At 37.2% G+C, this 144,179-nt stretch overlaps 1 protein-coding gene across 6 annotated transcripts; it reads right to left on the reverse strand.

The window, feature by feature from the left end:
• Nucleotides 1-6,376: 6,376 nt before the first annotated feature.
• On the reverse strand, nt 6,377-113,843 carry CTLA4 (cytotoxic T-lymphocyte associated protein 4). 6 transcript variants are annotated; one of them, XM_016425163.2, is made up of 7 exons: nt 113,457-113,838; nt 103,066-103,135; nt 91,896-92,011; nt 18,488-18,607; nt 10,950-11,300; nt 10,105-10,214; nt 6,377-7,605 (listed from the first exon to the last, which is right to left on the reverse strand). In XM_016425163.2, exons 3-7 carry the CDS (start codon nt 91,990-91,992, stop codon nt 7,501-7,503), a joined length of 783 nt encoding a protein of 260 aa, XP_016280649.1. In that variant the 5' UTR covers nt 91,993-92,011; nt 103,066-103,135; nt 113,457-113,838; the 3' UTR covers nt 6,377-7,500. The 6 variants fall into 6 exon arrangements, with proteins under 6 accessions (XP_016280649.1, XP_056664429.1, XP_056664430.1 ...); XM_056808451.1 differs by lacking the exon at nt 113,457-113,838 and adding an exon at nt 107,897-108,313; XM_056808452.1 differs by lacking the exon at nt 18,488-18,607 and having other exon boundaries at nt 113,457-113,843.
• Between the last annotated feature and the right edge of the window lie 30,336 nt (nt 113,844-144,179).

Raw genomic sequence — 144,179 nt, forward strand, 5'->3', positions numbered from 1 at the left:
CTACTACTACTACTATTACTATTATGCTTAGCTCATTTATTCATTTTAATCTTATTTTATTAAATTTTATCTTAGTGTAAGATATTGATCTAAATTTAGTTTCTATCTGATTAGTTTCTAGTTTTCCAAATAATTGTTACCAAATAGTGAATTCTTATTCTGAAAATTTGGATCTTTATTTTTGTCATATACAAGGTGACTATAATCATTTACAACTGTTTGTTGCTTAATGTCTTTCTGTTCCATTGATCTGCTTCGCCATTTCTTAGCTAATACCAGATTGTTTTGATAATTGTTGCATTATAATAGTTCAAAATCTGGTACTGCTACTCTTTCCTTAACATTTTTTCCATTAATTTCTTTGATATTTTTGACCTTTTGTTTTTCCAAATGATTTTTGTCATTTTTTTCTAGTTCAAAAAGAAAATTGGTAATTTCATTGGAATGACATTAAATGAATAGATTAGTTTAGGTAGGATTGTCATTTTCATTATATTGGTTCTGCACATTCATGAATAATTATTGGTTCTCCAATTATTTAAATGTGATTTATTTGTATAAAAGGATTTTTGTAATTATGTTTGTATAGTTCCTGGGTTTATTTTGGCAGATATACTCCTAGGTATTTTATTCTATCTATGGTTATTTTAAATGGGTTAATGGTTATTTTAAATCTTACTATCTCCTTACAGGACATTCTTGTTGACATATAGAAAATGCTGACCATTTATGGGGTTTATTTTATATCCTGCTACTTTGCTAAAATTATTCATAGTTTCAACTAATTTTTACTTTAATCTCTAGGTTTTTATATGAGTTATATATACATATATATGTAATCAGCATATTATTATCTGCAAAAAGAGATAGAGATTACTTCTTTGCCTAATGTGATTCTTTCCATTTATTTTTCTTTAAATGACAAAGAACCTTATATTTGATTTTGGAGATAAAAGGTAGCCAGTGGAGTTTATTAAGTAATAAAATGATGTGGTTAGACCTGTGTTTAAGAAAAATCCCTTTGTCAGTGGAATGTAGGAGCTTTGGAATGGGGTGAAATTTGAAGAGAAGAGACCAATCAGAAGGCTATTGCAGGGAGCAACTAGGTGGCTCAGTGGATGGAGAGCCAGGTCTAGAGAAAGAAGGTCCTGGGTTCAAATCTGAACTCAGACACTTTCTACCTGTGTGATCTTGGGAAAATCATTTAGCCCCCATTGCTTAGCCCTAATCATTTTTCTGTGTTAGACCCAAACTAAGGGGGGGGAAGGGTTTTTGAAAAAATAAAATAAAATATATTTTTAAAAGACTATTACAATATTCCAGGTGAAAGTTAATGGGGGTAAAGCTGTGGCTATACAAGTGGAAAAAGGAGGGCACATCCAAGAGATTACATGCTCATTGTGTGGCAGGCACTGTGTTAACAGCTGAGACAAAAAATAAAAATAAAAGTTACTGTGACTCATACTTCATTGAGAAGCCTTGTATTCAGAAAAAGGAAGATGCTATCCCCTTTTCATTCTACCCTGATCACTAGGATGTATGGAATATTCAGAGAAGACTAATACCTCTGGTGTGAGAGCCTGAGTCCTTGTTAGGGCTGCTTATCCACCTTTTGGTGTCTACCTGCCACAACTGTCACCTATAACTGTAGGATGCTGCTGCATATATAGCAGCCACGCCCTATGAAACATTCTCAGCAGATGGGCTAATTCTGGTTGAGCATAAATGACAAGCTTCAAATCCTCCAGTGAGTCGGGGAAGTGTCCACTCCAGGCATGTGCTTAACTAGGTATATCTATCCTAGTCATTCCATAACCCCCAATCAAATAGGCAGATGAGAACAATTTTTCCAATGGCCTTGAAGGTAGCCGAAGTAGGTGCTGTGGAGTGCTTAGAACTTGGTCAGACATCAAAGCTGCCATGGTTATTTATTCGCTGTATCCTGGGCCTTCTCAAGTCATCCTGAGTTTTGTCTTGCCACTGGACTTGGATGACTCTGGAAATGAGAATGAGGCTGATGACTTTGTATAACTCTGCCTCACTTAAATCCAATTCACAAACAAGTCAAATCATAACCTCATGTCATTGGTCCTTTGAAAATGAAGGGAAAAAACAGCAATTAATACATATGTGTGTAATTTTTTAAAAGATTGATATCTTATTTTAATTATATCAAGATATTTAGCCACTCATTAGACTAGATGGCATGCTGAGGTCATTTCCAACATTAAGACTCTATTCACCCTCACTGATGTTTAATAAACTATTAAAAAATTTTCCACTCTTAAAACATTCATCATATCAGTTATTTCAACTCTCCTTCAAGTTCATTCCCCACTCCCTCATCAATTGATCTCACTTCCTACTTCTCTGAAAAAATTGAAATTTTTTGTTGTGAAATCCTTCTTCTGATCCATACCTTTGAACTCTCTGCATCTTTGCTACATTCTCCTTTTTCACCATTCCCTAAGAAGAAACAATCCTAATGGGTTTTATCTTATGGTATATTAATTTAAAAAATATTTGGTAATTATATTTTAATATAATTAATTTTCTTTATGATCCTATGTATTTCTTTATTTCATGACTTTAAAAATATAGGCTTCACCAATGCAACATGATACAAGAAAAGTTAAGAGCTCCCATTGTATTCCAAAATTCTTTTTATGCTTTGACCCCATCCTTTCCTGTTTCATTCCAGTCTTGCTCATCAACCATCATCTCTCTCATCTTCAATAATTGGTTCTTCTCTTCTTCATGCAAGTATGGTCAAGCCTTCTTAATCTTTAAAAACCTTTATTTGACCCTTTTATTCTTTCTATCATATTTCTGTACAATGAGAATTATGAATCCTCAGAAATAGTTGCATTTCTCAAATTCAGACTACACATTTCCATTGGGCTAGAACCAATTACCATATTTTACATAAGTAATTCAAATAGTCCAAATTCTAATCATTGTCACTATTTCATAGGATTCATACATGCCATAATTTCTAACATGGGCTTTATACTTTTACAAATGTAATCTCTGTCCCAAAGTCCATTGGTTTGGTACTTTCTCCATATTGTGGAGATGAATGCCTTGCCCTTATTAAGAAGACAGGACAGAAAGAGTTGTCAAGAGGCAAGAGTATTTCAGTTCTCAGTCAGTCCCTTACCTTTGGGGATTCATCATTCAGGTACTCCAGGCTTCCAACTTTGAAAGAGAAAATGGAAAAGGCCAACCCCACTTCAGTTAGCTAAGTGGAAAGATTCTGAGAAGACATGAGAATGGATGGTCTCCATCATGTCCTTATTCCTAGCTTGCTTCTTCACTCTGTATTTTCTGGTATATATCTTCTTTGGATACCTGCTCTGATTTCTGTTTGGCCATGATTTGGATAAATGGATTTATTTGCTATATGTGCTCATTACCAAACTGGTATCAAGAAGGTAAAGTATATGTACATTGGAGCAATATATATCTATATTTAGAGGTCCTTTTGGCCCCCCAAATGACAAAGCAATCTAAAGTTAGCTCAAAAAAATTTAAGTTAGCTCAAATATAGTTATATCCCCTACACAAAATCGAAGGGAGCAGATATATATATACATATATATGTATATATATATAGTTCTGGCCTGATACTATCTCTCTTTGAAGATAACAGAGTAGTGGCCTGTGACCCCCAAACTCCAGAGTGGAAGTCTGTGGCTTCCTCTCCTAGCAGGAATGAAAGTCTTTCTTGAGAAGGTCAGAGGAAGATGTTAGAGGTGTCTATTCTGCCTCCCTTTGGGCTACCCAATCTCTACAATATTCCCCTCACCACACATGGGGACTCTTTTTCTCAGGTTTCTGACCCCACTCCTCAACTGAAATTACTCTCTTCAAGATTACCAGCAACTAAAGTGGAAAGCACACTGTTAGAATCATAGGACTGAATTTGAGTCCCAGATATACCCCTCAATTCTTGTGTGACTTTGGCAACCCATTTGAAATCCCCAAACCTCGGTTTCCTCTTCTATAAGATAAGGCCTTTGGACTAGATGATGCCTAAGTTCCCTTCCAGTAAAAAAAAAAAAATCTATAATCCTATAACCTAACCACTAAATAAGATTGCCTTTTCTCAGCACTCATTCTTCCCAACATTGCTATAGCTTTAAATCCTGTCCACCATCTCCTTTCCTTGGCTTTATTTATTCTTTTTTCCCCTGGTTATCCTCCTATTATCTTCATGTATAATGGCTCCTACTTAGCCTCCTTTGTGGGATCATCATCCATCCCATAGGGATACATGTACCCTATGGCTTTGTTCTGGACACTTTTCTCTTCTCCATATATTCTCTCCCTTGGTGGCCTCATTTGCTCTCAGGTTATTATTCTTAATGGCTACATCAATGTCTCTCATTATTATTATGCATAGTGATAAAAATTTCTCTGTGAACAATTATATTCAAGACTCTATCTGTAAAGAGTTTATGCTTAAAACATATTATCACAAATAAATAACAAATTATCACAAATGCCATAATAATTCCAAACAAGTCAACAAATGTGCATCAAAATCCTACTATGTGCCTAGATGGATACTGTGGTCTATGCAGTATACCAAAGAAGTATATATTAATAATATTGACAACAACAATAATAATGATAACTGACATTTATGTAACACTTTATGATTTACAAACTTCTTTATATACATTATCATTTGATCTTCACAGCAACCTTGTGAGATAGGTACTCTATGTATGTATTACTATCCCTAATTTTACAGATGAAGAAATTGAGGCTCAAGGAAGTTAAATGACTTACTTGTGGTCAAATAGCCAGTGTCAGGAAGGCAGAGGATTTAAATCCAAGTCTTCCTAAATCCAAATCCAGGCTCTTGCTACTACATCATTTCTTGTCATAAAAAGGATTATAATAGAGTTGGGCAGAGGAAAAAAATATATAAATCAGTGATGGCAAACCTTTTAGAGATGGAATACCAGGCCCCACCCTCATCTACCCCAGACCATGTGCCATGCCCTTCCCCCAATGAGTGTCAGGCATGCCCTGTCCCACTTTACCCCACACAGGGTAAGCTCCCATTGGGTTGCTAGGTGGAGGTGTAGTAAAGTGAGGAATGTCCTCAACAAGTGTAGAAAGGGGAAGGGAAGTGGACCAAGTACTCTGCTCTCCTCCAGCTCTGTCACCTGTGAGCCGCTCACCTTATCTCCATGCAATCCCATTGAACTTCTGGGAGGAGGAGCTGGTGATACGCAAAAATGTCATCAGGCAAGGTGGAGAGGGGGAGGGGGATAGCTCCACCTGAATCCCTCTACCTTCTAGTAACAAACTCTGGGCAAGGAGTTTGGGGGGGGGGCAGCCACATTCCCAAAAGAGAGCATTCTATGTACCATCTTTGGCATCACTGACACAGGTGGAATAAATGAAAAGCAATGCAGCAGAACTATAGCTAAATGCTAAGTGTGTTTTGCAGATAATAAATGGATAGATATCAGTCTGGCCTTCAGTTTTCCAAGGTGGCTCCCTGAAAGAAGTGAGACTTGAAATGGGTCTAGCAGATTGGATAGGATTTTGATAGGCTGAGGAAGAGGGAAAGTAGGGACCAGAGAACAAATGTGCAGAACCAAAGAGAATGCAGTACTCAGGAGATCCTGCGGGTAGCAGAAGTGAGTGTGTCTTGGTCAATAGTAGAAATAAGTGCTACTGCTGCTCTGTCTCCTCCCTTATTCTTTGCCATCAGCCTCTCCCTCCCATTCTCTCTTCTGTTTTTGATCTATAACAGAAACCTTATTTCTAGAGTGTTCTTGTCAGTATTTAACAACCACTTCTCACAAAAGAATAAATGTCCACAGGTCATTTAATCTGCCTTATTAGCACACTCTTCATCACTTAAGTCTAGGCAATTAACAAAACAAGAAATCAAATCTTGATTTATAGTTTGCTGATTTCTAAGGTGAAAATGTTCACACTGAAAAGTTAACAATGAACTCTCTTGAAGCAGTGTGAGTAGCTTCAATAAATTCCCTTTTGCTCCTTGTATTAGGAGGATATGGCATATGACTTACCTTCTTGTTAACATGGGCTTCCCAAAGACTAATGAAGTCCATGGGCTCCTCATAACCTCCAATATGGAAATAAGGGTTGTAATAAAACTTGGAATATTCTGGCTCTATTTCATAGCTAGTAAGTGTCTGAGTCCAGATCTGAACTCAGGAAAATAAGTCTTTCTGATCTGTGGTCTTATACTCTATTCACTGGGCCACCTAGCTGTCCCAATTATAGCCTTTATTTCTTTTTTTAATTTTGATTTCTTTCTCATTTATTCTTAGTTTGAATTCTACTATGAAAACGTTTTGAAATGTTTAAAAAAGAGTAAACAAGCTCCGGAAAACAAATAATACTTTAATTAAAATATTATACATATTGTTTACATTTTCATGGAAAATAGTGAGTTTAAAAACACTCCAACAGTGTTCACTTTCAGAAACATTATGTGCCCTCCCCAATCGCCAACTAATCTCTGCCTTGTTGCTAAATAGATGTTTATCTTATGTCCCACAGACATGGGACATCCTGAAAATGGGCCTGGTAGGACGTCTAGAATGAGCTTTTTCCTTGTACTGTATTGAGTCAGGATTTGCTCAGCTACCACTAGCTTTAACTTAAGTTGGAAGTCAATTAAAGTAGTGAGGAATCAGTGTTCAATGCCCTGAATTCTATCATGCCAAGGGAACTTTGCCTTTCTATGGGAATCCAGAAAACTACTACTATTTCATCTGGATTCAGAGTTAGTGGTAAAATGACTTTCTTCCCTTCCTAGTTCATTAGTGTCCTGAGCCATGGACCAACAGCTTTCTCAGTTAGTCAGTAGGAGGCAAGACCCTGTCACATAGTGTTTGAATGTAACTGATCAGCAGATACTCTAGCACTTTCCCTGCCTGGCACATAATGCTACAGACTATATAAAGGATACATATTGGTACAATACAACTGATACAACTGAGGAAATCCCTGGCTTAAATAGAGCCATTTGACTGCAATATTTTTTTTTAAATCTTCATGTAACAAAACATTTGTAAAGAAAAAAAAAAAGACAACATAATACCTAATCTTGAAAAGATAATTTTGTTCAGATACATGCTTAGCATATTTAAAATACAAGGTGGAACAGGAGTCCTCTCCCTCCCTCCTTCATACATTTCCTTCATCTAAATCCACCAACCTGTATCATCAGATTTTTTTTTTTGCTTTGCTCCTTGACAGATCTTTTTTATTCATATTGCCTTTGAGATGTCAGAAAAATGTCTTTTATGACATCCTGCTTTTGGGATTTTAATTCTCCAAATACTTATCTATACTCAACTATATTTTAATTAGAGGTTTGTTTTTTATCTTCCCACATTCAAATCAATCCTCTACCCTCCCTCCATTTTTAAAAAGCAGGTTACAATGAAAGTGAAGATCTCAGTGTCTCTTGCAATTGTCTCTTTTTGTACCACCATTATCTCAGTGGATAGTAATAAAGTAGGGCTGAAATTGCTTCTCATGTTCAGGTTCTGTTGGAGGCATTTTCACATAGACTCCTGTAGTCAGAAGACTCCTTTTCTTTAGCTATTAAAAGAGAAAGAGAGGAAACAAATTGCTATTGTACTACACAGAAATTTCTTTGGAGTAGTTAGAATATTTGAACAAGTCTTAAAACAAGGATCTCTTTGTGATTTTAATACTGAGACTGTTAGAAAAGGAACCCTCCACCCTCTCTGTAAAATGAGAAGCATCTTCTCCATCTGTAAGATGGGAGGGGAGGGGATGTGGTAAGGAAATTTAAAGAGGTCAGAAAAAAAAAGAGACACTAAATTCTTTGGTTCTCATCTCAGTTCAATGACCATCGGCTGATATGTGTCTGCAACAGTGTCTAATGCAGGGATCCCCAAACCTTTTACACAGGGGGCCAGCTCACTGTCCCTCAGATTGTTGGAGGGCCGGACAATAAAAAACAAAACAAAGCTACGAACAAATCTGTATACTGCTGTTTGGGATAGCGGAGGCTGCAGCGCTGGCTGTGATGGATCTGTGATACCTTGCACAGGCCCATCACCGCCACCACTATACCAAGCAGCAGTATACATAGTGCAGAATCCCCTCCCCCAGATCGCCACTCACTATGCTGACATCTTCCATTGTGCAGCCACATAATCCTTTGTGTGGCACCTTGTTCTCCTTCAGTTACTCTCAAAACAAGGTGCCATGCAAAGGATTATGTCACTGGAAGCTGCCACAAATGGTATTCCAGCTCCTCTCACTGACCACCAATGAAAGAGGTGCCCCTTCCTGAAGTGCAGTGGAGGCCGAATAAATGGCCTTGGTGCCACATGTGGCCTGTGGGCTGTAGTTTGGGGACCCCTGGTCTAATGGGTTAGGGTCTATTGAATTAGAAGAGCAATCAAATATTTTTAGTTCTCACAATTAATCTTGGTCACCCCCAAGTTACTTTTCTTTTATTTCCATCACCTTAAGTTTATTCCACTGTTGTGTGTATGATAGTAGAATATGACAAGAAAAGTAGGTAAAATCCAATAATATATTTATCAACAAGACTTTATTAAGCATTTACTATATGATGGGCATTGTGTTAAGTTGTAGGGATACAGAGAAAGAGGGAATATAGCTATTGCCCTTAAGGAATTTTTATCCTAATGGGGGAGATAATGTACATAAATTAGTACCTATCAGACAAATATAAAATAATTGGAAAATAACCTTACAAGGGATTACTAACAGTTGAGGAAATGAGAGGGGGAGGAAAGATCTCCTAAAGGATATGTTACTTAAGTTGAGTCTTAAAGAAAGTCATTAGATGATTGTCAAAAATTAGATGGAGGAAAGACTAAAAGAGAGTGAGTGCTTGTAATTTTTTTTTTTTGTATCATGGACCCTTTAAGTAGTTGAGAAAGTCTATTGGTCCTTCAACAGAATTTTTTTCAAATACCAAAAGGAAATATTGAACTTAAGATAAACAGTAAAATTAAAAATATATGGTTTTTCTAATCCAAGTTCATATACATACACTAGATAGAGAGAGAGACAGAGGCAGAGACACGCAGAAAGAGAAAGAGAGACATCAAGACAGAGACACACGCACAGAGATATCTACAGAGGTTTATAGATTCCAGATAAAGAACCCTTGGAACAGTTTATTTCATTTCATTCCTAATTAGACAGTCAGTATTACAAACAAGTGACGGGCCTCACAAAACCTCAGGAAGGTCACCAAGACCTATTTTCAAAATGAAAAGATGCCTTCTCCCTACATAAACCCATCTTTGCCACCAACTATAATAAGTTTTTGAATGTGAGAGTGTTAGACCATCGAAAGGCTGGGAGCATATGGTTGATGGGGGAGGGGGGAGATATATAATTGGGCCATTAATGGAGGACAAGGGAGGGAGGCACAAAAATGTGGAAGGATGGTCACCTATCACAATGCTTTGGCAGCTAGGTGGTGCAATGGAAAGAGTACTAGGCCCAAACAAAAAGATCCGAGTTTAAATCTAGCCTCAGACCATTCTAGTAGTATGACTGTGGGCAAACCACTTAAACTCTGTTTCCTCAATTACAAAAATGGATAATAACATTGTTGTGCGGAGCAAAAGAAAACATAATTATAAATTATTTCACACAATGCCTGGTCCAGAGTATGCACTAGGTAAATGCTTTTCCCCATTCTTCATTCCTTTTCTCTGTCTCCCCTTTGCCTAAAGCCAGCCTGATATTCATGGACTAGTTCTTTGAGTGCATTATAAATGAAAGTGAGAAGCAAAGCAGCCAGGTGGCCTTACTCCAACTGTTAGTCAAAATGAAACACTCCTGAAGCACACAAACATTGCTGTGTTGAACACATTGATCTAGATTATGAGTCATCCCTAAACCCTCCAGTAGCTGCTTCTCGCTGTCTTGATTCTCTACCATTGTCTTTCCCCTTCCTCTTTGACTCCTCAACCTCAAAGACCTTAAATGCAATGCTGAGCATTGGCAGATCAGGCCTTTACACTGATGGAGATCTGACAAAAAGAGAAGGCCAGTATGGGAAGGGAGCAAGGTAATACTCACCATTTTATTCAAGGAAACAGCTGTGATGAGGAGGCTGTAAAAAAATAGTCCAGAGCTGACTATAGCCAATATCCAGAGTGAGACATCAGAGTCTGGACAAGGTTCAGGATCTGAAACAGAAGAGAGGAAACAAAATCTCTATGTGACTGGCATGGTGAAAAGATCACTGGATTTGACGTCAGAAGACCTGGGTTCTAATCTCTTCTTTTTCTTTAACTTGATATGGCAAATCACTTCACTTTTCATCCACAGAATGAGAAGATCAGAGAAGATTAGCTCTAAGTTCCCTTCCAAAGCTCCAAGATGATAGTCATTATGACTTAGGAACCTTCTTTTTATATGGATTGAGGACTCCCTATATGTACCACGCCAGCTATTTTCAAGAGTGGCTACTAAAAAAGTGAGATCTAGGATGAGAAAGTTTTAAGAATGTGAACAAAAAGAGAGACTTCTTGGATTGTGTCCCTATCATTGGAAAATATATGGAGAATCTGGAAGTTTGAGATAACTTCCCAACTACATCATACCTGAAACATAAGGCTCACCACCATCCCAGGTGTTTTATTTAGAGACTAGATTTTTTGAACCCCACTTTAGCCCCAATTATACTTGTAGTCATGATCTTAACTTTTGAGCCCACTGGAAATATGATTACCTTTGCAAATAAACAAGCAAGAAACCTGAATCATTTCCCCAAACTGAACAATAAATAACCTAATATCCAATAAGAATAAAATTATTTTTTTTGCTTTTAGGTATTAGGCAAAATAAGGTAATTTATAACCTGAATATAATTTCATTACTATTATGATCCTTATTACTAAAGGTGAAATGGCTTTGCTCACCAATGACATATATCTGTGTTCCATTGCCTAACCCCACATAGTAGGGGGGAGGATACATGAGTTCTACTTTGCAGAAGTACAGTCCGGTGTCCAAGGCCTTCAATCCTGTGAGAGTGAGCATCACTTTATCCCCACTGACATTTCCTGTGCACTCAAGCATGTCATCCATGAACACTGGTTGATTCTGTACCAGATATGTTGAGGCACAGACTTCAACCAACTCATCGTCCATCTGTCGGAGCAGACTAACTCGGATCTCTTTGGTTTTGGCTGTCAACTCATATTCACATACAAAGCTGGCGACTCCTCTGCTGTTGGCCAGGATCACTGCTGGTTGAGTCACATGTATGCCTACATTAAAGAAATTTTTAAGACAAGATTTCATTAATTAGTACCTAGTTAAGGTAGATTCAAGGCAAAATTTTGAAGTGAAGTTGGTCTTCAGACCTTCTGTTACAATCTAGATATGTCATATAATTCTCCTAGTCCATCCTATACTTTTGTCTCTAGGATCATACTGTCAGCTGCTTTTTACCAAAGTGATTAATTACTATCTGGTAATAGGCATTTGCCCAGTAGCTGAATTATTGGAGACATATTATGAGATTCTGAAGGCTTGGATTGTCAATCCTAATTCCAAAGCCATGATTAGGAATTCTTTTTTACCTGGGAGAGTTGAGTAGGAGAGGAAAGATGGTATCAGAGAAGACTATTGCCCAAGGAGAAGGGGCTATATGGTCCTCATTCCTTTGTGGAGACTTGATGAAGGCATCCTCATGGAAAAAGGACCAAAGTCATGGTCCAGGGAAATTTTCACCTCATGATATGCTTTGTACACACATACACTTCTCCATTTCCACTGAATTCAATGCTTTCTCTGCCTTTATTGTCCTGCACTCCCTTCCTACCTCTTAGAATCCATGCTTTCCTTCAAAGCTCAAGTCAAGAACCACCTTTGGCATAGGGTCTTTCCTTATCCTCTTGTGTGAGTGATCATCATGGCAAGGAAATGTGTCCTCCTAGGGAAGAAGTATACTAACTTTCCATGTATATCTTGAGATATAATCACATTTTCCCATGCTAGTTACTACCCTCTATAGCTCTAATGCAAGATATTGTGGCTATGCTCAGCTTGTTTTATTTCATATAGCCTCAGTTTCTTTCATTGAAGAATAGAAAGAATAATTATTGTATTTCTTACTTCACAGAGTTGTGAAAGAAAGATATTAGAAACTTCAAAGTGTTAAATAGAAGCAAATTATTTTGGTCTCTAATTGCACTTTACTAGAACTCTTAGAGCCTATAATGCCTTCAAGGAACCAGAGAATAAATCTCCATTAGTGGAATTTCATATACTTTAATGTGCAACTAGGAAGATATTTGGAGATAACTTGAATTATCCCATAATTTAATTCAATTCATTGAACATTTATTGCAGTGTACCATGTATAAATTACTGAGCTTGACCTTCAGGGACTATAAAGATGAATGGAAAAGATACCTGCCCTCAGATTTTACACTCTTATATAGAATATAGGGCATGTACCCTGTTAATAAACAGGATTCAAGTACAAAGAGAAGAATTACATACAAAGTGCTACTGGAGCCTAGATTATGTCTGATTGAGAGGTGTGAAATCAAGATTCTGGGTCAAATAGATCCTAAAATGACTCTCATGTTATGTTGCTACAAGTTGGCATTATTGCAAAGAATAATGGGTAGCTAGCTATTTCTCTCCTGAAGGACCATGGGAATAGGTTTTCCAATGTAAAGTTTTGCTTTTGTCTGGACAATGAAAGTACCTGACTACTTTACTATAACCAGTAATTCATTAATATTTTATCTTTTTCTCAGATCACCCCAAACCACCAGGCCTCCCACAGCTGTTAAATGTCAGTGATACCACTTTGCATATCTCCATTATCTTGTCTATTTTAGGTCATTCCATTAATCTGGCCTAAGACTTTTATTTCTTTTTTCCCCTCAAAAAGTAAAATACTATTGCCTCAAAGAATTGGAAATTTAGGGGATACCCATCAATTGGGAATAACTGAACAAGTTGTGGGATGTGGTTGTTATGGAATACTATTGTACTCTAAGAAATGACGAGCAGGATGCTTTCAGAAAAAACCTGGGAAGATTTACATGATGTGATGAAAAGTGAAGTTAACAGAGTGAGGAAAACATTGTACAGAGTAACAGCAATAATGTAAAGATAGTCAAATCTGAAAGACTTAGCTTCCTTGATCAAGACAATGACTCAAGGCAATTCCAAAAGACCCAGAATGAAAAATGCTATCCTTCTCTAGAGAGAGAAATGATGAACTCTGAATGCAAATTGAAGAATACATCTTTTGCTTTCCTTATCTTTATTGTTTTCTCTTGTTTGTCTTCTTTTGAAACATAGCTGATGTGGAAATATAAAAAAATTAAAATATTTAACATTTTTAAAAAATTGTTGCCTCATGCAGTTGAATGAGAAGTTTCTCTGTAATATTCCAGTTTCTGCTAAATAGTTTTTTCCCTTGTGGCTTTAAGTAATAAACTTTTGCCTTACTTAAACTAGAAGTTGCTATCTTCTGGGTTAGATTGATAACAAAAGACTTCCTAGGAAAGGATTGCATTTTCAGCTGAAAGGTTGAACATAATTTCAACAAATAGAAATCAAAACCTCTCCCAAAAATCTATGACATAGTGAATCTGGAGAATAGTAAATAGTCAAACAAAGAGTTTATAAATGTGAGTTATAAATGAATTAATGTTGGAAAAGGCCAAATCATTGAGATTTTTGAAAGTTAAAAAAAGGAGTTTTAATTCACTCATTTCACAACATTTATTAAGCACTGCTGTGTTAGCCCTGTTGGAAACAGAAAATGTAGATAAGATATACCCTCTGAATGGAGGGTCTTTCCATCTAGTAGTAAGTGATAAGGCACAGATCATTATACTCTACATTAAATGATAGTTTGATTGAAGAGTTGCAAAACAAAGGGGTATGTATAATCTGACAAAAAGATCACTATTGACTCAGATGTGGAAAGGGAAGGGCAGAATCTGGTGGTCTTATGGAGAAGTGGCATTTAAACTTAACTTTAAACAACAAGGTAGGAAAATGAATGCATTCCAGGTATGGGGAATTGCAAGGATACATGATATGTTAGAGGGAAAAAAATGTAGAACGGTTTGACTGAAGCATAGAGTCCTTAGAGTTTTGAATGCCTGGTAGAAGGTTACTCAGTAGACAATAGGGAAAAAAACGTTTGTTTTTTAGCAGAGAAGTAGCATGGTCCTAAATATGCCCCCTTCAATTTTTTTCCTAATTGGAAAGCCTATTAGAAGAGTATTACCATAATCCAAGATGGTAGTAAATAAAAGGGGAGCTTTCCCCCCTTAGGAGTGGAACAATTTGAACATAGGATTATAGATGTATTGCTGGAAGAGACCTTGGAAATTATCTATTCTGAACTTTTCATTTTAACGTAAAGAAATTAAGGTCCAGAGAGGTTAAGTGACATATCTTTGATAACAGAATGGAAGGGTTGGATGCAAGACATATTGCAGAGATGGAACTGAAAGGACTTGTGCTTCATTGGATATGAGAAATTGAGACAATACAAAGATTTGACTTACATTAACATAACCCCTTAAAGGCTTTTAATTAACTCTCCCTTTAACAGTCCTGTGTAGGGAACATTGATCATATTATAATCCTCACTTTATTGAAAAGGGAGTTGAGGCTCAGGGGGCCTAAACAATTAGTCTATGGTCACAACACTAATATGTCCAATCTGGCATTCAGATCATTATAATCTCCTCACCATGTTCAGCTCTTTCCACTATATCACATTTTCTCTCACTACAAAATATTGCCTCTCGGACAATCCCAAAGTTACAAACACAAGAGAGTTAGTAAATATAGAGAAACCTTTGTGAAGTAGGCAGAGAGTTGGCCTTGGAGTTAGGAAGATCTGGGTTCAAATCCTACATCTGACCCTTACTAATTATATGGCACTGAGCAAGTCACTGTCACTGGATCTCAATTTCCTCTTCTATAAAATGAGGGGACAGGATTCAGCAAACTCTAGGGTGCCTCCCTGATTTATAGTTATGACTTTAGATAGATCTAATTGTCAGAAGGAAAATTTTGAGTGAAGAAATAATAAGCATCATTATTAAGTTTGAGGCAGAATAACTAGTCCGTTGGAATCTTGAACCATATCTCAGAAGGTAGTTTAGTGCTAGAGATAGAGGAATGAGACTCATGAGCGACTTTGGCCAGGCCATGCTACAAACCACCACCCCACTACCACCTCCAAGACATTATGGTCATACATCAGTAAAGATCCTGAGGTCCTCAGGAAGCGTAAGAATTAACTCTTAAATTTAATAATTAATTTCTAGTTAAATCTAGGTGGGAAGTGACAAGGAGCAAGGTTGTGAAAATGAATATGATATGGCATCTATCATTTGGAGATAAAAGCACTCATGAGGAGGAGATTCATTGTTTCTCTGACCTGGAGCCACTCTCATATTGAGCTGACTGTTGTGATCAGAACCTGAGCTGAACTCTAATTTGAGCAACAGAGAGGCACTGAGAGTCTATCTACTCTTATGTTTAATCTTGCATCAAGTATCTTTGCCCTGTGTTTGAAAATGTGTCCTCCTGAGCTAAGTAATCCTTCCTACCCCACTTTTGAAAATATGTACCCCTTGCTCGTATTAGCTCAGTCATTTCCATCACCTCAATACTTTAAGTTAGGACAGCTTCATGCCATCCTCCACTTTATTTCCTTTATGGGTTTTTTTTTAATTTTATGTATAATATGTGTCTTCTATCACAACATGAGCAATATGGAAATATGCATTACATGAAAGCACTGATATTACCTCTATCAAATTATTTGCCATCTCAAGGAAGGGGAAAATGAAGAAAGGGAGAAAATCTGAATCCTAAAATGTCATAAGACAATTGCCAAAAATTGTTTCTACATGTAACTAAAAAAAGAAAGAAAGAAAGAAAAATTGGGCCAGCTTCTTAAGCAACTTATTATGAGTCATCTTCATAAAACCAGTTATGAATGCCAAGGGAATCAATGAAATTACCAACAGAAAGAGTGTACAGGAAAAAAGAGAAGATGGTAGAGTATGGACACTTGGAAAATACCCACATTAAGAGTTATGAAAGAAGATGGGGAACCAGAAAAATGAACAAAACAGAGAAGTAAGAGAAAGGATAAACAAGAAAATGTGTATCTCCAGAGCCAAAATGGGAAACCACCCTAGTAGGGGAATTAGTCAACTATATCCAAACAGCAGAAGGGTCGCTTAGGATAAGTCAAGAAGACATCACTGAATTTAGTTGTTAGGCTGTTCTGGTGGTCTTTGGGAGAGCGGTTTCTATATGGTAATAGGGATTGAAAGAGGCTGCAAGAGGTTAAAGGGACTGTAAGATAATGAATAAGTAGAACCAGTGGGTATAGACTATTTTTTACAAGAAGTTTAGGAGTGAATGGTGAAGGGAGAGAGAGGATGTGGTAATTGGATGAACCAGAATAGCTAAGGGAAAGCACTTTTAGGATTAAAGAAGGCTAGAATTGGACTTTATCATGGAGGCTATTTGGACACTGATGTTTTGGGGTCATAGAAGAAACATGACCGTGTCCACTCAATACTGTAACAATAACTAAACAATGACGCTCCACTCCACCCACTGGATTTGCCTGGAAGGGCTTCCTTATCACAGCAAGGGAAGCTGTTATATGAAGGAAGTCACACAGTAAAGGGCACCAGGTCGTTTCCTCTGAAGGCTGAGGAAACCTTACTGCCAGGTTTTGTGGGCTTCCCCAATTGCTTGATCTATGGACTAAGCCATTACTAATGCTACTTCTACCACCATTAATACTCTGCACAACACAAATGCTTCCCTTTTTTGTCCTTCCACGCCACAATTCTCCTTTCCCCCCGCAATTTGTACAAAACAGAGGGGTAAGACTTGCATTAAGAAAGGATCATGCATTACATACTATCTAAAAAACAAAAGGTGTCATCTTGTTCCTTTAAGCCTGGGCTGCTATTTAATAATAATACCCAAATGTTTTGAGCTTCTTGTCCACTGCAATTTCTTAGCTTCCCAAGCGCCAAGCATCCCATCTTCTCTATCCCAGGGAGAGTTTCCCCCTTGAGTACCATTTAATTTAATTATATTCAGCCTTCAAGGGAACCAGGCCTTTGGAAAAGTGTACATTATTGTGTACTATGGATGGGAATAAGAATCTGTGACTCAGAAAATTTAGCCATACCTAATATAACAACATCCTAGCTCAAACCCCACAGACTCAAGAAATATATAGTAATCTCTCCTATCAAATCAACAAATTGTTTGGCATACCCATTTTGACAAACTTACATGGCAAGTTTTTGAGAATAGTCTCTATCATTCTACTATGTGCCCTGTGTCTGTGTTTAATAAGTTCTTGCTGATTAATTGGTTGCTGGATCTTGGCCGAACTAGGAGATATAATGAGCATTGAGTATGAAATTTCCTCTGGAACACCCAACTTTTAAATCTGGAAGATGAACCTGTGACATGCTACTATAGACCCTTGTTTCATCTATTTGGAATGTACACAAAATAATAGTGTAAATATCTAAATTTAGCATGAACTTAAATAGCAAAGAAATCTCTCACATGAGTCAAATTAACCTTTTTTTGTGCTAATTTTAGCTCAAGACTTGAAACTGCTTTCATGATTGAATATTTCAAAAATTTCCTAATAAATTTTTAATTGGATTTTAAAATGGTAACATTGGACTTTTATGGAAAATGTCCTACAATTTAATTAAGTAGATATTATGACCAGAACATGTTTAATCCACCGCTATTGAATCCCAGCATTGTTAAGTGATAATCATGTTCACAGGTATTCTAAGTCTAGTGGTACTTGACTATTTGTAGATAATTGCAATAACAGTGGATGGTAAAAATAGCACTATCACAGAACTTAGAGACAAAGATTCAAATGCCACTTTCCTAATTAATACTGGATAAATCATTTAACCTCCCTGAACCTCAATTCCCCATCTGTTAAATGAAGGGAATGGACTAGATGATCACTGAGATCTTTTTTCCAGCTCTAGAGCTATGATTCTACAAATAAAGGATATCAATTCCCCACCAAAAAATCCTTTTCTTTAAAATACATTCTTCCAACATGAGCCTAGAAATATGTGAAACTCTACCTATCTTGAGCTACTACCCCTCTTGGTCAGGAATTCTCTCTCCAAGATGAACAGACCAGGAAATAGATAAAGTTCACCTGTGACATATTCAAGACTGTGGTAGGCACTTGATACAGCGAGCTCCATCTATTCTCTGCTGACTACTTTTAGTTGCCTGGACTGGAATAGAAAATTTCTCAGAGCTGCCCAGGGCCAAGAAGACCTAAGCTTTGTTTTTAGTTTCTGGTCCTAGTGTGAGACCATGCCCTAGAAAGAAACAATGGAGATCTGTACTCTTTGAAGTTTTTTAAAGCACTCACCTTTGGAGATGCTTGGGATAAAGAGCAATGAGAGCATTGCTGTGCAGGGCCAATTCATGGGATGGTGAAGCTTTCCCATTTCTCTCCTGGATCCCAGGAGAAGCATAGCTTGATTGCAACCTGAATCAGAATGTCAGGAAGAAGAGTGAAACTTGTCAGGATACCGAAGCTTTGAAATGTGTTTGAACCCACACAGAGTCCAGGAGTTTATATAGGTAGCTTTGATCCCAGGCATGTACTTATACATGTGCACACCCGGGAGGCAACTGAAAGGATAACTTTTTGTTTTGGTTTTACGAGAAAGGAAGTAGTGGGCTCGGTTGCTACGTAGACTATAACCTCAAAGTCCTCAAAATAGAACTGAACAAAACAAGCCAATCCATGGATGGAAAATGCACTCACTTTGAAACTGAAGCTCTTTGTTCACTTTGAGGATATGAAGGATAGGGGGAGGCTTGGAGAATTTCCTGGAGTGCAGCTAAATTCCAGATACCATCCAAGCATCAAAGAGCCTCTCCTCTTACCTATGAAATCTCCCAAGTAGCAAAAATTTAGGCTGACCATCTCTTCAATCTGATTATTTAATTAATGGGAGGGAAGAGGAAATTATTGATATAAACTCTATGTGTTGTTTGCATTGCAGTAGTATCTTCCTTCTAAGGACTTCTTGATTCCTTACAAAAAAGCGTCAGTCCCTCCAGAGCAAATCTCAATAAAGAAAGTCTTCCAAATGTGCTATTTTCAAATTATGAATTGTAGATACAGAGACTAACCAAAGAAATAGTTGACTTATCTCCAATAGTGCTAAATTTCAGTAGCAAATCCAGATGTTCTTAAAATCAAAAGCTAATTCAGAAGTTCCTAAAATCTGTACCCTAAGAAAGTCAGAATAAACCTAGAGACGGCCAGAAAAAGGCAACTGAAATGACCAGGGGAGGAGGAGATCCACCACAGACACAAAAATCCTCAAGCTAAAAAATTTTGTATTCTTCAGAGTGAAAAAAGATTCTAGGGGCCCAAAGAGGTAGTGGTCATAATTGAAATTCATACCACTATGAAAGGATGAATATCAGGTTGCTTACCATATCTGAGACTATAAGAATTCAGGGATACTGCTTAAAACTTGCAAAGATATCATGTAGGGTAAAAAGGAACATTAATATACCTAATAAACTTTGTGAATTTATTAAAGAGGAAATGTCCCAGTAGTTTTATATCTGTTTCCTAAACTTTTCTGTACCTCCATCAGTTTCTAAAAGTGAACCAAAAATGTTGACTGAAAATGAAATAGGTTTATAAAGGGTTTGGAAATTCAAAAATGATGGACCCATATCAGAGCAGTAAAAAGGAAGGAAGGAAGGAAGGAAGGAAGGAAGGAAGGAAGGAAGGAAGGAAGGAAGGAAGGAAGGAAGGAAGGAAGGAAGGAAGGAAGGAAGGAAGGAAGGAAGGAAGGAAGGAAGGAAGGAAGGAAGGAAGGAAGGAAGGAAGGAAGGGAGGAAGGGAGGGAGGGAGGAAGGAAGGAGAAGGAAGGAAGGAAGGAAGGAAGGAAGGAAGGAAGGAAGGAAGGAAGGAAGGAAGGAAGGAAGGGATGGAAGGAAGGAATGGATGGATGGAAAGGAAAGGCAGGGGAAAAGGAGAAGAGAGGGGAGAAGAGGAGAAAAGAAGCAGAGAGGGGAGGAGAGGAAAGAGGAAGGGAAGAGAGGAAAGGAGAGGAGAGGAAAGGAAAATTTGGGATGGTTTGGGTACATTTTTAGTCATGTTTTCTGATTCTAACATCCTGCTCACATGGAGGACAACCAAGACCTTCATCAAACTATTATTACCACTATCAGAGACTAAGTGGATATATATCATGGATCTGACTTGGTCTAATCTTCATATTTTTGTGTAGGCTATGCCATATTGATTTACTAATTGGAAGAACTGGATCTGCTAAGCTTCTCTTTGCTATTGTAATGCACCTAACTTTCTGTGGATGGTATTGTAGGATTATAGAATTAGAGTAGAAGGGGCATGTAGTTCAATTTCTTCTTTTTATAGATGAGAAATTAAGGTTCTCAAAGGATATCATGACAGTGGTGATAAGTAACAGAACTGGGATTTGAACTCATGTCCTTTACTCAAAATTCAATAATCTTTTCATAATACCAAGCTGCCACTAACTGAATTTTTCATCTTTGGCTGCTTAGAGTCTTCTCTTGGTGAATGGCCTTTTTGTATTGCTCTTGAACAAACATGATCTACTGGCAAGGCTACTTGTTCACAAATGAAGACCCCCTATCAACTAAGAGTAAAATTATGGAACAAATCTCTTTATCTCCAAAACAATGAATGTGTCTCTTGGCATGATGAAAAGAAAGGATAGTATCCAAGCATAGTATATAGCACAGGGTCAGTATGCACCACAACTAAAATATTGAATTTTTTAAAAAGACTTTAAATCAAAGTATTAGAACCATCAAATAGAAAATAGAAATGTATTTTTTTCTGTAAGTAGAGCCATTTCTTGATTGATGTAATGGAAAGAGCCCTGAATTACAAGTCAGGAAACCTGGAACTCTGCCACTAATTGCATTACTTTGAGCAAAGTACTTAATCTTTTTTTCTGCCTTAGTTTTCTCACTTGTAAAATGAGAAATTGGACTGGATATGGTTCTATCCAGCTATCTATGATTGGGAAGATCCTTTCCAAATTCTAAAGGCTGTGCTCCCATAATGGGAGGGATATAAGTCTAACATTGATTAATGAGATGCAGAGTTAATACTAAGTTCTATTTTAATAAAAACCACCCAATCTATTTTCTCATCAAACATTTTTTTCAGAACTGCCTAACTACCAGAAAAAAAAATCAGTATAAATTTCTTCTCCTTTCATTTTCCCTGAATTTTATTTATTCCTTTTACTAGTAAATATTAAAGTGATTTTAAAGATTGTGAGGCCAAATAGGTCATTTCTCTCTAACGAATAGAGAATGGACTCTGGATTTCAGACTTCAATCAATTGATAAGCTCATCTTTAAACAAAGTCGAGGCTGTAAGTAGTAACCTAGAATGGAAACTGAGTTCTGACAAACTAACCTACATATGAAATTTCTAGAGGACAAGTTCTCATTCATTGTGATGCCTTGGCCCAGGCAATCAGAGTACCTGAGTTTAAATCCCAGCTATGCTATTTTCTGCCTGGATAATTTTTGGCAAGTCACTTAGTATCTCTGTGCCTTAATTTATTCATATGTAAAATGGGGGCATTGGTCCAAAATGTCTTCTAATGTCTCCGGAGTTTTGTATCTGTTTCTTAAACTTTTCTTTGCTTCCATCAGTTTCTAAAAAGGAATCAAAAATGTTGACCACTTGATTAGGTCAGAAAACTCAGAATCTCATAAGATGAAATGTGAATTCAGCTCAGTAAATTCTCAATTATGCTAAAAATCTAGAATTCAGGTAAATGAGTAGTTCATGCCATTACTTTTGCATCACCTCCTTTCCCTAGAGCATCCATTGCACATATATTGGATACTTAATGATGCCATCCAAGAGCAGCTAAAGAAGGGAGAATTCAATTTTGCCATTTATCTGAAACTCTCAGAAAGGGAAGAGGGAGTACATAGAAAAAGAAGCAGAAATAATGTACTAAAAAGAAGACTTGGGATTCACAGTGATTACATTCACCTATGCCCTCCTTTTCTTCTGCTGAGATGGAGAAGTCCAAATTGGCTGACTTTTTTCAGTTGCTGCTGGACTTCTAAGGTTATTAAGATTTGCCTGCTTTGCAATGGTCCTGGAGTTCAAAAGCCACTAAACCACTTCTCTTAGCTATATTATACTTTTTTTCCTTTTGTTCTCAGAAATTGAAGTGCTGTGGCTACAATGGGGGAGGAAGGCTGTTTCTGGCCTAATTGTCAAGCTGCTTTTATTTTGTAAAGGTCATTCCACATTGTATGCTTAGTTCTAAATCTTCATGCTCTTCCATTTTCTAAATGTCCTTTTCTCATCTTTCAAATGAAGGGCACCCCAAAAAACCCGACTTGCATTGGAAGATTTGCCCCTGGGTCTTGACTGTAGTATATACTGCAAAACATCCTTTGCTTCATGGTTTCAGATGTAATGGGAACAATGAAAAGTTTAATATTTGCATAGTGTCTAGTTTCAGGATATCCCATTACGTTTTGCCTGTAATTATGCCTAATTAAGGTTACATATTCTGTGTTTTCATGCTAATTAGCTCATCATATAGCTGCCCCCTTTCAATGTTTGCTTCAAAGGAAAAAAGAAATCATCTACAAAACTAAGTGACTGTTGGAAGAAGAGTCTATCAATCATTGAGTTTCAAAATAAAAAAGAGCAAAAGAAAATTAAATGGCATGCAAAAGGGAGGGGAGAAAAAGGAAACATTCACTATTTTTTAAAGACTAACATGAAACTCGTGTGAGACCCCAACAAACAAACTTGCTAGATTGATTGTAGCCTTGAGGAGATTGTAATTCACACCATAAAACCACTTAGAGATGGAACTTTCTAATCTATAATAAGAAAATTAAAAATTGGATTTCTGCTGAATTTTGAGTTTGCATTGTTCACTTGTTTTAGATTAAATCAAATGTGCTTGTCACTGAAACAAATAGTTTCTTATGATCTTGAGCAAGCCATTTACCACTCTGGACCTCAATGTCCTCAACAACAAAGTAAAAGATTGGAACTAGATGTCTGAGGTCCTGCTGCCTATGTAACCTCAGCTAAATCATTTAGCCTCTCTTGGCAGCAGTTTCCTTCTCTTTAAAATGAGGAGGGGAATACTGGCTCTAAAGTTAGAGGACCTGGGTTTGAATCCTACCTCTGCTACTTCTTACCTGTGTGACTTTTGCAAAAGAATTTAAACTCTGTGGGCCATATTTTCCTCATTTATAAGGTAAAGCAATTGGTCTAGATGACTCTTTCAGTTTTGAATTATCTATGATTTCATGTTACATTCAATTCTAATATTTTGGGACATTATGTTGATCTTGCTGGCAACATTTGAGATTTGCCCTTAAAAGAATGAGATCCATGAACACAGTTTAGAAAATTCATCTCTAACTGGTTCACTCCTTAAGTACAATTTTAATATTATAGGCAATGATTTCACATTATATTTCTGAACATTTGCTCCATCCTATCAATGGTCTTCATTCCTTATCTATAAGGAAAAAAAAGGAAGAGTTAAGCGTATATTCACCCTTAACACATTAGCTTTGGATGCACAGTGGCTAAACTAAATTAACTAACCTAAATTAGAAGACAGATGGTGAATGAGACTGGCTGGTGGGTCCTCAAAACCAAGCAGAAGAGAAGCTTTCAAGAGATGATCCCTTCCTCATTAAAGGTCCACATATATATAAAATAAGGAATAGTTGAATATGTTCAAACTATTGTCCCAGATGTGTACCTGTGATCACACACTTAGCAGACATGTCCCATGGGTGTCCCCCAAGGCTCTGTTCAAAGACCCTCTTTTCTTTTCACTCTATACTCTCTCACTTGGTGATCTCAACACCTCCCATGGGTTCAATGACTATCTCTATACAAATGTTCATCAGATCTCCTAGTCTAGCACTATTCTCTCTACTGAACTACAGTCTCCAAATACCAGTTGCCTTTTGGTCTCCTCTAATTCAACATGTTCAAAACAGAACTCATTATCTTTCCCATAAAACCTTCTACTTGGAGGCAGCTGGATGGCTCAGTGAACTGAGAACCAGGCACAGAGAGTAGATGTGGGAGGTTCTAGATTTAGATACTTCCTAGTTGTGTGGCCCTGGGCAAGTCACTTAATCCTCATTGCCTAGCCCTTACTACTTTTCTGTCTTGGAATCAATACTCAGTATTGATTCTGAGATGGGAAGTAAGGGTTAAAAAAATCCTTCTACTCTTCAAAATTTTTCTAATACTATTTGAAAGCACCAGCATCCTCTCAATCATCTAGGCCATCTTCAATTCCTCAGGCTTACTCACTCTACATATATAATCTGTGGCCAAAACCAGTCATTTCTACCTTCCTAATAATATCTCTCATGTTCCTCTCTCCCCAATCGCCCTGGCACAGGGCTTCACTTCCTCTCACATCTTTTTTTCATTTCTTTGTATCCCAAGGGCTTAGCATATTGCCCGGCACATAGTAAAAGTTAACTTGCTTATTGTTTGACCGCTTGAAACATGCAAACTTCTTCATTTTCCTAGTCAGAACAAATTTGAAATGTGATTTCTCCAGAGAAAGAACTGTTGGGGTTGGATAGATGCGATCTTTTCATCAATGTATTTATTTGGCAATGTATGAGTGTGCTCTCACAACAATGACCAGGATGGAGTGTGTTTTGCATGATAATCAAATTAATTTTTTTAAATGAAATGTGATTTCTGTCACAAAGCAATAAACCAAGCAAGATTCTAAGGATTCCTAAGCTAAAAGCCATTCTACGACTGTCTACAATAGCTGCACTTACTATTGCCTCTAAAATGGATCAAAAAAAATTTTTTGGCTTACTGTTAAAGTATATGAAAGTAGACCCCTGATGAAATTCATTTTTCTGCATTACATTTATAGCAGGCAGTAATCTCAGCCCCAGGTACCCTGTTTATCTCAGTTTCCCGAGGAACAGAGATAAATGATCCCTATCTTTATATGTCAAGCCCTTCTGCCTTGGGTATTGATGTATTTGAATAATTTCAGGTCATAATATCCTTCACATATCTTCAGCTCACAAGAAACTATTGTTTTCATATTTTAGATGAAAGCAAAGAAACATCTTTCTTTGTTGCTCTCTGCAGTTTGAGTGACTGTTTGCAATTGCAAGAGAGTTTGTATACTGTTGTTTTTCACTGACAAAGAATAATCCAATGTGGAATCTGGAAAGGACCTAAGAAATTAACATTCTCTTTGTTTTTGTTTTTTAGAAGAGGAAACTGAAAATCAGAGTAAATGAAGTGACTTATCCAAGATGATACCAATTAAGAATTATAACCAAGAAACTATATTGGAAATAGTTTGATCATAGATGAAACTTTTGTCTATAGTCACCTGGACTTAACACTGATCCATAAAAATCTGAGAGCAAGGTTTGTTTGTTTTTTCAAACCCTTACTTTCTGTTTTAGTAACAGAGGGGCAAGAGCTAGGCAAGCAGAATTAAATGATTTGCTCAGGGTCATATAGCTAAGAGTATCTCAGTCCAGATTTGGACACCGGCCCTCCCAATTCCAGGCCTGGCACTCTACTGTGCAATCTAGCTGCCCTGAACAATGTTTTTTTTTCATACCTTACCTTTATCCTAGAACCAATATTAAGTATTGGTTCCAAGGCAGAAAATCGCTAAGGGCTAGACAATTGGAATTAAGTGCCTTGCCTGGGTCACATAACTAGGAAGTGTCTGAGGCTTGATTTGAATCCAGCACCTCCTATCTCTAGACCTGGCTCTCCATCCACTCCCCCCCAGCATTTTTATAATAGATGTTATCAAACCATATATTTACAATCTGCAAGTCACATGGGGAAAAAGCCTTTTAAAATGTAAAAATTTTGTAGAGTAAATCCAACATCACATAGGAAACAAAGGGTTTGCCTATTCATTGTGGAATGACTGAACAAGTTGTGGTCTATGCCTATGATCAAATATGCTATCAGAAAATATGAAGGAGATGGCTTCAAAGAAACCTGAGAATATTTGTACAAACTGATGAAAGGTAAACTGAGTAGCACCAAGAAACCAATTTACACAAGAACAACTATATGTGAAGACAAACAACTTTGAAAGATTTAGGAACTTTGGTCAACATAATAATCAAACACAACTTCAGAGAACTCAAGCTAAATGCAGCTACAGACCTGAGAGAGCTAATGGACTCTGTGCAGTTTGAAGCATATTAAGGGGAATGTGGAGCTGGATATTGTGGGAATTTGTTTCGCTTGAACATATAGGTTTGTAACAAGGGTTTTGTTTTTCTTTCTTCCTTCTAGGTAGATGTAAGAGAAAGAGAAAATGGATCTTGGTAAAATGAAAGAAAATTTAATTTGAATAATGATGTGGGTATGGGATGAGGTACAGATAATCTCTATCATCTTGTTTACTACCAGAGTTGTACTGAACATACTTTCAGCAATCAAGAAGATGAGTTTTCATTCAAACATACCTTGATGTACTTATAAAAAGTCATTTCCTTTTTCTTTTAAATCTACCTTTTAATAGTCTTCAATATGGAAGAATAAAGGTAGGACAGTGACATCTCTCAAAATGATTTCTATCTAAACCCCACAAGAAAATATAAGTGGAGTGAGACAGTGGTGGTGATAATGTTGAGAAGAAAATGAACAATAGCAATAACTAATATTTATATATCACTTTGATATTAGCAAAACACTTCACAACCGTATTTGCCAGCTAGATGGCACAGTGGAAAGAGTCCTGAGGTCAGGAAAACTTGAATTTTAATCCAGCCTCAATCACTTATTAGCTGAGTAATCATTGTCTGTTTCATTTTTTTTACTGTAAAATGGGGATAATAATAGCATGTACCTCCCAGGGGATAAAGTGAAATATTATTTTTTCAGTGCTTAGCATAGTAGTTGGCACATAGTAGTTACTTAATGCCTACTTTCCTTCTTTCCTTCATTTCACCCTCGCCAAAAATGTGTGTAACAGTATTATTAATCTTAGTGTTCAAATGAGGAAATCGAGGTTTAGAGAGATCATAGGATCACATAGAGTTGAGAGGGAGCCCTATGTGAAGCCCCTTGTCTATGGTACATAGTTAGGAACTGCTAGTTACTGACTTTCAAAGTCTTAAGGAAAAAAACTTTCCATGCCTCATTTCATTGGTCAGTGGGCATCTAGTTCTGCTGACTCTTTCTATGGCACCATCCAGCATTAGTTACCATCTTCCCAGGCCCAGTTGACTTGCTGCACATTCCTGGCTCCAATTTTCTGAAATCATTTTTATATATTTATCAATTTTCTGTCATTTATGATCATCATCTAGAAAAGAGTTTTACCTGAGCATTCTCCAGCCTACACACAGTCCCAATTGCAAAGGGCTTATATATACAAAATGTCAGATAATTGAAAGCCACATCACATTTACTTAAAATAAAAATATATAGTTAGCATTTCTATTGGTATTAGTGTTATTTATCTAATCAGGGGAGAACTCTCTCCACTTAATCTGCTGGACCAAGCACTTCCCCTAGAGCTGCGCTGACATGCTCAGCTCCAGGAGAACTTTCTGAGTTGAGGTCCTCTGAATACCTTCATTACGTTCATATTAATAAGAACTTATTGGGGGCAACTGGGTGGCACAGTGAATTGAGAGCCAGGCCTAGAGATGGGAGGTCCTGGCTTCAAATCTCTCCTCAGATACTTCCCAGCTGTGTGACCCTGGGCAAGTCACTTAACCCCCATTGCTTAGTCCTTACCACTCTTCTGCCTTGGAACTAATACATAGCATTGAATCTAAGACAGAAGGTAAGGATTTAAAAAAATAAGAAGAACTTATATTTACATGACATAAACATATCAATCAATAAACATTTGAAGTGCCTATTACATAGTCAGGCACTGTACTGGGCAATAAGAATAAAATACAAAATGAGATAGCCCCTACCCTCAAGAGGCTTACATTCTACTCTTTAAATTAGCTCACTATAAATAAAAAGTACTTGAAATAGCACAGTATCAAAAGATACAGAGTTCCTCCTTACCAGAAAATTTCAACCAAGTTTGAATGACCATTTTCTGTTTATTTTGTTTGGCAAATTGTTTGGCTTCTGAAGTGTGATCAAACTGAAATTTCAAAATTCTAGAAAAAAAAAAACAAAGTTCTGTCTTCACAAATAAACTCATGGCATAACTAATAATAATAAAAAAATTCTTGTTTCCATCTTAGAGATTAGGAGGAGGCCTAAAGAGGTTACAGGAGCCAAGAAAATGTTGACTGTTTTTTGAACCCAGGTCTCCTTACTCCAAACCCAAAGCTCTTTGCTTTAGTCTGCATGCTATGCTGACTCTGCTGTGTTTCTTCCAAAGGCAGCTAGTTGACATAGTTGGTAGAGCCCTGGCCTAGAATTAGGAAGACCTGAGTTCAAATCTAGACTGAATCATTAGCTATGTGGCTCTGGGCAAATCACTTAACCACTGCCTGCCTCAGTTTCCTCTACTGCAAAATGTGGATAATGATAATACCTACATTGCAGGGTTGTTTTAAAAATCAAATGAAATTATATTTGTAAAACGCTTAGCACAATATCTGGCAATGTACTTAATAAATGGTCATTCCCTTTCACCCTGTATAAGGTGAAAAATAAATTCCCCCCAAACCTATGCATTTTCTATGAGCACTTAGGCATGAATCTGATATCCAGATACTTATTTAGATATACAAAATGCCTGGAGAGATGAACATCATTTACTTTGCATAAGGAAGATTTTCACTAAAATGTTTCTTATTGCTGTAGAAAAGACCAAATATTTTTATTTCAAGAGAATAAGTAAAGAAAAAATGGAAATAAATGGAAAGAGAGAAAGAAAGAGAGAAAGAGAGAAAGAGAGAAAGAAAGAAAGAGAGAGAGAAAGAAAGAAAGAAAGAGAGAAAGAAAGAAAGAAAGAGAGAAAGAGAGAAAGAGAGAAAGAAAGAAAGAGAGAGAGAAAGAAAGAAAGAAAGAAAGAAAGAAAGAAAGAAAGAAAGAAAGAAAGAAAGAAAGAAAGAAAGAAAGAAAGAAAGAAAGAAAGAAAGAAAGAAAGAAAGAAAGAAAGAAAGAAAGAAAGAAAGAAAGAAAGAAAGAAAGAAAGAAAGAAAGAAAGAAAGAAAGAAAGAAAGAAAGAAAGAAGAGTCATGGGGCATCCAGGTGGCTCAGTAGCTAAAGAGTCAGGCCTGGCAATGGGAGATCCTGGCTTCAAATCTGGCCTCAAACGTGTCCTAGCTGTGTGACCCTGGGCAGTTCACTTAACCCCCATGTCCTAACCCTTACCACTCTTCTGTCTTAGAACCAATTCATACTATTGATTCTATGGTGGAAGGAAAGGAGAGAGAGACAGAGAGAGAGAGAGAGAGAGAGAGAGAGAGAGACAGAGACAGAGACAGAGACAGAGAAAGACAGAGAGAGAGACAGACAGAGACAGAGAGACAGAGAAAGAAACTCTAAATAAAACAGTATTTCCATACATTCAAAAAAGTCTAACAATCTAAGATAAAAGAAAACTGGGTTTGATTATGGGTGGAATTTACTTGAGTTTTTGGAACTCAAGTTCCAAAAACCTTTTGATGAGCTTATCAAAAATGAGAGTCCATATCTGGAAGCATTTTCTTACCAAGAACAGATAGCATTTTATCTAGCAACCAAGTTTGATTGTAATGGATAAGACATGATTAAGAACATTTTACAGATCCTCATTTAAATAGGAGTAGTTTCCATACAAATGACATTTTAAAGTCAGCTAGCTCAAAAGTCTTCCTTAAGAATAAGACACTAAATGTATGGCTGCCATTCAAGGAAGCATAAATTATCTTGTCAATTATAGGCTGTTTGGTGCATCCCCTCATGCACTTTTGCTAACCCTTTTGCTATACAGCTTTCCAACACTTATCATCACTACAGTGAGACCAAGTTACTGTATCACCTTCAAGAGCTTTTAAGTTTCAAAACCAAACCTCAAAAAGTACAAGTTGTTTTCTACAAAATGTCACCAATAAGAGAAGAGCTGATCAGAAGAAATCTATAAAGAAGTGAGCTATTGCTGCAGTGTTTCTAAAAATTCCAGGCTAAAACATGAAAGCAAAGAGAACAAAGCCTCTTCCACTGACTATACTCTATAATGATAACATTCAATTTACAGAATCACAAGATTTCAGCCTTGGAAGGGGTCTCTATTTCTGCCCTGGATCCTAATTTACTCAACTGTAAAATGAGAGGGTTGAACTAAGAACATTCTAATGCCCTTTGCAGTATTAAATTTACGGTCCCATGATCTTTATCTAGTTCTGTACATACTTCACAAAATATGACACACTCAACAGGTAGTCAACCAGCTTGTGTTTGAAGATTCCCACTGAAAAGGAGCCCACTGCTTCCCAAGAAATTCCATTCCTTCTTTTGATCATTTTAATGGTGAAGAAGTCTTTCCTTAAATCAAGCCTGTTTGTCTCTTTGTAACTTTCCCTCATTACTCTGGCTTCTGTCCTCTAAAGCCAAGCAGAAGAAACCTGTAGTTACCTTGCCCACAGAACAAGCCTTCCAATCCTTGAAGGAAGCTAATGGGTCTTCCCTCTCCTCCTGCCTCAATCACCCCCAAGACTCCTCCACTCCAGGCTAAACATCTAGGGTTCCTTTGACTCTTCTTAATAAGTCATGAATTAAAAGTCTCTCACCATCCACACTGCCCTCTTCTGCAGGCTTGTCAGCAGTATCAATATCCAGCCTAAATCATGGAGCCCAGAACCAAACTTAATACTGCAGATATTGTCTGATTGCGGCAATACAGTGATACCATCGCCTCCTTATTCCTGGAAACTTTGCCTCTTTTTACAATTTAATTAATCCATCAACAGATATTTATGTACCTACTATGTGTTAAGTACTGTGCTAGGTGCTGAGGATGCAAAAGAAATAGCACCTAGGAGGAGGGGAGGCTCAAATCTTGTTTCAGACACTTCCTAGCTATATGAACCTGGACAAGTCACTTAACCTCATTTATCTAGCCCACACCCTTTTGTCTCTGAATGGCTACTCAGCAGAAATTAAGGGTTTAAAAAAATTAAAAAGACAGCTAATGGTTCTCCAGGTATCTACACGTTTTATATTTTATAAAAGTTATAGAATATTATGCATTCATTTAAAAATATTGATTTACTTTTATTTAGAGTTACCTTGTATATCTTTAGTACAACTACCGCATTTTAGAAATTAGAAAACTGAGTCCCACAGAATTTTAGCAACTAGCTGCTCCCAGTTGTCTTTCTTATATGGAAAGTTGAACTAAGAATAGGATAAACTGGGAATACTGTAGAAAGAGCACTATACTTTCAGGTACAGAATACCTGATAAATGGAGCTTTAGCTCATCAATTCTGGACATATTTCTTAGCCTCTCTGGGCTTGAGTTTTCTCACCAATAAAAGAAAGAAGTTGAAATGGATCCCAAAGCCCCTCTCAGCTCTAACAGCCTATGCTTTCTCCTACTTGCTGAGATTTGAGTACTAAGAGGAGTCTATAGAGAGTTTCCTCTTCATTGCTGTAACACCCATTAGCCACTGAGACCACCCTTCTTATCATCATAATTGTCCCAAAAATTATTCCTTAGAAGTGCTGTTTTCTCATGGTTCTGTGCAAAACAGTGTGTAAAATGAATGGGCACAGTCCTTTCTACTAAAGCAGACAGCATTGGCATTGATAAACCATAAACCAGATCCACACAATGATCAGATTATTGAATAATGTAGATGGTACAGAGGAAACCACGTGCTCTATTAGAATGTTTTATAAGTGGGAGATCAATATATTTGATATGCTGGCTGGTAGGTGATCTTTAAGCCAATTGAGAACTTGATGATAAGATAAGAGTTGCTCTTTTAAACCACATATCTCTTCCTCCTTCCCCCCTCTCCCTTTCTCTCTCTTCTAATCTTCCTTCCCTTCCTCCTTTCTGTCTCTGTCTCTCTGTCTGTCCCTGTCTGTCTCTGTCTGTCTCTGTCTGTTTCTCTGTCTCTCTGTCTGTCCCTGCCTGTCTCTGTCTGTCTCTGTCTGTTTCTCTGTCTCTCTGTCTCTCTATCTCTCTGTCTCTCTGTCTGTCTGTCTCTCTCTCTCCCTCTCTCTCTCTCTATATATATATATATTATATGTATATATATATTATATATATATATATATAAATTCTCTCCCTCTCTGTCTCTCTCTCCAAATCTGGTGGTAAAGAATTTCCTTTCAAGGACACCTGTCAACAATTTATAGTTATATAAATTATATATACATTATAGTGTTAAAGACTACAATAGGGATTAGGTCTATGATTTCACTGATAGAGGTCATTTCCAAGTGAGAAAACTAACTTTTACCAATGTAGGTGAGTACTTTCTCTATATCTAAATGGCACTGAAGATAGAATACTGGGCCTGAATTCAAGAGTGTCTCAATACAAATATGGCCTCAAACTACCTAGGTGATCCTAGGTGAGCCACTTACCTGTTATATGCCTCAGTTTCCCTTGATATAAAATAGGGATAATAATAGCATTGGCCTCCCAGGATTGTGGTAAAGCTTCAAATAAATCTTAAAAGTGTTATGTGAATACTAGCTATTATTATCAGAATCCATTGCCAGGTGCCTTGCCCAGAGATACAACTAGTGAGGTCATGCATTGAACTTGAACCCAGGTCTAGACTACAAAACCTAACTTTTATCCACTGTGCTACAACTTCTCCACCTAAGAGCTGGCATTTATATTGCACATTAAGGATTGCAAAATGCTTTATGTTCATTATTTCATTTAATCCTCCCATTAATCTGCTAGTTAGTATCTGGGATCCAAACCCAAGCCTTTCTGACTCAAAGACTAGAGCTCTATTCATTAGAGCACCCAACTTCTCAGTAATAAAGCAAACTGAATGGAGGACCCAGATCCAAATTCCACTTCTGACACTAGCTAAATGACCATCATTAAACCTTTCTGAGCATTAAGCAGCTCCCTAAATCTCAAACAGGGTTGCAATGTCTCTATCAGCCTAATAATCAGTAGACAGATGGATAAACAGAAGCTCTATGATCTTCACAACAAAGAAATGGTGCAGTGCCATGTTTGTTATCACCTGAAAGCTTGGTATTGCTAGGAGGGTGGCTCAGGTAAGGTATGTAAAATTGGGGAAGGTGTCCAGTATTTAGAAGACTTCTTACTAGGATGAACACATTTAATTGCTTAACTACTTAAGTCAAACAGCATTTTGGGAACAACTATAGTCTTCAGACAGGCAATTTACCCGATTTATAAACTCTAATAAATTCAGGCCACAAAACAGAGAAGGAAGTCTGTAAAGTAGTACTCAGAGCTGCAGTAAAGTTGCATTTCATTACAGTGGAAAAGCCTTACTACTCTGCTGTTTTGTTTTGTTTTTTTAAACCCTGACCTTCCATCTTGGAGTCAATACTGTGTATTGGCTCCAAGGCAGAAGAGTGGTAAGGCTAGGCAATGGGGGTCAAGTGACTTGCCCAAGGTAACACACCTGAGAAGGTTCTGAGGCCAGATTTGAACCTAGGACCTCCTGTCTCTAGGCCTGGCTCTCAATCCACTACCCAGCTGTCCCCTCTACTACTCTGATGTTTGGAACTAATACATAGTGCTAATTCTAAGATGGGAAGGTAAGGGTTAAAAAAAAGTGTCCTAAAGTAACACAAATTAAATACCAGCAATGTGTTGGGCACCATACTAGGCATTACATACACACACACACACACACACACACACACACAAAAATTAGGCAATCCCTCATTTATATTCTAATGGGAGAAACAATAAGGAGATACATATGGAGAAAGAAAGAGAGAGACAGAGACAGAGACAGAGACAGAGAGAGAGACAGAGACAGAGACAGAGACAGAGACAGAGACAGAGACAGAGAGAGAGACAGAGACAGAGATAGAGATAGAGAGGGAGGTAGGGAAACAGCAAGAATAAACAGATATGGAAATTTTTGGACCACATCAATAGTCCCCGCTACTGGGAAGGCTGAGACTAATGGATGCTTGATGTCTAGATTTGGAATGAGAAGACCTAGAGGACAAACACAGTTTGTACCACTTAAGCCCACTTGGCTATGCCTTTCTGGGATTCATTTTCATCATTTGTTTAATAAGGACACTAGGATCCTTGGAATCTCCCATATGATTAAATCTATTATCTGTCTGACTTGAATTTGTAGCCCAGCTCTGAGATTTTATTTCCCATGCATGCTCAGACCACTCATATCCTCTCTCTGATAATCAGTTTCATTACTCACAAAATAAAAGGACTGGAGTAGATGACCTCTGAGGAATCCTTCTACCTCTCAATCTATGATCCTATAAACATGTTGTCTTATCTCCAATATGTCGCTAGGGGGAGCCTAGGAAACAAACTCCTATCTTATTATCTTTTCATGTAGTAAAATGGTGATGACAATATACATTTGGTTTTGGTTTTTAACATACCAGAACTTATATATCTATATTGGGGTTTAGTGCTCGAATTTAAAGGTTCTACACTGAAAAATTAAATAAGTCAGTTATAGAAAATCCACGTAGCTTAAGGGAGCTTCGTGGATAAGGACAGCATCCACACTCACAAACAAGGTGGCAGCTATTACCTCCCAAAACTGTACAGTACACCAACCCTCACACACCAAAGATGCAGCCAATGATGTGTTTCAGCTAGTTTGTATTGATTCCTAACAGCCAATTGTTAAATTTCCATTGTGAATGTGTATACTTCAGAACTAAAAAACGTTGCTCGGGATTTAATTTTTTAATTCATTGTGTAAACCTAAAATGATTGAGTAAATGTTGATAATTCAGATTAAAATTAAAAGTGTATAATACAAACATTTCCCCCTAGAAATCTAATTATTAAACATTTACTAGCATGTCCCTGAATCCAACCACACCTCCAACATGAGATGCAGAATGGCAGAAATAACATACAGAAAGGCTGTCATCAGAGGGCACCTAGAGAGAAGGAAAGGGCCCATTATGCTCTTACAAGAAGCTACTGCTTAAAAACCAGGAGAACATTTTACACAGAGACTGATACACTGTGATACAATCGAATGTAATGGACTCCTCCATTAGTGACAATGCAGTGATCCTGAACAACCCAGAGGGATCTATGAGAAAGAACGCAATGCTACATTCAGAGGAAAAACTGTGGGAGTAGAAACACAGGAGAAAAGCAACTGCTTGATCACATGGTTCAATGGGAATATGATTGGGGATGTAGATTCTAAATGATCACTCTGGTGCAATTATTAATAATAAGGAAATAGGTCTTGATCAATGATACATGTAAAACCCAGTGGAATTGCATGTTGGCTATGGGGTGGGAGGAGAGGAGGGAGGAAAGAACATGAGTCATGTAACCATGGGAAAATTTCTAAATTAATTAATTAATTAAATTTTTTAAATTACAGAAGAAGAAGGAGCTACTCCTCAGACTTGCCCTGTCCTTACACCAAGCTCTTGTCAGTTTGATGGGATGGGTATCTAGATCCATTTTCATTTTATGAATCAAGAAAGCTTGGGGAAACATAAGTGGATCAGGTGATCTAAAGATTGAGGCGTATCTAGACTAACTAAAACAATATAAATACGTTACATGAGTCCCTTCAAAGTAGTCAGCTTAGTAGGCTATATGCGTATTCTATGTTGCTAGTTTCAAAGCATCTTGAGAACTTTTTTGGGAGTTGTCTTCTGAATCAGACATAAGAGAAAAATAATTGCATCATTTATAGTCATGACTTGGTTTTCATGCCAAAATAGTATTAACCTGCTAATTCTCTCTTCTTCTTCCAAAGACTGAATTCCAAATGAATTTTGCTCCTAATGAGTATTATTAACAAGGATCAGCTCCATACTAAAAAAAAACACAGATTTGCTGACTTTGAGGACTTTCACAGGAATGTGTCACAGGCATGAAGATAATTCCCAAAGAACAAGTATCAAAATATTCTTAGCAATGGCAGGATCTGTGGAACGTCTTCTATGGTCAACTTTTGAAAATGACAACATTCATTTGGCTGTTGTTCACAGGCAGATCTCAGGTGGCTAAGCCTGTTGTTCTTAGAAGGATGCTACTGATTTCCATGTGTTACTGGAGTTTCCCACCTACCATTTTTTCATGTGATTATCCAAGATGAGTGGGGCTGAAACTAGACCGTGGTTTTCCAAGAGCAGACAGTAGAAATTGAGACAAGACTATATTTGAAACTCCCCCACCTTCTGGTTTCATTACGCTCTTGAAACTTAGGTCAATTTTATGAAACATGTTGACAAAAATGAATTGAATTTCAGCCAACTTGACCCAGTTAAAACTTGAAATGGGTAGATGCAACTTGGTGGAGATTCAATGTTAAAACTAGAAGTGAAAAATAAATGAATATAGCTAAAAGGGAGGGGGATTGATGTGAAGAATTAATTAAAACAAACCTTTAAGTTATAAGTGGACAGAAGCTGGCAATCAGGTTTCCAAAACTAAAAAACTGACAATTTTAAAAGATTCTGTTACAAAAAAAAAAATTCTGATTACCTTCAGATTTTCCAAGAATGTTCTCTCCTATTTAGAATTAAAACATGAGAAATTTCATACTGAAAGGTGTTAGGTTTTGCTTAGGTGAGAAACACTCAGGAATGGAATAGCAAATTCACTTGTCACTCACCTAATTGCCTTTATGCAGAAAAGCATAGAGGACAAAAACATCACAAACACTTGTAATTCCTAAGGAAAACGTGGTTCTCACCTAACTCATTGAACTACAGTAGATATCCACCAGGGCTGACATCCCTGGAGGAGTTCAAGACAAAACCTTCAAACTCCCTCTGAGGATCAGTTTAAGGAAATTGTTATGTGTAGTCCAGAGAAGAGGGATAGGGCAATGTGATAGCTGTCTTTATATATCTGAAGAACTGCCATTTGGAGGAAAGATTTAAAGTGGTCCTGTTTGGACCCAGAGGACAACAAGAGTCATCGTTAGAAACTGCAAAGAGGCAAATTGAGAAGTGATATGAGAAAAAAAAGTATAAACTGAGTTCCACCCTCAATGGAGGTCTTCAAGCAAAGTCTAAATGGGCACTTATAGAGTGTGTCATAGTGAGGCTTCTTTACTGGTTTGGATTAGATGACAGATGAGTCACTTCTAATTTTGAAATTCTGAGATTCTCTAATTCTGTATCCATTTCTTAGGCAGTAATAGTGAAGAATACAACAATGGAACCCTAGATTCATTGAAGCTATTGCTGGTCAGCTTTGGGCATTCCCTCTTCTCCTCTTCCTAATCATTCTCTCTCTCTCTCTCTCTCTCTCTCTCTCTCTCTCTCTCTCTCTCTCTCTCTCTCTCTCTCTCTCTCTCTCGTCTCTCTCTCTCTCTCTCTCTCTCTCTCTCTCTCTCTCTCTCTCTCTCTCTCTCTCTCCTCTCTCTCTCTCTCTCTCTCTCTCTCTCTCTCTCTCTCTCTCTCTCTTCCCCCTCAGTTAAGGGTTTAAGTCAATATATGATAAGGCCTCAAACAGCAGGGAGTGACTGTATTCTTTTGAGAGAGAAGGAGGGCTCACCCATCTGGGGATCACATATTGCTTTTGGGTTCTTCATTTCTTTGGGTCTGTGAGACACCTATGATTTTGTGAGCTTTGGAAGTTTAAGAGAATAAGCCACAAGAGGTCTTGGTGCTGGAGATTTGTATGAAATATAGTGGAGAGTAGCACAGAATAAGACTTGGATACAGCAACTGTGACTCATTTGGAAGTAAACTTGGTGGGATAAGAACTATGTTAAAAACTGTTTGAGCCCACTCTCTATATACTACCCAGGTGGCATGGAAGGGAAATGGAGCTCCCAGGTGTTGGGAATAAATTTTTTTTACTGCTGTGTTTGCTATATCTTTAAAGAAAATATCACTTTGTAAAAGTTTGTTAGGTATCATTTGAGAAAAAACTATATTGTAAGTTAAATTTAAAAACCTGAAGAAGCAGATATATTCTCTCTAGCTCTGCCAATTAATCTCAAGCTTGGCATGGCAAAATCCACAGGGTTCCTGAGAAAAGCTTATCTAGAATGTACAGACATGGACTTTGGTCAATGTTATCTTAGCTCATTACTTTTGATTTTGATTCACATGTCTATAAACATGCACTGCAGAGTGAGTCTTCATATTTAAATAATGAATATAAGACCGTGTATTAAGTATTTTTTATGTGAAAAGCATTGTATTCTGGGCATACAAATAGAAAAGCAAAATAGTCCCTTCCCTCAAGAAGCCTATGTTCTGAGAAAAACAATAGTTAAATTGCTTCAGCTATGAGTCAGATGGAAAAAAATCATGTTCCATAGGATGTTATGGAAAAGCACATGGAAATGCATGTTCTTTAATGCCATTTTTACTCATGAAACCATATGCATCTCTGATGTTAAATTTCATTTGACAGTTAGGACTTCAGTGGTGAGGATTATCTTGTCTGGGTCTCCAATAATTACTGGGACTACATGTGGCTACTGAATTGGTATAGCCTATTCATAGTAAGTACTTAATGTTTGTTGAATTACTGTACTTTCGTCCCCTTTAGATTCTGAATTCTTTGTAGGCAAATACTCAATACCACTCACAACTGATGCTAAAGTGCATAGAAACTGGCCAAAAATTCCAGGTTGGCAATAAACTAAGGAGAAGACGTGTCAAAAGTCAAAGTGTCACCTCTGGAACCATTCTTATTTTATGGCTATAATTATAGCATATTTCAGGGACTTGAAAGTAGTGTCTTCCAGCCTGTCAGACTCATTTGTCCCTTCCTTTGATGCTTGCCAACCTGTCGACAGAGTTTTGTTCTTCTAGAAGGGTAAAAAGACAAATGTTGGGGTTCACAAGTGCTTTTTAAAGGATAAAGACTTTCCAAGGGATAATCATTGGATCTGTAGAATTTAATGAGCAACCTTGCTGTATAAACACCAAGATGACTTAAGTGACCTTTTAATAGCATAGCAATATGATCTCACCTTAAATACTTTCATCTCCCTGCAGACATTATATTAAAAGTTATAATCCATTGGACAGGTTTGCAACACCACCAACTTATTTCATTTTAAAACTCTAGCTGGCTTATAGTTTTATTGAATCAACTTTGATATTTACACACACACACACACACACACACACACACACACACACACACACACACCCCTATTTACTTCCAGGACCCTGCCACTCCCTTACACCTTGGTTCTTTCCATGTCACAGAGAGAAAATATTTATTTTGTTCCCTTTTCTGATAAAGGATATGCTATAAACAATTTATACTGAAACAGATGTAAATGCCATTTGTTAAGTATGAGAACATCTAATACATTTAATCCAGATTCTGGTTAGGGTTCACAGTCAGTATTGTGGCTGCATCACTAATGATTCATACTTTTATATGTTCTTTTTCACTTCCTACCCTCTGGATCCCTCCTACTTCCAGTTTCTCAGAACATCAAAGCTGGAAGAGACTTTAGAATGAGATCTTAACCCAGGTCCACTAACTCCAAATTCAGTATTTTTTCCACTCTATCACTCCAATTTGTCATAAAAAAGAAGTATCTGACAATTATATTTGTCCAACAAGAGAATTAATTCTTTCTGTCAATGGAGGTACTCAAGCAATTATTAGATCAAGTAAGAATTTTAACTACATCATTTAGACCTCTTCTAACTCTATGATCTAAATATCCGTAGTTCTAATTATAAATCATAGAGAGGTCAAAAAAATGTCTATAGTTCTGATAAACCGAGAGGAAGAGAAGGGCTTTCAAGAGCTGGAAAGAGTCAGTAGCACAGGGACAATGGAAAAAGAAAAAGAAGGGATGAGCTTTGGTAGAGAAAGTGGGGCCAGGGGGAAAGTGGGGCCTTGGCCCCTATAGGCATCCCAGAGCATAAGCCTTGGACTGAAGCTCCTAATTGTATCCACCTCTTTAAGGACTGAAAATAGTTCCAAGAAAGGGTCTGCTTTTCCTTCTACTTCCTATCCCTGTATTTTTATTCATTATCAGATTCTATAACATATTCTACCTCTTTCTTCTGATGACCTTAAAGTTGTTACCTTGGCCATAAAGAAGAAAGGGTTAGCTAGATATAAACATAAATTCAAATTAGGGCAGAGATTCAAACCTCTACCTGTTGAAAATGTTCCTAACTAGGGGTTCTGAACTATTATGATTGTACTCCTTACTTTTAGTTTAATATAAACTTAATAAAGAAGTGAAGAAGAACATATGAACTCAAGGAGCCTTTGGTTATATGACCACTATGCTAAAAATAGAAAAATTAAAAGAGAGCTAATTATTATAATGGTAGGTGACAGATTAAAACCCAAAAACAAAGGGGATAAGGAGAAGGGGAAAGTTGTAAATATTGGCCAATAGCTTCCTCTATAATGACACCCATAACCACCTGAAATAGCCATCATGTCATACCTGGTGATCTACACTGTGAAATCACTTTTAGGCAAATCCACCTATGATGATAATATGTCTCCTAAACCTCATTGTGACATATAGTAAGCATTATATAAATGTTAGTCATTATATTATCATTATTATACTTCATTTCTTAGAAGAACACTCATATCAGCAGCTCTTGCCCCACCAATTATCCTGATGTGAGCAGAGTAGAATATGCAGAGACCAGAAGAAGAAAGGAGAAATGAAACTCTCATCTTTCCTCCCTTTCCTACACCTCTCACACAACTATAGCTTCTCACACTATTCCAAAAGCCATACTCTACTTGCATGCCATTACTTAGCACTATCAATGTATGAGGAATAGAGACTGTTGGGAGGAAACCACACATAAACATTAGTAGGTTGAAAATATGTTGATAACATCCTCTAGAATATAAAACCATCAAGTTTCAGTTTGTATGGCATTGGTAAGCCAAAAACAACCAAAAAGAGATGTGTTTCTGATCGCTGGGGTTTGCATGTTCTGGAGTGAGTGAAAATTGTTCCTTTTATATGGAACAAATACGTTTTCTCAGGCTGTGGTCTGGTGAGATTTTCCCCATCAAAGAACTGATATTCTAATCCTTCTGAACAGCATAGAAATATTCAAGTCTACTCCAAGATCATCAAATTAAAAAAAAGAAAGAAAGAAATGATACAAGTTGTCCCAAGCATGGTATTTGGTGACAGGAAAACGACGTTAGCTCTGAATACTATTCCCATCCCTTCTTCTGCTCCATCTGACCAGCCTCCTACTATAGTGCTACTCCTGTGCTACACAGTAACATGCCAGAAACTTTAGTACCTAGTGGAGAGAGAAGGCATCACCCTAGAGCATGCTGAGCTGTTTAGACCTTAGTGAGAAAGAGCTCTGGACTTGGAGTCAAAAGATCTGGGTCTTCTTGGATCTTGGAGTCAGAAGAAAGAAATCCTGTCTCTGTACTTACTAGCAACATAGTATTGGTTGGATAAACTCATTTCTGTCTAGGCCTTCCTTAGTTTATTCATATGTAAAAGAGCAAATTACTTCTAATATCCCTTTTGGATGGAAAGTCTATGACACTATGTGCACAGTTGGAGTGTCAACTTCTGAAGGAAGACAGGGTAGGAGTGATACTTATAGCCTTAACAATGTACCACAGAAATATATTGAGTACCTTTGTATTTGACCAATATTTATAGCCTTGGGTACTTATGACAATGATGGATAAATTGTAAGTGGATGACATTTCTCTAGCACTGAAGTTTAAAAAACACTTAACTTATAACAACCTTGTAAAATAAGTAATAATAAGCATTATTAGCCCAATTTTGTAGAGGGGAATGCTGAAGCTGGGGGGTTGGAGTAAATGACTTGCTCATAGTCACATAGCTGTCAAAGAAAAGGGTTTTGTTAGGTGAGGCAGACTCCATCCATCTGTTTCTTACATCAGATCTTGGACAGTTCCTGAAGTACATGGGGGTTAAGGAATAGCTAGGTGGCACAATGGATAGAGGCCCAGGCCTGGAGTTAGGAGGACTTGGGTTCAAATTTGACTTTAGATACTTCCTAGCTGTGTGACTGTAGGCAAGTCACCTAACCTCCATTGCCTAGCCCTTACCTCCCTTCTACCTTAGAATCAATACAGATAGAAGGTAAGGGATTTTTTTCAATTACATAGGGGCTTAGTAAATTACCCAAGATCACACAGGACTCAACATTTGAACCCAGGGGTTTCTAACTCCAAGCCCAACATTCTATCCCCTCCATCATGTTATCTGACAAATAATAATATCTTGTATAGTAAATAGATAAGAATTCTACTATGCTGAGCTAAAAATTCCATATAAAAGCTTAATCTCATGTCTCATCATGAGGTAGAGCTAATCCCATGTTCATAAAGGTTATGCTAGCATGGCAGAACCTCTGGTAGATTCTTCAGTATCTTTCTAAAACTAATACTAATTTAAAAAAAAAAAGGCTTTGAACATGGCCCCAGAGACAGACTGAGGCTGCTGTCCAAGGATCAAGGTTCAGAATGAAGAAGCCCATCCTCAGCAGAATGGCATCTGGGTAATTATTTCCTTGTTTATAGCAACCCATGCAACAAAAAAGAATAACTAGTTGCTCTTGTCCCCTTTGACCTCCTTCTACATCCAAAATGACAATAACATGGTCACATAAAAGAAGGCAGAGGCATACACCATAGAAAACCACAAACCTGAGCAAGAAAGCATTGTAACCAATATTTGCCCTAGTAAAGAGAAAAGGAGAAACAAAGGTTAATATCGTTGTAGAACAATACTATAGACTATCAAGACAGACAGAAGATATGAGCAATGGTTCCCTAAAGCCATTCACAAAGCTGGTAAAGAGGTAAAATGTGGCAAAAGGAACTTCAATCATTTGTACAATTTTTTGTACATTTTTGAGTTTTGTTAAAAACATTCTTGACTTCTTACTGATAATGCCATCTCTCGGAAAATTGAGGAATCCATGAAAGGCACTGTTGCTCACAACAGTTCTAACTAATGGGGAAAGAGAGAAAGAAAGAGAGATCTAGGGAAAAGTAACCACATTTTCTTAACCTTTATTAATGGAAAGAGGAATCCTGAGTATAGTAAGATGAGACATGTGTCTGTAAGCATTAGGAAAGTAGGTCTTAATAGTATTATAATTATAAATTAAAATTATAACAAGTATAATTTCCTAAGCAGAGACTTAAAAGGGGACCATAGCTTTAGAAAGGGAAGAGATTCTCAAAAATGAAATTGATTATATTTCTGTGTTGGGCACTGTGATGGGTGCTGGCATTCCAAACTCAAAAAATAAAATAACTCCTCAGTGAATGAACATTCTATTGATGGTGTCAGAGGAACTATATCTTAATAACTAAATGATCACAATCTTGCCAAGAGGAAAACAAGAAGAGGACCAAGAAAGACAACACATAGAAAATAATATTTGAGCTGAGTCTTGAAGAAAACTAGGTATCCCAAGAAATAAAGATGAAGAGGGATAGCATACAAAACATAGAAGATAGCTTATGTAAATGCATGAAGTTAAGATAGAGAATTTCATGCAAAAGTAAAAATAAGGTTGTAGTCCTTCTATACTTTAGTAGACTAAATTGCCCTGGTCCAAAAAAAATCATCACAAGTCTACCATTCACTGTTTTTCCTGCTAAGTAGTATAAGATTAAAAATTAATATCCAATACTCCAAGTATTATATTTTATAAGATTTATTAATAATCACTTCCAAGGGACAAAATTCTAATTACACAGTAGGATGTGTCTAAAGGTTGCTCTCCACTGGCAAAGTTTTTGAGAACTTGGTCTCTATGCTATTATAAGACAACAGAGTTTGACTCTAGTGGAATAGAGTCTAATTCTGATCATACCATCATGAATAATTCTAATGAAGAAGAAGAGAGGGAGCCATATAGAGAAATGAATGTGAAATATGGCTCCATAAGAAATTCTCTGACTACTCAGATTTTAAAAGGGGACATAAAATGTGTAAAAATGAAGGAAGGAGAACATAGCTAAGGGTGAGTAGAAGTGGCACAAACCTACAAGAATGGTATTAGGAAAGTTAAAGCCCAGAATCAGCTGAAGGTTTTTTTTTTTAATGCTAAAGACCACAGAAAAGCTTCTAGCTGTGTTCTGAGTAAGAAATTGATCAAGAAGGGCTTAGGATCATTGCTTGCAAATTAGAATAGAGAAGGCAGAACTACTTCCATTATTTCCTCATTTTTTCTCTTAAGGAGAATAATTTTTAAGGTGTCAGAAATAGAAGAAACATTATTAAGAGAAATTTGAAATGAGAGAGAAATATTTAAAATACATCTAAAATAGGAGATATTAATAGACATTAAGAAAAATTATATTATACATTGGTTACCTCATCTATAAAAAATATAAGGATATTAATAGGTCCTACTTCCAAGGTTTTTGTGAAGGTAAAATGAGATATTTGCAAAGCACTTTGCAGACAAAGTACTATATAAATATTAACTATTATTATTAATTATCCTCAATAATATTTGAGAAATTGTAAGCAGTGGAAATGACATAGAAAGTCTGGGAACTGGCAAATATCTTGATTTTCAAAAGGGACAGAAAATGGATTCTGAATATAAGAGTAATATTGGCAAAATTTCCTAACACATTTTTAAGCACATAGATTTAGTAATGATCTATATAGAAATAAAGTTCTAGAAATTAGATCAATGAGAGAGGTCAGAAAAGGAAGAAAAGAAAGCTAAGGATGAAACTTTGAAGTGCATGAATATTAAATGGTTAGTTTCAAGAAGGGTCAAAGGAAGGAAGGAAGGGAAGGAGGAAGGGAGGGAGGGAAGAAGGAAATGATTAAAGGCATTTATAGAATCATAGATTCAGAATTGGAAGGCTCCATAATTATAAGTCATCAAGCATAACCCACTAATTTTACAAATGAAGAAACTGAAGCCCCAAAAGTATAACTGACTTGCCCAGAGTTCCACTGTCTGTGAATGCCTGAGGCAGGATCTGAACCCAAGTCATCCTGACTCTAGATTCAACCACACTATACTGGCTTTCACTATGTAGGAATATAATATTTTAGAAGTCAAGAAAAAAGAGAGGATATTCCAAATTAAAAGAATCTTCAAAATTGTAAAAAGCCATTGAGAATTTTTATTATAACAAAGTGTAACAAGGCTTTGCACATGCCCAGATCACTTGTGATGAAGGCACCCATGTGGGGGAAAGGAGAGACCTGCTTCTAAGAGAAGATATTCTATAGTCTTCTAGCACAAGGTGGTACCAGTCATCTTCCATTGACTATGTAGCCAAAATGGACTTAATCTTTAAAAGTACAAAACTAAAATAGTCCAAGACAATTTAGGAGGTCAGCACAAGATAATTTACCCTCTAAGCCAAACCCAGGAAATAAACACAACTACAGGATGCTTTTCACAAAATTATAGACAGATCTAAACATTTAAAAAATAATAATTACTTTGGTGAAGCAGGCCCTTTTGAGCAGGTAGATTAGTTTGGGCACATGGTTTTATTTTCTTAGATAATTACCTTTTTATTCCTTTGCTTTTAGTGATTAATAATAAACTTTATAAAAATAATATTTAAAGTATTGAAGACTAATTTAAATCCTACAGTAGGCTGAGCCAATATAATAAAAATGATAATTCTACCTAAATTAATTTATTTATTCATGCCATATCAAATTATCAAAAAATTATTTTTATAGAAATAGAATAAAAGGTCAAGAATATCAAGAGAAGCAATGAAAAAAATGTGAAGGAACCTAGCCTAGTAATACCAGATTTCAAACTATAATACAAAATGGTAATCATCAAAACAATCTGGTTGTGGCTGAGAAACAGTTATGGAGCAGTATACTAGATTGGGCACGCAGTATAAAATGACCATAGTAATCTCATGTTTGATAAACACAAAGATCCAGGATTTTAGTCAAGAATTTACTTTTAGCAAAACAGTTATGAAAACTGGAAAATTGCAGGTATAGACCAACATCTCACATCATATACCAAAATAAGGTAAAAAATGAGTACATAATTTAGAAATAAAGAGGGATAGCATAAGGAAATTAGGGGGGCATAGACAATTTTACCTCCCGGATCAATGAAAATGGAAAGAATGTATGATGAAACAAGAGACAGAGAAGATAACGGGAAGCAAAATTGGTAATTTTATTATATTAAATTTAAAAGGTTTTGCACAAAACAAAACAATTATAATCGAGATTAGAAGGAAAATAGGAAACTGGTGGGAGGGGATTAACACCAAGTTTCTCAGATAAAGGCCTCATTTCTCAAATATACTGGGAATTGAACCGAATGAAATTGCGTGTTGGCTGTGGGAAGGGTGGAGGGAGGGGAGGGAGGGAAATAATGTGATTCTTGTAACCAAGGAATAATGTTCTAAATTGACTAAATAAATTAATTCAAAAAATATATAATGGGAATTGAGACAAACATATAAATATCAATCATTCTCTAATTGATAAATAGCCAAAAAACCTGAACAGGCAGATTTCAGAAGAAGTCAAAGCTATCTACAGTCAAATGAAAAATTTATCTAAATCACTATTGATTAGAGAAATGCAAATTTAGGGGAAAAAACTCTAAGATACTTCCTCAACACCTATTAAATTGGCTAACATGACAGAAAAGGAAAATGACAAATTTTTGAGAGGATATGGAAAAAATTTGGACATTAAGGTACTATTAGTAGAGTTGTGAACTGGCCCAACCATTTTGGAGAATACCTTAGATAGTCACCCAAAAGAACTACAAAGGTACCATATTCTACTTTATACTAATGAGGGGCCAGCCTAGATGGAATACTCACTGTGAGCCTCACTATAAAAACTGTGGATGCATAAGTCTTTGGAAGAGGATTGCCCATATGCAGATATTATTATTTTCTATGAACTTCGATATTAATCCTCTTTGTTTTCTTTTGCCAGTAAGGAAACCTTTGAAGCTTTTGAACTATAGGCTTTTGAGGGAATTTGGTGACAATATTCTAAGTTGTTCCCAGATTGTTTGTATTGGGACAAAAGTCCAAGAAGTGAGAAATCATCCAAAATATAACTGGGCCTTTTGTGTCACATGAGAGTTTTGAATAAAATGGTTATGCATACACTAGTCATGTTGAGCAATTCTTTACTGATTGACCAAAGAGAAATAACTATTCTAATCAAATTGTTTAATATTTCTTGTTGATATGTATAAATGAATGATTAATTTCTGGAGCAACTGATTTTGACCAAATGTGGAAGAGTATTCCTTTCCAGAGTATACAGATAATGAGTACAAGGACATTTTGAGTAGAATAAGAGAATTCATAATGGACTTGGAAGGAAAGGGAAAGAAGGAAGGAGGGGAAATACCTCAGGTGAACTTTGAAGAAAGAGATTCATAAAGTGGGGGAAAAGCAATGAAAATGTTTTGTAGAATTAATCCATGTAAAATCTTGCAATTGTGTTTGTTCTCTCATTTTACACTTCTGACTATGAAAAAAAGATAAAATAATTCCTAGATTTCATAAAACTAAAAGGATTGATTGATATTTGCCCTCTACATAAGTTATAAATAATTAGGTTTCTATCATTAGAGATCAAAAGTTGTGACAAAGTCCTTAAAATGGCCGTTTTAGTGCAAAACTGCCTAGAAATTTTAAGCTATATAATCATTCTTTGAGAATTTCTAACTCAAAGAAAGATTCAGTCAGTAATTTCTACTCAAACCTAGGGCTAGAAGAGCAGGAGATGATTAATTAATGAGTGATACAAGAAAGAACCTTGATGAGACTTCCAGACATAACTGCTTAATGAGCCAAGGCAGGCTGCCTAGCTCCCTCGCACTCACTCTAGAAAAATTTGTGGCAAGCCAATAACAATCAGAAAATTCAATGAGAAACAGTACTAAGTTACTTTCTCCTTCTGAGAAAGAATTATTTCAAGTCCCAAGGAACCATAATCAGGATCACACAAGATCTAGTAGCTTCCATATTAAATGAGACAAGATCTTGGAATACAGTATTCCTAAAGTCAAAAGATATAAAAAGATATACATTTATCTCTTTGATATTTTCTCTATACACACGTTATATATACACATGCAATTGTATGATAGATAGATAGAAAAAAAGGATAGATAGGCAGAGACTTACAACAAAAATTAACTTACCTTTCAATTCAGAGTATAATCTTACAGGGAAATAAATGGATCATTAATGGAATGGAAGACTGATAAGTATTTCTAATGAAAATTTCATAGCCAAAGAATTGTGAAATGAAAATGCAGGAGTCCAGAAAAATCTAGCAAGATAAATCTAGCAAGTAACTGAATGGATCTGCATGATACCGTAGTGCTAGTATTCAAATAGAGGAGAAGAAAAAAAGTATGCTCTCAAAATCTTAATATCTTCACAGAGTATTAAGGAAGTTAATTAAGGGGGCAAGGGAAAGACCTAGGGACTGGTTCTGTTCTTGGAATTTAAAATGGGAAAGAAAAGGAGAAAAAAAGAAGTATGCTACTGTAGGAAGTAGGAAAAAAGGGGAAGAACTTGCTATTTATCAACACTGGGGAGAAAAGAAAGGTCTACAAACATGGGGGAAGGGATGAGAGAAGACATTAGATAAAACAGTCACCTTTGAAGTAGACAAAAGAGGATTGAACACACTCTCATTAACAATTTGGCTTAATAAGATAAGTGGGTAGGTAGAATTACCCATCTTTTCCTCCTAAGACATTTATCTATAGAATCACTATCTATATAAATTTCAGGGAAATCCTTAAAATTGTAGGAGATATATCCATTTATAAACCTTTGTGAGCTATTATTTTTCTCCATTAACCAATGCTCATATGAAATCTGACCCTTTTATTCTACTCTCCCCCTAGGGCATCTTCTCTATCATCTACCCACCTATTCATTTCTTCTCTCTCTATAATTCCTCCTTTCTCTTCTTTTCATGTATATTCCTTTCACTTTCCTTCCTTCACTTTATTTTCTTCTCTTGTACTCTTTTGCTTTGTCTCTCCATTCTGTTACATATGTCCAAAAATCACCACTGAATATCCTTTGATATTTTGGTAGATTTATGATTTCATCAATATAGATATTCCCTTTAATGGTACAGAGTCTAACCTATTCATGCTTTTTAACTCTTCAAGACTCTTGACCATGTTCTCCCATAAATTCTGCAAAAGGGTTCTACCTAATCTGTTGGTAGCAGAGGCAAAACAAAGAACATAGAAATACTTGTCACCATGTTTCTTTTCTTGCTTAATAGTTAATAAAAAAAAAAAGATGAAATACTGATAGGGCTGATGGTTTACAAAGCATTTTACATACTGTCTGTCATCTCATTTGCTCTGGCCAAAGAACTTCCCTTCATGGTCCTCTTCAGAAAGGTTGAACTGAGTTCTATTTTACTTTGCTTTCCTGCTTGACTTCTCTATTTTCCTCCAGGTCTTTCTTGGTAGGACTTTCACTTGGACTATTTCCACCATTTTTTTCATAAGGAAGTTAGGAGCAAAATCTTGTACTCTTTTCAGAAATCATGAGCCTCTGTTTAGTTGTCAGCGCATTAAATCTAAGGTCAAGTCTGATTTCTGCAGCAGTAAAGGTCAAACTGGTAAAAATCTTCTACAAGGGGAAACCTGTAAATTATCAAGGCTTCCTGTCATAGAGAAGACCTAACCACAAAACAGGTCAAGAAAAACTCAAGGAAACATTTTATTCACATGGGGAGGAACTGTCAAAAGTTAGATTTTTAAGGCAACAAAATTAAGGTAATAAATACATTTGTCCTAATTGTCCTACTATTCATTTGGTATGGATACAATGAGAATCATAACTAGGAATTTTTATGCTTTGGGAAAGCACCATAGACCTCACCCAGAGTAAACCACATCCTCAGTTTGGGTGTAATGGGGCAGGAGAAAGGAGAGGTTGAGGCAAGAAACAGCATTCTTTGAAAGAATTACAGATCCCTTGGCATACCAGGAATGACTCCTGGGCAGGATATCCTCAGCTAAAATAAGTCTTTTGGTGGCAAACTATCAGGGGAGGGCAGGGTTGATAAATTCAGTTCAACGAATTCATCCTAGTAGACAAAGAGGACAAAGACAGTTTCATGTTTTGTCTTTGTCTCTATTGTACCTACTGTACCTGACTTCATAAATGCTTATTGGATTAATTAATTAATTCTCCCTCATATTATTATTATTATTGACAACTAGGTACTAAAGTCAGTAATTTCTTCATGCTTGAAATCAAGAATATTAGTTATTGGAGAGATGAGCGATTGGAGCAAAGAGAGGGGTGCTTTTGGGCAGGGGTTCTGAAAGACGATATGATGCTACCTGTGCTTTCCTTTGCCCCCTAATCTGATTTCATTTTACAAGAGAGGAAACTGAGACCCCAGAGAGAGTAAGTATTTTAATGAATGTCACAGAAGGCTGGTTTAGCTCTTAGTGCAATTGAAATTGAGCTGAGATAAAGTCCAAAAATGCTCTCATGTCACAGATTCATGGACTGTTAGGTCTGGAAAGACATTAGAGACCACCTTGACCAATCTAATTTTATAGAGGAGGGAACAGAAGCCCAGAATTGAGGTCACAAAAGGAAGTAGGACCCAGGTCTCCTGACTCCCCAGGTTACTACTCTTTGAGTCAGGATGAGAAAGGATAGCACTAGCAATTACAGAATTCTAAGAAACAAACCTATTCTTCTACACACCATAATAAAGGTCATAGAAACCACAAACCAGACGCCATGAAATGAATCACAGCAGACAGAACTTAAGGTGCATTGGATAGAGCATGGGACCTGAGAAAACTGATGTTCAGAAAGAATAAGTGAATTACCTCAAGTTGCATAGAAAGCAAGGGGCAGAATCAGGATTTGAACCTAGGTCCTCTAATTCCAAATCCAATATTATTTCTACTCCCCTAGAGTCAGCCTGCCACTGTGATTTGAACCTCTACCAATCGTTCTTTGATTCCAGCAATCTATTCTGAATCTCTCTAACTGTATTATCATTCAGCCTGCATTCCTCCATCTTCTACATAAAAATAGTAGGAGATATTTCACCAAGAAATTTAATAAAATCTAGGCAAACTATATTTATAGCATTCCCCTTCTCTAGTTAGGCAATTAGGTAGCGTCACAGGTTACACAGAGGTCCTAACATCAGAAAGACCTGAGTTCAAATCTGGCCTCAGATATTTATTAGCTAAATGACCCTGAACAAGTCACTTAAAAAAAAAAAACCCAAACCTCTCTTTGCCTCAGTTTCCTAAACTATAAAATGGGGATAGTTATAGTATTTATCTCCTAGCATTATTGTGAGCATCAACTTAGACAATACTTTTTTAAAAGCACAGTACCTGGAAGTATATATATATACACTTCATATGGCTTGCTTTAAATAGCATATACATATGCTATATAAAGCAATCCATGTAAATTTTAGCAATTATTGTTATTATTATCATCCTCATCATCATTTTGGTAACCCTGTCAAAAAGAAACTGAGATCATGTCAGACTAGCCTTATTTCCTTTTTGACAGGGTTACCAAATCGATAGATAAGGAAAATGCTACAGATATCATTCCCTGAATTTGTAGAGAGGAATAATTGGCATGCTCATCAGCTCTGTTAATTGGTTAAAAGTGGAAAAGATAATTAACACACCAAATTACTGAATTCACAAAGATTTTGACAAGTCAAAGCAATAAGCTAAATCTAATAGGATGAAACCCAATGGGGACAAATGTAAAATAGCAGTTCTCAAACTTTTTGGCCTCAGGACCCTTTTGCACTTAAAAATTGAGAGTCTCTCCTACCAAGGACCTTTTATTAGTTTTAAGTTGTATCTATTGATATTTGCTGTATTAGAAACCAAAATGTTTTAGTTCTTCCTGAAGGGGTCTTTGGAATCATTAGGGACAACAAGTCACATTTTGAGAACCATTATATCTAGGGGCCGGAGTGGAGTGGGGCAATCAGCTTCACTAGTCCAAGATAAAAAGTAATATGGTTAATAGCAATTTGAGTGAAAAAACATTGGGGAGTTTTAGTGGACCATAGGCTCAATATGGGCAGGTAGCTGGTACTAGGATGGTAATAGCATGCTAGACCTGGAGGTAGAAAGACTAATCTTCCCAAGTTAAATCTGGCCTCAGATACTTACTAGCTTTATGACCCTGGGCAAGTCACCTAACTCTGTTTGTTTCAATTTCTCCTTTGTAAAATGAAATGAAGAAGGAAATGGCAACCCACTCCAGTAAATCTGCCAATAAAGCCCTAAAATGAGTCACAAAGACTTGGACATGACAGAAACGATTGAACAACAATAAGCTCAATATAAGTCAGTAGTGTGGTGTGGCATCCCCAAAAGTTAGTGTGATCTTGAAATGAATTACAAAACATATCTTCCAGGAATAAGAAGGTGATAGACTTCGTCTGGAATACTATATTCAGTTTCATGCACCACAGTTGAGGTGACAATTGATAAACCAGATTGGCACCAGAGGAAGACAACAAGGATGATGAAGGGTCTTGAGTCTGTGCTATTTAAAGATTGGTAAAAGGAACTGAAGATGTTTAGCTGGAGAAGTCTAAGGTGACAATATAATGGAGGACATAATGTGTGCCCCAACCACCAGCTTCAGTTAGAATAATAAATCTTATGTTTCTATCAAGGCAAAACTTTCTTGATTGAAAGCTCATCTGTACCTAAAATGGGGTCAACACTCTTAAAAATGACCATCAGATATGTCACAGAATTAAACTGCAGATGGTGCAACCATCTCTTCAGGAAAGCAGATCATAGAGATTATAGAAAGAGGCAAAGTAATGATTCATGACATAATTGTACAGGAAGGAGTGGGAAGGATGCAAGGAAGATACACGCAGGACTTCAATCCTCTCTTTTGACACTTCTTTCTCTCTTCATTTCACTCTCAGCTGTGCTTCTGATTTTTAGGACATCCACCCCATCCTTCAGTTATAATCTCACCTTGCTATGGGGAACATCTATACCTCTTGGGTTCTCCTCAGACTAGACCATCAGTCTTTCCCAGTGATCTTTCCCTGTTCATCTGTCGAACCAGTCTTCCTTCTCCCATTGGTAAGTTCCTTCAAAGGCTTACATTTTTGGGGAGGGACATAGGCTGACCAGATTGCATTCCCCTCCCAGCTCTAACCCTGATTCTCCAGGCATTAATACCTTGTGACTACACTAGCATTTTCATCCTCCCCCCCCTCCCACTTTTCTGCTCCCTTTTGCATGTTATCTTCCCTAATTGCATGTAAACTCCTTGAAGGCAGGAACTGTCTTTGTTTTTGTATTTGTATCCCAGCAGTCAGTAAAGAGCTCACTTTATGAAATAGAAAATGGCTTTTCTGCCTTCTTTGGAGTATAGAAAATGTGAAAAGGAATGGCATATTTTAAGCAACTACTCTGTGCCAGGCACTATGCTAAGCATTTTACAACTATTGTCACATTTCATCCTTCTAATAACCCTGGGAGGTAGGTGCTATTATCCCCATTTAACAATTAAGGAAACTGAGCATGTAGCAGTTATATAATTTGCCCAGGGTCATAAAGCCAGTAAGTATATGAGGCTGAACTTGAACTCAGGTTTTCCTGACTCCAGGACCAGAATTCATTGTGTCACCAGCTGCCTCTGACATGCCCCCATATACATCACTTCTCCTTTCTTGGGTTCCATGCCAACATTTAGGACTCTTTTGTTGGGAATATTGGTGTTCTCTTCTGGTAGGCAAAAGAACTAGCACCAGAAGAGTTCATCTAAATCTATCCTATTTGCAGGAATAAGTGTGTGTCTATATTTTAGGGATATTGCCTGGTGTTTCAGAGTCAATACATGTCAGAATTCGAACACAGATCTTCATAGTTCTGGGGTAAGCCCCCATCTACCACATCCAACAATAGCCTCACTAACTACAATATTAAAATTGAAATTACCTCTGAAAAAGAGTGCTGGACCCAGAATCAGAAAGACCTAAGTTAGTGAATTCCACCTCAGACATTTGTGATCATTTTTTTTAGTTATTTTTTTCTTTTTTTAAAAAAACCCTTATCTTCCATCTTGGAATCAATACTGTGCATTGGTTCCAAGGCATAAAAGTGGTAAGGACTAGGCAATGGGAGTTAAGTGACTTGCCCTGGGTCACTCAGCTGGGAAGTATCTGAGGCCAGATTTGAACCTAGGACCTCCCATCTCTAGGCCTGGCTCTCAATCCACTGAGCTACCCAGCTGCCCCCTTAAGTTATGTTTTTTCCAGATGCATATAGATAAAATTTTGAATAATCATTTTCTGACATTTTGTGATCCATTTTCTCTCCCCCTTCTCCCCTTTCTCTGAGTATTCTTTGTATATTCCTGTATATTCATCACTATTAGTTATGCGATCTTGGGCAAGTAACTTGATCCCTCTAAGCTTCAGTTTCTTCAACTGTAAAGGTTAGAGAACAGAATAAATTTTTGTCTGCCTCCCTGCCTTCTGGTTCCAAATCAATGATCTTTGATCCTTAGCAATAATAGTCACAGAATCACAGGTTTTTAGAGATGGAAGGAACCCAAATGGCCATCTAGTCCAACCTAAGGAATTCTTCCTATAATAATTCTATCAAGCAGTCCTTAAAAACATCCAATAAGGTGTAATCCTTATTCCTATCCCTAAAAAGCCCATTCCATTTTCATATATCAGAACAGCACTGTTAGCAAGCTTTCCCTAATAACAAACCGAAATTTTTCTCTTTACTTCTTCTACCCCTTGCTCCAAATTCTGCCATTTTAGACCAAATAGAACTAGTCTGATCCACTTGACAGCCCTTCAAATATTTAACCTTGCTACTGGCAAAATCCCAAGTCTTCTCTTCTCTAAGCTAAGTATATCTAGTTCATTCAATCAGTCCTCATGTAGACCTTTCACCTTCCTGGTCTCCATTGAGTCAACACTCTTCTAAAACAAAAGCACCTAGAATTGTACCTAGTACTCCATATGTGGTCTGCCTGGAGCAGAATATGATAGGCTATCATTTCTTTGTTCCTGGAAGCTATGCTTCTCTTAATGCTGCCCAAGGTCAGATTAGGGTTTTTGGCTACCACATCACACTGATGACTCATATTGAGCTTGCAATCCAACGAAATATGCGTGGTAATGCATTTAATCGCCAAGTGGCAATTTAGGTCCAATTTGAATCACCTCAAAACTCAAATTTCCTTCCCACCAGATAGCAACCTAACAAAGCCATAGTAAACAAAAGCATACCTACAAAGAATTCCTATTAGGAAACCCAAAATATAAAATATAGAAAAAGGTTAGAAAAATGCAGTGGCATTTGTTGATCTTTCTTCCCAACTAAAAGTAGAGTTCAGACATTTTTTCTATTGTGGAAATCTTTACAACTGATGTATAAGCTTTTCAAATGCAATTAGTCCTTTATAGCAATTAATTTGGAGGATTATATAGCCCAATAATCAATTTCCTAAGAACAAAATTCAGAGGACCAATGAATTCCTCCATATAAGGACCAAACATTCCTTTCTGCGCTTTCATTCTAGCCCACTGAAAAACTCCTATCTATCCAAATACTGGTTCTCTCTTTGCTGGTTCTTCATCCATTGTGCACCCACTAACTATGAATATTCCCATATGCTCTGCCCTAGGCCCCCTTTTTCTACATCTCATTTAGTGAACTCCTCAGCTTCTATGTTTTCAACTATCATTTCTAAATGGATCCAGATCTTTATACCCAAGCCTCATCTCTCTCCTGACCTGAAGTATCTCAATTTCAACTGACTTTTGGACATCTCAAACTGGAAGTCTCATAGGCAACTCAACCTCAAATTATATAAAATTGAACTCAATCTTTCCTCTAAACCCTTAGCCAACACATGACTTTATTTGGCTATAGCCCATTTGTTGATAAGCTTTTTATTATTGAGGTACAGAAGAAATCATATCAATGCCAAAAACAAAAGAAGGGAGAAAGACACATGAATAAAGACATAGAAGAGATAAAAAAGGAGACATTAAACATAAGGGTGGTATTAGTCTTACCATATTAAATACAATATGCACTTTTAAAATATAACCAATTCAGAACAACTTCCTATTTCATAAATAATCCTCTTTTTCTATTCTTTATATATTGAAACTTCATTTTTATGGATGCTTAAGTTTTTAAAAATCAAATTTTATAATATATATAATGTATCTATATATACATATATAGATACATATATATACATTTTTAAGAACTAAGAGACAAATGATTGGTTTTGACCAAATCACTGGTATTAGGTTCAAATATCAAACCCTTATTTGAATAAATAGATTACATAATTGTGTAATTGGAATTTGTTACCCTAAAAAATAGATTTCCAGCATCCCATTCTGTTTTTCACATTATGTGCCCACATAGGGAGATTATAAATTTTGTGTAGCCCTCCCTCTCACTCTCTCTTGATCTGATTGTTTTGGTGGAGGGAGCATGAGGTGAGCGCTATGAGATTATTGTTCACCTGGTCTTAATTTTGTTAGATAATTGGGTTTCTTTACTGCTATTTCCTTTTTATTCCTTCCACTTCAAGTGATTGTTAATAAACTTTATAAAATATAATTCTTAGAGTGTTGGATATTAATTTAAATCCTACATTTATGGTGACCATAAGTGAGGTTTAGAACTCTTAATTTTCTCTAAATGAGTAGATTAGTTTAAAAAGAAACCACATTTCTCCTGCCTCAGACTTTTGCCCCCCTCTACCCCATCCCCACCGAGGAACACAAGCTGCTACCTCTCCTGCTCATATTCCTGCTGCTGCTTCAGTCCCCTCTCTTGAACACACAAGCTATGAGTCCTTGCAAGCTGCTTTCCAGGCAGCTGGTAAAGTATAAATCCCTCTTTCCCTCACATTGATAGCAGCTGAGTGAAATGAGTGCATTGCTTGCTACAACCTGATAAACCAGGTATGTTTTGTTTTAGGGATTTTTTTTTTGCAACAATTAGCCTCTAACTCTCCTGACTCCTTTCACCTGGGGGAAACTACCATCTTGCTGCCCAGAATCCCAGAGTGTTGGAGGAAGATAATAATTTCAACTCAGTATTGTTGTTGTTGTTGTTAGAAGGTATTAATTATTGGGCTAAATTGAGAATGTTCAGCCTGATCTTACTCCTAGAAGTTTGCTCTCCCTTTAAGGTCCTTCCTAAACCCCCAGATGGACCTCAAGCTTGGTAGCTGCTTAAACCCTTTTCGCTCTCCCAGACCAGCTCAACTAAGCAGCTCTGAGGAGTTATTATTTTACCTTCCCTGTACCCAAAATAGAAAGCTTTTGTTTTCTCTCACTAACTTAGGCTCTGGCTAAAGCCTTTCAGCAGCCCTCCATTCATAGATTAATGGAGGCATGGCTCTATCTACCGCTCCACCTACTAGCCTTGTGAGGTCTTTACTCCTAGCCAGTACATAACTAGGCTAGTGCTAGCTGCAGACAGGAAGTATATTTTCAATCAATTTATTAAGTAGAATTGCAATCATGACCCAGTTTCCTGCTTATCTTAAACATCTCCCATTCCTGGAGAGTATTACAGAGTTCTTACAACTCAAAGTTTCAGGGTGTTTTTTCTCACTACTGTTCCTGGGTATACTTGTCGCTGCGATTAGCTTGAGTAATCCTGAGATTCAGAGGGGAGATTTATCTCCCTATACCCCTTTGCCATTTTGGCCTGCCTAGTCTCTGCAACACATCCAATATGGGGTTTGTCCACACTATGCCCAATGTGGGTATAGGGAACCCCAGAAATGTGACCAAAGGAATCTAGATGAATGATGATACTGGGGAGGGGAAGGAACCTTAAAGAGTCTGCAGGTGAATTTTTAGCTTTTCAGACTCCATTGCTAACTGTTCCCCTCCAAATAATGAAGTTTCTGAAATGCAGCTATTGGAATTGGAGAAAAGGACTCTTGAATTCAGTGCCTATATTCCTTTCACATATATTTTATTTGCTGATTGTTTGTTTTAAGATTTAATTTTGTTTGTTAAGTTTACATATTAATCTAATATAATATATTCTGTTACACTGTGTCACTTTCTGTTGCTGTATTTTGACCATTAACTATATGTGATGTTACATTGTCTTTATTTGTACCTTCCTCCTATGACTGGACTGGAGAATATACCATTGTAAAAGTTCATACACAACTTGGACAAGCACTTTTCCATAGAAAAACCATAGGTCCTTATGGATTCTGTGTTTGTCACCAGATACATTGAAGTCACATGTTGCCTAAACAGATTTACCTTTGTTAATTATCACATAGATGATGATGGATGGATTCCATTAAACTGGTAACAACCTATATACAATCTTTGGAGAATTTAATGAGCTAAAAATCTTAATTGATTTTAAGGGTTCTTCAGAAGTGATTTTCAGATATCTAGTAGCACCACTATCTCTGACTTATCATTTACCTATTTTTGAGTTGTGTGTAACAAGAGGTAAGGATCTATTTAGTAGTTGAAGTGAAGTGCAATATCATTATTGTATTCCCCACCTCTTCATTTATAAAAATGTAATGGATGAGACCTCAGAAGTTGCAATGGATGAGACATATAAATACATGCCTTTTACGGTTGTTACAGTCTCATACCAGAGGAGTGGGGTTTCCCAAGGGACTTGGTTACCTCATGATGGGTTATAATCTCATCCAGGAGGTGGAAAGGATTTCCCAGGGGACTTGGTAACCCCTGGATGGCTCGCAGAGGGAATTTTCCCATGGAGCCTAGTGGCTCCAGGGTGGATTTTTTAATAGTTATAAGTCTTCAGCTTACCCTACCCTTCCACCAGAATAATATAGATTCTTGATGTCATTTTAAACTCAAAAGATTTTCATCAGAAGTACACAGGGTTGTTGTTTTTGTTTTTTTTCTGGGCTCTTCTGCAAAATTTTGGAATTATGGCAATAATAGATTTTGTTAGAAATATCTCAGCTAAAGTGGACAGATTGGCTAGATTTGAAGGATTTCTGACATAAGCTTCAAAAGTTTTTAAAATATCACACAGCAAGTGGCTATAGAGACTCATGTGAATCCTAATGATATTGAGTTTTGTTTGCTATTGTCATTAAATGGGCTCTTATGATTTAGGGGATTTTGGTACTTCTTTGAATATGCATTAGCTTCTGTGTTACTGTTTTAAATAGCTGTTACTTGGTGAAAATCATGTGCACTCACACTGTGGATCATGGCCAAGTAAAAAAGGAAATGGATCTCATTTTTAAGTGATAAATCTTTGTATTGTGCCTCTACTTGGTTGATACCTTTTCATAGAATGTGGACTATATATTTTTTATTTTTTTAATTTGATTATTTAAAATGGAGGAATTCCATGGAAACTGGAATGACCTCCAGGATGCAGAGTGAAAGGAATAGAACGAGGAGAACATTGTACAAAGAGACTGACACACTATGGTACAATCAAATGTAATGGACTTCTCCATTAGTGGCAATGCAGTGATCAAGAACAATTCTGAGGGATCTATGAGAAAGAACACTATTCACATTCAGAGGAAAAACTGTGGGAGTAGAGACAGAGAAGAAAAACAACTGCTTGATTTCATGGGTCAAGAGGATATGATTGGGAATGAAGACTCTAAATTAACATCCTAATGCAAACACCAACAACATGGAAATAGGTTTTGATCAAGGACACATGTAGTACCCAGTGGAATTGTGTGTCAGCTATAGGAAAGGTGGGGAGAGGGAAGGGAGGGAAAAAATATGATTCTTGTAACCAAGGAATAATGTTCTAAATTGACTAAATAAATAACTTACAATAAAAAAAAAGAATGTTGGTTCTACATGAAAATAATGGACACCATACTTTATTTGTCTTGATTCCCAATAGCCTCTCTTCTGCTAAGTCTTATCCTTAGGGACTAACTTTTTTTTTATTTTTTTCCAATTAAGTTATATTCATAGTATTTTAATTAAAGCTTTTTAAAATTAAAAAATGTTAGTGGTTGCTTTTTACTGATATGTGCAATAGAGTATTTGAGTTTTTCTTTTTTCTCTCATTTTTTTGTACTTGAAGCACATGTTAACAGTATTAATGTTTTTATTTTAATTTTTTGCTAGGATAAGTTTAAAATGTCCATTAGCCCTAATGTCAATGCATCCCCAAAAGCTTTAGACTATGGAAACCTGTCATTGATTGTTAAATATTATGAGACTTTGTTTAATGATTATGTCTGATTCCAGGAGAAGGGATCACAAAAGAGCCATTGCACAGTGCCAAGGAGCACAAAGTTGACCTGCACAGTGCCTAAGAGCACAAGGTCAAGGAGGCCAACCAATCCCAATGGGATTGATGAAATTCTGTGCCAAGCCAGGGGACTTGAACTTATTTTGGGGTTTGAGGAAGTAGCTGTTTGCAAAGTCAGACACAGGATTCCCTTGTGCCAGATCCAGACTTCTACCAAGTGCTTCAGTTTAGTTGCCATTTTGACTCCCCTATCCATGAGAGCAAAGATAAAATCAGATGAGGGAATGATATTTCCCATTTACTACAAAAATCTAGTCCCTTTCTGTTTTTCATAGTGTGGCAATTTTCTATAGTCCTGACTGTTGATTGGGTAAGTGCATATTGCTGCAAGGCTCCTATAAGCTTGTGGGACATAAATCACTTTATTAGGCCCTGATTCCAGGACCTGTTATGGGATTACTCTCTCTTGCTTACTCAGAATTTTTATATGCTATTTAATTTTGATTTTTTTTCTTTTCTTCTATTTGGTTTTTTATGGTTTTTTTTTTTTTAATTTCCTTTTTACAATTGATTCATATACCTCATAACTCAGCCATGTATCCTTGGGTTATCTGTGTGTTTGTCAACATACTCCTCAGGGGGGATTGTATAATTGGAATATAATTCTACATTTATAAAATTTTTCTTGTTTGAGAGTAATTTTATGATAAGAAACTTGCTTCCTCCCCTAATCAAGAAAGTGAACTACTTGGAGAAGGTGCCATGGAGATACCCTACAGAAACCTCACACTGTACAAAAGGATCCAGAATGAACTTTGGGATATAGTGAAATTGAGTTGTGGGGGGTTGAATACATTTATTTTGAATGAACATTCTTATGCCAAATGGAACTTCCCCCAACTGACTTTTTGTCAATGTGCCTAGCAATCATTGGTTTTTGTTCTCTTTCATTTTTATTTCCCTCTCATCCCCAAATTATTGTAATTTCCCCTTAGAAAGTACAATATTGTATGTACATGTACCTCTAATTATAGATTTTTAGAGATATAAGTTGGTGATATGCACTGATTCCATGGGGAAACTAGGTATGTAAATCTGGGAGATTTCTAATGCTCATTTTCCATGGGAATCACAGGGGGGGATTATGTAATTAGAATCTATTATCCTAAAAACTATGATTCCCAGCATCCCACTCTGCTTCTCATGTTACATGCTGACATAGGGAAGTTATAAATTTTGTGTAGACTCTCACTCTCTCTGATCGTTTTGGTGGAGGAGGCATGAGGTGAGAGCCAAGAGATTATTACTCATGTGGTCTTAATCTTGTTAGATAATTAGGTTTTTTTTTACTGCTATTTCCCTTTTATTCCTTCTACTTCAAGTGATTATTAATACATTTTATAAAATATAATTCTCAGAGTTTTGGATATGAATTTAAATCCTACATAATCCATATACAAAAATCCCCTCAGATGCATACTCACTTAGTTTTAAAATGAATCATCTAAGTTTTATTATATTTTCACTTATTTTGTTAGATATTTCCCAATTATATTTTAATCTAATTTTAACAGACTTAGGAATATGACAAGTTGCCTAAGCTTATGGAACCCATGTGTCTGATTCTCTGACTCAATGACTTTTAAAACCAGGTTGTTAAACCTTGTTTGTGTCATGGACTCCTCTGACAGTATATTGAAATCTATTGACCTCTTCTCAAAATAATGATTTTTTAATGCATGCAATTAAATACATAAGATTGTAAAATGAACCAATTATATTGAAATACAGTTTTTAAAAAGTTTTAAACGTTCAAATACCCTAGGTTAAGAACTACTACTATAAGATCTCTTAAATGAATGAGTCTTTTGAGATCCCACTCTGGTCTTATTACAGAGACCCTTGAATCCTTTATAATAATCAAAACCAAATTTTCTGCCTACCTTTTTGTCCTGGAAGATCATTCCATCCCTGGGGCCCCTTTGTCTTTCTACTGGAACCTCTTTTTAAGGAAAGAAGTCATACTAGCCAGGTTTACTCCTTCATTCCTCTTAGTTCTCCACTCCTGACTGTTCATGCTTCCTTTTCCATCATGTCTCCTTGTCCCCAGAGTAGCTATCTTCCCCACACCCCACTCCTTTTTCAGCTTCTATTCCCTCCTTGGAATGTAAGTTCCTTGAGGACTCTGTCTTTCTTGTTCACTTAAATTTGCATCCCCAGCATTTAATACAGTGCCTGAGATATAGTAGTAGTAGTCTCTCAGTAACTGAGGAAGACAGTTGTCTTTGTGCATTTTCATTTATGATAGATGAGTGTACACAAAGACACTTGTACGTGAAGGAGATTTAAGTGGAAAAGTCGATGCACAGAGACAGTCCCACTCTCTCGGCGTTGGAAGCCTGGGTCCATTGGCACAAAAAGTCATTACACCTGGAGACTTCCTCAGCTGCATTGGATGGCCGTGTTGTCTTTTGTGCTCCAACATGCCCTAAGCACTCCACAGTGCTTTGTTGCATCGCCATCTCAGCCGTTGAACGTTCTTATTGGTTTCTTCCATCTGTTCAGCTGAAGCAGTCTTCACATGCTGGGTGAGCAAAGCCCTGGTTCACCAGGGGTTGACAATGACCCAATGGCTACCCTCACAAGGTTAAGCCGGCCTGTCGAAGCCGTTGCCTGGGGTGTGGCCGCTGCCGCATGCTAGCAGCTCCTGGGAGCCACAAGTGAGAGCCGGGTGTCAGATGGGGTCAGAGGCTGAAGAGCTGCCCTAGAAAGGCACAATAAGCCCTCCATACCAGAGATACTACCCCTCCCTGAACATCCCATACACCCCATTTACCCCTGAGATATAGTAAGAGCTTAATAAATGCTTCTCAATTGTTTCCTTTAGAAATGATCATTCAATAGGGCAACTAGGTGGCTCTGTGAACAGAGAGTCTAGGCCTGGAGATGGGAGGTCCGGCATTCAAATCAGGATTCAGATATGTCCTAGCTGTGTGACCCTGTGCAAGTCACTTAATTCCAATTACCTAGCTCTTACTGCACTTCTGCCTTGGAATCAACACTTAGTATTAATTCTAAAGGAGAAGATAAGAATTTAAATAGAAGATGTTTCATTGTTACGGAAGCATAGCAAGATATGTAGAGATCAGCAGCAAGGTCATCAGATCTAATTAAATAGTTGGATTTGCATATGCTTATATTAGCTTCTGACTGTGAAATAATTTAAAGCTGTTCCTTTTCCTCCTAGCCATTCTCCCTTCCCAACTCACTCACATCACCATCTCGATACAGAGATCCTAGTAGCTGAGAAAATAAGGAAGATAGATACCAAAGCTAGGAAAGAAAGAAAACATGTTAAACAGTAGAGTCAGATGTGGACAAAAGAAGTCCTGCTAGAACATTTGGCTGAACCTAAGTAGATAAAATTTAATAGGAATAAATGTAAAGTCATATTTAGATTCAACAATCAACTTCACAAGTACAAAATGAATGCCACTTGACCACAAAGAAGGTCATCTACAAAAGATTTGAAGTTTTAGTGGATGGAGAACTCAATGTGAGTCAGTGGTATGAAACGTCAATCCCTAAATTGCTAAAACCATCTAAATGGTGTCCCATCCTACACTCAAGGAAGCATACCACTAAGAACAAGAGAAGTGAGAGCCCTTCCATGTTCTGCCTTAGTCATACTCATCTGGAGTATTGCATTTGGATTTAGGGACCATATTTAAGGAGGCACACTGACAAGATGGAGACTCTCCAGAGAAGGGCAATAAGGATGGAGAAAGAATTCAAGATCATATCATATGATGAATCCATTTAAGATAGTTAACCTAAAGAAAAGAACATGCAGTAGGATACAATAGCTTCTTTCAAGTATCTGAAGTCCTGCCTTTTGAAAGAGGGATTTGACTTGTTCAAATTAGAAAATTAGGACCAATAGATGGAAGTTGCAAAGAAGTTAGGTTTATGTAAGGAAAAACATTCTAACAGTTAGACCTATCTCTAAGTGGGATGGGTTGCTTTGGTAGGTAATAGGTTCTTCCTTACTAGACTTCAAGTGAAAGCTGGATGATCATCTGGTGGTCATGCTGTAGAGAGACTCTGTCTCAGAGACTCTCAACTGGTCAAGCCAGCCTTTAACATTCCTTCCAATGATTAGCCCGTATATTTGGGAGGAAGGAAGATTTAAAAACTTATAAATTATAAGGCTAGACTAGATAGTCATAATGATAAGCTAAAACTGCCCAAGGTTACAATTTTAAGTTAAAGTGGGACAACAGGCTAGACCACCTCCTCTTAGCTCTGCTTTAGCTAATTTTCCATCATTTTTGTCATTTTACCTGCCAACTAACCCTTTTATGTTTTTAGAATTTTATTAATTTATTTGTTTGTTGGCTATATTAAAATTCCCAAAACTCTTCCTCCTTCCATCCCATAACTTAGAAGGCATCATTTCACATATATATTGTATTTTGTGTTTCTAATTATAAGGTCTTTCTCTGGAGGTATACATTCATATGTTCTCCTTTAACCATTAATTCTGGAGCTGTATATAATGTTCTCTTGGTTTTATTCCATCTTGCTTTTCATAATTTCATGTGGGTATTTCTATGGTTTTTTAATTAACTTGTTCTTTCCTTATAGTACAACAGTATCCTAACACAGTCATATGCTACAACTTGTTCAGTCATTTCTCAATTAATGGCTATCCCCCTCAATTTCTAATTCTTTGCCACCATAAAGAGAGCAATACTTTGATTTTTAATTAGCATTGTCTTACCTGATATCCATGGGGCATTCTATTCAGATGACTTTTTTAATGCTATGAGAGTAAACAAGTGAAATAAATTATAAACATAGTATTCTCTATGACTATTAAAATTAACTCTCCCCTGATTGTGAAGATTAAATTATAACCCCTGCCTATTTTTTAGATTTTAATCACCAAAAGTGTAAAAACCCTACTTAAAAGTTGAGTATGGAGATCTGCTCATTTTTAGATCTAATCACCAAAAGTGTAAGCATCCCATTTAGTCATTGAGTAGGAGGTCTCTGACCCATGTCTGCGATGACGGGTGACAAATCAGAATCAACTGACTGCCTTCTGGACAGTCCTAGAGCAGAGTGTCAATTGTGATTGGTAGATGTAAAATTAGGGGAAGACATAGGAAGTGACACAAGAGAAAATGTACTTTAAAAGGGAGTGACAACTTCCTGAAGAAGTTCAATTCTTCATGCTTTTGAGTTGAGGCTGGTGAAGAGGGGTATAAGGATCTGCTGACTGAACCTGAGACCCTTTTCCTTTAGACTGACACATGGTGAGTGAAAAGCTGACTCACCTGCTGGATATTCAGAGGAGACTAACCTCAGGAGAGGCCTATCCTCTTGAGAGAGATTTGCTGCATCCCCAGGGCCTCAACTACAAGGGCTGAGGCTCCTCCAGTTAAGAACTAACTCTCCCTGCCCAGGGGCTAGGAATAAATTACTTAGTGTTTAGGCTAGATATCTTACCTTATCCTCTCTCTGATTTCTTACTTTACTCTTTCTGCATTTTGTAAATAAATTGTAAATAAAATCTCTTTGGAATCAATTAAATTCCTGGCTACCATACTCATAAATAATCAAGTCCAACCCTTTTAAAATTAACTTCATTTTCTCCTTACTGTCTCATCTCTTTGTATGGCAGTAATGGGAGACCATCCTGCATCAATTTTGAGGGTTTGCAAAACCAAGCAATGATTAGAGAATATACTTCAGTAGAAAGATGGAAGACTATGAGGCAAAATATTACACATGTTGTCAAACCAAGTCTCAGTATAGTATGTCATGGAAATGTAAAAGTAATCATAAAACTTTTTAAAAAACTAGACAAGGGGGCAGCTGGGTAGCTCAATGGATTGAGAGTCAGGTCTAGAGATGGGAGATCCTAGGTTCAAATCTGGCCTCAGACACTCCCCAGCTGTGTGACCCTGAGCAAGTCACTTGACCCCCATTACCTAGCCCTTACCACTCTTCTGCCTTGGAGCCAATACACAGTATTGACTCCAAGATGAAAGGTAAGGGTTTAAAAAAAATTGACAAAATGATGTTGAAAAAAAGATAATACAAGTGACTTGCCAGTTTCATATTATGTTTCTATGGTTATATTTTGTGATACAATTCATGGGGAGTGAAAGGCTTCTGAAGCACTTCAGGGATACCCACTTATACATGAAATATCCTCATTGTAATTTTCATTAGATTTAATTTCATGAAGGAGAAATATTCTTGACACTAGTTAGGCAAATTTGAGTTACTGTACATATTTTCAATTAACACAGTTACATTTCTTTAAACTTTTCTCTTCCACTTATTTGAATAATTCTAAGGTTACCTTCCTGGAAATGTGAGTTTTATTGAAAACACCATTTGGGGTAGCTCTAGGGATTCACAGGTTTTTGATTTGTGGTTTCAAAAGCTCCCACTGTGCTGACTTTGCCACTCCTTTCTCATGACACTTTTATATTCAATAAAGGTGTTGTACTAATGCATTGCTTTTTATCCTTAACCCAAAATGTAGTTGTTTTGATACCTCTCATCTTTCTTCTTTCTCCAGATGTTAAAAACAGCATCTTATAGTTAGTTAGTCCCTTTCACAGCTTAACTTAGCAAAAGGATCATCTTGTCACCTTTGCACCCCAATAAACCCTAGAATTCATTTCCCCTACTGCCTACTTATTTTTCCCCTCATGATTACCTATTCTTTCCTCAGACCACAAGAACCCAGCCCCAGCTGTTTGATCTTTTTATTCACAGGGGACCAAGTTGAATTAAAATTATTCAGGACTTCACAGCTGATGTCCAAATAACAGGAAGACAGTTGTTAGCTCCTTTATCACTTATTTTTGAATCTCCACACTCACATCAAAATTATTTTGCTTGTGGTGTAGTAGGCTATAAACTTTTAGTCTCTTCTCAAAGACTTTTTTCCACTTTATTATCATAGAATCCTCTTTTTAACAGAGAAAATAACAGTATTAGAGGCCTTTTTCATTCATGAAACTCTAGAACTTATATTTCAAAAATGAAAAGGATATCCTGGGTTCAAAGTTTAGTTTTCCATAGGAATATTGTTGTTAGTAAGGGTGTATAAGGCAGTATGGTTCTAGTGACACCCAAAATGGGGCACTGTCATGATTACAAGAGCCTTCCAGAGTCATTAAGTGCAATATCCTTCTGTTTAACCCCATTTAATCAACATTTTCCTGTTTGTTTCTAAGCAATAAGAGAAATATCAAATAGTTTGGAAGTGGAGAAAAAAAGGAGCATGAGTAGCTCAACTAAATGTCATCATTTCAGAGGTTGTTCAGGTCTACTAAGCTATATTTTTACTTGAGGTTTTCAATTCCATTTCATTTCATTCACAATACAGTGGTAAAGCCAGGCTAGAATGGAGGAATGGAGGATAGAGACAAAGACAGAGACAGACAGAGACAGAGACAGAGAGATGAAGTATAGGGCAGGAGCAAACAAGAGAATAGTGAAATCTTTATTGGCTTATGCAAGTCATATCATATGCCAACAAATATCCCAATCAACAGCCTTTCTAAGTCCCTAGCTGACTGCTAAGTTATTTGACCCAACACTAATTCTACTTCAACAAAAGAAGGAATTCATTGTAGCAGAGTTTTAACTTATAATCTGGCTAAAGCAAGTTTTAAAAACCTAGAGGAATGGAGTTAAAGGGAGAAGTCAACTGAGACAAAGGTAGCCGGGTGATCCTATATGTATGTATGAATGTACATAAATACATGGTTTCTTTCAGAGACAAGTCTATAATCCTGTTTAGGAGAAATAATGTATTGTAACAGATAAAGGCTTATTTCAGAATCTGGACGAATTGGGTTCAAGTGTCCCTTCTGACACAAAAGCTGTGACCCTAGTTACGTCAGAACACAGGCTAATACTCATGCTATCAGTTGGGAAAGGTACCAGTCTTCATAGGTAAAGGAAATTCCTCACCAGAAGCAGGCAAATAGGGAAATAGATCAGATAGATGGATAGAGACAGACAGACAGACAGACATAGATGGAAAGAAAAAAATGATAGAGATGTATGAATATTTGAGTTTTATTGATGCCTTTTGTTCTATGCTCTAGTCATTTACAGATGTACCACTTCCCTTGCAGTAAGAATTCCACTGTAATAAAGAAAAAAATAGTTCAGGATATACAACTGAAATGATGATGGTGTTTGAAAAATATACTCAACACTCCATACCCATAGTTCTCCACTTCTCTAAGAAATAAAGGGAATTAAATTCATTCATCTGTTCTCCAGAATCAGGATAAGTCATTATAATCATATAGCTTTTGGTTTCTTTTTTAAATTCATTTACATTATTGCACATAGTTTTTCTGGTGTCTCTTATTTCACTTGCATTTGTTCATATTATTATCCCTTATACTTAAGGTTTTGCCTGAACAGCAAAGTTGCTGTTTTGTCCCTCAATTTGTACTAAAAGCTTTCTTAATATTTCTGACACTGTTATCAGCTTCCAATTTCTATGATATCTAGGAATTCTTCTGTAAAGGTCTCACTTAGAATAGTATTGCTGTACGGGGGGTGGGAGGGAGGAAAAGAAAATGATCTTTGTCTTTAATGAATAATGCATGGAAATGATCAAATAAAATACTATAAAATTAAAAAAAAAAGAATAGTATTGCTGTGGGTACACCAGCAGGAGCTCAAAATCTAGAAAATGAGTTATGATTTTATAATAAACAAAAAACTGAGCAACACGACCGAGTGGTATTGTCTTTGATAAAATAACCCTCACAAAGACTCGTTGGGAGTTCAAAGGTAAATTCAAATTATACAACCATTAGACCTGTTATATGTAGGACACTATCCTACAGATCTCAGAGAGTAGCCACTCTGGCCCAGCTTAGGGTCAAGAGGAGCACATTGGAAAAAGTTCATTCCCAGGTGCTATAGATATAGAGTAAAGAAGGGAGCCCTTATACCCATCCTGGCTATAGGAATAATCCCTCCAAACTCAGCTTTCTTGCTCTTTCTCTTCCCCTGCCCTTTCTTTGTTTTCAGTTGGGACTATTGAAAAGCCACAGACCCTTAGACTCTACAGAGAGTTTGTTCATTTTCATTTCCCATTCAGCATATCACCTTCACCAACATTAAATCCCTACTCTAATTTTCCGTTACAAAACAAAGAATTGGACCTGTTTGATAGTTTCAGTGAAAAATGACTCCAGAGGCATAGTTTTTTTCCTTGCTTATCTCCACCATGGGGGAGAACTTAGCACAAAAGATATGACCTGTGTTCTAGTAATAGCCTTTTTGAAACACCAATACCAGAACTGCCTACCTTGCAGATTAAAAAAAAATATATCTTCATGCCTCCTTATATGGCGACTAAACTTGAGAAAAGAGATTGCCTTCTGGGAAATGGCACAAGGTCTCTTACAGTATCTGAGTGCAGTGACTCAGGGCAGGGGTGCACAGAAAACGTGCTCATCCTCATTCGTTCTTCTAGTCTTTTGACCATTTCTAAGTACTGTGCAGACTTTTTTTTTTCTTCTTGAGATCCCGCTTCCTTCCACAATCTCTTTATTTTTCTAACTTTTTTTTTCCTTTGAGAAATATTGTCATTGCCCTCTTCAGAAATACCAGAAACCAGTCATAGTGGAATCCAATATCAAGCCCATGCATCACCAGATTGCTTTGGAAGATTGAAAGAAACGTGGACGTGGTAAATTGTGTAAGAGTTTGCGGCTATGAAATGACTAGAGTTCATGCTTGAACAGTAGATGGTCAGCAAAATAAGGCGTGAGCCAGCAACTTCACCTCTAGTACCTCTCACTAGGTATTCCAGAAAATGAAACATTTCTGTTTCTCCTCAATGAGTGAAACAGCTTCTCTAAGAGCCTCATGAGTTACCTACTCAACAGGGGGCTGACCTTGTCCGTGAGAAAGGGAGAGGTGGTATATGATGCTATTGTGTCGTGGATCAGAAGAGACCTTGAGAAGTCATCAAGTTCACAGCTCTACATCCAGGAAAGAGTATATTCCATTCCACTAGTATTTACTAAGAGTCTTGTACATACCAAGCATTTCCCAGTCATTGTAGGCTTGGAAACTACTGCTACTAGTAGCAGCAGCAGCGGTAGTAGTAGTAGTAGTAGTAGTAACTTAGTAGCTTTTCCATAATACCTATGTTCTAGACACTTGGTTCTTAGTTGTTGTTCAGTCATTTCTTTGTGACCTCATTTGGGATTTTCTTGGCAAAGATACTGGAATGGTTTGTCATTGCCTTCCCCAGTTCATCTTATAGATGGGGAAACTGAAACAAACAGAGTGATATTACCTTCCCAGAATCACAAAGCTAGTAAGTATCTGGGGCTATATTTGAACTCAGTATGAGGTGTCTATGATTATAAGTTTAGTGTTATATCAACTATGCCACCTGGCTGCCCCACTAGGCACTTTACAAATATCTCCATTTATACTCAACAATCCTCAGCGGTAGATGCTATTTTTGTCTTCTGATAAGCTGAGGGAACTGAGACAAATAGAGGTTGTCCAAGATAATATTGGTAAAAAGTATCTATGGCTAGATTTCAATGCTAGCCTTCTTAAATTGAAATGTATAAGCATAAGGTAAATTTACTAGTGCTAAGGTGCTGGAAGGATAACATCCTTCAAAATTCTGCCATATCATGGTCCCCTACCCAATCCCCATTCTTGACTTCACTGGCTCAAAACTTTAATTTTCCTTCCATCTACTCTCTCTATTTTGTATATACATAGTTATTTATATTAATATTTATATGTTGTCTGTCCCCTTAGAATGCTTCCAGTGTCAAATTTAATATTATTGAGTTGGATAAAGAAATGACAAATAACTCTAATATCCTTGCCAAGAATACCCCCAAATGGGAACATAAAGAATTGGACATGATTGAAACAAATGAACAAAACAACCACATCAAGATGTTCTACCATACCAGGCTTCCCACCATCCTACAGATTCCACTTAAGATTTGTTTTCTAAACCCAGCTCTCTGCTTCCCTCCCCCCCTTTTTAGCTAATGCTCTAAGACTGACAGATTAATAAATAAATCCCTTTAACAAACTGTGTTACCTCGATCAGGTCTCATATCATACTTTGGCACTGAGTTTCCTCAACTGTAACTTGAACTGATTGGACTAGATTGTCTCCTGGCTTTGACATGCTGTGGTTCCATGATTCTATGAAAGTGGTTGGTCAAGCTCCTCAATATGGAAAAATAAATCAGGTGGTAGCACATGCCTGTGATCCTTACTACTACAAGAAGCTAAGGCTAGTGCATCATTTGATACTGAATTCTGAGCTCCGGTAGTCAATTGAGTCTCTACACTAAGTATAGCACTAATATGTTACGCCCCTGGACATAAAGGACCACTAAGCTTCCCAGAGAGAAGCCAAACAACCCATTTCAGAAAATCACAGCAGGTTAAGATGTCCATGTTGATCAGGATGGTTCCTCTGTATTTCCTGAGAGGTCCACTTGTTCATCTGAGAAATTCATTCAGCTTCCTACACCCACTATGTTCTACAAGGCGGATGCAAAAACTGCTTAAAGAGAAAAGCCTAGAATGGGTACCTCAGGAATTTTGACTCCAAGAAGAATGTATAGAACAGAGAATGTCCAGATTAAATATAGGGTCCATGAACCAGAGATTGAAGGTCCAGAGAAGACGGAAAAGTAGGTGGACAGTAAAGAGAGTGAGAGACTTCTTTCTGTAAAGGGGCACCAAAAAGTTAATTTTTAAAAACTAATAAACAAGGGGGCAGCAATGTGACTTAGTGAATAAAGAGCCAAGCCTGGAGACAGGAAGTCCTGTGTTCAAATATAGCTTCAGGCACTTCTTAGCTATGTGACCCTGAGCAAGTCACTTATGCTTAATTGCCTATCCCTCATCATTCTTCTGTCTAGGAATTGATATTTAGAAGTAGTAGTAGAAGGTATGAATATTTTTAAAAACAAAAAATAATAAAATGTAATAATATAATATATTTAAATAAATAATAAATAATATAATATAATATAATATAATATAATATAATATAATATAATATAATATAATATAATATAATATAATATAATATAATATAATATAATATAATATAATATAATATAATATAATATAATATAATATAATATAATATAATATAATATAATATAATATAATATAATATAAATAAAAAAATTTAAAAATAAAATGTTTTGCTTCTTTCTGTCCTTTATGCCCAGGGGTTCAGTATATTAGTGCTGCACTTAATGTAGAGACCCAATTGACTTGAGACCTACTGGAGCATAGAACTCTAGAACTCAGATGATCCACTTACTTTTGCCTTACAGGAGGTAAGAGGTTTTTTGTTTGGCTTTTTTTTTTTAAACAAAAACTAATAAACAGTTGGGGCAACTAGGTAATAAGATAGAGTTCTAAGCCTAGAGTCAGGGGGACCTGGTTTCAAAGCTGCCCTCAGATACTTCCCAGATGTATGACCCTGGGCATGTCACTTAACCCCAATTGCCTAGTCCTTGCTGCTCTTCTGCCTTAAAACACAGAAGGTTAGGGTTTAAAAAAAAACCAAACAACTAATGAACAAGATGAAGGGAAGGGAATAAAGGGGAAATCTAATTAATTGAGAATAAAAAACAGGGGAAGAATTAAATAACAGATAAAAGCAGGAGACAAAAAGGAACTAATGATCAAACTTCCAAAGGTAAAAGGATAACAAACCAGAGGGGAGATAAGGGGTAAGGAGAAGAAAACTAATGCAAATACAGATATCTTTTCAAAAGATTAAGCTAAAAGAACTGAAGAAAAGGTACTTTGTTCCTAGTGGAATAAAAGAAAAAAATATAACCAAAAAAATGTTAAGACAAAGAGCAGAAAATATAAATCTAACTCTTAAGTGTATGAATTAGACAACAGAAAAAATGAAAAAGAGTACCAGGTTGGATAAGAAAACAAAATGCTATAATCCATTACTTAGAAGAAATACACCTTAAAAACAGACATGTACAAGATAAAATGGTGGGGATGGAAAAATTTGACTATGAATCAAGCTTCCCCCACCCCCTTCTTTAAAAGAAAGAGTTTTCTTATCTTAAAAGAAAAAGCATATCTTGGAAAATTATCTACACATACTTTGAGGTAATTTTTCAACTTTTCAATAATTCAAGCTACATGGAGTGCTTGAATTTTGGTTAATTCTCCTGAGAATTTATAAAATTATAAACCCTTTGAAGTGGAAGGAACTTTAACAAGGTCTAATCCAACATGTAGCTTTATAGATTTGGAGAGTATACCCAACTATTGGGTGTACCTTAGGTCTGCCCTAGAACACCTGTGAAATTCCCTTATACAAACTGCAAAAATTAATGATTGAATGTGATATGGCCTCCAAGAAAGCTAATATGGTCTTTGGCTTCATTAGGACACTTATATAGTGTCCAGGATTAAAGAGATAACCCCATTGCATTCTGCTCTGGCCCAAGCACATGATGAGATTCTTTATCTGGAATGGTATGTTGAGTTGTGTGTGCCACATTTAGAAAAGGAATTTATAAGTGGAAAACATCCAGAGAAGGGCAACAAAGATGGTGAAGGGCCTCAAAATCGTGACAGTTGAGGATTGGCTCAAGTCAACAAGGATTTACTAAGTGCCTATATATACAAAAGCCATGATGCACTCAAAACCAAAACCAAACAGTTCCTGCCCTCAGGGAACTTATCTGGGAGAGGCGGATGGAGTGTTCAGGGAGGACTTAGTACCTGTTTTGAGGGCTTGCTCAGATTTTGTCAAGGCTGTTCATCTACCTTTGGTATTTCCCTTTCAAATACTCTCACTGGTGGCTCCAAGGAGCTATATAGCATGCTCAGCAGCCACAGCCCAGTAAAATGTTTCAGCAGACAGACTAAACCAGTTTGAGGGTAACCAACATGCCTCAAACATGTTAGCAATTTAATGGGATACCTCCCCCAAGCTTGTGAAGACTTCTTCTAGTAGAATAGTATGATCAGAGCAATTCATCACTCAAGCAGGAGCTGTGGAAGAGCATTTCAAGTTTTGTCTGACATCAAAAATCCCAAGGCCATCCACTGCATGCCAGTTTTTCTGGTTTTTGTCTTGTCCTTGGACTTAGATGTCTAGAACTGAGAGCAAGGCTGATGACTTTGAACAAATCTGTCTCACTTCAATCCAGTTCACAGGCAAGATAAGACATTGCCCCATGATGATCTCTTTGGAACAAAACAGACTACTTGGAGTGGAAAGAAAAAAAAATACTCACAGGTTATTAAATATATGAAATATGAAATACCTACAAAATAATTTTTTTGGAGGTTGGGGTGGTGAGAGTCCCTAATAACAGGGATGATCATAGCATTTTAATTGGTCCTTGAATCAAGGTAAGGATTCTAAGAGGCAGAAGTAAAAAGTGAAAACTTTCCAGGCATACATGACATAACATATGAGAAGGTATAGGAGAAAGAAATGAATGTATAATAAATGAAAAAAAGAAAATAATAATTATTATATTATATGACTTATACTACAATACCATAAACACTTTAAAAATGTTATTTCACTTGATGCTCACAACAACCCCAGGAAGCAGGTGTTATTATTATCTGAATTTTACTTTTGAGGAAACTGAGTCACAGGGAGATTAAATTACTTGCACAGGGTCACAAAACTGGTAAGTTTCTGAGGCTGTCTTTGAAAAGATATTTTATTTTACCAATTACATGTAACAATTTTCCACATAAGTTTTCTCAAGCTATTTGATCCAAATTGTTTCCCTTCCTCTATTCCCTCCCTGTTTCCTGGAGATGGTAAGGCATATGATCTGTGCTATACATGTATTATAATGCAAAACATATTTCCATATTGTTCATTTTTGTAAAGACTAAATAAAAACCCAAGTAAACTAAAGTGAAAAATCACATTTTGATGTGCATTCTGACTCTAACAAATCTTTCTCTTATAGCATTCTTTCTCTTAAAATAGGGGTTTTGACAAAATAAGAGAGCAGCTTTTAATAATTTAAGTCTTAATGAGAATATATTAGAGTTGTAAATTAATATTATCCCTTTAAGCCAGAGAAAATAAAATTAAGAATTTAGTTTAATTAAAATATAGGTAGTAAAAGAATATAGAAAGATAGGGGAGAGGAAAGAGAGATTACTAATCTTATACCCTATAAATGTACCTAAAATTCCTAATGCTACCTAAAATTCCTAATAACTACCTCTAAATGTCTTCTGATGACAGCTTCTTCTTGCCTGACAAACACCAGGGCTATCTAACCTAAACTAACTATAAATGATTCACTAATTACCTAACTCCCTAAAATAATAGACAGCTACCACTCACTCACTCACTCCTTCAGTTTTCTATAGCAGCCCAAACTGTCAGTAGCCAACTGACAGTAGATCCTTGCCTATGAGACAGACCTCCTACTCTCTAAAGGTCCCAGAGGCAAAACAAAAGCCCTTTAAAAGCTAAAGCCAAAAACCCTCTCAGTAAGCTCAGGCCTGCCTTTATATTCTAGCAAATAAACACCAGCAACCAACCCCCAATGACCAACTCACCCCCAGCTGTCAACTTTCCCACAACTGCCAGACCTAACTCTGATCAACTGATTCTCCAGCTGTCAGCAACTGACTCTCCTCATTGTCAGCAACTGAAAGCCCTCAACTGATGATCACTCAGCAGAGAACTCCCCAGTTCCTACTTCCAGTCATTGTTGGCTGATTAATCCCTACACATCTCTATGGTAAGAGGACCTCTAGGTCCCCTGTTAAATTAAAGAAATTTAAAATTTCCTTTTTACACTCTGGAGGTAGATAGCATTCTTTGACAAAAATCCTCGAGACTATATTTGAACTCAGGTCTTCCTGAATCCAGGCCCAGTGCTCTAACCACTGAGTCACCTACCTGACTTTATAAAGGGTAGTTTGGTTAGAATGTAGAATCATTTATAAAGGAGAGCAATGAAAAAAAAATATGGAAAAAAGCTTGAAAACAAATTATGACGGGCTTTAAAATTCAAACAAGAATTTGTATTTGAATCCAGAAGTCATAGGGAATTGCTAAAACTTCTTGAGTAAGGGAATAACATGGACAGAGCTATTCTTTAAGAATATCAATTTGGGACTTCCAGGTAAACATGGTGGCAGTCTAGGAGCAGAACTCTTACTTTCCCCACCACCTACCAATATAGACTACCTCAAAAAGCCAAACAAAAACCCCAAATTCATAGGAATGAAGGGACTCTAAAGTAGGGATCAGCACAAAGGTACATGGGATTTGGTCATTTCCACACCATAAGGGGGTGAAAAAGCTCCCACCAAAATGAGAGCTGATCCACCCTCCCCACCCCACCTACAGAGTCAGAGCCAGAGCCAATGTTTGCTAGAATCAGTGAGTGAGCAAGAGGCACCTCTGGAGCAGGTATGGGGCACCTCTGGGTCCTAGGCAGCTGACTGAAACCACCAAGGACCTACCCCTGAGAGCAGCTAGACCTGAAGCCCCAGCAGGCTGAGGAGCACAGATTGTGGGTGCCCGCGCAGGGAGACAGCACAGAGAGGGGCAGCAAACAGCGGAAGCTGCAGAGACTCCAGAGCTAGCCTTAGCCAAAATCCTTGCTCCTTGTTGTAGTCTCCTGAATAATATTTTATCTAGAATTTTTATATCTATATTCACTAATTAAATTGACCTATAATTTTCTTTTTCTGTTTTTTGCTCTTCCTCATTTAGGTATAAACACCATATTCATTTCATAAATGGAGTTTGGCAGGATTCCTTCTTTATCAATCATTCTAAATAATTTAATGTTGGAATTAGATGATCTTTATATGTTTAGTGAAGTTCACTTGAAAATCCATCTGGTCCTGATTTCTTTTTTCTTTACGGCATTTTCAATTTCTTTTTCTAAAATAAATTTCTTTGAGGGCAGCTGGGTTGCTCAGTGGATAGAGAGCCAGACTTAGAGATGGGAGATCCTAGATTCAAATTTGACCTCAGTCACTTAAAGTCACTTAACCCCCGTTGCTTAGCCCTTACCATTCTTCTGCCTTGGAACCAACACATAGTATTGATTTCTAAGGCTGAAGGTAAGGATTTTTAAAAAATTAAAATAAAAAATAAAATAGATTCCTTTAACTATTTAATTTCCTCCTCTGATAATTTATATTTTTTAATTACTCATCTATTTCACTTAACTTATTAAATGTGTTGGCTTATAATTGGGGGGGGGACTCCTATTAATTGTTTTGATTTCATTTTCATTAGTGGTAAAATCCACTCTTTTAATTTTTGATGCTCATGATTTAGTTTTATTTCTCTGTTTTATTGATAAAGCCATTTAGATATATAAGTTTTCCTTTAATTATTGCATTTGCTATATCCCATAAGTACTGGTGTGTTGTCTCATTATTGTATTTTTAATAAAATTATTTCTTGTTTCTGTGACTTGTTCTTTAAGCCACTCAACTCTTTAAGCTTAAGTTACTGTCTCCAATTAATTTTTATTCTGTTTCCATGAATAAGTAGATTAAAGTTTATAGTTAAATGCAGAAAAGCAGAAATATTAAATGGATCCTTTCTAGATAATAATGAAATAAATATTATATTTAAAAAGGGATCATGGAAATAGCTATTTCTGCTAGTAACTACCTACTTTATAAATAACTATAACATTGTTAATATCTAGCTATACATTGTTTCACTCATTCTGTGTTTGTGTATTGTAATAGATAATCTTGGAAGGGGTATATTTGATGGATAAATGATAACTAATGGATCAGGTAGTTATCTTCTTTTGCCTATCCTCCCTTTTATACCTCCCTTCCTCCCTCTTCCAATCTCCCTTCCTCCCCTCTTCTTCCCTTCCATTCCCCTTCCCCCTTCTTCTTCAGCCTCCTTCTAAGTCACTTTGGGTGAGCTCTGATGTTTCAGAGGAAATATTCTTTTCTCTTTTTTATCTCAAGTAAGGGTTTATTGGGGGAAACAGGACAAGATGGAGGATGGAGGTAAGAGGGTTGGAGGTTTCTCTATTATCTAGAGTCTTGGGTTGAAGGATATTGAGAGAAATGGCAGTTCAATCACTACCATGAAACAGAGCACATCAGAGAGATATATGGACTATTGTCCTTCTTCTGCCTTCAAATAAGCCAAACTACCTCCAGCTTGATTATCCCAAGTCCCAGAGATAAACCCAGCTTCTTCCTTCAAAGTCACCACCATCAGCCAAAAAGCCCTCAGCCAAGTCCCAGAAAATCAGTCACCATTTGCTTGGCTCAAACTGCTTTTCCCGGTAACATTCCAAACAGAATCTTCATTTGACTGACAGCTGACCCATCTCCAGTTTCTGTCCTTTGCATGCATGCCTTTCCAATATCCCTCTTCCCCCGTATATGTGTTTGTTATGTTGTTATTCATGCTATGTTATGTTGTTTTGTTAGTGTTATGCCTGTGTTACTATTGTGTTATTGTTGTGTTACTGTGGCATGCAATATACTGACAAAAACTTCAGATTATTCCTTCTCTTCTCAACTTGTTTGAAGAATTCTTCCTCTCCAAAATTCATGGTAGTAAAATGTAATTATGAATGCTTATGTGAATATATGTTATGCTATTTATATTACATTATCCAAATTCCTTAGAACTTTTAGTCCATTAATTACTTTATCCTCTTCATAGAAAATTCCCTTCAAAGTCTTTATCTGATTAATATTTATGTCTTTCAGTCTTTTTACAATGTCCATTAATTTTCTGAATCTTCCTCTTTATCTGCAATGTCCTCTTCCATCTGAACGTCCTCTTCCACTGGATTGGTACTCTCCTTACTGATTTTTTTGACTACAGACTCTATTTGACTGATGAATCTCAGCTTTCCATGAACTCTTCTTCATTTTCTTCTTTAACAATTTCTACACTTTCACTATCAATTCCATGAACTAATTTAATATGTGAGCAATGATACCATGAATCTCTTCCTAACACTTTTACTAAAGATGGTGAAACTAACACAATTGTATAAGGACCTACCCAACTCTCTTGAATTGCTGATATTTTTGCAAAATTTTTCATATACACCATATCACCTGGTTGAAAATTATGAAGAGAATAATCCAATGGACCAGATTGGATCAATACTCCCATATAATGCAGTTCACTAAGCTGTTGTTGTAATACACTTAAATATGAAACAAGTTGACAATCTCCTCCTAAGAGAGATGTATACACAGTCTTACAAGTTTTTGCCTACAATGAAACATGTCCAAAGAGCATTTCATAAGATGATATATGCAAGTCTGCTCTTGGTCATAGGTCTTAGGTAAAACAAAGCTATGGGAAGAATATCTGGCCATTTTGACTTTCAGGACAAATTTTCCCCACCATAGTCTTGAGTTTCCTATTTACAAACTCCACTTGACCTGAACTTTGTGGATGATAAGGAACATGATATTTAAGTGTTATTCCTAGATTCTCATAGACTCTTTTCAGGATATCTTATGTGAAATAAGATCCTTTATCATATCTATGGTAATTGGTACACCAAACCTAGGAACAATTTCCTTAAGCAACACTTTTACCACAAAGCTAGCTGTATTGGTATTAGATGGAAAAGCTTCAGGTCATTTTGTTAATTTATCAACAATTACAAGACAAAATTTTTATCTTCCAGCTTTTAGCATGCTGATGTAATCAATTTTCAAACTCTTGAATGGACAATATGCCAAAGGTCAACCACCCAAACCTTTTTTTTTTTCTGAATGCACTTTGATTGAATTTTTGGAAAACAGAACAACTTGTATAGATCTTATTTGCAACAGTACTTATTCCCAGTGCTACCCATTGCCTTTTTACAGAATCTACTACAACTTGAGTACCAAAGTAACCTTTTGTGTGAGTGGCTTGACACAAATAGGTATATAAATCTTTTGGTAACAGTAGTTTTTCAGTGTCTGTAACCCATATTCCATGTTATTTCCTTGCTCCAAATTTCTCCTTCCACTTCTGAATTTCTGAGTCTACATAAGATCTTTCTAAATCATCAGACTCATTGTCTATAGAAACCAGTTGTTTCAAGAACAGCTCTGAATTGATTTTGGTCTTAGGAGTACTCAGTTTCTGGATATCTGCTATTCTTTTCTCTTTGATAGTTCTGGGACCCTCTGATAACACAAAACCAAGATATTGTACTCGAGGAAAAACCCAATATAATTTTGCCTTGGAGATTTTATGCCCATGCTTATATAATTCTAATAAAAGAATCTCACTATCTCTTAGACACACCTTAGCATTTGGGAATTCAAGAAGAATATCATCCAAAAAATGTACCAATTTATTTTCTTTGAATATTATAGTTTTTAGATCTCAATTCAGAAATGATGAAAATTGGCTCTGCGAATCAGTAAAACCCTGAGGCACACAAGTCCAGATCCACTGGGTTGTTTTTTCCCAGGTAAAAGCAAAGATCTTTTGAGAATCTTCATGAATTGGAATTGAGAAAAAAAGCTGAGCATAAATCTACCATAGTGAAATATCTTGCATGACTTGGAATAAAAGAAAGTATAGTGGCTTGACTTGGTACAAGAGGATGTCTTGATTTCATAATCATTGACTGCTCTTAAATCCTATATAAAACAATATACAACTTTGCCATTCTGATCTAACTTTGACTTTTTGATTGGAAGAATAGGGATATTAAATTCTAAGAAGCAAGGTATTATGATCCCTTGTTGGATTAGGGATTCAATGATTGGTCTTATATCCTTAATTGCTTCTTTAGTCAAAGGATATTGAGGTAAACAAGGAACTGGTCCTTCCTTAGTCCTCACCCTTAATGGAGTAGCTGGTTTCAATAGACCTACATCTGTGGGGGACTTTGACCAAAGATCTTCAGGGATATCCTCAGGTGTTGGATAGATTGAATCTAAGCCACCCTCTGTACTGACTGAATCTAAGAACAGCAATGGAAAAGCTTTCAGAGATTCTTCTGGCAGATGTAATGATCAGTACTTTGGATTATTGCCCTTAATTTACATAATAAATCTCTACCTAAAAGGTTCATTGGATAGTCTGGCAAACACAGAAATGCATGTTCCACAGATAATGGACCTAAAGTAATCATTTTTGGTTGTAATTTTGCTACTCTCTGTGGTTTACCAGTAGCACCTATTACTTCCATTGTACCAACAACTACAATTCTTATGCAAACTTTGCAAAACTGATTTACTGGCTCCAGTATCAACCAGAAGATCATAAATCTGATCTCTAATAGTTACAGACACATATGGTTCTGTACTATTAGGTGGTTGAAATGTTTCCAATACTTGGGCTAGCACATTAACATCAGTATAAAGCTCAGTCATTTCCTGTCCATCCAAATTTACATCTGTATGATATTCCCAGGATTTCAAATCTTTAACACCATCATCAGCTTTTTCACTACTCTTATTGGTCTTTATAATCTTTACTTTGGTATCATTGTTTTCATTTACAATCACATTATCTTTATCCAATTTACATTCTTTACTATTTTCCATTATTTCACAATCATTAGAATTTTCCACTATTCTTACATTACAATTTTCTTTTTCCTCACAATTGTTAAAACTAATTGCATTATCCTTTGTTTCAATTACATTATTTATAAATTCATTAACTTTATTTCCATTTTCCCTTGATTGTTCAAAAACTTTAGAACTCCAGGTACACCTTCATAATGAACATGCCCCTTTGTTCTGATCACCCTTATGCCCATTCACTACTTGACTGTATTTGGGTCGTGCTCCTAATTTTACCCACTTTTGCAAAGTGTTTTGGCAATTGTTTATGTTATTTCTCCTTTGATAATTATTATTCCAATTATTATAATTATTCTGTTTATTATATCCACCATTCCTATTTAATTGTCTGGAAAATTGCCCTCTGAACCTACATTCCCTAACAAAATGTCCAACACGATTACACAGGAAACAACTCTGAGGTCCATATCTCCTTTCTCTTGGCTTATGTTGGTTGCTTGGTTGCACAGATCTTAGAGCTGCCACTGCCTTTATCTCCTTTATTTCACTGTCTCTTGCTTTATTTTCTGCATCCCTCAATTTCTTTTTCAAATTCTCCATTAGAATATCCCTATCTTCATATTTATCTTCATTGTCTATACAGACATAATTTGCCTTTCTCCTTAATTTTTCTAGACCCATCTCTTCCCAATCAGGGCAATTATTTCTAAAATATAATTTAATCTTAGGGCTTGCATTTTTTACAAATATCCTCTTAATGTGTGCAATTGTGTCTTCTTCTAACACATCCAGAACTAAGAATATTTCAGCCACTTCTGTGATTCTCTCAAGGAAATTTATAGGTGTCTTATTTAATTTCTGTTTAATATTCTCAAATCTAGATCAAGCATTAGGGCATTTAGTGTGTCTCTTCATCACATCTATAATTGACCTTCTGGCTTATTTCATCATTTCCTAATCATGGAATAAATTCATATCCAAACCTTGAAAATCTCATGGTCATGTCATCAGTAATGGATCATTCCTTGTTTCTTCTATGAATTTGTTCCTTTCCCTTTTAGTTAATAACTCTTTCATTAATAAATAAAAATCATCATAATCAGGGTCAAAAATATCTATTGCCCTTTGAAATTCTCTTACTACCTTATTAGGTTCTTCTGAAAAGCACATGGTCTAATTATTTCCAAATCTTCAGGTGTAAATAATTTATGAATTTTGACCTGGTATATCTCATCTTGGGTCACAACAGGAATATCTCTTAAAGGGAACAGTAGTGCTTGATTTTTTATTACATACTGCCTCTTCCCTTTCCAGTCTAGATAATTTCTTAATTTTCTCACCATTATTTTCCTTATTAATATCATCATCTTTTAAATCATTAGCAATATCATTGGTTAAAATCATCCTCTCTTTCATACACAAATCCATTGCCTCTATTTTTTCTTTCATTATCATAAACATTTTTCATGTCAGACTCTTTTGTTATCCATAACACAATTCCTCTTACTCTATAGCCAACACCAAAAAACACAAATTTACATTTGTATATTACAAATAAACATAATCAAATCAAAGGCACATAGGCTAACATGGATCTCATAGTTAAAGCCATCACAGGTTCCATCCACTCATATCCTAAAAGCATATAGCAACTACTGGGGAAATAGGTTAAAAATTCCATAAGGAATGTATAGGAAACAGTCCCATCGAAATAACAATACAATATTTGCCATGTCCCCTGACACTATTAATAGTATATATGAAGTTACTATATGACACAGAATACATTCTATTATTATCCACTTTGATTAATATTAATAAACACCAAAGAACAGAAAAACAACAACAAAAAACAACAACAACAAAATGGCTTCCTAGCACATGTGCTAGTGGCCTTTAAACTTTTAAACCCCTCACTGTCCATCAAGAGTTAAAGAGTTTCATGTCAATCAGGGCAAGCACCCTGGAAGCAACCAAGTACTGAAGAAGGTCAATGGAATCTTCCCATATAGCCCAACTGCCAATCTACTCCCTATCTATTTTTCTCTGGCCAAAGGCAATTATTTTGCCAATTATTTTGCAGGTTAGTTCCTACCTGACTCACCAAATGTTATGGGGTGGTTAAAAGAAGGGATCATGCTAACTATATAAATAAAACAAAAGGTTTATTTAACTAAAAGGGGAAAATGGAAGGGAATCAGGGAATGCCTTACTTCAAACCTCACCACAGATATTAAAACCCTATACTTTCTAAAATTATCTTAACTTAGCCAGTTAAAGGAGAAATTAAAGTTAGAGAGGGACTTGTAGGAGCAAAACCAGCAGGGCCCAAAGAAATCTCACAACCAAGAGTCCTTTGATCCAGACAGCAGTCTCAGGATGAAGAGTCCTCAAAGGATTCAGGAGGGGATAAGGATTAACACACACAGTCTACCAGTGTGGGGTAATCACTCACTCAACCACTCCTTCAAGGTGGTTCAATTTCCTGGCAGCTAGAGAAAACAGCTTCTTTCTCCTCCAGATTCCACCAACTCTCTCTCTAGCAACTAACTGCCTCTGTGTCCAGTCCCAGTCCTGGGAGTTCTGAGTGGAATGTTAGTCTGCAGGGTCTCATGCTGTCAGCTTGCCCTGTTATGCCCTGCTAGAAATCCCTTACTGCAGAAGTAGGGATCAAATTTAGAATTCAAAAAGAATTTAAAAAGAAAAGAATGCTAAAAATAAATAATGAAAAATTAAATCTTGCATTTCTATATGTTGCTTTGGGCTATAGGTTTCTTTCTCTGTTCTACTCTTGCCTAACTTTAGATATCAGGACAATATTTGTTTCACAGAAGGCATTTGGTAGAGTACTTTATTTTTAGAAATAATTTATGTAGCATTAGAGTTCATTTTTCTTAGAATGTTTGATTAAATCCATTTGAAAATCTATCTCATTTTGTTTGTTTTTTTAATCTGAAATTTAATGTGTATTTTTAAATTTTTCTCTCAAGATTAGGTTATTGAAAATATCTTTTTTTTATTTTACTAACCTGGGCATTTTATGTTTTTGTGAATATTCAATTCATTTCATTTATGCTATCAGTTTTATAGGAGGCATTTAGTTCTGTGAATTTTCCATCACCATTTTTGAACATGATCATTTATCTTTCCTTTCTTTTTTTGAATTAGTAAGACATTTTTCTATTTTATTAGTTTTCCTTTAAAAAGTTGATGATTTTATTTATCAATTCAACAAGATTTTATTTTCAGTTTTTCTATTCATTCTTTGATTTTTAGGATTTCTCTTTTTTATGTTTAGTTGAGGTTTTTATCTGAGACTTTTCAAGGTTTCTTTTTAGTTCTATTCCTAATTCATTGATCTTTTATTTCTCTCTTTCATTCATGGAAGTATTTAGAGATGTATTTTCCTCCAATGGACTGTTTTAACTATATACAAAAGTTTGGGGTTTGGTATCTATTGGTGCCATTTCTTTGATGAAATTACCTATTGTTTCTATGATTTATGCTTTTACCCACAAAACTCTGTAGGCACAAAAGACTTGTGGACTTTAAGGAACTTCCTCATTCCTTTTGGCTTTTATGTTTTTAAATAGGAAATAAAAAGAAATCTCCAAAGTTATTCATAATCCTAAAGATGAGGAGTTCAGTCACTGTCTAGTTCTTACCTTTACCCATTGCTTTCTGTTAGTCACAGAGGAAAAGATGAGCGTGTGTGTGTGTGTGTGTGTGTGTGTGTGTGTGTGTGTGTGTGTGTATGACACCTCTCCCAGTTCTTTTGCAGGGGTCAAGACATCAAGTGTAGAGCTTTATTAAATGACAGCAGATTTATTAAAGTGTTTTGTTTTCACTATTTTTCTCTTTTCTCTCTTTTTAAAAAGATATTTTATAATAAAGGGAGAAGGGATACAGGCAGAACTTTAGGCAAGGTGAAAACAAAAGATATCAATAAAAAACTACTATCTAGGCATTTCTTCCTCATTTTTTATTTTTTTTTGTTTGAATTCATATTTAAAACATTACATTTATCCATAATGAATTTCATCTTATTAGATTCATCCATGTACCTAGTCTTTTAAGATCTTTTTTCATTCTGACTCTCATCCACTTGGTTAATTATTCCTGTTCAGTTATATATGCTTTCTATGCCTTTATCCAAGTTACAGATCAAAATGGCAAATTTCAAAGTTTTAAGCACAGTTCCCTGGCACAGTCCACTGGAGACCTCATGCCATATTGAGATTGAACCATTTAACAAATCTCTGCTCTTTGAGTAGAGTCATCCAAACAGTTCTTAGCCCATCTTATTGTATGAGTGTCTACTCTATATTTTTCCATTTTCTCCATGAAAATAGCATGAGTTACTTTGTCAAAAGTTCTGTAAAAATCAAGGTAAGCTATAACCATCGTAGATAACCCCCCCATCTACTAGTTATTAATTCTGACAGAAAAAGAAATGAGATTAGCCTAGCCTCACCCAACCTGTCCAAACTGTTATTAAGTCTTGTGTTACTAACTCACCCAACATTTTTTACATATTTCCTCCTTTTTTCTCTTTTCTGATTCTGGCATCAATCTGGTTGAGATCCCCATCATCTCATGCCTAACACATAGTGGGTACTTAATAAATGTTTATTGTCTTAACTATTGTAGTAACCTACTGGATAGTCCCTCAAGTTTCTTCTTACTCCAGTCTATCCTCTATTTAGCTGTCAAATTGGTTTTCCTTAAATACAAGCCTTCGCTATCTCATCTCCAAACCCTAGTGGCTCCTGATTACCTTCAAGACCAAATATGAAATTCTTTGGCTTTTACATATCTTTATAACCTAATGCCTTTGCACCTTTCCAGTCTTCTTATACTTTAATTTCTTCTCTGTACTCTTTACTTTGTATTCAGTGTCCAATGCCACCAGTCTCCTTGCTGGTCTCCTATAAGACACTCCATCTATCAACTCTGTTTTCAATGACCATTTCCAATGCTTGGAATTGTCTCCCTCCTTATCTTCACTTTCTGCCTTCTTTTAAGACCCAGTTCAAATTCCATCTTCTTCAAGAAGCTTTTCCCAAATCCTCTTTAAAAGAAAAAAAAAGCTATTCCTTTCCATCTTAGAATCAATATGTGTATTAATTCCAGGGCAGAAGAGCAGTAAAGCCTAAGCAATTGGGGTTAAATGACTTGCCCTGAGTCACACAACTAAGAAGTATGCTTTGAACCCAAGACCTCCTGTCTCTAGGTCTGGCTCTCAAACCACTAGCCATCTAGCTGCCCACAGAGACTATGTTTTGGCCTTTTGCAAGAGGTCTTTCTCACTCTTCAACGCCAATTCTTCTGAAATTATATATAGATATATACATATATTTAATTTTGTGTATGTATATATGTCTATTTGGAGGCAACAATGTGGCTCAATGGATAGAGTACTGGAGCTGCTTCTTGATGCTTTTTAAAAGATGTCATTTCAGAAGAAGCCAATCAAAAGTCCAGTCTTCACCATGCAATAAGCATACAAGTAATAGTTACAGAATCCTAACATGGTCCAAAGTCCTCGAGAATTGCATCCAGAGGAGCCCATTAAACATGTTCATAAGGACTGGGCTCTCACTGACTGACTTTCTGTGTGAGCTGGGTCTCTCTGGGTCTCAGTTTGTCGATCAATAAAATGAAAAGTCAGTCAACAAACATGAATTATTTACTATATTCTAGGCACTGTGTAACACATAAAGAGCTAAAAATAGTTCCTGCCCTCAGAAAAGAACCAGAAGAGAATGATGGCACAAAAAACAAGGAGACATTGGTGATCAACAGTGTCAAATGTTTCAGAGAGGTCAAGAAGGGTAAGAACTGAGAAAGGGCCATTGGGCTTGGCAATTAAGAGATCACTGTGGTAGGGGCAGCTGGGTATCACAGTAGATAGAGTGCCAGGACTAGAGTTGAGTGGACGTGGGTTCAAAGATGACCTCAGATACTTCCTAACTGTGTAACCTTGGGCAAGTCACTTTTCTCCAATTATAAAGCTTTTGCCTCTCTTCTGTCTTAGGATGGATAATAAGGCAGAAGTTAGGGTTTAAGAAGAGAGAAAGAAAATCATTGGCAACTTCAGGGAAAGCAGTTTTTGCTGAATAATAAGATCTGAAGTCAGCCTGAAGAGAAAGAGAAAGGGAAAAAAAAACAAGAGAAATGGAAGTGTTCAATACTGAACTTCAAGGAATTTAACCTCAAAAGGGGAAGAGGTAAAGGATTGAATTAGATGACCTTGAAGGCATCTTCTAGCTCAAATTCAACTCAATTCAGCAAATTCTTACTAATCATTTACAATGAGGAGAGGACTGTGTACCTAAGGCATTGAGAAAATGTGACAATAATCTATTTTTTTGTGAAAAGATTAAATCCAAGGCCAGCATTTTCTAGGTGATGATTGCTTTCTTGTACATAAATGCAATGAAGCACTTTGACCAATAGATGGTGCAAAGTGGCTGTTAAATAATTTACTAAGCACCACAGTAACTTCCTTCAATTATAGACTAAAAGGACAGAAGGAACATTGGTAGGATTTCAGATATAGAGCCAGAAGAGGCCTCTGAAACAATCTAGTCCAACATCCTTACACATGAGGAAACCAAATTCTATGGATGTTAAGTGACTTGCCTAGGGTCACTTGGTTAAAAAAATGCTGAGCTGATATTTGAACCTCCCTCCTCTGATTGCAGTCAAAGCACTTTCTACTATTCCATGACTCCTCATTTATCCAATATTCCCACTTTTGGAGTAGACCTTACTAAAGACAGATGAAGCAGCAGGTGAGGTCTAAAGAGATCAGAAAAGATGGTAAAATCCATTCTAATATTATGCAGCAAACACTGGCTACCAGTCTGCTCCAAATAACTCCTCAAGATTACCTAAACTATTTCTCTAATTCTATCTTCAATGGATAACATCTGATCTCCATAAGGGATCTCTTGGACCCCTTCATATACTTAAAGATATTCAATTAAAAAAAAAAGCTTTTTTAAAGATATTCAATTCAGTCATCTCTCTCTCTCTCTCTTTTTTTTTTTGCTATTGCTATTTAGAATTATCTTTTTTTTCCTTTATCATCTATTATAATCTCTTTTTTTTCCCTTAAAATCCATACTTAATATAGGTTTCCAGGGTTGGACAAGCAACTTGCCCAGAGTCATGCAGCTAGGAAGTGTCTAAGGCCAGATTTGAACCTATGATCTCCCAATCCAGACTGGTTCTCTATCCACTGAGCTGCCTAGATGGCAGAGATACTTATAGTCTAAAGGACCCAGGTTATTTTGTGTAGTTGCCTCCTTTTTCTTGGTTATGTCCCAGCCCCCAAGATAAAACCTGAAGATATCCCTTCAGGGTAGGCTGGCACCCGGTCTGACTTGCACACAAAAGGCTTTATTAAAAATGAAAACAGCAGCAAGCATCAGATTTTACAACAGGTGAATCATGTTTCATAATTCCTCACATCCAACCCTTCCTCTCCCTAAGAATTTCTTAGTACACTTCTGAACCCTGGATGAAGTATTCTTTTCATTAATGAAGATTTCTCCTTATATTTCCTACTACCTTTTAAATTGACTTCTCTTCAAAAGCCTGTTGTAACACCTTCTCCTGGTTCAGCTAGTTCACTGCACTCTGAAGTAGCTTGAATGTCCATCCTAGCCTCTGCTCATATCTTTTCATATCTAGCATCCTCTCTAAGCCCTTCAAGGCAATTGTAGTTCGCCTTGACTTTCATCCTATCCTAGATGTAGGCTAGCAGGAGATAGGAAAAGTCAAGAGCTGGCAAAAGAGTAAACAAACTTGGAGCAGTGGTGATAGGGAACTGGATTTAACCAGTCCAAGGGTCACTTGGGTCTGAGTAGACTCTTAAGCCAACTCTAGACCAAATTGTGGTGCTGATCTCCATTTATACAGCCTCTATCCTATTTCTAATTCTCCTTGCCTCTTATCTGATTATTGTAACAACCTTCTAATTGATCTCCTTGTCTTCAGTTTCACCCTTCCTTCCACTTTGATACTGTTATAAGGAAAAGAATCTTTTCCTGCTGGTCTCATGCCACTCTCCTTTACAAACTTACACATTTTCCTACTTAACTTTTCCTTAAAACAATACTCCTACACCATGTGGTTGGACAAGATCATTTCTCTGCTACTAGGATTAAACATAAATTCCTCTATTGGGGATTTAAAACCATTTTATAATCTGGCTCTAGTCTGCTTTTTCAGACTTATTCCATATCACCCTCCTTCATCAAATTGAATTTCAATCCAATTAGCGATTTGCTGTTGCCCACTATAGTCCATCTCCAAACTGGTTTTGCACAGACTGTTCCCCTTTCCTGGAATAGAATTCCTTGTAGCCTTCATCTTAAGAAATATCTTGATTCCTTTAATGCTCAGTAACTGATGCCTCCACCATGAACTTTATCTTGCTATTTTTCATATATTTTTATATTTCTTTGATTGTGATCATCCTTTCAAGCCACTAAGAATATAGATGGTGAGGACACTGACAGAAATTTTCTCCATGGGAAGATCTCCACTAAAGTCATAGATATTCTTCTGTGTAGAAATGTTCCTCAATTTTTTTTCTGCCATAGATTTATCTTTATTGAGTTTTGATTTTCATATTGAATTTCATATTTTTCTACATTTTAGAGTTATTTTAATAAATTATACAAGTCCATTATAACTAAAAATTCACTGATGAAATTATCTCTATTTTCCATGATTCAGCAAATGGTCCAAAGTAATGGGACTACACATCTTCTAGTACTTAACTTCTATTTTTTAATTAATATAATATATTTATAAGTATTTCAACACTTTGCTCCCCTCCCTACATCATAGAAGCCTTCTCTGGTTTTTCATAGCATTCTTCTCTCTTGGTTCCCCTTCTACCTGTCTTCTCAACTTTCTATTTTTATCATCCATCTTCAATATCTTAACCAGAGGTCTTGGTTCTCATTAGCTATCACTTTTCTGATGCTTTTGTCATGGCATGAAAATTACCCTTGTTTCTGGAAGGTAATGCCAATGTTAGTCTAGATGATCCAACCATAAGAAGGCTTTGAATGAGGTCCAATGATGGCTTACATATTTGATTTCCAGAGAATCAGTACAACTCAGAGGAGAGGCTCATCACCAAAAGAATGGTTCCCAGATCATTATTATTTGGACCAAACAAGTTAGAAGCAAAGAGAAGAAAAGAGAGGGGTGGGAATGCAGAGGAGAGAAGGGAGTGGAGGTAAAGAAAGGGGAGTAAAGGAGGAAAGAAGAGAAAAGAAGGGAATAAAGGGGAGACATGGAGAAGATCATGAGGCAATATGGTAAAATCAAAAGAAGACTGAATTTAGAAGTTTCAATGCCCATTCTGCTACTTATTGTTTCCCTAACTTTAGGCAATTTACTTAGCCTCTCTAAACTCTGATTTCCTTATCTGTACAATAGATATATTAGACAAAATATTTGCCAAAGCTCTTTACACCTCTGGGTCCTGTATTTTCCTTTCCACACTGTCATATGCTTCTATTTCAATGGACACGCAGTATCCATTCAAATAGATCTAATTCTTTTTTCTTCCAGGAGGTAAAAAAATTTTTTTTATTTTATTCCCTTAAGAATGTTAGAATAGTTTGTGGGTTTTTTTTTTCTTTGTAACATGAATATGCCAACAAGTCCTTGAATTATTTATGTATAGAAGAATGTGCTTTGGAAAAATCTACCCCCTCCCAAATTGCTGTAGTTTAAAATAAACTTACCCTTTGCAAAGCAACCAGCAATCTTGAAGCCCTGGAGAATTTGATACATCATGAAATGTACAGAGAATTTTGAAATTATTATGAGTTCTGGATTCATAATGAAGGCAATGCAGGTTCTATAGAAAGGAAGTAAAGGGCAATTAAAATTCAGTGTTAGTTTGGAAATGATTGCTCCCTCAACCGAAATTCTTAGCAGAATTTTAAGAAACATAGTAGTTTGGAGAAGCAATGGGAGAAAAGATTGCATCTCTCCTAGTGAAATCACAAGTTCAGCTGGCTTGGAATGAAAAGAACACCTGGCATAGAGTCAGAACGCTTGGGTCCCAATTGCCCATCCCTCCTGGGCTAACCATGTTACCTCAGATTAAAGTTACTCAATCTTTGTTTCATCAACTCTAAAACTGAAACAATAATGCCTTTTACCCCTGCCTCACAGGTTTGGTGTACCAAACAAGATATTATATAGGAAAGTGCTTTGTGATGCAAATAACAGCAAACTAACTTTCATAAAGCTGCTTTGGGGTTTGCAAAACACCTTGCACATTTGATGCTCAAAACAATACTATTGAAGAGTTACCTAACTAATATCTGAGATAATATGTAAGCTGGTATTATCATTATCATGGTATTATTGCTGTTGTTATTACTGCTGTATCAGGAGCATGGGAACACTTCAGGAGGCCTCTCATTTTTCTAGCTTGCTGCTCTTGTCAAGTCTTTCTGACAACAGGGTTACTATCAGTTCCCCTTATAAGTATATTGGCTTACAGGTTTTAAAACAGAGACTGTTTTATTTTCAAGCTAGTAGATCTCGATTAGACTTGCATCTGGGCCCCTAGAAAATAATACCCTTTCCCAGGGTATACCTCTCAAGCTAGATGGTGCAAGAGACAGAGTACAGAAAAAGCCAAATTCAAATCCTTAGGCACTTACTAGTTGAATGACCCTGGGAAAGTCATTTAACCTTTCTCCATCTCCATTTCCCCCAAAATAAAATAATAGCACTTCCCTCACAGGGTTGTTGTGAAGATTAAATGAAACAATATTGGTAAACTGCTTAGCACAGTGTCTAGTACATATTAGGCACTTAATAAATTAGTATTCCCTCCTTCCTTTCTCCCTCCCTCCCACTCTCTAGGTGCCTCTAGAGTCTCTATGATTCACAATCCTGCCCTGAATGGACCTCTAGTCAGGAAAGTTGGAATTAGTCCCTCACATCAGAATTCTCCATCTGTACCACATTGCTTACTTCTTGCATCTTTCCTCTGTTTCCAGCAGGAATGGACAGTTACTATTCCATGACATCATCTTGATCCACTATCCACAGTCTCTCAAAGTTTTCTTCCATCCTCATCACCATCAAGGGGTCGAATTTCTCACCATCTCAGTTTTCTAGCACCTCTGATTCTGTAGCTCAATTGTTCTGTTCTTTACATTCCTCAGCAGGCAATGCCCAGTACTCATATGGCCAATTATGTTTGCCATTTCTCCATGGTTCAAATATCTCCAATAGATGGTGCTCATTCCCTTTCCCAGGGAACCAGCTTACTAACCTGACCCATATATACCACACCTAAAACATACTTTTTATAACATAAAAATTACCACTCCATTAGCAATTTTCTAGCTTGCTTATGTATGCAAATCTTAAATCCTCTTAACCTTATATGATAGGCTTATGGGAAAATACAGGTGATGCCTCTGATATCCTAAACTTCCAAATGTGTTGTTATCTCCAGCTCCTAAATAGGATCAAAGGACCACAGATTTAGAGTTGAGGTCATCTAAATCAATACTCTCAATTTACAAATAAGGAAACTGAGGCCCAGAGAGTTTAAGTGACTTGCCCAAGGTCACACATGTTGAAGGTAGCAGAGCAGGGCTTCAAATCAAAGCCTTCTGACTCCAAACCTACTTCCTTTCTCCAATTAGCATCCATGCACCCCATCTCACAACCATAACAGTTCTTCTTACTGAATCCTACAATCCAGAGAAATAGCCCTGCCCTCTTTCACTTGTCCTTCCACCTCCTGTCTTCTCTGAGGGAAACTGTCAGTTCATGCAAATTATCTAAGGATTACTACCAGAAAAAAATACTAAATGGGGACAGTAGGAAAAGATTGCTCCAGTCAATGGACTTTTGAAGTGAGAGGAAGATATTTAAAATGTCTGCTAAATTAATAGTGATGACAACAACACTAATAGAAATAACAAAAAAAGGAACAAATGCATAGGACCTGAACCCATCAAAAAACAACTTGTCTATTCAAAGATTATTGAACAAACTGCCAAAAGTGATACATTTCCACTGCCTTCATTGATTGTCTTGAACTTCTTGGCTCAAATTCACATTTGTGGCTTAAATATAAGAGTGTGCATGTGTGTGTTTTCCACATAGATTATGGGTATCCACATGTATCTCTCTAGATGTAGCTCAAAGGAAAGTGAATCTTTGGTATCAACCCACCCTTCTCTAAAAGTCACTGATTCAAGCCAAGAGAGGAAGGTAGGAGATTGGTGCCAGAGATGGGCCACCAATTTGTTCTCCTCTGAGAGAAAAAATACCTGTCTAGAAGTATGTCTATCTGCCCTACCAAAATTATAGTTAATATAGGGGAAATAATTTTCCTTTATCCTTTTATCCCAATACCTTAAGTAGAAAGGAGTATCCCAAGTCAAGGTTCCCTTCCCACCAAATGTCAGATCTACATAAATCACACATAGTAGATAGCAAATAAAATCATTTATTCAAACTGATCTCAAACAGAAATCTGGGAAGGTATACAAAAGAGAATATACCAGACAAAACAAAGAGTGAAGAAACTGTCCTGGCAGAGGGTGAGATATCTCAATTCAACCCAAAGAATCTCAGATCTCACCCCAATGAGACATTCCAGAGAGTCTCTTGTGACATAGAGATATGATTGAGGTGCTGGTATCTCAGATTCTTCCTTGAGATTTTCTCCCTCTACAAGATCCTTTCGCTAATGAGAATAAGAAATTGAATAAATTGTCTCAAGAAGCTGTAAACCCCAGAAGACCAAGATCTCTCTTCTCCCCAACTCTCCCCTTTCTTACACCTAACATAGGTGCCAGAGTATGGAGTCATCGCACTCCATCAATGATGAGAGCATTATTCATATAGATTCTGAGCCATGACTAGAGTTAAAATCCTGAAGTAGCTGATGTCCCCATGGAACACTGTTCTCTATATGAAACTTGCTACAACACAAAAGTGTCAAGAACAATTGATATTAAACAAAGCATCATTCAGGGAAACTGCTTTATTATTCTGTCTACTTTGAAACCCATTATCTTCTCTCCCTAACAAGTTTGAGTATGACTTCCAAGTTTAAGAGGTAGTTATACAAAAGCATCTTATTGATCATTTTTTATTTCTGGATATGATGTTTAACTACCTGTTTAACATTTGACAAATACCTTCCTTGACTTATTTTCCTTCTTTGTTAAAAAAAAAATATGAAGCTCAATTAGATTATATGAGTTCTCTTATAAGCCTCATTGTTGTGAATTAGTAGTTTTCGGTCAGGTCTAATTTTTTGTGACCCAGTTTGGGATTTTCTTGGCAAAGATACTGCAATGGTTTGCCATTTCCTTCTCCATCTCATTTTAAAAATGAGGAAACTGGGGCAAAGTGACCTCCCCAGGGTCACACAGCCAGTAAGTGTCTGAGGCCCATGACTTGCCCAAGGTCACATAGTAAGTAAATATCTGAAACTACCAGATTTGAACTCACAAAGTCTTCCTGATTCCAGGCCCTTTCCACTGTGCCATCTAAATGTCCCTTATAATGCTAAACCTAGGATCAGATATGATCATAACCCCTACAGTCAATAGATATTTTGGGAGAGGGGCCTGAAAGGATTTGAAGTCTGCCCCCACCAAAAATTTAAAAAAAAATCTCAAAGAATCATTACAAAATATTAGACATGGAAGGATCAGAACAGACAGTTAGATGGTACAGTGAACTTGGAGTCAGGAAGACCTGAGTTCAGTTTGCTGCCCTAGGCAAATCTAGTTTCCTCCTCTATAAAATGAAGGGGGTCAACGTGATGACCTCCAAGATCTTTTCCAGCTCCAAAATCTATGATCCTATTACTGATGGGGGGGGGGGGACAGTTTCCATCCTAAAGAAGAAAGAATTTAAACTTGGAGAGTATAATTTACCAAAAGTCACAGAGGAAGCCTAGTTGAACTTTCAGTTTATAGGAATAAAATGTCAGGGATTCTAGTCAGAGCTAACTGGAACCCAGACCTTCTGACTTCAAGACCAATACCAAGTTTAAGACCAGTGGATTACCTTTGGCTTTTCTAGGCTATGACCACATTGCTTAGGCACACCCTAGCCCTAAAGACCCAGAGGAGGCAGCTCTATAGCCTCCAGCAAGATAGATTCCAGGACTAGGTGGGTCTTAGCCTTGAGCAAGGTGGAAAGGAGTGAGTGTGAGAATCTTATACCTCCAAATCCATCCCACCACATCCCTATCCCAGCCCAGGCTTCATCCCATTAGCCCTGCCCTGAGGCCCTGAGCTGCGGAGAGAATGAGCCTCTTCTCCAAGCTGTACATTCCCATAGGCTAGGCCAGAGCTCTAGATCTCAGTCCTGGGGGAAGGGTGATAAATCAGCCAGATGGACTGCAGCTGAGCTGCCCAGCAGTCCCCACTCCATCCCCCACTGGAGCTGTTCCCATGCAGCTCTCAAAATCTTGTCATTCACTCCAGCTTCCCAGCTCCTCCCAGCCATAAGGCTTGTCTCACAGGCTGCCTTCTTCCCCAGAGGAGCCCTAAGTGTAGTCTGTCAGTGCCCTCTAAATTTCCTGCCCTAGGGCAAAGCCCTGGCTGTTCCACCCCTCTCTAAATGCAGCCTTCAGACCTTATTAGCTCATTTCTCCTTTGATGCTTACTAACTCACAGTCATTCCTCAGTTCTGGTTGCTTGTATTCATTCATTCTTTTGTTCCTTTGTTCTCTTGTTCCTTTTGTCAACTCCCAGGGGTGGGGAAAGGGAGAAGAGATGTGGAGGGCACTAACTTACAGCTGTGATTAAAAAGGCAATTAATGGGGCCTGAAGAAAAAAGCTAAGAGAATAAGAAGGATACTCCTCAAACATTGCAGAGTTCAGAGTCATCAAATCCCTAAGGGGAGTAAGATAGGAAAGGACTTTCTGAGGCAGTGAACCCAGAAGTCACCCTGAGAGGGAAGCAGTTGGCCCTAGTGAGATGATATCTTGTCTGGCAACTTCGCCTAAGATAGCATCCTTTTACAATGCCAGCAAATAGGTCAAGTCAACCCTTGGGATAATGCTGTGGATGCTGGCTTTCACCAATACTCAAACATAGGAAGGCTACCCTATGTACATCCTAGCATTCCTGGGAGAGATGTTTCAGAAGCTTCTTTTTCAAGGTCCCTAAATAGCCTTGGGAATTATTTTTAAGGCTTTCCAGTGGCCTCAAATTGCTCTACTAGCTCAGTGACAGAGAATGGGGCTGCAACCTCAAGAGGCATTTGGCTTTACTACCCCACTTGGGGGTGTCCAACACTAGACAAAATATTCCTGACAGTCTTTGCACACAAATGTTGGTGTTTTTATGTATCTTGGGTTTCTTTCTAGGGCCTCAAGAATGCAAAAGATTTCCAATGAACCTTGCCTGATAATCCAGATTTCACTTGGTATAATTTAGAATAAACTGAAGAGAAAGGAGTGGAGAAAGGAATGGTGGTCCAGACTTCTAAACAAAGGTTTTTACTGGAAGAAATGGATCATGGATCACAACCAACCTTTACTAAGATCCCCCAAGATCACTATGATACAGCTGATGATTTTGCTTTATTTCAGTTGACATTTTCAACGTGCATATATTGAACTTTGGCTATTCAGAAGAAGCTGTGTAAGAAGTTCAAGGTCAATAGTTGTGTCTAAAAATCCTGACAAAGGATCTGGGATTTGTATTTCTTTCCATCTTGAGAAGAGAGATCAGGACTGAAGAGACCAACAGTCATGACCAGCATGGCAAGAGTTTTGAAGATCTTGAGATAAAAGAGAAAAGTGGTGGAGAGTTACAGTGGATTATTGAATACTGCTACTTGCTGTAGGGATATCTACAGAAAGGAAAAAGAATTCATTGCCTCAAACTTCCTTAAATTAAATTAAATCTGGACCATTCGATCACACACACTCCCCAAAGCCTTTGTCAATTTTAAGAGGGAACAAAAGGCTAGTGTATTTAACTTCCTTATAGATAGGTGTTAATTCTAGCTTGGCTTTATGATATAAAAGGTGTTGAATATGCTAGATATGCACTTAATGGGTCATTAAAGATCTGTGTTGAACTAATACACCCAATATATTTGTGCCACTTAATAGGACTCATAACATGATTTTATAATTTATATTATTATAAAGGGCTAGAGGTATATCTGTTATAGTTATGATTTACTTGATACTTGATTCTTGGTCAGGAACACTTTTCCCTATTACAACATTGTTTCTCTAGGAAAAGATGATCTACTCTATAACATGATTTCCAGGAAACAGCACTGACCAGAAGTGGGTGTAATCTTTCCCTACCATCTAAAAACTGGAACTGACTGTATCTAATTGGATTAGAGTTCAAGAGGAAAAAAACAAAATCCCTTTTATGCTTAGAGTGAATGTATAGGCTCCATCATCAAGGACCTTTTCCTCTTTTCTCTATTCAATTTATTGTCCTTTGTTCCACTCTATGAAACCCCCATATGCCCAAATATCACTACAAATTGTGGATCTAGGAAGGACACAGCTAGCAAGTATGTACATAAAAACTATGTATATACATACTCTGTGCATATTTGTCTTCATGTAAAATGGGATTGTTAATACTTGAAATCAAGGACTCATGGAATGTAAAAATGAGAAATGGCCTTTGGAATAGGATAATGGATAGAGTGATAGATTTAGGAGTCAAGAAGTCCTGGAGTCCATTTCTACCCCAGACTCTTAGTAGGAATACTCCTGAGCAAGTCACTTGGGGTTCATTTTCCTCCACCATAAAATGAGGGAGTTTGACTTGATGGCTTCCAATTTTCCTTCCAGCTCTAAATCTGTACTCTTATGAGCCAAGGATATTTCCCTTGGTAAAATGTAAGATTTTTGAAGGCGGGGACTTTCATTTTTGTCCTTATACTCTAGCACCTGTATTTACAATCCCAGAATAACACCTGGGACATAGTAGTCATTGAATAAATGGGCGGTGAGGTGACACAATGTACTTGGCCAGGAGTTTGGAAGACTCATCTTCTTGAAATCAAATCTGGACTCAGATGTTAACTACTTGTGTGACCTTGGGAAAGTCACTTAACCCTGTTTGTCACAGTTTCTTCATCTGCAAAAAAAAAAATGAACTGCAGAAAAAATGGTAAACCATTCCCATTATCTTTGCCAAGAAAATGACCAAAAGGTCGCAAAGAGTTGGACATGACTGAAAATCAACATTGACTAATTGAAATATAATTATCAAGAAACCAAATCTTTTCATCTTTTTAGTAATAGCAATAGCTAACATTTATGCTGATATGACATATATACTGGTATATTATGGGTGTATACAAGTGTGTGTGTGCAAATCACTTTATGATTAATTTCTCATTTAATCCTCACAAAAACCCTGGCAGGGAGGTACTATAATTATCTCCATTTTAAAGATGAGAAAACTGAGGCAAACAGAGATTACTTGACTGGTCCAGAATCATCCCCAAGTAAGAAATTTGAATTCAAATCATCCTGACTCCAGGCTCTACCCACTATGTATTGGACAACCTAGCTGCCCTCTAAAATGATCCTGTACCCAAATTAAAATAACTTCTCTTATAAATAAATTATTTTCTTGTTGAATTTAAAGAAAAGGCCAATCCCTTCTATTACACTTTATTTTGAAAGTAAAGAAAGGAGAGAGAAGAGAGAGAAGATAAGGAAAAGGAAGAAGGAAGAAGAGGAGAAAGGGGAAGAAGTATATAGTTTACACTAGCAAATATATATATATATATATATATATATATGCATTTTTTTTAATGAGCCTGTTGTGCTGCCATGGTTACAAGCATACTTCCATTTCCATTTTAAAAAACTCTGTGGTTGGAACATCCCACCCACTTCACAGTATCCTCCTCCTGTTCCTGTTAGGGACATGGTAGCTGGTTCCTCTCTCCCCATCCTCCCACCCCTGCACCAGCTGAGGGCACAGTTCCCTACTCTTCCTCTGAACTCCTACAAAAATAAGATCCCAGGCCTCAGAGGATGAGAGATTTTTTTTGTTGCTGTTTGAGATCCTGTGAGTTAATCTCTGGCTCATGCTCAGAATGCAACTTGTCAAACCCCAAGGAACCGATAAGTTTTCTGCAGGAGACTCAATAACCCTTCAGCTCTTTGGCAGTCTGTACTTGTGAGCTCATCGTGAAATCATTTTTTTTTAAGCAAGGATCCTAGAGGATTCATTCTAGAATAAATTTAAATTAATCACTGAAGAGAACTCCCAGCTTGAGTTTCTTTTGAAAATAAATCCTGAGGATGTATTTTGAAAACTAAGATGAGGCTGTAACTGAATTCTTCTCTTCTCAGTTCTCTTATATACATATATTCTTAGAAGCAATAGAAGTACCTACTATGTGCAAAGCATTGTGTTAGGTCAACCTTGGGAGGATTTAACTCACTTGAAGATGGGTCAGAACAGTTCCGGTACTGACTCATGGACCCCACGTCTCACCCTGTTTCAGGGTAGTTGTATGCTTTCACTCAGAGATTTTTCATCATAATGTTTCTGAAGAAGTTTAAAACAAAACAAAACAATGGGAAGCAAAAGAACCAGACCCTCTCAGTTGTAGCATTGTTCCTATGGGAAAATGAAATCTAATTTATGCCACTGTTTTCAGGAACTCATTGTGGCAAAAAAAAAAAAAAGTACTATCTTTTCATCCTTTCCTGGGAATTGGAGCGGACTGGAAAGTTCAGAAGGAAAATCTTAAAAAAGAATTGTTGCCCCTTGGAGAAATCATAGTCATAGCCAACATTGTTTGCAAAATACTTCACATGCATTATCTCATTTGACTCTCACAGTAACTGAAGTCAGTTGTCTGATCATCCTTATTTTATAGATAAAGAAGTTAAATGACTTCCACAAGATTACACAACTGGTGTAATGGGGGCCATTCCCATCCAGTTTCTCCTGATTCCAAGACCAGTTTTCTATTCACTATCCCATGTTGCCTCTGATAAATGTTAGTTATTATAATTCGCAGATAAGGCAACTGGAGTCTAGAGAGAGCAACTTTACAAAATTCCCATTGCGTCCTGGGTTATAGTGGGAATAAAAGCAATTGTAAGGATTCAAACCCAAGACCTGGGAATCCAAATTCAGTGCTCATTCTACTACAGCATAGAATAGAGTTTACAAACAGACTCCCTCTTTCCATGTGCACCTTTTCCTTTTTCTTCTCCCATTTTTTTACCTTCTGCTTTCACACTATGGAGTTCTCCCCAATATGTGACAGTCACCTGGAAGTTAAATAGATCTTGGATTAACAGGAGCCTATGAGATCCCCCAATATATAAACGCTTGGACTGGCTATGTATGAATAGAAGAATAATTCCTAGAAATAATTCAACTGAAGAAGATTTCCTTTCTAAGCATCAAAATGGCTCGATTCCACCCTTGAACAAATACAGAAGGTTATAGACCAGAGGGAGAGGGAGTTAGTTTAAAATAACAAGAAGAAGAATGGCCAACTTCTAATCCTTTAAGAATGTTCATAGAATTCTTGTCTGAGATTGGCTGTTACCACAGTTAAGACAGTGGAATTGATCTAAGGAGCAGTAAAGTAACAGTTGTTGCTAATAATCCTGGCAAGGGCACTGATCGTTCTTCCCCCCTGGGGCTGCTGGTAAAAAGCTATAAAAAGAGCACTTGCTTATTTTAGGCTGAGTTTACATAAAAGCACTTAGCTATGCAAACATTTAGATATATGAAAATATGTGGTTAATTAAGCAGATTTCTCTGCCAGTGTTTTGTTAACCGGCTTTCCTATGGCACAGAGGTTCACATTGTCCCATCGGAGAGTGAAAGCCAGGTGAAATGTCAGCTTATTCTCAGAGTAACAAAGCAGTGAAGATCAGGAGATGCTTTGTGCTGGAATAGCTTTCTGTGTGTGTGTCCAGGGGGAAATTCCATGCATTAGATGTACTTCAAAATGCTAAGTAAGTAAGTAAGGCAGAGCATACACCAAAGTGTTTAGACAGAAGTTTGGGGAACCTGGAAATTAGAAAGGAGGTTGACACTGGTACTTTTATTTAGGAAAATGTTACCACCTCCCTGAAGTTTGGAATTTTCCATAGCTATGAATACACAATATCATATTCCAAGCTGAAAAGAGTCTTATTTGGTAAATCGTGTGTTCAACTGGTCCTGTACTCAGTACCACAGACACACTGTACATGGACCCCAACATACTGAAGTCATTTTGGTCCTCTTCAGGTATGAAGGACAACAACCCATTATAGTCAATAAGTCATTTGCTATTCAAGATGGTGTGTTGGATAGAGTTCTGGACCTGGAGTCTTGACTTGAGTTCAAATCCAACTTTAGATACTTACTAGCCATATGAACCTGGGCAAGTCACTTAATTTGTTTACTTCATTTTCCTTTTCTTCAAAAAGATCGAGAGAAGGAAATGGTTCCCTTCTCCAATATTTCTGCCATGAAAACCCCAAAAAGAGATCATGAAGCATCTGACACAAGTGAAACAACCAAGCAACAACAGCAATGACCATTTTATCATAACTAGGTTCTAGTTTCTTCATCTACAAAAATAAGAGATTTGAACTAATTATCTTAAAGTTCTCTTTCTGTTTTAAAACCCTATACTTTGTATTAAGTCTAATTCATTGTGTTCCAAACACTAGTGTAGGGAATTTAAACTTCCTTTGATGAGTCTTCTCTCTAGTGCAAACTCATTGAGAGGTACTCTGCATCTGATTACCTGTATCTGACAGTTTCTATGATCCCTAGTGCTAGGAAGAGTATTCCTGAGGAGCGCATGAACAATAGCAATAGATAGCACTTCACCCTTGTTGATGTGAATTCTGGAAGCCCCAAGTTTGCCCATTTCCCTTGAGAACTTACCTTCAAGGGAAGTCCCAAAGTGACTTGGTCTTAGAATGATGAAGGGATCTCCCAGCACCCATTAAGTGTCCTAAGGAGGAGTAATAGAAATGCTCAATCACCCTTTTCATCTCAGAAGTTTCCCCCATTGAATCAAAGATCCCTCTGAAGAAGATCTACCCCTGTGTAGGAACCATCCTTTTAACATCCACTGTAGTAGACCACTTCCTGATACCCTAACCTCTGGCTACAGCCTCTTTCCCAAGCCTGCTTACAACCTGTCAGTGTATGTTTGCTGTGCTTAATTCCCCAAAAGCTATATAAGATCCCCAAGTTCTATTATTCTTTGGAGAATCATATAGCTCAGTGATCCTCTCAGAGACACTGTCCCCAGAACCCCAAAGGCTCGTCTCTGTGTGGTGGCTAAATATTAATGGACTTGTCTCTTTCCTGATTAAAGATTTGGTTTTGCTGACTATTTTAGTGGTCCTGTGTCTTTCCACGTTGACACTTTCTATCTTTATTAGACTTTAATGTGACATGGGGGCTTGCCAAGAAACAACTAGATTTCTTGGTAAGTTCTCACATGTGGGAAAAAAAATGGTGGCCCATCACTATGGCCCATTGATGCTTAGCCATTCTCATGCCACATGCTGCCTAAGCATTGCAAGCAATGTATAGTCAGTTCCCATTGTATTGCTGGGAGCCCTTGACATTGAGGATTCTAGCTTGCATAGCATGTGAATGGGGTCAGAGATTTCCCAAGCATATTTTTGATTATACAAAATCATATTATCAGTGGCCTTCAAACCAGAGACTTGCTGCTATGTTTTGAGTGACCATGAAGGACATTAGACACTGCAATACATGGTTACTGTTGCCATGCACCCAGAGTGTGGGTGAATCGCACATAGTGGTTCCTATAGAAACCCTTAGGGCTGTAACAGAAGCAGCATGTCAGAAGGCAATGAGCGCTAGACTCCTTTGAAGACTTGGGCATGAATCCATGCTCTGACCCTTGCTAGCTGGGTGACCTTGAGAAAAATCTCTCCACCAGTCTGAGACAGTTTTCTCCTTTGTAAAAGCAGGGGAAATAAAGCTTACACTACCACAAGGTTATAGTGAGGAAGCCTTGAAACCCTATACAAATGGGAACTATTCTTAGAATCAGAGGGGTTACTCAGTCTCCAGATCTCTTTTTAACCATGACATTCTTACCCCTCAACAGATATGGGCTACCACAGGCTAGAGATAGGAGCAGTGGGACCACTATCATCTATGCACAGTGCCTCTCTGTAACTTCTGCAGTGGTGGCTTATCAGACTTCCCTTTGGTTTCCAGATACTACAACATCAGTAAATATGAGAAAGCTTTCTACCTATAACCACCATTCTTTTAGGTACACGAACCCACAACTATGGTATAAAATCATTTGTTATCTCCTGACCAAAGCCTCCCACCTATATTCAAACTGTCAACATTGAAATTCTGACAGATGGCTCTCAAATAACTTACTATTTTAATGATTGAAAGGGAAGGGAGGAAAAGGTACAGTACTGAAACTGGCCTATTGAGGTTCAAATCAATCCAATTCATTCCAAGGATCACATGAAGCCCTTACACTGGGCTAGGCACTGAGCACTGTGATAGGTGCTCCAGATAACTCAGTTTTCCAAGATTCAAGTGGGTCTGGAAGCTCATCATCCTTCTGATGCAAGAACTAGCAGCTAGAGCACTGGGCTCTATCAGGAGGTCGAGAAGACCTGAGTTTAAATCTGACCTCAGACATTTTACTAGTTTTGTAACCCAGGGTGAGTCACTTTTAACTTCAGTTTCCTCATCTGCTAAATAGGGATCACAATAGCTCATACTTGTCAGGGATGGTGTGAAGATCAAATGCTCATTCCCTCTTTCTCTCCCCTAAAGAGGGATCTATCCACCTTGTTTGAATCTTGTCCAGGTCTTCCCATAAGATTATTACTGGGCAGTGGCAGCAAGGAACCAATCCAATGTAACAAGAAAGTGAGGGATTTTTAAATGTCAAATAAAAGAGCTCATATTCTATCCTGAAGGCCATAGGCATCCACTAAAGTTTCTTGAATGACATGTCAAAACCTGTGTTATGGGAGTATCCATTTGTCAGCTAGGTGGAGAGTGGGTTAGAAAAAGGAGAGTCTGAATACAGGCAGAATCCTGTAAATCCAAAATCCAAAATCCAAAAACTTTGGAAGGGACTTCAGTTATTATTTACTGTAGTTGCAGCCTCAATTAAGGAGGTATAACCCTCCTTAAAAAAGAGTGAAAAGAAGTTCACTGACATGAGAAATGTTGAATAGATAGAATGGACATGATTTGACAATTCATTGGATATGGGCAGTACCTGTGGATCACTTTTAGGTTATAAACCTGAGTACCTGGAAAAATGATGTGCCCCCCACTAGAAAAAAGGGACATTAGGAGCAAGAGTGACTTTATAGGGAAAGATAATAATCAGTTCGTTTTTTTAATATTTTGTATTTGAAATGCCTAGTGGATCCCAGTTGAAGGTATCAAGAAAGTATCAAGAAAGGTATAAAAAAATAGTCGAAGATTCAGGTGTTGAGGTCAAGAGAGAGATGAGGGTTAGAGTTAATTGCACAAATGATAGTTGAACTCATGGGAAATGATGAGATCACTGAAAGAACCTGGAGACAGAGAAAAGAGAGTCCAGGACAGAGCACTACGGCACATTTACACATAAATATGCTTGATAATCTAGGCAAAAAGACTGAGAAAGCAGTAAAAAAAGATGACTACAACAGAGCTGTATCATGCAAACTGAGGAGAATAAAGTAAACAGAATGAGGGGATGGGTGGTGGTCAGCAATGTCAAATACTACAAAGATCAAAATGAATAAAGATTGAGGAGGGAGGGAGACAATTTGGATCCTTTGGAACTTTGTAACACTTATGTGGAAATTTGTTATTACATTTAATTGGGAAGAGAAAAGAAAAGAAAAAGATATGCAAATGGAAAAAAATGAATGAAGGCTGAAAAAATCTTTGGGATTAGGCAATAAACAGATCATGAAATCAGTCATATATCTAGAACCAGAGGGCATCTGAGACCATTTTCACTGTTGACCTTAAAGAAAACAATTTCTGTTAAGTGGTAGGAATGGAAATCATATTGCAAGGGATTTAAAAGTGAATGTGGAGATGGGGGCTCAGTTGAATAGAGAACTAGGCCTAGAGACAGGGAGGTCCTTGGTTCAAATGTGGCCTCAGACACTTTCTAGCTGTGTGACCCTGGGCAAGTCACTTGACCCCCATTGCCTACCTCTTACCACTCTTCTGTCTTAGAACTGATACATAGTATTGATTCTAAGGTAGAAGGTAAGAGTTTTAAAAAAAGTGAATGGAAAGGGGCAGATAGGTGACTCATTGGATTGAGAGTCAGGCCTGTGTTCAAATGTGGCTTTAAACATTTCCCAGCTATGTGACCTTGAGTAAATCTTTTAACCCCTATTGCCTAGCCCTTATCTCTCTTCTGTCTCAGAACCAACACGCTGCATTAATTCTAATACAAAAGGTAAAGGTTTAAAATAAAAAGAGGAAGAGAATGGAAAGTAATAAAGGAGAGATGAACTTGAAGTTATTTGTGTGTGTTTTCCCCCAGGAACTTCACTGTAAAAAGAGGGAAGGATATTTAGGAATTTAACTAGAGGATGGAGTAGGAGGTTTTTTTACCACAATATTTGTAATCTGTGTAAGGAAAAAGTATGGGGTACCCCCCTCCGGAAGGATTATGGTCACCACTACATATATAGGCTCCTGTAAAATAGGAAAACTTGGCCCCGAGGGTGCTTTTTGTGCTCTCTTAATTTCCCATCTGGGGCAAAGGCCCATTTGCTTTGCCCTCATTTGGAGGCTCTATTATGGTATATAGTATCTGCTTTCCCTTCAAAGGAAACCATTGCCTTGTCCAAGTGCCTTTGATATTTTAATGGGAAAACTCTTAAATTGCCCCCCTCCAATTTTAAATCCTCCAATGTAAAAAAAAAAAAGAACAACCCTAAGTCAAATTCACTTGTAATATGCGAAAGTCCTTTGAAAAGTTCTTTGTTCCAAATGAACTAATATGGAGATGTGGAACATGCATGATAGAATGTCATGCCTAATGGGCATTCAAACTTTTCCATAAGGGCAGAGGATGGCATGCCCTATGTGTATTCTGTACAATATCCTCAGTTTCAAATCACTACAAGCACAGCTGCAGTCACACAGAAAATGTGTCTAAGCCATCTACCATTAGCCAGGCTAGGAGTTGTTAAGCTGGAGTTAAGGCAAACACACGCTTAATTTGAGCAAACAATGATTGAAATATTGATGGTTTTCATCAATACAACTTCTTTTTTTTAATGGGAGAAATTCACAACCAAGAGTCCCAAATAGTCAAGAAAAGTAGCAAGCCAAGGCAACTTTAAATAAAAGCCAAAAGGGGGATCTGTGTTCCCAGAAATTCTACGAGAAAAGCTTACAGGAGGCATATATCGGGTTTCTTTATTTTGTGGATTCTCTCCCTCTATAACCTTGACTAAACATACCAATGGCTCTGCCTCTTCCGGTGTTACTTCATTACACACCAGCTGAGGGGGATAAGGGCACACATATCTCCCCACTTGGCTGGGGAAGGATGCTGGTTCATTCCCTCACATTAGAGGATTATGTCGTGAGCAATGAAGTCATTGGGCTAAAATTACCAGTAATGAAATCATCTCTGATCCTCGGTCCAAGTTCTGGACAGTCTTCGTAGGGGACCAGAGTCCTGTGTTGGAATGAATGAGAGAGGGCTTTTGCAGGAAGCGCTCACCTGGCAGCTTGAGAGGATGATGACAGTGGCTTCCCTTTGAAAGGCTCACCTTGGCAACTGCTCTCTTGGCAAATACCCCTTTCCTCAGGCTTTCCGTTGCAGTACTCAGACAATGAGATTCCGGGCCATGGGGGAGCCCTGCACTTGAGTGAGTCTCTTCCTTTGGGAAGGCTTTCTCTCATCTAGATCTTCAGCCATGACATCTTCGTGGGGTTTCTGTTCTGGGATGGTCTAAGACCAGCCCAGAAATTCAGCCCTTGACACTGTCTTGAATCACAGCCAGCTTTAAGTGGATGAGTATTTCCCCCCTGATCTATTTGGAGGCAACAGTGGATAACTGCCTCATTCCATCCCAGGGGGAAAGACAGAGGTGTACAGTGAAACTCTCCACTCAGACCAGTGCATTAAGTCATTTGAAATCAGAGCATCTGCAAACACTTTATGAAACAATTTCCTTTGTTCAGAAGAGGAAAAGCCAGATGATGCAATCTCTAGGTTCCAGCTGGGCTTTCCTCAAAACACATTGTGAGCGAGGCAGCTTTCAGCACAGGGAAACTTCTGCCCCTTTAATGTGTGATTGGGATGATATGCCCCAAATCAAATCTTCAGTTCATTCATACATGATGAACAGCGGGTATTGAGGATAGATACTGCCTTTCCATGTATTGTACAATACAACTATCCTTGGAAATTATAATGGGGCGGGGGGGAGTGGAAATAGTACTACAAAGGAAGAAGAAAATCAGAGAATGGGGGGGAAGTTGGGGAGGGACATCCAGGATGAAGGAAATCCTTACACAGGATGAGGGTGGGGGTGGGGGAGACTAAAGGATGAACATAAACATTCTTTATTAACATCAATGTTGTTATGATTCCCAGAGTATTTTGTTTCCTCAAGGTTTTTTTTTTTTAATTCTTTAAACATTAGCTCCTTGAAAGGAGACAGGCTGTTTTCTGGTTTATCTACTTTCAGAAGTCGAGAAAAGGAAACAGAAATATACTTTCAATGAAGCATGGCCAGAAATATTAAATTGACCTATTTGAGTTGACTTAAAGATTCTTTTTAACCCTCCCACTTCCTATTATCACCGAGGCCAAGTGATTCATAGTAAACAATGGGAGAAAAAAGAGCTTCCATTTTAATTAGCATTGGATGTTCATTTCCTCCTTGGATCCTCATAGATAATTCTTCTATAGTGTAGGTACCAGAGGCATTTATATCTTCACCTTTTGAATGAGTAACTGAGATTTGAGGAAGTAAAGCTACTTGTCTATAGTAAGATTGCCATTGTTGTTATTATTTAGTGGGTTTTTTGTGCCCAGTTCTTTGGATCCCATGGACCACATCATGCCAGTGATTGTGGAGTCTTTTTGGTAAAGACACCAGAGTGATGTACCATTTCCTTCTGTAATAGCAATATTACTAATAAGTGTCAAAGGTGAGATTCAAACCTAGAGCTCTCCTGACTGGAGGTCTAGCATCTTTTCCATTAACTAGTTAGTAAAGTAATACTTGAGGCAGCAATGGATGAGCAATGGATGGGCTTGGATTTGAACTCAAGAAGTCTTGAGTTTTAATCCTGACTCAGATGCTTATTAGCCATGTGACTTTGAATGTTATTGCTGCTGTTCAGTATATTGGGCTCTTTGTGATCCCATTTGGGGTTTTCTTGGCAAAAATACTGAAGTGGTTTGCCATTTCCTTTTATAGCTCACTTTATAGGTGAAGAAACTGAGGCAAGCAAGATTGAATGACTTACAAAGGGTCACACAGCTAGTATCTGAGGACAGATTTTGAAATCAGGAAGTCTTAGCCACATGTACAACTTTGGGCAAATCCCTTGATCTCTTTCCATCTCAGTTTCCTCATCATTAATAATAATGCTGACATTTATATATGGCTTTGAGGTCTTCACAATGCCTAGAAAATTAATGCTATTATTATTGTCACTTTACAAATGAGCAAATCTAGGCAGAGAGAGGTTCCGGTACCTGTCCAAGTACCATAACTATTAAGTGTCTGAAGCTGGGTTGGAACTCTGGTCTCTCTTGACTCAGGTCCAGTGCTCCAACCACTGATCCACCTAGCTGTCAATAGAGAATAGTAGCACCAACTTCATAGGGTTATTGTGAAGATCTAATGAGATAGGATAAAAAGTGGCACAGAAACTTTAAAGTACTATATAAATGTTAGTTCTATCTATATCATTGCTGCTAATTGTTTTAGACTGAAATTGGTACATTCAGCTGGAAGGGGAGGAAGACCAGTAAAAAATATTTTGGGAGAGCAAAAAAGAATGTTGATTTAACAGAGGCAGAGAATTGGCATAAAGTTGCTGAGGGAAAATTCTCATTAGCATAAGAGGAAGGGAAAGAGCCAGTGGGAATATTCCCCCAAGTTACTAGTACTAGTCAATGGAAAGAATACTGGGATTAGAGTCAAATGATCTGGGTTTATATCCTGCATTTGCTAGCCAAGTGACTTTGGGAAAGTCATTCACCTTCTCTGAATGGCTATGACTGTACTACTTAAAGGCGTCCTCTGAGGGTATAGGTACGAGATGCTTTGTACCTGGTTATATAACTTCAGAGCCAGTTCTAGGGCAGGGTTATTGGGACTTTGCATAGTGTGCCAAATTCAGAAGGCTTTGATCTCACTGAACAGCATAGAAACAAGAAGGGAGAGAGAATAATATATTTTAAAGAATGCTCTGTTTGGAGTCAAAGGACCCAGTTCTGCCATTTACTCACTGTGTGACCTTGAGAATGACCACTCTAGTGAAAGATATTCCTACCTCCAAATGGAGGTAGATTGTTTGAGAAAGTCCTAGATGGATAGGAGATGAGAAACACCCACCTAGGGACCTCCCTAGGGCCAGTAAGCGCAAAACCCTTGGGCTTTGGAGGGGAAAGGGTAGAACACTAAAACTACAGATCTAGACTCAACCCAACTTCTATGCTCCTTGTGAGAGTTGCCCTTCATTGCCTCTCTTCTATCTTAGAATTAATAAGAAGATTGTAGGAGTTTTTTGTTTTGTTTTGTTTTTGTTTTTTAGATATCTTATTTTACCAATGACTTATAAACACAATTTTCCTTATAAGGTTTTCTGAAGTTGTAAGATGAAAATTGTCTCCTGCCTTCCCTCCCCTCCCCCCAGAGATGGTAAGCAATTTGATCTAGGTTATACATGTATCATCATGCAAAACCTGTCTCCATATTGTTCATTGTTGTAAGAGAATACTCATAAAGTAAAAACCCCCAAATACAAACACAGATAAATTAAAGTAAAAAATCATATGTTCATCTGCATTGCTACTCCAACAGTTCTTTCTCTGGAGGTGGGTAGCATTCTTTGTTGTCCTGGATTGTTGTATTGAAGAGAGTAGCTAAGTCTTTCTCAGTTGATCATTGAAGGTAAAGGTATTAAAAAGGGGGTGGGGGTGGGAAGCTACCTGATAGCAAAACTGATTTTCTCTTCCACCTTGCCATATACCCTCCACCCCACCTCTCATGTTAGCCTCCTTAGCAACAGCTTCATGGGATTATCAAATAACAGTCTTCTAAAGTGGAAGTTGAATTGGGAAATTTCATGACATTTTCCTCTTGATGTCACATCTTCTTCCACTAAGGTTGCATCCAGATGGTATAACAATTGATCATCCTGATGATATAGACAAATCCCTGAAGTTCTCTCAATGTCCCAGGCAACTCTCTAAGCTTTATATTGCAAAAGACATTGATGTGCTCTAGTTTAGCTTTTAGAGGCCTTCACAACCTTCCCCCTTCCTACCCTCCCAGGCTCTTTATACTTTTTTTTTAAAGCCCTTACCTTCTGTCTTGGAGTCAATACTGTGTATTGGCTCCAAGGCAGAAGAGTGGTAAGGGCTAGGCAATGGGGGTCAAGTGACTTGCCCAGGGTCACACAGCTGGGAAGTGTCTGAGGCCAGATTTGAACCTAGGACCTCCCATCTCTAGGTCTGGCTCTCAATCCACTGAGCTACCCAGCTGCCCCCATATACTTTATTCTTCTCTGTATACTTTGTGATCCAGTGACACTAATTTTCTTGCCATTTCTCTCCCAAGACATTCCATCTTCTTACTTTGAAAAATTACACTGGCTGTCTATGTATACAACGCTCTTTCTTCTCTCTACCATCTTGGTTGCTGGCTTCCTTTAACTCTCACTTAAAATCCTACCATCTGCAAAAGGTCTTTCCCAGTCCTCCTAAAAGCTAATGGTTTCATTCTTCAACTATACCCTTAAAATATTTGGTATATATTGCTTGCATGTTGTATCACCTGTTGTAATGTGAACTCCTTGAGGCAGAGACTGTGTTTGCCTTTCTTTTGTATCTCCAGAGCTTAGCACAGTTCCTGGCACATAATGAGTACTTAATATTTGATGACTGATTGACTGATTATGCAATGGGAGTAGTTCCTTTTACCAATAAAACCATAGATTCGGATCAAATGTACTGTAATGAAAATGTGAAAAATATCTACAGCAAATTAAGTCCATAAAAACTTGATATATATGGATCTTTTAAGATGATTCTCAATGACAATGAACACTGAGTCAGTCAACTAGAATTTATTAAGACCTACTATGTGCCAGGAGACAACTTAAAAACAGCTATGTATGAACAGGATATAGATAAAATAAACTGGGGGTAATCTCAGAAAGAAAGCATTAAAATTCATGAGGATTGGAAAAAGCTTCTTACAGAGGTGAGATTTTTATTTTTCATTTTTTTAATTGAAAAACTTTAATTAATTAATTTAGAATATTTTTCCATGGTTACATGATTCATGTTCTTTCCCTCCCCTCCTCCCCGCCCCCATAGCCAATAAGCAATTCCACTGGATTTTACATGTATCATTGATCAAGACCTATTTCCATAATATTGAAAAGTGCACGAGGGTGATCATTTAGAGTCTACATCTCCAATTATATTCCCATCAACTCATGTGATCAAGCAATTGCTTTTCTTCAGTGTTTCTACTCCCACAGTTCTTTCTCTGGATGTGGATAGTGTTCTTTCTCATAAGTCCCTCTGAATTGTCCTGGATCATTGCATTGTTGTTAGTAGAGAAGTTCATTACATTCAAATGTACCACAGTGTATCAGTCTCTGTGTATAATGTTCTCTTGGTTCTGCTCCTTTCACTCTGCATCAATTCCTAGAGGTCATTCCAGTTCACATATGTCAAGAGTAAAATTTATGGTTGAGACTGAATATATATATATATATAGTTGGTTGCCAGGGATTTATATTCTAAATCCCAATGAAATACTCAAGTCATAATGGAATGTTATGGTGGTTTATTTACAATAGAAGAAAGAAATTAAAATAAGGGAGAGAGAGGGAAAAGGGAAGAAGATCTGCTCTGGCCTGGTCTAAGCCAGGTGGAGTTCAGAGGCCTCAGCCAAAGGGCCTTCCCAGAAGATTAAATCTAGCTAGGCTTCTAGCCACAAGGCCCCCTCCAAGATGAGAGGCCTCCTCAGAGGCTGGTGCCTCCAGAAAGGACAATGAAAAGGGGAGTCAGCCTTAACACTCACCACATGATCGTCTCAAGGAAGCAGTCTGAGGTCTCAAGCTTCAGCTCCTCCAAGTCATGTTCCACTGGATGAGTTCCCTCTCATAGGAAGTGATGAGAAATATAAAGGCAGTTGTTTATGTCACTTCCTGTGTCTTACATGTACCAATGGTGGCTTAAACTTGGCTTTGGACAGCCCTGGGGGTCAGTGAGTTTTTTCTGATTTGTTACTTGCTAGCCCACTAGGGTCATAGACCTTCCTCCCCCACACTAAATCTTTAATTGGGGGTGTATACATTCCTGGTTGCTAAAATTCTAAAGACTAAGTAGGGTGGAGTAAATCTAAAATTCGCACATGTAATTCCTTCAGTTCATTATTTCTTTGAGCATATCACCAACAGATACCATAGTTTGTCCAGCCATTCCCCAATTGAAGGGCATTCCCTCATTTTTCAATTGTTTGCCACCACAAAGAGTATAGCTATGAATACTTTGGTACTATAATTATTGGTTAATGATAAAGAGAAAACAGGATCCAGGAGAGACAGCTGATGGTTTAAGGTTGGCTCAGAGAGAGAAGAGGGAGTTTTGATTAATTTCCCCCTACAGCCTTCCCTCCACAGGTATGGCTCCTCTTACAGATTGGCTCTTGTCCCCCTCTACTACTAGAGTCTAAAAGGTTTCTTCTCAGGAAGATGTCTCTCCCTCTTCAAGCTGTCCTGCTCACACTTGAGTCAATTTGGGAAAGGATAACCACTTTAATATAAATTAAGTCAAGTAGGGAAACACAAAGAAAATGACTGGCAGGGAAAGAATGGATGAGGAAATGGGGAAGGTGTCCCTTCTCTAACTACCCCCTTTTCCCTCCCTCCTCGAGTTTTGGGGGAACTCAGGCCTTGGCAGCCTGAGCCCCCTGAGAAATAGTCAGGTTGATTAACCCTGATCTTTGGTCCCTTGGCCACAGTTCAGACCCAAGGCACCAGGAGTTGTGAGGCAAAGTTTTGACAAAGGTTCAAATGTCTTCTTCATATGTCCCTTCAATTGGGAATTGGCGGGGCAGGGGGTGGGGGTGGGGGTGGGGAGAATGTCCAGTCACCAGGAGAGGAAGGAGATGAGTATATCCCAGGAGAAAGGTTTAACCAGACCTCCTCCTAGGTTTCTCAAGGTTGAGAGATCTCAACTGAAATACCCAATTAGAATCTTCTGGCTTCTCAACATTCCAGACCTCCTGGGACTCCTCCCCCATCGAGGTGATCAGATCCATCAACTCTTCAGCCAGTCACTTTCCAGCAGGCAGACCCACTATCACAGTACAAGTTTTTTTTGTTTGTTTGTTTTTGTTTTCCTTATGATCACTTTGGAGTATAAACCCAGCAGGATGGATCAAAGGACAGATAGTCTTTTAGCACACTTTGGGCATAGTTCCAAATTGCCCTCCAGAATGGTTAGACCAATTCACAACTCTACCAGCAATGAATTAATGTCCCTACTTTGCCACATCCCCTCCAGCATTCATTACTTTCTGTTGCTGTCATGTTAGCCAATCTGCTAGATGTGAGGTGGTAAATCAGAGTTGTTTTGATTTGCATTTATCTGATTATAAGACATTTAGAGCACTTTTTCATGTGCTTATTGATAGTTTTGATTTCTTTATCTGAAAATTGCCTATTCATGTCCCTTGCCCATTTATCAATGGGAGAATGGTTTGGTTTTTTGTACAACTGATTGGGCTCCATATATATTTGAGTAATTAGATCTTTGTTGGAAGTTTTTGTTGTAAAATTTTTTTTCCAATTTTTTTGCTTCCAGAAGGTGAGATTTTTAGCTGAGACTGGAAGGAAACCAGAGAAGGTAGGAATTGGAAATAAGAAGAAAGAGCATTCTAGGCATAAGAGCAGTCAGGGAAAATGAATAGGATGGAATTTCTTGAGAGAGGAATAGAAAAGAGTACAGTGTTATTAGATCACATAGTATGTGGCAGAGAGTAAAGTGTAAAAAGAATGGTAAGGTAAGAAAGGGTCAGGTTAAAAAAGACTTTGAAAGCCAAGCAGAAGATTTCTTATTTCATACTGGAGGTGCTAGGGAGCCACTAGAGTATACTGAATGAGAGTGGGGGTGACATAGAATTGTGCTTTAGAAAGATAAATTTGACAACTAAATGGAATATGAATTGGAATGGAAAGAGACTTGAAGTAGGGAGACCAACTAGGAGGCTACCATAATAATCCAGTTATGGAATGATGAGAACCTGAACCAGGTCAAAATCAGTGTCAGAGGAGAGGTAGGAAAGATCTTGGGAAGGAAGAAACAAGATTTGCCCACTGATTGGATTTGGGAATTGGGGGAGGTAAGGGGAAAAGAGTGAGGAGTTGAGGACGACACCCAGTTATAAACCTAAGAGACAAGGAGAATGGTACTTTCAACAATAATAGGGAAGTTAGGAAGAAAGGAGGGTTGGGGAGTGGGGAAGAGAGGATAATGGATTCAGTTTTGGACATGCTGATTTTTAAAAGTCTACAGGACATCCGGTCTGAGATATCTAAAACACAGCTGGACATTCAAGACTGGAGGTCAAGCAAAAGGTTAGGGCTAGACCAGTAAATCTGAGAATCTGCATAGAGATGTTAACTGAAACCATGGCAAATAAATGATTTCCATAATAGAAAATACACATTAAAACATTTCAACCTTAGAACAAAGAAGTGCACATTTTAAAAACATTGAGGCATCACATTAATCAAATGGGAAGAAATAATTGAAAATGATGAAACAATATTGGTGAGGTTGTGAAGAAACAGGCACATTAAGCCACTGTCAGTATAATTGCTAAATCTTTTTAAGGAGTGATGGGATAATACTCAATAAAAGCTTCAAAAATAATACCACCTTTTGATCAGTGATTGAATTTTGGGGACTATAACTTAAAAGTGAAAAGAAGCTCATTATTGGGATAATTTCATCATCCTGCAAAACCACATGTGCTCTGTGACTCCTCCGCCTCATTAGCACCCTCTGCTCTGCTAATTTGAAGCTAGAGTCATGAACTTCAAAATCTCTGTCAGATCAGGAGATGCTCTGACATCTCATTTCTCACATGGCAACACTTCTGGGACTAATCGGGCTTTTCTACCAAGCTCCTAAGTAGGTTTTTTCCCCCTTCTCCTTTTCAGAAAAGCTTCCTTTTATATATTGTCTTCTCCCACTAAAATGTAAGATGCTTGAAGGCAAGGACTGTCTTTTTTTGTATTTAAATATCCAGCACTTGGCTTAGTACCAGGCACATTGTAGGTGTTAAATAAATGTTTATTGACTGGATCATTAACTCAAAACAAAGCATAAGAGACACCTTTACAAAGATTTTCATGGCAGCATTATCTATCATTTTTAAAGATGCAAATGACCTAAATATTCAATAAGAGCAGAAGGGTTTTGTAATTGTAGTACAACATGTAAAGTAATATAATGCAATACTATATAATGCAATTGAGACTGTCAAGTGTTCATTTTAAAAATCTAGGAGAACCAGATTAGAATAATTCTAATTAAAAAAAAAAGGGGAACATGAATGAAACATACTGTATTCATATAGAAGAAAAGTGAAAGAAAATGAATAATCCTTATGAATAAACCAAATTATCCTGATGAAGACTTAAGAGATAACTAAAATTTTTTATTCATTGAGGTTAATTGAATATAAATAGCTACTAGTCAAATTTAGTTAGATATATCAATGCTTAGTATTATCTTTAATAAAACATTTTGAAAGAAATAAAATTATATTATATACTGATATGCTTCTATTACATGAGATCAGTTTTGTGTGAATAATAATGTCAGTAAAAAATAGTTTTGACATATCTTCCAAGGACACCAGGGGCAGCAAGATGGTGGTAGGTAGCTAAGCCAGGTCATTAAAGTAGCCAAGTTAACTACTCCACTAATAAGATTTCTTGACATAAAAGGCAACTGCCAAACTGAATGTACCCAAATCTTAACAATGATCAATGCCTCAGTAAGGGTGGGGTTGATTCAATCAAAAAAATTATTTGTACCTAGTCAGAGCACCAGAGCCAAATGGGATGGTCCCACTTCATTTCACTCTTCTGTAATGTCCCAGCATTCTGTGGGAAGTTAATCACCAGGTTAACAGATCCTCCAGACAATTGGTGCAATAGCAAAAACATTGCCTCACAAATACAGAAGGAAAGTTATTTCACAAGGAGAGACTGAATTTATCTAACATGGTGGTTGTTGATTATTATCAACCAGTCTAATGTTAATCACTGTCAGACAAAAAGTGGTTGTCTTCACAATAATTCACAAATCCCCTAAAAATGATCAATATTAAACTGTATATAAAGCAACCTTAACATAAGTTTCTGTATAAAAGTAAAAAAATTAGATACAAATTTAGATCTATGTTGCTATTAACTAAGAATTTCATTACTTCTTAAAATGTCTCTTTGTAATTTAAATAACTATTAATTTACTTTGGATTTTTAGGTATCCCCGATACTTAACTGTTAAAAAACCATTGGTTTGATTTCTAGTAATCTATCAAATTTCTCTAAGATTTTTTTTTTAAATTGTGTTTAGTAACAGAAATACTAGCCAGATAGAATAGATTTAATGTGACTTAGGCAGAAGAAACAACAAAGCTTTTTGAGATCAGGAGAAAATCAGTGGTATCTTCTTCTAAGAGATAAATTCAAACGGGGCAGCTAGGTGGCTCAGGGGATTGAGAGCTAAGCATAGAGAAAGGAGGTCCTGGCCACTCAATTAATTCTAAGATGGAAGGTAAGGGTTTAAAAGAGAGAGAGAGAGAGAAATTCAAAACCCAAAGAACAGATCACTATGTTGCCAAGAATGGAACAGTAACTACCCAAAAAACTATTTTATTATAGTTACTTTTTTTTGTTCAGAGAAGTTTATGTCAGAGATCATAGAGTAGCAAATTATAAAAAGCAGAAAGACAGTAAAAAGGAATAAATGTTTAATGACTATATCTTAAGAGAGGAATAATTTCTTGCTCTTTGCATTTATACTCTGCTTTGGTCATTTATTATCTTGTGAGCACACATATAAATAAATATTTGGTTTCTACTGGTTAGTGTTTCAAAGCAGAGGCAGTCAAACCTGGGGCAAGAAGATTTCATTGTTGCTGACAGAAAGACCAGATTAAAATGTAATTGGAAAATATGTAACAAAATGAATAAAAAATATCATAGAGTATAGATGATGTTCCTATTCAATTTTCTAAGTCAATATGTGACAAACCAAGATCCTTGTCTGGTTTAGTGGCCCCATTTCTATTTGAGTTTGACACCATTGTCTAAAGCATTGGCACAGCATTTATATTTCAATAAAGTGTTATAATTGGTCATAATAAGGTTTTTTCCTACTACTTTATAATTTTATCTAGTGGGTACAAAAATACATTTATATAACTAGGATATATGTTTACTAGATATTTATGTATTTACATTATATTATGTACATGTATATATACATGCAAAACCACATATATTTGGGGGTGTTTGTGTGTATGTGTATGTGAGTGTGTGTATATGTCACTAATGGAGGACATGGGTTCTCATGAGTTAAATGTGTCTAGATGTGCACGAAGAGCTGTCTCTAGTACCTCTCCACTCTTCTCCAGGGGAGATTTTGATTCCTATAATGAAGTGAAGCAGAAGATTGACTTCAGAGTGAATCAATTCCCAGTGCAGGAGTGAAAGACCTCAGCTCAATCAAGAAAGTCCCATATTTCACCCCAAGGAGAAAATCCCCAAGCCTCTAGTGTAGTGTGCTGGGGATAGGAACGTGTTTGAAAAACAGACTTTTCTACATGCCAGCTCCTTCCTAGAGTCTTTTTTTCTCTTAAGTGAACACTCCTTGAAGAAAATCTGGAAATCCTTATCTTTTATCTGGAAACTGGAAGAGGAAAAATCAAAATCTCTCTCAAGATCTGGACAACTCTAGCCTTCATACGGGTGCAAAGCACTGAACAATCAATGTCCACCAATGAGGAAATTCTTACATAAATGGATTTTGAGACCTTGGTTACATATATATGCCATATATAATATTTACATATTATACATATAGACATATATTCATGCATAGACATGTGTGTATGCTTTAATGTTTGTAAAACATTTTACATATGTTATTCTCACATTTGATCCTCTCAACTACCAGTTGTCACAACTTACCTTACAGATAAGGAAACTGAGGCTGAGAGGTCAAGAAATTTTCCCAAAAAGATACTGCTAAGTAAGGTCTGAGACAGAATTCAAACCTTGGTTATCCAGACTCCAAGGCTGGATTCTATCCACTGTTGTATGTAGTTGATTCAGGGTAAATAATGACAAAGATCGAATTACTGGGGATTTAGCCCCATAAAACTGGGGCTAGTTTAATTAATTTGTTTAAGTCTTTAATTAATTAACAATTTAATTAATTGGTTTAATTAAAAATGAGTTCCATTCTGATATTTCATGTTGGAGAAAAGGAAAGGAAAGAAAAAAATAGGAAAGGAAAGGAAAGGAAAGGAAAGGAAAGGAAAGGAAAGGAAAGGAAAGGAAAGGAAAGGAAAGGAAAGGAAAGGAAAGGAAAGGAAAGGAAAGGAAAGGAAAGGAAAGGAAAGGAAAGGAAAGGAAAGGAAAGGAAAGGAAAGGAAAGGAAAGGAAAGGAAAGGAAAGGAAAGGAAAGGAAAGGAAAGGAAAGGAAAGGAAAGGAAAGGAAAGGAAAGGAAAGGAAAGGAAAGGAAAGGAAAGGAAAGGAAAGGAAAGGAAAGGAAGATTGGAATCTAGTAGCAATGATCAATTTGCCCTGAAAGAATTTATACTCTCTTCTTAAATTTCCTTTGTGACTAATCTGTGTTTATAGGATAGGTGAATATATAAAATGAGAACAGACCATGTCTGTGTCATGCCAAAACATGTGATTGAATTGCAAAATGGTTGAATTTTCTAGACTGGCCAGATGTTTATATTGTCGGGATAAAACCTTAGTGCTAAAAAAAGATGTGATAAGAGTGGAAAAAATGCAATAGACCTCTAAATTTAACTTCTGCCTTAGGAAGCAGCATTATTTAATGGTCATATAGGTCCATTTAATAGCTTTCTTATCTGGATCCAAAATGCACAAATATCTAATTTACATTGTACATTAATTGAATTTTATTGTAAATGTATAACTGATAATAATTGAGCATGTTATAAAACAATCAACCAAAACATGGGGCAAAATCTTACATGATGTACTTCCTAGGTTTTTTTTTTTAAATCCTTACCTACTGTCTTATCCTAAGTATCAGTCCCAAAGCAGAAAATGGGAAAGGGGTAGGTAATTGGGGTCAAATTACTTGCTCAGGTCTACACAGGTAGGAAGTGTCTGAAGACAGATTTGAAACCACAAACTCCTGTGTCTAGGCCTGGCTCTCAATCCATTGAGCCACCCAGCTACCCTGTCCCTAGCATTAAACATGGTATATTCCATCTTGAATTTCAAAAACAACAAAGAAGTAAAATAAAGTATTTTTTCCAATGACCTTTTATTCTGTTTATTTATATTTATATTCTATACATACATTTTTACTTTTTTTTATCCTGCTTTACTTACAGGACAAAAAAATGACAGGTATCTCTTAGAACATTGAATATATCCAGCCTAGCAAATAGAGTGGGTAAGTTTGTCGAAAACTTCCTTTCTTCTTTCCTTTTTCCCTTCCTTCCTTCCTCCCTCTTTTCCTTCATTCCCTCCTTCCTTTTTTCTTCCTTTCCTTCCTTCCCTCCTTCCCTCCTTCTTTCTTTTTTTCCCCTACTAGAAGTTCCTTACACTGAGGGAATCAGAGCTTTGGATCATCTCTCAAACTAAAAAAAAAGGGAAGAAAGAAAGGAAGGGCAGAAGGAAGGATGAAGAAGAGAGGGAAAGATTATATGCGTATATGTGTGTTTTTACCCATATCCATAATATATGTTCATGATAGATAGATAGATAGATAGGTAGATAGATAGATAGATAGATAGATAGATAGATAGATAGGTAGGTAGGTAGGTAGGTAGGTAGGTAGGTAGATGTTATAATTTTACAGATAGATCTTGCTTTACATTTCATGGTATTTTAGGGATGAAGTCCATTCAATAGAATATCTTAGAAGAACTACTATGATGAATTTATATTTATATATTACTTTACACAAGAATATTCATAGCTGTGCTCTTTGTGGTGGAAAAAAATCAGAAAATGAGGGGATATCCTTCAATTGGAGAATGGCTGGACAAAATGTTGTATCTGTTGGTGATGGAATACTATTGTGCTCCAAGGAATAATGAACTAGAGGAATTCCATGTGAACTGGAACGACCTCCAGGAATTGATGCAGAGTGAAAGGAGCAGAACCAGAGAACATTGTACACAGAGACTGATACATTGTGGTACAATCAAATGTAATAGACTTCTCTATTAATAGCAATGCAGTGATCCTGAACAACTTGGAGGAATCTATGAGAAAGAACACTATCCACATCCAGAGGAAAAACTGTGGGAGCAGAAACACAGAAGAAAAACAACTGCTTGATTACATGGGTCGAGAGGGATATGGTTGGGGATGTAGACTCTAAATGAACATCATAGTGCAAACATCAACAACATGAAAATAAGATTTGATCAAAGACACATGTAAAACCCAGTGGAATTGTGTGTCAGCTACAGGTAGGGGTGCGGGGAGAGAAGGGAAAGAATATGACTCTTGTAACCAAGGAATAATGTTCTAAACTGACTAAATAAAATTTAAATATATATATATATTACTTTACAAAATGTTTTCCTCTAAAGGATCTTGTGAGGGAAACAGAATTAATATTATTTATTCCCATTTTAGCTATGAGGAACCTCTGCTAAGTGGTTAGCCCAAAGTGACACAGTTCCTTTTAGAGCCAATCTTTTTTTTTAATCTTATTAAATTTTAATTTTAATAATAAATTAAATAAATATTTAAATTTAAATATTTTTAGATTTTAAGCCTAAGGTTCTTTCTAATAATCCATACCAACTCTCATCATGCACATTAAACAGATTTAAATGCATCAAATTGTGAATCTTCAGTAAGGATCCACAGACCCTGGACTCCTATAAATACTTTGTCCTCATGAATATTTTTTAAAGCAGACCTCATGGGTATCCATATTCACTTCAGTGTTTTTATGGTATTCTCACAATTGTCCTAGGAATCAAATGAATGCTAATCTATACTATTTGTAAAAACAAAACCAAAAAAATGGCCCTATACTATAATATTTGAAACATACTAAGCATAGTGCCTGGCATATAGTTGAACTTGATAAATACTCATCTCATTATCTTCCCATCTCTTCTCCTTCCCTTGCTTTTCACAGCAGATGGCTTAAAGATGGAAAGCTCATTGAAACTGTTGAGAAATGGAATGATCCCTAGTAGACTAAGGTTCTTTTGTTCTTCATAGTTCCTTTCAAATACTTTAGTGGCAGCATTCAAGGCATTCCTTTTTCCATGCCTCAGTTTTATCACCTGTAAAATAGAAATAATATTTAAACTACCTTCTAAGTATATTGTAGGGATTAAATTCAATACTATGTGTAAAGTGCTATAATAAACTGAGATTATTATCATTTAATCAATAAACATTTATTGAGTGCCTGTTATACCTGAGTACTATACTATGTGCTGAAGTAGAAAATATCCGTAAGTGTAAGTTCCTTTTTTAGCCTCCTTTGCTAGAAAAATTAAGGCCAAATGTCTTGCTTAAGTGTAGTAATTTGCTTGATTTGGTACCTAAAAGCACATCTTCCTTCTAATCATTTTGGATGGATTTTATTTTGATTTATTTATGAATGACTTCTTGTATCTTGGTGCTCTGCAGTAATCTAGGAGCTCTGTCACACTCCCTCAGAAGGCTGAAATCTTAAATAAAGGGTGTCAAGGTTATCAAGGCAATAACCATGGAATTGCCACAGTTCCCAAATAGCCAACTCAGCCAAGGACAACAATTGTAATAGAAGATCCATTCTGATTGCATTCTGTCTAATTAGATTGCTGAAAAACTTGTAGAGTTTTTCATTCATCAAATATACCCATTTTGAGGCAGTAACAAAGGATCTAAAATTGAGGTTATTCCATTCCTCTGGGAATCCATTATTCTCTGACACGCTATATCAGTTTCTGGAGCACCAGACCATCTTTGTAGACAAACTGAGAAGTAATTTTAGTTACCAGAAGCTCCTTGTACCCTATGATTAAGGATGGTAAGAATCGTTGGTAATTGGACAACCTACACACCGAGAGCTGGTTAGTATTAAGCCCTGCAGGTGGAGACATTGAACCTAAAGCCACAGTTCACCTATAATTACACAGAGGCAGTGGATGACTTGACTATCAGTTCCCCCACTTTTACTAGTTATAAAAATGACAATAATGATGCATTCATAGAGTTCTTTAAGGCTTACAATTTTTTTTCCTTCCTTTAACAACTGGCCAGATAGAAAGTACAAACATTATTTTCCTCTTATATATCTAGTGTGGAGCAATGTTGGATTATAGCCAGGAAGACCTGAGAGTTTTATTGTTGACAAAAAGGTTATTTTACTTTATTTTTTAATTTTTTGTTCATTTATTTAATTTAGACTATTTTTCTATGGTAACATGATTCATGTTCTTTCCTTCCCTTCCTCCCTCCTCCTCCTGTAGCCAACCAGCAATTCTACTGGGTTTTACATGTATCATTGATCAGCTATTTTACTTTAGGCAAGCCACATAGTGGTGCTAAAGGGTCTAGACAATTCAAAAACTATACATTGCAGAAAAGATGGTAAACTGAATTAGTACAGAAAATTTCCTCACCCATAAGATCTTTGAACCAATGAAGTTGTAGGCAATGGTGTGCTAGAGCTGGGTTCAGTCAACTTTTGAATATGGGTCACCCAGTTTAAGATAGCCAATAAGCAGTTAGAAATAGAAGTCTGGAGACTAGAAGAAAGGTAAGAACTGGATAAATAAATCTAAGAATCAGCTGCATATGCATGAAACTTGAATCTATGGGAGCTGAGGATCAACAAGTGAAGTAGTGTAGAGGGAGAAGAGAAGACCCAAGACAGATCCCTGGGAGACATCCACAGTTAGTAACCTAGACCTGGAGGAAGTTCTAGCAAAGGAGACTTAGAAAGAATGGTCAGACAGTCAGGAGGAGAGTCAGGAAAGGGTGGTGTCCCAAAAACCTATAGAGAAGAGAGTATCAGGGAGAAGAGAATGATTGGTAGTGTCAAAGGATGCAGAAGGATCAAGAGGGATGAGAGTACTGAGAGCATTTGGCAATGAAAAGATCCTTGCTAACTTTAGAGAGGGCAATTTCAATTGAATGATGAGATCTGAAATCAAACTTCAGAAAACTAAGGAGAAAGTAAGAAGAGAAGCTGAGTTGTTCAGTGGATAGAGAGTCAGGCCTGGAGCCAGGAAGTCTTGGATTCAAATATGGTTTCAGATATTTAGTATGGATTCTAAGTCAGAAGATTAGGGAAGAAAGAGGAGGAGGAAGGGCAAGGAGAATGAGGAGGGTTTCATTTAAGAGGAGGGTGAAGGAGATCACAGAAGGAACTTTTTAAAGCAACTAGCCAGGAAATAAAACAAGAATTATTTTCTTCCATAACAATGTAAAGCAAAGCACATATCTTCAGACCAAATGGTTGAGGCAAAATCACCTTGCAGTTGCAGTACCAAAATGGCAGCTCAGGACTGGAATTGAGCTCTTTTTTTATAGTAAATTCAATCCAATCTATCAAATTTTTTTAAAGCACCTAACATGTACAAGGTGCTACAGAAGCAAAGACAAAATGAAAAACAATTCCTACCCTTGAGAAATTTACATTTTACTAGTGGCATATATGTAAACAGAAAAATATAAATATGAAACTAAAATGAGGGGCATCAGGAAAGCACTGCCTATAAAAAGTAGAACATTTTGATGTTCTATGAACCTGAAAGAAACTAGAGAGTAGAAAAGGCAGAGAGAAGAGGCAGTTCATTCTAGGCAAAGGGGACAGCTGGTGTAAGGGTGGGAAATGGAATGCCAAGCTCAAGGAACAGCAGGAAGGTCAGTTTGTTTAAAAAGTATTGTCCAAGAAAGGGAGAATATGAAATAAGCCAGGAAAGTTAGATTTGAGATAGATAGTGAGGAATCTATTGTTTGTTCTTTGTTTTTTAAAGACCAATAACAAAACAGAGTGATGTCTTGATTTGCCTATGTATTACATTTAAGTGAGGCGGAATTGCATAAAATCATCAGCCTCACAGTCTTTTTTAGTCATGAAAGTCCAGAGGCAAGAAAAAAAATCAGGATGAATGGTGATGGCACAGGATGCAGTGGATGACCTTGGTAGATTCATTATCTGACCAGGCTCTAAGAGCTCCACAGTGCCTGCTTCAACTACCTTCATGGTTTTTGGAACAAATTGTTCCCATACACCCATTTTGCAGATGGAAGTCTTCACCTGCTTTGGGTAGACACCATCCCCCTCTTCCAATTCCCTAACAGATTTGAGACCTGTCGGTTACCTCAACCTGGTCTAACTTGTCTGCTGAGTCACTTATATTGGGCTGCAGCCCAAAAAACAAATTCAAACCAGGAAATTCAGTTTCAATTTCAAAATAGAAAATTGAGATTACTAAGTGACCAGAGAAGTTATGATACAAATACAAAACAAAATCAGCGGAGTAAATGCAATTAAAGGAACAAATTGTATAGGATGTATATTAGGATAATGTTAAGAGTGTGAAGAGAGAAGTAGAGACAGACAGACAGACAAAGAGAAAGACCATAGCTAACACCTAAGTGACAGAACCATAGGATCATAGACTTAGGGATGGAAGTGATCCTCTTCAATTTATCCTGTATAGATCTTGTTGGTATGTAGTTGTTTCCATGTAGTCTCTCCTTCAGACTGAGATCCTTGAGAACAGGGACTCTCTTTTGCCATTTTTTTTTAACCCCAGCCCTTAGCAGAGAAGTGCCTGGCACATAGAATGTACTTAATAAATGTTTATTGACCAACTGACAAAGGTCACCCAGACCAACTTGGTAACCATTCACAGGGGTTTACAGGAATTGAATTTCATTTTTGAGCCAGTTTCAACAATCTTAGTACCGGGGAAGATGGAGACAGATATTTGGAGTCAGAAGACTTGAGTTCACATCCCAGCTCTGCTATTTATTAACCTCCAGACCTTGGACAAGTCATTTCATCCCTTAGGCTTTAGTTTTCTCACTTGTTGGAAAAAAAATTATAGTAGTTGACTTCTAAAGTCCTTTCCAGCTCTAAAGTTAACACTCCTAATGATATAGGTAAGAAACCCAAAGCCTGAAGACGTCATATAATCACAGACTTGTCCTCTGTATCTCCAGAACCTAGCACAGTGCCTGGTACATAGAAGGTGCTTATAAATGCACTCAATAATAGATATAGAGCTCAAAGGGACCTTAAATTCCATCAAGTTCACCTCTTCATTTTACAGAAAAGGAAACAGAAATTAAAAGAAGCCAGATAAATGGCCCAGGACCATGAGAATAAGCGAGAAGGTCTGAACTCAAAGGCAGGTTCTGTAACTCCAGGTTTAGTGCTCTTATCAGTATACCAGGTCTCCTTAATTCCAAGCTAGTAAACTTTCTTCTATGCCACATTGCCAGCAAACACCAAAGTGAAAGCAGAAAATGCAATCAATTATCTAAGTATTTCAAAACATCTACACGTTTGGCAAAACAGGGACAAGGCCCTAGTCTTGTTTGTTCTGCCTGCTGATAAGGCAGGGTACAAGAATGAGAAAGAGAAAGGAGAGACTCCCCTACAATGCTGCATCCATATTTCACTGGGCATTGGCAGGCCTCCTGGATTTACTTTAAGCAAAAAAAAAAAATCTATTATAAATAATAAACAAGAAGACCTGGAATTTGGGAAGTTGTCTGGCATCCTTAGGAACTTCATGTGGAAATGGTTTCAGACAGAGTCAGAAATTTGTTTAGACTTGATAGTCTCCATGGAACTCTAAGCATCCCAATTGCTTTTCTTTAGGATGAGTTCTTTGCACGAAGGGATTCTTTGCATGTTAATTTGTTCTTGTGGTTCCAGTTAGTAACACTATTGAGATTTTTGTTAATGCTATAGGGATGTGCTTATAGTGAATGGACTTTATTGCAATGTTTAGGCTTGTTGTTTGCAGGAAAAGCTCTTGATTTGAGGCCAGTTCACAGGGTGTGGGTTTGAGATTATGCCCAGCAGCTGCCTTCCCTTTTCCTAATTTTTTTCCCCTCATAGCAGCTTCAAGTAATAAAAAAATTTAATTTCTCCCCAATATATGCTAAACTAACGATCCATGAAAGAAATCTCCCTTTGTTTTACATTTTATCCTAAAGGAGTTCAAGGAAAACAAGTCCCTTTTCTGAGAGGCGGATTGAATGCTCTCTGAATGATGTGTGGATATGCACACATACACACACATGCACACAACCTTTGATCCTCAGGAATGGTATTGCTAAGTGGAATTTTTTTTTTTTCAAATGAGAGCTTTTGAGAAGCCTTTGATTAAACCCTTGACCATGATCTCTTAGGAATGCCACCACATCCTACAAATTCTAGTGCCAAAGTTTTGTCCATAGGCCAATTAGGGAGTGCAAAGAAATCCTTTGGGGGGAAAAAGCTACTCGTTTTAATGACAGTGCTTTCTGCATCCTTTCTTCCCTTTTATTATATTGTGCAGTTGGAAATAAGCACAAAATGGACTAAGTTTAGATAAATCATGGTGAAAGTGAAGCCACTGAGGCTGGTGGAATCCATGTTGATCAAATAAACTAATGTCCTCCATGAAGAACAGTGGAGGAGAGGGGGGTGGAAATTAAGTTTCTGACTCCTTGTCTAATCTTCCAGAGAAGCCTTCAGGCTTTCCCTTCTGGGAATTAGCTTCTTTAGCTTTCATTAGTGCAGACAACCGCCACCACAGAGAATGTAGCCTAATAGACTTGGATTGAGCCAGCAGGGAAGCTCAGTTCCCCTCACCAGAACAGTTCTCATCAATGCACTACATATGCTTTGGAGTCAAAGGCGCACACTGAGCAGCATGCCTGAGAATTCAGAAGCTGTTTTCTACAGGCTGAAGTCCAAGAATCAGAGCAAGTGGAGGAAATTGAGGGAGGGCAGGGCAGGTTCAACATAGATTCATCTTAGAACCTTGGATCAGAAATGGGCCTAAGATAAGGAAAGGGAGTCCCTAGTGAGGACGAGGTCAGAGAGCACAGTAGTGGCAGCTGGTGGTCTGGAATTCAATCTTCTGCAGCTTCATCCAATGTTCTTTCTGCTACAGGTCATTGCTTCTTCACGAATTCCTCCTTTATAAGGTATAACTACTATGTCTATTTATACCATGCTCTGTTTCACTTATAGGAAACATACAATTTTTCACAAACTACTGTAGGTGCCCAAGGTGAAACCAAGCAAAGAGTCTAAAGTTTGTCTTTGGCAAAACAAAACAAAACAAAACAAAAAAACCCCTGTCCTAGCCCCTGGGTACTACACTATGCTCTGGCTGTTAAAATACCCCAAACTCATGGTCCCATCTAGTGTGACCTTTCTCAAATTGCTCCCTTCTCCAAAATCATCTCTGTATACCGTATCTCCCTCACCAAATCAAAACTCTCATTATGAAGATTGTTGTTTATAATGGAGTATTTTTATATTAGGATGTGAATGAATGATGGGATTCACCCTCTCCAAGGTCTGCTTCATGGATTATTTTTGTTAGTGATTTTGAGGAGGACTGATGGCATCATTGGATGATATCTTGACTTGTGAGTAACCTGGATTGAAGTGAAGCAGAGTTAGCCAAAGTTGTCAGTCTCACTCTTTCTTCCCAACTCTTCCAAATGTCAAGACAAAAGTCAGGATGATTGGAGAGGAGCTGGGATGTACTGGATGGCCTTGGCATCATCAGTGTTTGACAACATATGCTTCAGCCATCTTCATAGTCATTGGAACTAATTGTTCTTGTCCACCCATTCCAATGGGGGGTTTCTTCAGATGATTGGGGGCAAATATCCCCTTAACTCACAGTTTAAGGCTTGTCAGTCACCCTCAACCTAATTTAGTCCATCTGTACATGCTACAACCTTTTGGAGCCACAGATAAGAATTAGGTGAAAAGAAGACACCAAAGGTGCATGAGCAGCCCTGAAAAGGTCTTTGCCACTAGGCTAAATAACCCAGTGAATATTTAAAAAGTGGAATAGTCTGAACTTTTCTATCTACTGAAGCTCCAGGATGACATCATTTACTCATCCTTTGGTAAGGATTCTATGGACTGGGAAAAGCAAATCATGGGATCCCATCCATCCTAAAACTATCTCCTGAACATGAATAAGATTATTCTTGGACAATAGAAGAACAGAGCCTAAGACCCCTTGATGCCCTGCTCAGGAAAACCCATTAGAGAAAAAAAACCTACAGAAAGATCCTGGCTAGCTACCTCCTTGCTCCTTGGGTTCTTTTCATCTCTGTGACTAGGTCTGTATCTGCTTCTTGGCTCACCAGCTTCCCTCTGTCACTCTGACAAAGAGATTGTGCTCATGGAGGCTCATCCTGGACTGAACTTGACCTGCCTTCCTTTGGTCCCCAACATCTAGCTCTGATTCTTGGACTCTGACCTTCAATTTAGATGACCAAATATTTGCCCAAGCAACACAATGACCAACTGCTGTCATTTGCCCTTTGCTCATTATAACTCCACTGTATTTCTCCAATGCTACCACTACCTGTCAGTCTTACTCTTTCTGACTTAGCTTAGGGCTTCGCAGGAAGGTGATATTGTTTAGTGGAAATATTCTAGATATTTTGGTACATAGTTAATGTGGGAATTGTGTCTGCTGGATTATTAATCTATATATTATGAGCTTATTTTTCATTCTAGACTCTTCTGGATAGGACAGGAGTGAGGAGTACAGAGAAAAACTACATTTACTAGGGGCCTAAGTTTTTATCCTACCTAGTTTTGTTCATCCTTCATTTGGAAAAGAACCAATAGCATCATAGGGTGGTGTCTTGACTTGTGAATTGGATTTAAGTGAAGCAGAACTGCCTAAAGTCATCAGGTTTACTCTCGCTTCCAGTCTTTGAAGTCCAATGGCAAGATAAAAGTCAGGACAACTGTTGATGACTAAGGATGCAGTGGATGACCTTAATGTCATGGAGCCAAGCACTCCACAGAGCCTGCTTTAGCCATTTTCATGGTCATTGGAAAAAAATCATTCTCATCTATCCACTCTGAGTGGGGGGAATGTCTTTACATGTTCAGAGTAGACATCCCCCTAACTCATGGACAGGTTTGAAGCCTGAAGATGACCTTCAACCTGGTTTGGTCTGTCTGCCAAAATAATTTTACCAGAGTATGGCTGCTATAAATACTACAACTTCTGAGATAGTTAGGTAACAAGTAGATATAAAAGGTGGATGAGCATCCCTGTATAGGACCCTCACACAAGAGATGTTAGTCCTTCCTGAATACTAGTCTAGAGAAGAGGATAAGTGGAGGGGGAGGCAAATTTTTGAAAGAGTCGTGACTTATTTTGGCCATTCTCCTACTTTCCTTTGGTTTACTCCTTTTCCATTCCCTTAAGAAAACTGTAAGAAAGTTTTTTTTTAAACAAAACCATTCCATTAAAATGGGAGGGGGTATTAAATATCCCTTTTTCATGAAGATAAATAGTTCAATCTTTGTTACCAATCCCTGTCTCTCATGATTTTAGACAAGTCAGCATCTTATTGTAGCCAGAAAACTGAAATTGAGGACAGGAGGACCCTGGTTTGTATTTAGCTTTGGATTCTTAACTGTATGACCCCAAGAAAGTTGCTTAAACTCTCTAGACCTCAGTTTTCTTTTCTTAATAAAAGAGTTGGACTCAATGACCTCTGATGATCCTCCTCACTCTAAATATGTGGTCCTGGGTTCTTACCACATGGTATTTTCCCAATGTTTCCTCTGGGTAACTCAGAGTTAGACTTTAATTGTGCTCCATGTTACCAAAGCACATAATTAAATTTTCACTTAGCCTATTTGGGACTTTGGTACAATCTAAGTGGCACTACTTTCTTATGTGAAGGATGAAAACATTCAATCCCCAAGGCATGAATTTGCTGTCCCATGTTTTTCACAACTCTCTGAGTCACATCTCAATTTCCTGGGCCAAGCCCAACTTTCCCCATGCCTTCCCCCTTTTCTTTCTTAATTGTACATGCAGCACTTATAACTCCTTCCAAACACCCAGAGGCTAAGCAGGTAACTGTGTAGGACAATTCTAACTGAGAGGGGTTGTGTTCTTAAACATCACCTACATGATTCTCCACATCCCCCAGTTCATGATTTCTTCACTACCCACTCCTGGCCTTGATTGCTCACTCTCTCCACTCTTTTCTCTTATGTAGAATGGCATAAGTAATTGTTTCTCTTATAAATGAGCACCTTTTGAAAGGATCTTCCTGGCACCAGAAAAACTGTGTGTGTGTGTGTGTGTGTGTGTGTGTGTGTGTGTGTGTGTGTGTGTGTGTGTGTGTGTGTGTGACAGAGAGAGAAACAGAGAGAGAGAGAGAGACAGAGAGTGAGAGAGAGAGAGAGTATGTGTGAAATCTGAGTGTGAAAATAACTGTGATATTTGGTAACCTGTTTATTTGGGGATTCATGAGAAATATTTCTCTACCATTCTATTTGGTCCTAAAGGAGAAAATTAAAAAAAAAACTCATGTGATATCCTTTTCCTTTGTTACTCTAGCTTGACTCATTTCTGGATTCTGTTTTTGTACTTCTGACAACCTGGCCCCTTGGGCGATTGGCACCCATAGGAGAACAGAGAAGTACCAGTCCTGCAGGAAAGAAGTTCACAATAAACCCATTTGTTTCCACTTGTGGGCAGTTTGAAGGATCATAGGATCATGGTTTTAGTTCCAGAAGAGATGTTGGAGGCTAACTCCAACACCTTCACTGTACAGATGAAGAAACTGAGTCATAAAAATAGTTAAGTGACTTGCCCAGTGTCCCACAGTTAATAACAGTTCAAGGGACTATTTAAACCCAAATTTTTCTAACTCCTATAGCAATACTTTATCCACTGTCTCTCAGTTTGGACACACATGAAAGACTGTTCAAAGTCTGAGGAAGGCTGGTCTTCTTAAAAGCTCTGTGGTAGAGAGAAAGTTCACTAGCCCGATGGCAGCCCAGATTTTAAATTCCAGGCTCTCCCCAAATTTTCTTCACTCTCAAACCATCTGGTGTTGACTATCTTTATTTTTCATCTGGCATTTGGTATATAATAACTTATACTGTTACTTATCCTTGTGTGTGTCTATAACTCTTCAAACCCAACTAGCCTCCACGAGAGACAATGTCTTACTACATGTACTCTTAAGCCCTTTACCCCATGTCCTGAGTCAATAGCCAACCTTCAATGGGATGCTGATAGAGGGATAATACCCTAGAGGTAGAAGAACCCACTAGAGGTCCTCTAGCTAAGTATCATATGATTGCTTTGTTACTGTGTCCCTTCTCACAGGAATCTCATGAGAAGAGTACATCTATAATAAATCAAGTATAAGTCCTAGGATTTCAATGGCAACAAATAAGCAAGCCTTCTACCTTGAGAAACCACAAATGGCCAAAAACATAGGTCAGTTGTCCCATGTATTTGTATAACATTTAGTTCACTGGATAATAGAATATGGCATTGAAGGAGACCTTATACATCCCATTATAATCCCTTTATTTTGCAGATGAGAAAACTAAGGCCTAAAAAAGAGAAATCATTTGTTTCAGGTTACGTAAAGAACAAGAAGTTGATCTCTTTAGGATTCACTGGGGCAAAAAAAGTATATACACCAAAAAAGTGTAACAACACATTGTATATTGTTAATATCTTAGATGGAGATAGACAATGAACAAAAACCATTTAAACTAACTTTTTTCAGTACAGACGTGGTTTTATCAGCATAAAGAACTCTTAATATGAAAACACCCTTCACTAATATAGATTAGCAATTCATGAATAATTTATATTCTCAAAGATTTCCCAGGGTAAACACAGAGAATAAAGCCCATAGTCACACCTACTATGTGTCCAAGGTAAAACCTGAACCTGTCTTCCTAACTCCACTGACAAATATATTTCTACAGTCAATTAACCAAAAAATAAAATATTGGAACAATTTCTAAATATTGCTTCCAGGAATAAAATTCACTTCAAATACTTGACAAAATGAAAATAATTTGAAAGCTATCAAGCACCATCTAATTCAGCCCCTTCATTTTATATAAGAGGAAGCAGATGACCAGAGATATTGAGACTTGCCCAAGTAATTAGCAAAGTCAAAATTTGAACCCAAGTCCTCCAGATTCAGATCCAGTAAATTTTCTATGACACCAAGAAGCCCTTTACTGAGAAATGGTATCAGTCTCTTTTTTTAACCATATTACTAGCCATCTTTAGGAGAAGAGAGGGGAGGAAGGGAGGGAGAGAATTTGGGTCACAAAATGTCAGAACACAAATGTTAAAAACTTTCTACATATAACTGAGAATATTAGAAAAATTACATAATAGTAAATAATGGAATCTTCTTTTACTTCAACCAGCTTCTCAAAAGTCTGGAAAATGCTGCTGGAAGACTCGAAGATGAAAGGAAAGATGTTCCTTTCAGGAGCTAAACTGAGGTTAGTCTACTCCAAGCCATAAGGATAAGATTCTTCTCCCTCTGAGTCAGAAACCAGAAAGGGTATTTTTCCTTGGTTATTCCCAGAAAGGTAAAACTACTCTAACATATTCATATCGACCAAGGAGCAAACCAACCAAGCCAACTGTGGGGCTTGAGGGTGGAGGGAGGTTTGTGAAGGAGGAAAAGAGATCACATCTGTACCCAGCAGGGCTTGTAGAAGGGACCCCTGACAGCAGTTTTCATTTTACTGAGCACCATGAGTGTTTCTCATTAAGTTTAACTGCTGTTTATCCTGCTATTATATATTCAGAGGGGAAAAGAACTAGATTTTAAGAGGAATCTCACAGGAAAGAGAAACATGAAAGCAGGTAATCTAGAGGTGAAACTCTTTATATTTTCCTGAGGGTATTTATCTCAACTTGAACTTTGAATATTTTGCATGTCTCTATGGCCAGAGCAGGAAGAAAGGTATAAGATCAAAGAATTTTCCATTAATGTCATACCAGGCTGTGGGCAGTGCCAATGTAATCAGCTGCTTGACCTTTGTAAAGAGATTTCCTGGGCATGGCTTGACCACCAGGCCAAAGACTGCGTCTGGACATGTTATTAAGTGGACCAGATGGTATGAGTGGGTGTGTGGATCAGGACACTCCCCTTTCATTCTGGGCTGTTTCCAGAAAGCTGTCCAAGTGTCCAAGCTCTTAGGTGCCCCTATGTGATCTGAGTACACCCCATTTCATCAATGACCAATGACAATATCAGGTCCCAGAGTCTAAGCATGGATGCCACTCCCAGCCATGCTAAACAGACCCAGTGAAGATCATGAGTGTAGAGTAGACAGGAAAGTGGGAGGCAGATTCAGCAGGCAGCTGTCTAGTTTCCCTACTCCACCCACCCCAAGCCATCCACTTCTAGTCACTCCTTGGGGACTTTGCTTAGGATAATAAATCCTGTTCCATTCCCTTTCCCATCACTACAGTGCATTAACAATGGATGCGTCTCCTGGACATTACAAATAAAAATCACCTTGGAAAATAAAATAGTGTAAGCATCTATATTTGGTTTTCTAAATAATTTATTATTCTTGACAATGAGACTCAGTCATTCTGATGTTCTACCTTTTCCCTCACTGATGATTTGCTTATCCCCATAACTATACCTTAACTAAAGCTATTCTTTCCACCTAAAATGTCTTCCTTGAAATTAGAGTATCTTCATCCACTCAATTAATTCTTAAAAAAAAAAAAACCCTATATTAGTATCAGTTCTAAGACAGAAGAGTGACAAGGGCCAGGCAATTGGGATTAAGTGACTTGCTCAGGGTCACTCAGGAAATGGCTGAAGTCAAATTTGAACCCAATTCCAGACCTGGCCCTATCCATTGTGCTACCTAGTTGCCCCTCCCCTTATTAATTCTTGTTTCTCCTCTCCTTGAGAAATTGTTGAAACCCATCTCCAAAAGGAAATTTAGCCTTTCCTGACCTTTTAAGTCATGACTGCCTATCCTACTATGCTTATGTACAAGTTTTGGCTATTTCACTCATTTATATAGTGTTTGAAATTTGAGGCACTTTTCATCTGATTGTTCTCTGACTGTCCTAACTGAATTTTAAGTTATTCGAAGAAAAGGATAATATTTTCTATGTTTGTGTCTTTGTTCTATTCCTTGTTATTCCACATACCAGTGATCTCTAAATGGACAATCTAAGTGGACAATCTCTAAGTGGACAATCATAACTGGAAGGCAAAAAGCCCTGAGTTCTAGTATATATTTTGTCATTAACTATCTGTATGATGTTTAGTAAGTCACCTGACTTTTCTGGGCCACCCTTTGCTCAACTGTAAAATAAGCAGGTAGGGCTAGACAATTTCTAAGATTGCTATCAGTTCTGATAGACCACAGTTCTATGGGGGTCCATATATAATGGTCATGCTATTCTTTAGACCTACCTAGTCAGCCAGAACTACCAGAGAAATGGAAGGATAGAAAACAAGCAATCATTTTTTCCCTTTTTTTAACACTTAAAAAAATTCTTAAACACCAAATAAAATGAGCATTTATTTGCATGTTACCTGATGCATAGTGGGCACTTAATAAATTTATATTGATTGATTGATTAATATATATGGTAGAATAAATGGAGAAGACATAATTTCCATTATGCTGAAAGCTATTACTGTTTTGGTCTTATCAGAAGGCAGAGAACCTTCATTTACACAAGGGAGAAGGAGGCATAAAAACTGGGCAACAGGAGAGTGATGATACTACACATCATCTTCTTCAGGTAGCATAATTCACTAAAAAGAGAACAAGGTCAATTCTGTCTCTGCTGCTTCCTACTTACCTGTATGACCTCGATGAACCACTTCAACTCTCCTGAACTGTTTCCTTTTTCTATAAAATAGACGTTGGATTCTGGATGGCAATTTGGAACTATGTCCAAAGGGCTTTAAAAGACTGTCTGCCCTTTGATCCAGACTTACCACTCCTGGTGAGAAGAGATCAGAGGGAAAAAGACTTGTACAAAACCCTTTATAGCTGCGCTCTTTGTGGTGGCAATAAATTGGAAAATGAGGAGATGCCCTTCAGTTGGGGAATGGCTGAACAAATTGTGGTATATGTTGGTGATGGAATACTATTGTGCTGAAAGGAATAATGAACTGGAGGGATTCCATGGGAACTGGAATGACCTCCAGGAATGGATGCAGAGTGAAAGGAAGCAGAACCAGGAAAACTTTATACACAGAGACTGATATATTGTGGTACAATCGAATATAACAGACTTTGCTACTAGCAGCAATGCAATGCTCCAGGACAATTCTGAGGGACTTATGAGAAAGAACGCTATCCACATTCAGAGGAAGAACTGTGGGAGTAGAAACAGAAAAGAAAAACAACTGCTTGAAGACATGGGTTGATGGGGATATGACTGGGGATGTAGGCTAAAAATGATCACCCTAGTGCAATTATCAATAATATGGAAATAGAATTTGATCAATGACACAAATAAAACTCAGGGGAATTGTGCATTGGCTATGGTGGAGGGGGTAGGGGGAGGTAGGGAGAGAAAGAGCATTAAGCATGTAACCATGGAAAATATTCTAAATTAATTAAATATAATTTTTCAATTAAAAAATTAAATTAAAATGAAGAGGTTGGGCTAGATGATCTAATAAGGCTTCTTCTCATTCTAAATAGTATGACTGGAGTCAACAGGGGTATCTAAGGAGAGCTAAGAATCAGCCAGAACGGTGAGTTCTTAATATGTGAAATTTTATTTTAGAATTCTATGTGATTCTCTAGGGAAAATCCTGCAGCACACAATGAGTTCTCTAATAAATCTGGCTTAGTGTTTTACTGCTCTAGGGTAAAATCTGCATAAATATTTTTAAAACAAAAGACTTTGTTTCCCATAAAGCAGAGGTCCCCAGAGTCTATTGATAGGCTTTGAAGCTTTACCTGGAATATTTCCAAGCTAGTTGCAACCACAGCACTCTTGGTTCCTACAGCAGTGGGTCTTCTTAGGGCAATACCACAGTTCTTGTTATCCTAGCCTTTCTATAGTAGCCTCCCTCATTTCTTGAATCACAACCCAGGGTTGTACAGGGTTGGCCCATATCTTTCTCCCATCAGTTTCCCTCTTCTTTCTAGAGCCTTTCTAATGAGGACAGTTAACACTGCTGCCACTAGCAATCAGCCATCCTCAGACAGGGAATTCCAAATGCTATCCTTGCTCACAGAGAAGGGAGAGACTAGAGATCTACCATAGGTTGCCAGTGTTTTCAGCGATGCAAATCCCCTGACCATAGGTGGGATTGGGAGATGAAAGGGTACTCATATATAAGCACTACCTGGATTTTCTTTCTCCATAAGAGTCAGGGGAGTTGGGGGGGGGGGGAAACATTCAGGACTCTTTAGGAACACTTTCTGTATTTGAGTTTAAGTGCATCAATTTGCATCTTTTAAATCAATTTTTATTTCAGATTTGTCATTATTCCAGGAGGGTATCTGTAGCATCTCTTAAAGCTAATAAACTAATCAACTTGGCTCCTCTTGGAGAAAGTCATAAGAAGGTCTCTTTAGAGAACACTAAGCATCTTCCTTCTTTGCTACCATTCTCAGTTGTTGGGGGGGGCATATTTGTTTTATTTTTGTGGGGTAGGTGGAGATATGAGAAATAACAGTAATAGATAACATTTATACAGTACATACTATGTGCCCAAGCACTGTGATGTTTTTAAATTATCTCATTTGATCTCTGCAACAACTCTTTGGGGCAGGTGCTATTATTAGCCCAGTTTTACAAATAAAGAAACTGAGGCAAACAGGTCAGCAACAAGATCTGAGGCAGAATTTGACCTCAAGTCTTCCTTACTCTAAGCTTGTCCTCTCTCTAATGTGCCACCTAGCCCTGGGAAATTACTTTTTATAGCTTAAATTAATAAATAAAATCATTTCATTTTTTTGAGATGAAGTCCTATCTAGTTTTGTGATCTAGATCTTGGTCAAATTACTTATTCAATAGAGATTCTTGGCTTGGGAAGGAACTACAGAGGTCAACCAAACAAACACTCAACCTAAAGGAAGAGCCATCTATCTAGCCATCCAGGCTCTAAAGCTGTAAGGGACAAGCAAGGCAAACACCTTCCAAACTGTTTCAACCATTCTGGAGAACAATTTGGAACTAGGTCCAAAAGGTCATCAAACTTTGACCCAGAAATACCCTTATTAGGTCTGTACTCCAAAGAGAGAAAAGAAACAGGAAAAGCATCTATTTGTATAAACATAAGTTATAGCAGCTCTCTTTGTGATGGGAAAAAATTTTTTGGAATTTGAAGGGATGCCCATCATTTGAGGAATGGCTGAAAAAGTTCTCACATATGATTATGATAGAAAACTTATTATTGTACAGTGGGAAATAATGAGGGAGGTGGTCTCAGAATTATGTGGAGTGAAATGAGCAGAATCTAGAGGACATTATACACAGCAACAAAAATATTATTAAAGAATGATGTGTATGTCCACCTATAGAGAAAGAACTAATAAAAAGAAATAAGTAAGACATAGTTTTAGATATATGCATATCTGGGGGAAGAGGAGGGATTTAGCTGAGTGTTTTAATATATCAAAAATAAATACATTTAAATTAAAAGAGAGAAAAACATAACAAGATCTATATGAACTGATGCAAAGTGAAGGTAGAAGAACCAGGAGACCATTGTACACAGTAATAGCAATATTGTAATGATGCTCAACTGTGGAAGGTTTGCCTACTCTGATCAATACAGTGATCCAAGATATTTCCAAAGGACGCATGATGAAAAAAATGCTATCCATCTCCAGAGAGAGAACTGATGAACTCAGCACTAAGTGAAGCATATTTTTCTCACTTTCTTGATTTTTCTTGCTTTTTAAAAATATACCTAATATGGAAACATTTTGCATGATTTCACATATATAAGTGATATAATATTGCCTGCCTTACCAATGGGTGGAGGACAGGGCTTGAAGGAAGAGAATTTGGAACTCAAAATTTAAAAAGATGAGAATCTTAAAAACAATAAATTTTAAAATGTATTTCAAAAAATATATCTTCCAAGATAATCCATTCCATTTGGTGCAACTCTTCTTCATGTGGACATTTTCCTTATAACAGAACTAACTTTATCTCCCTATAGTTTCCACCCAATGATGGTGGAGATGGTGGAGATTGTGGAGAACTAAGAGAACATGGAGAACATCTGAGAACAAACAAATTTGTCTAATCTCTCTTCCACATGATAATCCTTCAACAATTTTAAGACAATAATCATGTTCCTCTGAAATCAGGGCTTCTTGATCTGGGGTCTATAAATTTTTAAAACATGTGATAAGCATGAATAAAAAATAATATATGATATAAAATTTAAATGATAAAATATAAATTTTAAATAACTATTTCAGTGTGAGTATTTTATTTTTTACATTTAAAAGCATTATTCTGAGAAAAGGTTCCTAGTAGCTAATGAGATCCACGAAACAAAAAAGGCTAAGAATTCTTGCCCTAAAGTATTTTTAAACCCTTATCTTCTGAATTGGAATTAATGCTGTATATTGGTTCCAAGGGAGAAGAACAGTAAGGACTAGGTAATGGGGGTTGTGACTTGCCCATAGTCATACAATTATAAAGTGTCTGAGATCAGAATTGAACCCAGGACTTCCCATCCCCTAGGCCTGGCTCTTGATCCACTGAGTCACCTAGTTGCTCCAGCCCAAAAGTAGTTACTGAAGGCCCTGTTCCTTCAATTCATCCCTATATGGTATGTGTTATTGAAAATTGCAGGAATGTTCTAATTAAGAAAATTATTGAAAATTCTAGGGAATGCATGTATGATGATGATCAACTGTGAATGATTTAACTATTATCAACAAGGCAAGGATGCTGGACAACTCCAAGGGACTCCTGACAAAAACAGATATTCACCCCCATAGAAGGAATAGATGGAATACAAATGTAGATTGATACCTATGTGAATTTTAAAAGTCTCCATCTTGGTCTAGCACCCAAAAATTGTGCACACCCACACTACACGGGCATGTGCTAGTCAATGACAAATCAGAAATAACTAACTGCCCACCTGGGCTGTCCCAAGCCAAGCTAGAGCCAACCATTGGATTTGTGAGACACAGGAAGTGAGGTAGGGAACAGCCTCTGGAATTCGCTCACTTCCTGTGGAGAGAGCTAGAGAGGAGTGGGTGTTAGGAGCTTGGACAGAGAGGATGCCCGCAGACAGCTTTCCTTCAGAGCGGTCACGTGAGTTAAGGACTGATTCTTTCCACCTGGGCCCTTTGGGCCTAAAACTCTCTCTGCCTTGGTCAGAGGTTGAGTAGCCCCTTTCCCTTTTCTCCTCTCTCCTTCTCTCCCTCTCCTTTCCCTACTCCCAGTGTGATTAAACCTCCATAAACTCCATTCTGACTTGAGTGTTTCATTTTAGGAATTTCATAAGTAAATTCCTTGGCGGCCATTGTTCAATATTACATAAATCCTGTAGCCACATTTGTAACCATTACAATATTATAATCTCTCCCAGAAGCCTAAAATTTCTACCATTACACCTACCAATCTTCACCTTATTTCCTCCATGAATTTTTTCCTTTGGTGTAAGTAATAAGTTGTTTCACAACATGATGAGCATGGGAATATATATTATTTAATAATATATATATACAACCTATACTATATTATCTGCCTTCTTGAGGTCAGGAGAAGAGTGAGAGGAAGGGAGAAAACATAGACTACAAAATATCAGCAAAGGAGTATTAAAAATTGTATCAACATGTAATCTGGAAAAAATTAAAGTAAAAAGTCAGATGATGCTTATCCATTGAGGAGTAGCATATTTTTATACACATGAGTCCTCTTTCTTTTTCTTTAATATCTTTGGGATATAGTACTGATATAGTATACAGTATAGACAGAGAGACAGACATAGATAGATAGATAGATAGATAGATAGATAGATAGATAGATAGATAGATAGATAGATCGGTAGGTAGATAGATAGTAGTGCTGGTATAGCTGGGTCAAAGGTAATGCACAGTTTTGTGTCCCTTTGGGCATAGTTCTAAATTGTTTTCCAAACTATTTAGACCAGTTCACACCATCAATAGCAGTCCCTTTGTTTTTGTTGTTGTTCATTCATTTTGTTCATGTCCAACTCTTCATAACTCCATTGGGAGTTTTCTTGGCAAAGACAATGGTGAGGTTTGTCATTTCCTTCTCTACCTCATTTTATAGATGAGGAAACTAAGATAATCATGGTGAAGTGATTTGCAAAGGGTCAGACAGCAAGTTTCTGAGGCCTGATTTGAACTAGGGAAGATAATTCTTCCTGACTCCAAGTCCATCACTATTGAACCATTTAGCTGATCCAAAAGAGTTCATTAATATACCATTTACACACACACACACACACACACACACACACACACACACACCTCATCTCATTGTCATTTGTCATTTCAAATAGGTATAAGGTAATACCTCAGAGTTGTTGTAACTTGTATTTCTCTAATCAATAGTGATTAGAGCATTTTTATATGATTGTAAATAGTTCTGATTTCTTCTAAAAACTGCCTGTTCATATCTTTTGACCATTTACTAATTGGGGAATGATTCTTGTTTTTATAAATTTAATTTGGTTTTAAACTTACTGTATATATATATATATATGTAAATGTGTATATATATATATATGTAAATGTGTATATATGTATACACATTTACATTCATTTGAGAAATGAAATCTTTATATCAAAGAAATTTGCAAAAATGTTTTTGATATTATATCATTGTCTATGGTACCTTTTAGCAAAATGTAGTTTCCTGATTATGTCTTTTAATTAAGTGTATTTTTGTATTTGATTTTTCTGAGCATAGTAGATTCTGCTCCAATCTTTAATTTTAACCTTATGTGTCTTTCTGTTTCAAATGTGTCTCTTGTAAACAACATATTGTTAGATTCTGGTTTCTAAACCATTCTGCTCTCTGCTTCTCTGTTATGGGTGAGCACATCCCATTCCCATTCACAGTTATAATTAATAATTGTGCATATCTGTCCATCTCATTATCTTCTGTTTCTTCCCCTCTTCCCTTGTTTTATCTTGTTTCTCCTTAAAAGTCAATTTTGCTTCTAACCACCAGTTAGTTTCCTGTGAAAAGGGAATTATCCTCCCTTTGCTTTCTTTAATGTAATCAACCAGTGGCCTTTGATGTAATCAGTCAGGAACTTGAAGATCCTTTACCATTGATGTACAAGTACAGACACACCCTCAGAGATAGGAAATCGATCCCACAGGCACTGCCCCTCTGGATGGCACCAGGCAAATTAAGGAACTATGATTGGTTACTGAGATGTGACATGAGAGAGCTAATGGGTGGAGAAAACAGCTTATAAAGGCATTTTCAGAGGGCTGAACAGACATTCTTGCATTGGTGACACTCTTGCAGGATACACTACTATGCTGGTGACTCTTTCTGAAGAGACTCTCACAGACTTCTGACTAGAGACTGGACCTGAAGGAGCCTTTGTTGGTGATAAACCTCATTTCATTAGAGTGGCAAGTAGGATATTTAGCTAAACTGCTCTCTAATTCTTTCCTACATTTCCCTCTCTTTACTATCACTATTTTGATATAATAAAGCTCCTAAAGCTACTAACAGCCTCATAATTTAATTTTAATTATTATAATTTGGCAACCTTTTAATTATTACATTCCTTAATCCGCCTCCCTTTTATTATGCCCACCTCTCTCTTGCCCTCTTCCCCTCCTAGTTCACCATTGGATAAGTTACATTTCTATGAACAACTAAATATATGTATAGTTTTCCTTCTTTGAACAAATTCTAATGAAAGTGAGGATCAGGCATTGCTTGGTACCCAACTCCATTTTTCCATCTATTAAAAAAGATCTTTTTTGACCACTTCTTTTATTTGAAAAGATTTTCCTCATTTTATCTCTCCTTTCCTTCTTCTCCTACTGCATACCTCCCACCCCTTTATTATTTTTTGGAGTTCTTTCTATGTGAACTCCTTTTAATTGTCTTCATAATGATAAAGCTCTTAGGAGTTACATGTATCATCTTCCTACATAGGAAAAAAACAGTTTAACTTTATTAAGTCCATTATGATTACTTTTCATGTTCATCTTTTTATTCTCTTGATTCTTCTGTTTGAATGTCAGTTTCCCTATTTAGTTCTGTCTTTCATCAGAATGCTAAAAAAATTCTGTTTTATCAAATATCCATTTCCCCCCTAAAGGATTACACTCAGTTTTGCTGGGTAGATTGTTCTTGGTTGTAATCCAAGCTCCTTTGCCTTCCAAAATACCATACTCCAAGATTTCCATTGAAATATTGAATCTTGTGTGACCCTGACTTTGACTCCATTATATTTGATAAGCATATTCCTGGATGCATATATTATTTTCTCTTTGACC

This window comes from Monodelphis domestica, chromosome 8 (genome assembly GCF_027887165.1).
Source record: "Monodelphis domestica isolate mMonDom1 chromosome 8, mMonDom1.pri, whole genome shotgun sequence".
Classification (NCBI taxonomy): Eukaryota; Metazoa; Chordata; class Mammalia; order Didelphimorphia; family Didelphidae; genus Monodelphis; species Monodelphis domestica.

What these genes read in the sequence shown, in the direction of transcription:
- CTLA4 (XM_016425163.2), bottom strand. Translation starts at nt 91,992, where the DNA reads ATGAATCCAGAACTCATAATAATTTCAAAATTCTCTGTACATTTCATG. An exon ending in AACACAGATATATGTCATTG is followed by an intron (nt 10,215 to 10,949) that starts GTGAGCAAAGCC and finishes CTTCTGTTTCAG; the next exon opens with ATCCTGAACCTTGTCCAGAC. An exon ending in CTGTTTCCTTGAATAAAATG is followed by an intron (nt 7,606 to 10,104) that starts GTGAGTATTACC and finishes CTCTTTTAATAG; the next exon opens with CTAAAGAAAAGGAGTCTTCT.